Consider the following 144179-nt stretch of genomic DNA (forward strand, 5'->3'; position numbering starts at 1 on the left):
CCTTCCCCCTGGTAGCATATACTCGGCTGTAATTTTCAACCTTTACCTGGAGCCGTTTTGTGCTCTAATCAAAGATGATAACTCAATAAAAAAAAAAAAACTATATTGACTCTCAAGGGATCAATAAACGCATCATTTGGGCCAATAAAACATCAATTATTATTGTCCTAATATTTGTAATTTCTTTGATTTGTTCCAATATCACACTCTACGCGGTATTCTCCAATCACCATGCTAAATGAACCTTACAAACAATACTCACCACCACCACTATCTATAGTCTCTAAAAACAAAATAGATTCTGTTCATAGTGCTTATGTCTTAGTTACTTGGCGGCTGTTATCCGTAAATGTCTGTCAAAGTCCAAGTCGTCTGTGCAGGTAGTCCATTAAGATAACATCATTTAACACAGTCCGCTATAATTTACATTGTAGAACAATTGGTGGACTTCACCATTATCCATAAATATGAACTCAATGGGGACTCCTGATATGTTGTTGATGCGTTTTGGCCTATTTAGTTCCATTCCTCATAATATCTCCCTAGTGCGCAAGGACTGCGCGGGTAACATAGAATCGCGTTTGAGTCGTAGTACGATCTCCTGTAATCATATCTCTCTGCGTTCTGCTGTAGGGAAACAGCATCAAGATTCACCAATATGCTGCTGATACACAACTCTGCTTGAAAGTCTCTTCTGTTTCATACATCCACTGTCTCAAACACTACCTGCACATTTGGATGTTCAGCACCTATCTGATGATCAAGCGAAACACAACAGATTTCCTGTTTGCAATAACGAAAAACAATACAAACCTGGCTCTATGAAATCAACATTAATGACTTTGAACTCCAACCTTCACCAAATGACAAGTCACTTGGATTCATCCTGAACACCAATCTCACCCTCATGGAACATGTTACTAAAAACAAAGGCAACCCAGTAACAGCTCTTTCACTTGTATAGAAAGTAAAACTTTCTGAAAGAAACTCTAGAACTGTTGTTCAGGCCTTTGTTCTCTTGCATCTGGAGGGTGGTTATACACTGTTCTATGGCCTTCCACATTCACCCTCATCAACATGAAACTCCATTGGCTCCCCTACAACCTTCAAAACTAGCTGCTTCACTTACAAAGCCATCACTACCAGCACCCTGCTCATCTTGCAGACAAGCTCGCCATCTTTGGTGATTCTCTGCACACCTTCTGCTAATGACACCATCAGACTTCAGAGTAAGAACCTAAAAAAAAAAAAGACAGCAAGCTTTTCCCATCTGTGCACCCAGGATCTGGAACCACATCTCTGGATCCATCAAGCTAGGTTTCCATTGTAGAGCTACCATATACATAGGTACATAAAAAAGATTATTTAGAAGGGAACTGCTGCCAAGACAGACCAGACCAACCAGGGCAACCTAAGTCTGTGCCTGCAGACACAGCAATCCCAAAAACAACAATGTACCAGCACCTATAGAACTCCTGAAGGAGGCCTCGACGATAAGCCAGATCCCACTGTCAAGTAGGATAATAAATGGGAATATTGAGATGCCATTTTTCCATTTTGTATTTTTTTTTTTTATAGTGGGATGTGACTCATCGCTCTCACATTGGCTGCTGCTGACTCCATGGGTCACATCACTTAACGTTAGTATAAATGCTGGTGGTATCCTCCAAACGAGGGACCCAGGGCTGGCATTCTGTCACGCCAGTGAATAAACAATATGCAACTTATGTGTCACTGCCTATATCCTTTATGGATTCCTCCGTATGTACTGGAAGATGACACCTTTATGGAAATTATTTACCTGTCAAATGCTTGTCTGCAAACTTTACTTATCCTCCATGACCTTAAGTTGACTTCATTGAGCTCCACAAACACCACACTTCACCCTTATGATGTCCTCAGTGGGGGGGTTACTTACTAAGGGGTGTGCAGGTGCAGTGTAATTTTTAGAGTTGAGCATCCAAGCGGTCTAGCGTGTTGTAATCTCTCTGTCGGCTTTTAACCACGCCCTCTCTTGCTATTCATTCTTTTTTGTGCTCGTCTTAAATGCTTAATTTTTATTGGTGCATTTTGTGAAATGTCCCTCCTTTGCGTGCCGAGTTCCCTCCCCAGGCGATTTAACTGAGTGAACATTTTTGTTGGCCATCACACTACGCCACGCTTCCTCCTGTTACAGCGTGTGATGGCCCCCTCCTCCAGTTTCGGTTTGCTGTTCATCCCAGCCGCGATCCTTTCTAGACATTCATGTAGGAAGCTAATCACTTGCGCTCAGGGCGGTGGTGGAACTTTGAATCGGCTCACTTCTGTCAACTGTTTTACTTCTCATTTTCAATTTATGTGGAAAAAAAAGTCCAGTTACGTATTTACAATGCTAATAGCTCTAACTTGAGTAAACACGAGACCCATTACATTGCAAATGCTTGTTTTCACTGTACCCAAGGGATGTGGTAGGTGGGCTGATACACAAAGAAAAGGAAACCGGGATCAGACATGATCAAAATAGGGTAAAATAGAGAAAGGAACAAATAGGAACAGTGAGATGGAGCAAAAGGTAAGTAGGGAAAAGTAAGAATGCGGGGGACAAAACGGGTACAGAGAAAGGAAACAAAAAATTGGAGAAGAGAGGGCGGGTGAAAGAAAGGAATAAAACATTAAAGTTAATGATGAAGAGTGAAATGTAGAAGGGTGAAAGAATGAATAGATAAAAAAAGGGCAAAAGGATGGAAAGATGGTTACACTGATTGAAAGTGTGGATGGATGGATGGATGAATGGATGGACACGTAGGAGGGAAAATTGATGGATTGATTCATTGCTGTGTGGATGGGCGGAGAATGAACATTTTAAGGGAACTCCTTTAAGTAGGGTTGGGTTTTCTTGTTTCTTATGCTCAGGTTAATTAGAGTTATCGTTAGTGGGGGTGGGGGTGGGGGCGGGGGCGGGCATTTTATTTTTATGGCTACTTACTTAGTTTCCAAGCTCCCCCCTTTACCTCTGTACCAACTTAATTGTCGAACTTCAAATAATGTTAGTTTCAATGGAAATTGGAAAGTCATTTCTCCAGCAGAGGGCGAACTTGTGCTGAAAACATTTTTGACATCGGATCACTCCACAACATAGAGGTGTTCCTGTAATTTCGCCAACAGATGCTCTTTCACTGCCCAAATCCTCGTTAGTTTTTTTTTTTTTTTTTAACATGAATTTCTGCGCCAGTCCCAGCAGCTTTCGTGGGACCAAGGGCCAGACGTACTAAAAATCCAGTTTGCGATTTTCTAATTGCAAATCTTTGTGATTCGCAATTAGGAAAGTGCAACCTGTGATGTACTACAGTTTGTTTAACACTGTTTGCGATTCCCACAAGGGCGGCAAGGGACCTGCCGCACTCATTTTCATCAGGCAGGTCACAATTTGCGACCCGTTGGGAATGGCCGCCCTCACAGGGATGGTGGCCTGCTGGGGTCAGCAGTCCACCATGTCTGTGAATGCTTTTTAAATAAAGCAGTTTTTTGTAATGCAGTACAAAAAGAAAACTAAAAAGTTTTCTTTTCAGTTTGTAAGATTAAATAGTGATCTATGGGACAACTGGCTGCTGTTAAAAATGTTTTCACCCATTACCGCCTCCTCTACAGAGCTGGAAAAATATGAATGTTTTGCCACCGCATTCTGGTCGCAAAACATTTATATATATATTTATATCAGTGCTATTCGCCATTAGGAAGGGATGCCCTAAACGCCCCTTTCTAATACCAAATCGTAAAAGTAAAATGCGATTTTGTTACACGTTAAAGAGTCACATTTTGCCTTTTGTACTTGGTAAAATGGTTCGTACATCTGGTCCCAAGATTTGTGTTTGCACTTCTCCCAGTCAAGGGTAGCAAGCCTGGGTAGGAAACTGCCAAACCCTTCTGACCAGTGGCCACTCGCTCCCAGTACACAGACTTATCTTTACCTTTAATACCCTTATATGTGATAGAAGGCTCAGATGGGCTTTCCTGCTGACACTTCTAAGCATAATTTGTTAAAAACACTACATGTGGTGCTCCTCAGATTTTTTGTAATTTATGGGACATCATTATTTTTGTATTTATTTTTTTTACACACTTGGGCCTGCATACTTTCAATCTTTCTCCTCCCCCCCTACACACACACACACACACACACACACACACACACACACTCTCTCTCTCTCTCTCTCTCTCTCTCTCTCTCTCTCTCTCTCTCTCTCTCTCTCTCTCTCCCCCCCCCCCCCCCTCTCTCTCTCTTCCCCCTCTCTCTCTCTCCCCCCTCTCTCTCTCTCCCCCTATCTCTCCCCCCCCCCCCCCCCCCGTCCCCGGGCACCTCTGAAAGGCGGTGAGCCTGGCGCAAAGCCCACTTTGCCCATGCTTTAAAACATCTCTGGCGTTGGTCTAGCCACGTTTGTAGGAGTGAAGTTGACTGCTTCATGTCTAGATACTTCAATGATCAGTAACCTGGCCCTAGAGTGACTCCAGTGTAAGAAGGAACTGTGTTACCTATGTCCTCAAGCTTCTTAGCTGCGCCCATTTAAACATTAACATAGTGGTTCTTTATAGGAATTCAGGTACCCTGGCCTCATCAATTTCGCTGATTTGAACTGCAAAACAATTCACAAAGATATGAAAACAATCATTCATCAAACAGATGATGAAACTTTTTTAATTCATGGAAAAAAAACCTCAGAATTATAAGACATCCTGGGGAATTTAGAAGGTTCGCCTAGTTTTGCATTCTGCCCATTGCTTGTCATTGGCTTTGTAGCTCACATTTTCTTGCCTTCCATTTGCTGGCTTTATTTGTTTTATTCTGGCCAGCTTGAGTGCAGTCCTTCCCTTGCAAAAACCTTGTTCACAGAATACTTCTTAGTGCTCCTGTTCTGTAAACTGAGTAGGTATTTAAGAATATATCCAAATTACGAATGCACAAGTGAAGCACATTCTTTATTTCTGAAGTGTGTTAGAAACAAATACTTTAATATGATCAAAATGAATCATTAATGTAGGTGATGCAACTTCCACACATTTACTTCTGTGCACTGAATTCCATGCCACACTACTCTGCACGCACCACTGCACACACCACTATGCTACTCTACTCTGCACTCTATGCCACTTGAGTCTACATCACTCCCCTCTACTCCACTGAACTCTACAGCACTCCACTATGCAAAACCCTAACCTAGGTCACTGCATTGTACATCACTGCACTTAATGCTACTGCACTCTACACCACTATGCTCTGCAACACTCTGTATGCCAATGCACTGTACATCAGTCCACTCTACACCACTCCAGTGTATGCAACTCCACACTATGCCACTCCAATACATGACACTCTCTGCCACTTGACTCTACCACACTCCACTCACCTCTATGCCACTAACGTTTAGCCATGCTGAACAGCAGTCACTCTGGTGAACAACATGAATAAAGCACATTGGCAAAGCCAATAGGTCTTGCACAGGCAAAACCTATTGGCTTTGCCAATGCTTGGTTCCTTCGGTTGCCCAACAGTATTTCCACCCGTATGCCACCTGTCAAGGCTACAATACTGGTAAGGTGACCAAAACCATTGCTCACCCACCTCAATGGTGGACCCTTTGTCCAGATTCAGATGGTTTTTACCTAAATGCATGCATGCGTAAATCATACATGTACATCTTGGCCTTAATATATAGGTTGTCCGTCGAATTCTAAGCTTATCCCCATGGCCACACTGATGCAATTACCGTTGGGGAACAAAATGCTGATGAGGAATTTCATTCCTAGGTTTGAGGGTCGCCCTTCACCTAGAGTCCTCATTCTGTGTATACTGGAGTGTAAGGCTTCAGAGATCAAGCAGCACTTTAGCTGTTCCTGCTACCCTGGATTATCAGGAAAGGAGCAGCATTTCAACGCCACTGGGGAGGGGGGGGGGGGGGAGAGAGAGAGAAAACAAATAGCAAAGATTTGTGCTGCGGTGGGTCTCCAATAACCTGATGTCCTTCCCTTGACACTCTGGTTTATCCCAGCCATCCCTATGCTAAATGCATATGAAACAGTAACAGGATAACACACGCTGCCTCAGTCAAACACCCCTACTTCCCCAGTATCCCTTGAGCTCTCCACAGCATCGATTCTGAGGACCTAGCTTCCTTTCTTGTCTCTCCGGCTGAATCCTGCCACAATCTGCAACTAGAAGATTGGGTACATAAGCAAATCCACCCTCCAAGCCAATTAGCGTGGTCCTTTCTAAGTCCTGCTCGCTAAGAACACTGCTGGAAGTCGCCCAAGAACACCAGCCTGAGTGCACTGCAGCTACTGCAAGAGAATTATTGAACCTAAAAGCTCAGACCATGCTGCTGCCTCTGTGCTTGTGAGCCAAGTGCCCACTGTGTGTTGCTTTCATGCTCCAGTGGCCAACCCTACTTCATCTGCTACCAACTTTCCTCAACATGAGTCCGTCCCCTCCTCCTCACCGGTACTACACGTTGTCGAGGTAGTTGGAAGCCTTTTCTGTTGTGATCCTTACTCTCTACTTCCAATTAAAGAGAACACCTTTCTGCACTTCCAAGAGCAATAGCCAGAGCGCCTAAACCTTTCCTCCTCCTCCTGGATTTGTGTTCATTTGCCCATTGATGCTCAAGAGACCATGCTCACGATCCACATTCCCTCTGATGAACAGTGGCTCCAATTTATACCTGCACTTCGCGTGGAATGCCGCATGCTTTCTACCATGCCAATACTGACAATGGAACAGATTGTGAAACTCCCAAGAGCAGCATCTAGGTGGGCTGCACAGACTGTAATTTGTTTCCTGCAGCCAATGTGATTCACAAACTTGATCGTTATTATTTTGAACTTTCCTCCAGCGTTTCTAATTCCCGCAGCCACTCTCAAGAGCAACCTAACATTTGGGAAACCAACCCTGTACCTCGATACCCAATGATTGGCCCGGATCCTGCTATCCCACTTGCATCACCACCCTGTGGCATGCTTCTTATATGACACGGCACCCAAAAAGAATCCCTCAGAACTGAGACTGTCATTTTCTTTAGTATTATTTCAGGTTGGAAATCTTCAATTTGCCTTTTACTGTTAATAACTATTCACCTAATGTTATCTCCCATTCATACCAGCATTTATCCTCTCAAAGCACCCATCCCCCTTTGGGATGTTGGTTAAAACCTAGACCTTTAAACTGAGGGCAAGTGGAGAGATAGTGACAAAACTTGATCATGTTCGAATAAACTTACCTCATCAACTCACAAGTTGTTCCATGGATTACCTTGTTATTTGGATAATTGAACAGTGGTCACCTGATCAATACTAGTCTGTAAAGAAAATATCAGACGGATGGTCGCATTTGTGTGGTTTCGGGTGTAAAATAGAAAATTTCATCTAAAGCAGAGTCTTTAATTTCCCACAAGGGTCCTTCTTTAGATGCAGCAAACTATCACAGACATTGGTGCCTCATAGTTCAGGATCCTCTTCAGCCTTATAGGGACAATGCATTGCTTCCCAAGGGACTGTTGCACAAGAATCCTTAGTGGTCAAACCCACGATCAAGGTAAATGTTGTGGACCTGGCTAAAGCACAGAAGGAGGATGCCATGATGAGCTCTTAAAAGGTCTAGTAGGGATTGTGTGATTAGATGACAGCAGGGGCACTGTTGGCAAGAAAGGGAGTAAAGGAGGCGACATTGTTGTGGAGTTAGAAGGACCCTGAAAGGAAGGATGTTGAGTATTTTAAGATCTTCTGAAACGTTTGGGAGTGGGGTGAGTGCTTCCATCTCCTATTTGTCACACATCTGTCCAATTACATTTCTGGCTTCATTTGAATCTTTTAAAGTCTTTGAGAGCTTAAAGTTGAAAATAGGTTTCACCCCTGCAACAGGTCCTCAGATACTGCGCCCAAACATGGTTAGTTCTGGCAGCCTTATCATCTATCAAAAGAAAACCAGCTCTCATTTTGCTGGTCAATGAGATGGCCGTCATCTGTGTCCTCATTGACAATGTTAATGCTCATCTAGGTTGGTGCCAGCATGCTCAGAGAAAAAATGATTGATGTGCAACTCAAGGATCAGGTACATTAGGATTACAAGAACTCAAGTTGCAGAAGACACAACTGAGTGCACGGGTTTAAACAACTAGATAATAAGGGACATATTTATCATTGTGTGGCGTCACCCTTGCACCGCACAAGGGGGATGCATCAAGAAAGAAAAATTTATCAAACTAAGCAAGGCCTCTTTGCGTGGCGCTGAATGGTTTACTAAAGATTAAGTAACACAAGGCTGCGCAAATTGCTGCCTTTCGTTACTCTGACCCAGGGAGGCGTTCCACGGGTGAAGCATTTAATCACAGATTTTGGCGCATTCTCAGATTTACCAACACTGGTAAACCTGGGAATGCGTCAAAATGCTACACCTTCCCAGGGTAGGTGCAACAAGGAAGAATATCTTTATTTCTCAATGTTGTTACTTCTTTCTAAGCATTCTGCGGCAAACTTAAGCAGAGGTAAATGCTTTTGAGGATTGTTTTTGTGCAGGAAGCTCCCCCTTCCTGCACAAAAGCAATCTTGCCTGCGTTGGCACAAGGTAGCACATTGTGCCTAAGTGCAAGAAAAGGACAGGGAAGCGCCCTTTCACACAGCGCAGTAAGGTTGCTGTGCAAAATAATGATTAATCTGCCCCTCATTGGAGGAATTGGGCACTAAAAGCAGAGTTACAGGGGGTCTCACCTATAAAACAGGTTTCCCCAGCACATAATAATTAAAATGGTCATCATTTTTTGGTTTTCAAAAGCATTTACCTCTGTACAGTGGGACTTGCACAATGTATACTTGTGAGCCTTGGGTGTCCCACCCAAATAAACAACACAGTAACATAATTGCTGACAACCTGTCCAGTCTCCCATTGGTAACCCTCTTCCATGCCTTAATACCAAAGATCATGTTTCTCCTAACACTCTGCAGGTGGTTAAAGCTCAGTCAACATTTAACATGAAAAACGTTCTCCAGTCGCCTCTGAAACTTTACATTTCCTTCTGCAATGCATTATTTCTCAAGGATACACAATTCATGTTACAGCTTCGCCAGAATGTTGTTCAAGATGAACTTAAATGTACTTTTTCGTATGTTCTATTTACTGTTATTGGCATGGAAGTCACCTGACCAAGACACAAAACCCTATTCGAAGTTTACTTATACTGGTGGACATAGTCCCCAAGTCATTCTTTATATGGAAATAATCACATGGCTGTTTCTTTGCCTGCACTGCTGAGTGTATAAAATAAAATGTCAGGCTGAACGGCAGGCAAGTGTACCTCATTTTATTCTAAAAGAATGAAAAATGGAGAAAGATGGATTTTAGGTCCCTCGGTGTGTTCTTTGTTGAATCGCCTCCTTACTGCAGCACTTATCTGATCATCCTGGAAGGAGATAAAAAAAAAAAAAAAAAGGCCCCTGTAATCTCAGGATAAGAAAGTCATGCTAGCAGGCCTTTGGATTGTGGAGGTATGCACACGCAACAAACAAATTTATGGAATGCGCTGTCCATGCATGGACCCCACTCTTTCCACGCAAAGAAAAATATCCGTTGCACAACCATCTCTCTTTCACAGCACTTCAAAATATATTTCAAATGTCTGGCCATGTCTTCCGAGTTAAGCCTCCTTTGCCTTCTGAAGCAAAGTACTGCGGAGATAAGGATGCTTCTTATGGGCACCAATTTGGATTTGAAAACAGCATGAATTTCCTCCAGATGACTCCTGTTTTAGTCTCCTAGCCTGTTGTGTTTGCCTTCAAATAAAAGTGGGTTGAAGAGACCTCCATAAACAAAAACAAAGACATAGTTAACATAAGTGCTGGGACTAAAGTTATTTACATGGCGTTCCGAAGCTGCGCCACCCTGCCCTTGTGATTTCTGGGCAGCCCGGTGTTTTTACTCCTACTGAGTTGCGCAATCATGCAAGCCTACTGACTTTAAGCCACCAGAGCTAGGCTCGGATGTCCAAAGAGGCACCAAAAGTGCACCCTCGTTTCATGAGAGTCTACTAGCCTCTCCAACCAGGCTATGTGGGTTGACAGTGGTGACTAATTTCTAGTTCAAGCCCCAGTGGAGAGAATGCTTACAAGCTCTCCCCGTGAAAACTCTGTTAAGTCTACAATAACTGGATTCTTCTGCCTTCTGCGAGGGAATTAATGAGGGAGCCAATACTGAATGTGAAGTGTGGTTCTAGTGAGTTGTGAATGAAGCACAGTGTTTGTACTCCACTGAGTAAGACTGGTGGTGTCCCATTAGGCTGTACCAGTCCACCCACACAACAATCTACATTACATCCCTCCAACCCAAAACTAGGTGTGCCTAGTAAGTAGAAGAGAGGGACCATTCCCATTTAAAGTGGTCAGGTTTCCCCTGCTAGAGCAAACCTAACCCAACCCTGCTAAATGACTGCAGAGAGCAGGTCACTGCACATTAACCCAGCCTTTCCAAACCCCCTCAAGAGGGACAGCGGAGCAGACAGCCCAACAATTTTGGAATGCAGGAAGAATGCTGCCTCAAGATTTAAGGAGCACCCATGCATTCCATAGGCACTTCATCAGTGATTGGTCAGGCAAGGCCATAAGGGGAGTACAAGCCCTCCCCAGCTGGGACATTGTTCAAAGTTCCACTCATCACTTAGAGGTCATGTGCTCCAGCACCAGGAGAGAAGACTGAAGACATTGTCTGCAATTCTCCCTCCAGACTGGGTCCATGTAAGGGATAGTCTGTATGAACATCATTACCCCTGGACTTGTGCAATGAAAGGATAGAAAATGCCCACAGCAAGATGCCCCAGCACAAGAGCAGCAAATGTTCCATGTTATATCTGAGTTAAGGAAGCACACTATCACCTTTTGACATTGATAGGGGTGAGCTTGCTCCATACCCTAACTTTCTGAGGTCTATGAGGTTTCTTTACATAATTCCTCTGCTTCCCTCACAGCTCTGCAGAAATCTGGACTTTGACTCTTGACCCGGGGGACTGAAATCACTAAAACTTTCAAGTTTCACCCCGATTCCAGAGATATCGACTGTTGTTCCCAACCTGGACTCCAGTAACTGGACTTGTGCCCCTCAACTAGGCACCTGTGGCAGGACACTGTCCCCACAACACTACCCCAAGGAAACACAGACAGCACCTGCGGAAAAAGTACGGTCAAAGATGGAATCCTGATTGCTTGGGTTTTTGTTTGTTGGCCCAGAGAGGAATATGAATATCCCCCAAACTCTACCATCACTGTCATTGAACCAGCTATAACAGTTAAAAATATTGTACCACTGTGCGTTGCCACCAACACTGCAACCCAAACAATTGTGAACTTATCACTTACTCATTGGCACTAGGGCTCAGAGTTCATCAGATCAGCAGGATGTAGGCACAGAAAAACAATGTGGGGCTTTGTTGTCCAGTTCAGAAGGCGTTAAGCAACACTGATTTCCTTTATAGACATGGATTCCAGTTTACAATTTACTTGCCTGTTACTAAAATCTTTTTTTCTAGTAGAGTACGGGGTATTCATTTATTAAATAAAAATTATTGTGCTGCACTGTCTTCTGAACGTCCATAACCCACCTACTGAAGTGAAAATCAGTTTGACCACTCTACCTTGAGCGACCCGGGTGCAAAAAGAGAGTTCTTGCCATTTCATTTGGAGTACAACAGCTCTGGGACAGCAGTGGAAATCGACTGTAATCTAAAGGAGAACCTGTCTGCCCATGAAATGGCAGAACACGCAAACAGTGACGTTCAGGGTTGTAGAATAAAAGGTACATGGAAGGAATAAACTGATCCCCTGCACCGCGATTGCCCCAGCACTGTTTCTTGAAGTCTGGTTCCATGCTTGTAACCATAAGTGGCAACGCTCCTGATGATCTGCTGCCATTGGCTCCATTAACAAAAGATCTTTTCTGTGATGGACATGCCCAGCTACATGTTTCAAGGTCTGCTTTCTTCTCTTTCAGTATCCGTGTCCAAATGTCAGGTTGGATGTTCTATCCTAATTTTGGCCCTTTTATGGTTCGGAGGGTCGGTATGTATGCAGTGTTTGTATAGCACAAATCTAGCCAAAAGGCAGCAGAGTTATATACAAGGCAAATATTCACGAATCAATCTAGGCACTAGGCTGGAAGCAGCAAAAAATGCAGACAGGAGGTGCGATGGTGCCTACTCAGCTTAGGCATCTGCCAGGAAGTGACATGAGACAACCATTTATTGTTACTACCTGGCACTCCCATGTCAGTGTGGTATCCTAGTAACGTGCGTGTAGGTGCGTGCACTCTGGGCACGAGAGATAAGGTGAGAATGTTGTGTTAGCTCGAGAATGGCTTTTGGAATGTGCAGCGGAGAGAGCGACAGTTGACGGGGAGAGAAGAGGATGTTGGTTGGCGTAGGGCTACTCATTTAGCTTCTAACTAAATAAACCATCGAAACTTCCACTATTTACTGGTGTTGTTCGTGCTTGCCACACCGCCGACCTTACATTGGCGACAAGCGACGTTAAAAAAAAAAAAAAAAAAACGCGGATCGGAAATGAGCGGAGTCTACGGAGGAGAACGCTGGATTGCTGAGAAGTAAACAAGTGTCAGCTGAGCCCTAACAACACACCTGTGAATCTTCCCTGTTAAGCCGCCCATATCCAGGTATTCCATTTTGTGCCAGCATGTTTATTTTTGGCTTCAGCCCTTCCTGGAGCTTCGCCGTGCGAGGATCTAATGCGCAAACCCTAGCAACAGTAACCATTGACGCATGAGGCAACGCGTCTTCTGCTGGGGTTTGAGCTTCGCGAGGAACTCACGTGCACACCCCTGGCAACAGTAACCATCGATGCGTCCTGAAACAACGGGTCTCCTACTTAGACCCGTGTTTTCTGGCAACTGTAACCTACAGTCTGCCTTCAATCGTGCCTCGCTCTTAGACGCCTCAAGTTTACCTTCCGCTCTGAATTGCGCCTATTATTCTTGTTGTGTTCGGAGTGTTGAGATTTTAAGATCAGTGACCGAATATTTTTTTTTTTACCCTGTTTTTATTTCTTTTCTTGGCAATAGAGATATCATCATCAAATTCTGTGCCATTCCATACTACTGTTTCAAGCTACTTTAACTCAGCCTGCAGATCACAGAATTCTCTTTTCACTGGTGCACCGTTCTTTTTAACTTCTCCCGGTGACCCACCCATTCCTTGGCAAAAGTGGAAAAAGGTATTTAACAACTATGCCAGGGTGTGTGGTACTTCATTGAGCGCCGAAAGGAAGACATCACTATTAATGCACTGTTTAGGCACTGAGGGACAAGAAGTCTTTGAAAATCTCCCTGATCTTTCAGATACAGACTCTACTGGCCTCAACGAATTTGAGATTTGTTTACAGAAACTGGATCTGCATTACTTACCAAAAGTAAGTACAGTTCTTGAAAGGTACCAATTTAGAAAAAGGATGCAATGCCAAGGTGAGACGATGGAACAATATATAAACGGAGCTCAGAAGACTTGCTTCTACTTGTGCGTTTGGAAATTCTTATGAAGAACGTCTGAGGGATCAATTCATGCTTGGCTGTTCCTTGGAGAAGGCAAAAGAGAGCATGTGGCAAAAAAACAATCCATCCCTAGATGACGTTCTAGTATTGGGCAGAACCTGTGAGCACTCCAGGAAACGTGTAAAAGTACTTCGAAAAGACTCCATTGTATCTGACACAACAAGGGAAGAAGGAGTCTCTGTGAAAGCAATACAATGCAACAATACTGACAAAGTTGGTGGGGAATCAGCAAAGACAAAGAAAACATTTGCTGGGGAGTGTTTTAGGTGTGGGAATATTGGCCACATGGCCAATAACAAGGAAGGTCCTGCCTGGAAAATACTTTGTAGGAACTGTGGTAGAGTTGGACATCTTGCAAAATGTTGCAGGGTAAAGAATAACACAAAAAAAAAAAATAAGAAGTGTGGTGCGATGGTGACGCAAATGATGCGGAAGCAGTGAATGTGGTTCAGGTCTTACAAACAAGTGTTGGGTCTTTTGATGGTCCTGTAGAGGCAATCTTGGTTAATGGTAAACCCCTCAAAATTCTCTGATTCTGGGGCAAAAATTACATTGGTACCAAAAACATTTTATGATCAGTATTTAAAGGGGACAGTCGACAGTCAATACTATCAAAAATTTACCCAGTCCACAAAATAAAGAAGAACTTGTAAAGTTTCTGAGGATGGCAGAGTTTTATAATAAATTTGTCCCACGCTTTGCAGAAAGAACCTATTACATGAGACAATTGTTGAAGAAAAGAGCAGCATTTAGGTGGGATCAAGTATGTGAAAGAGAGTATCAGGACATCAAAGACCACCTGGATAAGGCAGCAGATTTAGGGAGTTTTAACGCTCATGATGAAATTATTTTGATGACTGATGCCAGCTCAAAGGGTCTTGGGGCGGTTTTATTGCAAAAAAAAATAATAATAATAATAAAACACGGTCAAATGAGGACAATCCTTTTTCCATCTAAATGTTTGAAGGGAGCGGAATTCAATTATTCAGTTGTTGAAAAAGAGGCACTTAGTGTCTTTTGGGCAGTGAGAAAACTGAGGAAGTTTTTGTGGGGACATAAATTTCAGATAGTGACTGACCACAAGCCTCTCATAGAGGTATTGACTAAAAAAGGAATAGAGATGATATCACATAGAATCAGGAAGTGGGTAGTGGCATTGCAAGAATTTGTATTCGTGATTTCCTACATGCCTGGGACATTAAATGTTCAGGCTGATTGTCTTTCGAGACTGTGCCCAGACACTGGAAAAGATGATGAGATCATTGAAGGAGGGTGTTTTGCAGACATTGTAGCTGATGAGGAGATAAAGGTCTGTATAGTTACTGAGGGAACAATTTCGGAACCAATGTGGGTGGATGAATTGTCAAAAGATGTAATGTTGCAGGAAGTACTAAGTAAAATTACAAATGGTTGGGGTGTCAAGGAGAAACTATGTGAAGAAATGTCAGGTTACTGGCAGGTCAGAAATGAATTGTCTGTGGTTGATGGGCTAATGATGAGAGGCAGCAAGTTGGTTCCACCAGCCAGCTTGAGAAAGGGTCTTGTTAATCGTGCTCACTCAAGCCACATGGGCATCTCCAAAACAAAGGAGAGATTAAGGAACGCCTACTGGTGGCCTGCCATGGACATCATGGTAGAAAGAGAAGTGAGGAACTGCCATGAGTGCGCGTGTTCTGATAAAGTATTAAAATGTAGGATTCAGCCCATGGTCATACGTGAGGAGTCCTCCGGTCCCTGGGTTGACATAGCCTTGGACATTTTAGGTCCAATTAAACTGAAATCTGTTGACAGATACGTTTTAGTCTGCATTGACATGTTCTCCCATTGGCCTGAAGTCAAATTTGTGAATTCGGTTGAATCAAGAGACATAATTAAATTTTCTTGATGACCTATTTGAAAGAGAGGGCTTCCCCTCTACTTTACTGACTGACAACGGGGTGCAGTTTGTCTCTGAAGCAACAGAGTCTTTTTTAAGAGAAAGGAATGTGGTGCATAAAAGAACAGCTCTTTATCACCCAGAGTCTAATGGAGTTGTTGAGCGCTTTATAAAAGTGCTGAAACAATGCGTGCAATTAGCGCTTGTTAATAGTGTTGAGTGAAGTAAAAAAATAAAAAAAAGTTCGGGAATATCGATTAACACAGGGGTGACTCCTTTCCAGTTGTTCAAAGGTAGGGTGCCTTACAGTGAGATTGAACCCAGGTGGGTAATGGAGAAAAGGAAAGAGGTTAATGATCAAGTAGATAACGCTTCTAACTAAATAAACCATCGAAACGTCCACTATTCACTGGTGTTGTTCGTGTTTGCCACACCGCCGACCTTCTTACACAGTGCTTATCCTTTTTCCCCACATGCCTGTAGAGGCAGAGGAGGGCCATACCCATTCAAAGGAAGGCAGTGCACAAATCCCACGCGGCACAATACAAACAGCGAAGCAACCACCTAAGTGACGAGGTGGGTGGGTTTGGAACAGTAGCAGCAAGGAGCGAGCAAATCCTCTAGAAACATGATTATCAAAAGGTAAAACCTTTTTCTGATACTCCAATGAACAGGAAAAACGACCAAAACAAGGCAGAAGCTTAACCTTAATGATGCACACCCACACATCACGGCACAACCCCAACCTTAACAAAGATAAACAAAAATGTAAGAGAAAACGTCGAAAAAGCAATGGCTGTTACCACAGAACGAATGGACCCGGCAGAAGCCAACAGGGTAACAAACACCATTCAGTGAAAGGTAAATGAGCAATGTTCACGACACCCCAGCATCTGATCGAAAAGAAGACCAGGTCAAAATCAGATATTCACATACAGTCAGACCCAAGAAAATGCTAGGAGGACACTATGTCATACTAGCTGAAGAGAACAACCCTCTATCACACAGCACGTCCATGCCAACCAACAAAATGAAAAACAGGAATACCAAATGAAGGACCACTACAGCTTACCAGCAGAAGGAAAAGTAAAGACCATAGGCGGACCCTAAGCAGTGACCAACATCAAAAAGATGCACAGAAACTGAATCACCCACCAGTCAGGAGAAACATGGAAAAGCATTAGTCACAAGCAAAGCCTGTAAACTTGTGGGAAGCAGACAACACCCAGGAAGCCGGAGCAAGACAAACACTCTGAAACAAAAAGACACCCACTTCCCTTCACAATGGAAAAGGGAAGACATCTAAGATCCAAAACGATGGGGAGGAAACAGCTACAATTATAGAAAGTAATCAAACGCAGGGTGTACACAAGACCAAGAATCCAGGAAACCTCAGTCACCAAAGGCTGTATCAGACAGCGATCTCCAGGCCAAAAACTGCACAGAAGTGCATTTTGTCAAAACTAACAGCATATATACCATAATGCTCAAATAGTTAAACGTGGACCAAACTGAGCTCCCACCCCAGAGCGAAGGGCAACAGCGTACAGAGAGTAGAGGAACCAGTGAACATGAACACCCATCAAGCACCACGAATGGCCCATCACACACCAGCAGGAGCATCAACAACTCAGAAGAGGAACGTAGTGTCCTGAAAACCTAACGCACCATATCTCTAAAAGGTGAGGCTGGTGACAAATAGGAAGCAAAGCCACTGGAGGCCACCTGATTTAAGATTGGGGCATCAACCAAGAACAAACACGTTATTTTGGCGAACAGAGACAATCTGGTAGGTGCTTGACATTCTGGCAATGTTTGATGTGTTGATATCTGAAGCTGAATAAACTTTCAAATGAAGTAGTGTGTTGTTGGCATACTGGTGAATTGTTATGCAGTTGTCGATGGGTGCATAGGGGCTAGTGGTAGAGATTAAAGATGACGGGGGAGATAAGCTGGTAACCTGATCAAGGCTTCTTCCGGGACCTGAAGGTGTGTATGTGAACGAACTGGTGCTCTCTGGATAGGTAGGAGGAGAAGCAGTGAAGAATGCTTTCCTCTCTAGGAGGACAAAAGTTGTTCTCTGTTGGATGTGTTATCCCAAGTTTAGATGTTCTGCTGCCTTACTGTAGATGCTGCATAAGCCACCACATCCTGTAGGAAATGGTGTCCTAATCAAGCCCTTTTCTGTTAAGAGGCTCTGCTGCCTGCTTGTGTTTGTAAATATACCCAGGGATCTTGAAATCTCCTCTGCTGCCCTACAGCCTGTTCATTTCAGTGTATTCTCTGACCGCTAACCCTTATCACACAACACACATAACACAACCTGGTGTAGTGTATTTTTTTTATCGTTATTTTCTTTGTCGATATTGCACAGAGACAGCCATTCACTTTATATACATAATAATGAAATCTTCTAGTTCTTTCTGCTTCGTAGTTTGCTCCAACACACAATATATATTACTTCATGTATACATATATAGAGATTTTTAGAGTAGGGATAAAGATATGGGGTGTCGGTTCTCAAGGAGTGAGTAGGCCCTAGTTTCAAGCACAGCAATTCAGATTCCTGGACACATTTTTTATGCAAATGAGGGGCCAAGTCCTGCCCCTGTGCTAACACATCCGGTCTTCCCTCGTGGCCTGGTACATCTCTACAGGTTCTTAATGGAGGAATGGCTAGTTTCTTTCACTCCGTAACTGTACCTCAATTTTTCTTAACTTGAAAGATCTTTTCTAAAATCAAATATGGATTTAAAACACTTGTGATGAGATAACCACAGAAGGAGAATGCCAGAGGTGTTAACACTGCCCCTTGTGTGGAAGGAGCACCTATAGAGTCTAATTGTACAACAGCTGAAACTTAAAGCACAATGAAATGTGACCATTTTGCAATTTAATTACTTGAACATCTCTCTTACTAATGGAAGTTGTGGAAAGGAAGAGGCTAGTCAACAGCTTTAGAGTTTTCTCAACTATCAGAATGGTTGACTAGTACCCTGCTTGTTTGCCAACTGTTTACTGTACAAAAAGCATGGAGACCAGGAGTGACTCACTAACCAGGCGCAACCAGTGCAGGAAGCTGTGTGGTCAGATGTCGGCTCCTTGTACTCTGCTCAGGTGTTACATTTTTTTTTTTTTGCAAAAGGTGAAGAAAATGGGCTGCAATCAAAGAGTGACTTATTCCGGCTCCGAGGGCTTTTAATGGCTCAATGGAGACTTAACAGCTTTTGTGCTCTTTGGGGAGTTTGTGCTGGAATTGAGAAGTCTAGAAAGTCAGATGTTTCCGTCTCATGAGCTATCTATAAGGATAATTCCAAGACAACTTGCACATGGATATGAACCAACACTAGAAATCAACTGGGATCTAGCATCAATGTCTGCTAGAATAACAGTGTGGTGGAAAAAGAATCAGTGCATGTCATTCATTCCAAGCAATCAAGAAAACATGGGAGGCGAATCCCAGCTTGTGCTGCTAAGTGCACAAAGCAAATTGCACCCTGAGACCAAGGAGATTTCCAACTAGTGACTCATTCACAGTCTGCATGCTTGAGTGGGATCCAGTGATGGGCGACTCTTTCACAGCTTGCGTTCTGAGACTGAAGCAACACTGGCAACAGGTTCTGCTCAGGTATCAATCAGTCGCTAACAGCTAGTGTTATAGGAATCAAAATAATGCCAAGGTCGAGTTGGCCATAAGAACGGCAACGTGTTCTTAGCTTTAGTACCAAGTGACCAACCAACTCTTTATGTCTGCCTGGCTCTTGAAAAGGATTCTGAGGTGCGAAAACACAAACCAACCTAACATCTGTGCGAGTTTTATGTAAAACTGCCCAGTTCTACCACTTACAGCTTTACATTGACAATGGCAGCATAGAGGAGGCTGACTTGATAGAACTTGCGAACTAATGAAATTGGTTGGCGGCTGCAAGAGAATGATTTAGAAAGCAACAAGAAAGTTAATTGTTGGAAACTTGAAAAAAGAATCCAATAAGAACCTGGAGAGATACCTGCGAGGATGGAGAAACAGATGTTCTAGGGGCCAACAAATGTTGAACGGATGACAACTTTGGGATTAGTTATGACAGTCAGCAGGAATGAAACCTCTGCGGTCTCCTGAAGAGGCGTGGCAGACAAAGTGCAGTAAATCTTTCCCTTGGATGGATGGCAGCCCTTTACCTAGTGGAATGCGGGGGTGGATGATGGCTGGTTATGGAACATTTCATAGAGATCAGATGACAAATGGGCATGCACTTTTACACTAAGTAACATTACCTACGAAACATCAATGCTGCCAAGCAGAAACAAGCGGTCAACTAGATCTTCACGGGCACATCCCAGCAGACATTTGGCCGGGCGGGCGTGATCAATAAACCAGATTATGGGAAGGACAGGGAGGGATTATGCTGGAAAGGGAAGCTGTGAGCAAACAGCCTCCATCCCATTGCATTCCCCAGTCCCAACACTCTCCAGTCACTTTTAGTCTTGCAAATGTCCATGTCCAAAAAAGGAAACGGCCCTGCTAGCCAATGCGAGTTCTGGAGAAATATTTTGGATATTTCTTTCTCCTAATACAATTAGTGTTCTTTTTCCAGTACATGTTTACACTTGAAGCCGATCTCAATACAACTCCCTTTGGTGCTTCTGGCAAGCAGTAACCTGGAAGCAGACATCCTTCTCGTGAGACCAGAATTACCATTAAAAATATGGAAGAGTTGAGACATCTGGGAATGAAGCATTCTGGTTTCTTCAGGGGGTTTCACCGCTCCAGTGTGGTATCCCCAAAGGGCCCAGCATGGCTTCATCATCATCTCCCGCCCCAGCTCAGAACTGAACCCAGCTGGATGGCTGCGGGCCCTGGCCATTGATGCCGCTGTGGAGGAAGCAAAGAAGAGACATCTGGTGAGTAGACCTGAAGAAGCGTTGAAAGCCTTCCTCGCCCGCTTGATTCAAGAGCGAGCAGTCCGTTTACACACTCCAGCCTAGTTGTGAAAGAGGTGATATACAGAGGACCCCCATCCAACATACAACTGCCTTCTCCTCTTCCTTTCTTTACCATCCCAATTCTGTCTCTTTCTAGATTTCTCCTGCTGTTCAGAAGGTACGATTTATCTCCCCCTTATAATTTGGGGTGGACTTCCCGTGCCCTGTGTATGTTGGCGCTTGCACCTTTTATTCCCCATTTTCGTTCGCCCTTTTGCCTGCCGCCTTTCTATATTTAAAGAATTTTTCCCACATGATCTAGATTCTTTCAGCTGTCTTATACCACTCCATTTAGGACAAGAAGTATTGTAAAATTCGTACAATTTGCAGACTAGAATATAGGCATTTCAAACTTGTTCTAAGGATGACATTGATCATCCGAACTTGACTGAAGAAACATACGATGGCCGGAATAATTATTCAAAGCCCATTATCATCCTTGAACCCAATCATGTTTTTCTCTTCTGCTCTGGCGTTTGCCCACAATGTTGAAACTTCTTGACTCGCGTCTAATCTTTGTCTTCCATTATCTATTTTTAAAACTTGTATAAATCCCATCTTAACTACTGTTCTAAATTCATTTTGGATAACTTGTTTCATGTAGTGCAAGAGACTGAGATACATATGTACAACAGACAGGAGAACAGAAAACAGACCATACAAATGCAACAGAGGAAATATAGGACATTATCCGGGTTGCTGTGCCCACTCTAACTGAAAAATCTGTACTGGATCCCAGCGTCCAGCTGCTTTAGGGACAAGGATACCATTACACATGCAGTGGAAGAAAAAAAACAAGGTACGGAAAGGAAAACGTACTTGCAACAGCAGTCTATTTGAGATACATAAGCTTAATCTAGAGTGATACCCAACTGCTGGACCTTGAAACAGCACTTTTTTTTTTTTTTTTTTAATTAAAAAAAAACATTTTTGTTTACTATCTTCTCCCAAAGTGTGTAATGCGAGATCTACCGAAAAAAACACATCCCAAACAATCCTCCCAGGATTGCGGACTCCTTCATTCTACAGTGACAATTTTGAGACCGAGAGGTTTGCCTTCAGAAAGGCATTTGTTTTTCTGGAGAATTCATGCAGTCCACGAAAACCAAAATAAGGGGATGATCAGTTATGGGATGAGCGGATCCCATCCTGGATATCTATTGTTACAGGTGAGTAAATTATAATTCTTCCACAGGGAGTCTGCCCCTGATTAAAAACCTCAGAATCTAATTCATAGCAATGCCAGGCTCAGGTGATGGTCCTGGATTATTCAATTAGGCAAAAAGCTTACAGAACCTGTGCAGCAGTCCTAGCCTCTAAATCAAAGCCATAACCTAAAGATAGCTTCTTATAAATTAAAAAAGAAACTAAATCACTAATAATCATTGGCAAAGACAAAAGGTCGGTGTTTAATTTGGTAAAACCATAAAATTGCAACTGGACAGGACCCCGAAAACATGTCTTGCAGAACAATAAAGCTATACCAATCTGCTTTTCCAAAGATTTTTCACATTTATGCCTGGGTCCGCCACAAATTCAAGAACACTAAGGTTGTTTAGAAAGGTTCTTTTGTATTCTGATTTTTTTTTATTTTATTAAAAGGCAGGTCGGGTAAAACATGAACACCATCTATTAGTAATCTGGTTGTGTGCACTGAGTTAACCATTCCATCCATCCATCTACACCAATGCTAACTGTTCTCTCTCATTCAATTTTCTCAACAATCAAGATAGTAAAGAATGATATAGCAACATGTACATTCCTCACAAGGTATATTAAATAAGTAGAGAACAACATCAAGACTATACTACATGTATGGCAGTTGCATTGAATCCAACAGAGCACCATTTCGAACTGTCTGCTGTCATTTCATACGTCAAAGCTGTGGCAAGCAATCTATTTGATTGTGGCGCGATTGCTGGGTATGGCGATGTACTGTGTAATAATACAGCAGACCATGTTACGTCTTCCTGTACACCATAGATGGGTTTCATCTCTTTCCAAACATTGTCTCAGTCGGATCTTACCAAGGTGCATTCCCAGGCTATGTGGGCAATGTAACTAATAGCCTGATGAGACATCCACCAACTTGAGTGGACAGAAAACTTGATTGTTGTAACCTGTGGAAAGACAATGTGATAGTTGCCTAAATTTCCTTGAATGTGTCTTGTGAAGTATAAAGACTGATTGTGTGGTCATCAATCATTACCAATATACAATCCTTTCATAGCTGATCTACTGTCTGTATGCCTTTAGCTATGAACGCCTCCTAGTATGGTTCTATGCCACAATCCGAAATTAGCGGTTATCTCATAAAGGACTGCCTACATGTAGTGCACTATGAGCCTTTAGTAAATGGTATGCGTATGGCCATGCATAAGAAGTGGCTCACAGGACTCGACAGGTCTGTATAATATTGTGTTTATCTTTAGAGTAAGAGTGTGCAGTGACAAGGATATGGTAGCAGACTGGAATCACCTGGAACGATATTCAGAAGCATTCCACATGTGGTAATTAGAAGCCTCCGCTATCCATGTCGCTATGTGGTTTGTCCATTTTTAACCTTGTTTTTCCCGTCCTCACACAAATGTTTCATTATATGGGATTGATTGAACAGCTTTTCTTTGGTTATACATAGGGGTAGTATTGCAGAAAATGTATTCTGCTGCCACTTTCATTGTTTTTTTTTTTTGTACTAGAAATCTTTTTATTGACAAGTTTTTTCAAAGTAAGATAACATGGAGAACAGCTTTTGATAGGATATGAGGATATTCAACACTTGTGGGCCATCATAGTATCCGCATGGGATAAACAGTCGTGAATTGTAAACACATAGGGAACAAGGCAAGACTGAGGATAAAGAACACCACATTCGTTTTAATACCCTGTGTCTTGCCCAGAGGGACACACTGAAGGCTGTCCACCCACCAATGTCTTGTTTCTTTTGAAAACAATAAGGGATCCAAATTTTCTTCTATCATGCTCCTAATGCTTGGGCTTAGATTGTTTCGAGTGAAAGGGATATTGTCCAGCAAATGCTACTGCAGACCATCATGTCAGGGGCATGGCTTCACACTTCTCTCAATTGACGAAATATCCAGAGAAAGCAGATTAGATTTGTGCGGTATGTGAGAGGCTTCAGGGCTGGACACAGTTAGGTCATCCTCATTGAAAAATGCTTTAGATTCTAAGGCTGTGTTAGAGGGCCCAAGGATATCCTTCTTTTGCCTCTTGGCAATCGCCAAGGAATCAAGTGGTCACCCTTGTCTCCTGCCCATGTTAATCAGAAAGGGGAATGAAGTGTGGACACTGCAAGCCACCACTGCTGTGGGGTTCGTAAAACGCCATTTAACTTTAGATATAAAGCTTTGATCTAAAATGATGCAGTCCAGAGTTCTAAACAGATAGCCCCATTTCACTTGGTCACATGTTTAATCTGCATCAAGTGAAACCACTACTTTTTCGTCACCATCATTTTTCACCTGTCCCAGAATATGAGCCAATGACCCGAGATGTGCATATGAAGAACAGTTCAGCACAAAGCCAGTCTGATCTGGGATTGCAAGGTCGGTAATAGGACTTTCAACCTATGAGAGAGGAATTTTGCCAGTAAGATCCACAGTGATCAGGTATATATTGGCCTAGATCATTCACAGCTGTAGGGGTCTCAGATATGAAAAATCACAGCAATCCTTTGTTGCTTGCCTCTGGCAGCAGAGAAGTGTCTTTCTGAATGTTGTTAAAGATTTGACAAAGAGGAGGAGGAAACATGGATATTTTGTTGATCTTACATAATTTGACAGGATACCAGCCTACGTCTGTCGCCCTCGACCACGGGAGAAAATCAATAACCTGCCCAATTTCTTCCTGTGTGAGCTCCACTTCTAATACTACTACATCTTCAGGTGTAAATTTAGGTACTCCAATTTCAGAAAGAAAATGAATCTCTTCTTTTATGGTCTGGGTGCAGTCAGTCATATACGGGTTTTAATAAAAGGAGTAAAAGGCGGCTAGAAGTTGTTGGCTGCGTAACATATCTCCCTGATGATTTTCAATAGCAGCAACTGTGTGTGATGCTTCTTGTTGCCTCAACTGAAAAGCCAGCTATTGCCCGCTTTTCACCCCCATTCATACTCCTTTTGTTTCAGACAAAATGAAGTTTCTCTGCTCTTGATGTTGAAAGTGCATTCAATTCAGATGTTTTTGTAGGACTTCCTGTAATGTGTTGTATGCTGGGTTCTGAGGAGCTGAATGTGATGCTGTAGGTCTGAATGGAATTTGCTTGCGTTTAATGCCTAATCACTCATTTATTCTCCCCTTAAAAATTGCTTTTCCTGCCTCCCGGAGGACATCTGATGAAGTCAGTGAGAGGCGGTTTTCCCATTTACTCACTATAGCCTGAACCTGATGTTTGACCTCAGAGTTTATACGTAGACACAATATAGTGCCACTGGCCTGTGGGGGGCGGAGGGGGGGGGGGGAGACAAAATGCAGGGCCACATGTACGTAAACAATTGAGGATTATCTCTGCGGCTGCGACGTGCTGAAGATTTACAGACACTTAAGTACCAGTCTATTTTCAAGCAAGTGCCATATAAACCGGACATCTACATTTATCCTCAAGTAGTAGGACTTGTCAATCGCCATGGGTCACACAATGAATGGTCTACTAACACGTCTTTGAAAGCTCGTCTGTCTTGACAGCCTGCAGAGCAAGGCAGCTAGACTTATCCAGGATCTAAATACCAGATTCCAGTCTGCCTAAGTTGCTCTTTACATCAGGAAATGGGTGGGAGTATATGGTCTAGGGCCTTGAACAGTTGGTTCTTATTTCTTGTGGGGTCAAAGAAAGAACCAAGAGTCAGGGTCCAACGGCAGATTGAGGCTTTAATAAGTATACAGTGCCCTTCAGGGTCAGGCCACTTGTGGAGTACTCGTAATGGATATCCCCCTTCAGATGAAAATGGCAACCCCCTCTCTTGAGATAAAGCTTAGTCAAGGCTATCTCAATCCCTAGCCCAGAAGTTCTACATGCATATTATTCCCTCCCAACTCAGTCTACCCTCAGTTTTGTGCTTTCGGTCTAGGCGAGATGCATTTATGGAGAAATAACAAGCCAATCACACTTAGAGATACTACAACTAAATAGTTTGTAGGATGCACTGGTCACCACCGCGAGGGTACAGTGTGGGCTTCAAAGGTGATGTGATCAGAGTTGTAAATTAGTGAGCTACCACTCGTGCAGTCTGAAGGCAGTGCTAAGACTATAATGTAGGGACTTTGTCTAATGCTTTGGCCAGCAAACGGTGCTTGACTAGGAGAATGGCCAGTAATTCCAGGCCTGTAACTTAAATGGTTCCCTGTACCCCTTGTTAGGTATTGGTCATTGAGCAGTAAACTAAGACTCTGGGGAAGAAAGTAACAGTTGGAGGTGCCTGTAACTGAGGGATGCAACAGTTGCCTAATGGGGTGGCAGAACCCCTGCAGCAGCTTTGAAATCCATACCTAACCAAAATGCAGGGGAGCTTAGAGCATATTATAGTTACAATGGAGCAAATAAAAGACTGAGATCATAAAAGCAGGAGTATAATTGGACAAACTAAGCCAGCTGTATCCCCCCCCTTAGCCCCCCTGGTAGAAATACCATCTTAAGAAGATTACCTACTTCAACCAATTCTTTACAAGAAGGTCCTTTATACCTAGATTATAACTCTTATTCCTTTATCTTTAGAGCACAATTTGGACTCTCCTTCCGATCAGCATCACAGATCAATGGCTCAAGACAGAATCTGAATGAAAGTAAAAAAAATCTCTTCAGAAGAATTTAGAGGTGGTCTAGACTTCTCTTGCAGGTGGTGGCCATTTTCTATAATTGGACTTCATGCCTTGTGACCTCCCTCTAGTCATTCTCATTCCTGCAAGGATGACTGGCTTGCCACTTTGTTCTGCTGTGCGTCAGTCTGACTCTTTGTTGGACGGTTTCTGGCCATATCTGGAGCTTCAAGAGTGTTTAACAATGTTCCAAGTTAACCAGGGACCAAAAGGTATTTCATATGCCCATCATTGGTTATAAACATAGTTGCCAGATTTTGGAGGCTATAATGAATACCAATAATTTTCATCCAGGGTCGTAGAGTTCCGTTTGGACACAGTTTCATTAGAGAAAAGTCTTTGTATATATGCATTTTAGGCGAGCCATACAGAGAAGGGCCCAATTGTTTGACCCTACTCATTACTTCAGAGACTTGCTGATTGTGAAGAAAGCAGACAATAACTTCTGGTGGGACATCTTTGCTGTTGCTAGTCAGTGTCTTTGTCCTGTCTGCCAGCTGCCATTCCAGAGGCGGAGAGAAATCTATCTTTGTGAGTTCTGGCATAAACAGTAGCATGAAGGCCAAAATGTTGTCTCTTGCTACTTTCTCAGAAATCCGTGCAAAGCAAAGGTTGTCCTGCCTATTTCGGTCTTCCAGTTCTGTGATCATTGCCTGCATGTGGTAGTGGTCTTCGTAAAAAGCGGATAAATCTGTTCAATGTTTGCCAGCCTATTTCCAGTCACCATGATTTGCGAGTTAAAGGCCGTAAGATCCGCGTGTTGGGAAATTCTCTCCGAGGATGTGTTTGAGGTGTTTTCCTCTACTGAGGAGGAGGGAGGTGGGATGTCCAATCAGATGTCAGTTCTTCAAGGATGGTGTCTAACAAAGAGTCCTGGGTCATCTTGTCCACTTCCTTCAGAGATTTCTGTGCCTTCCTTATGACTGCTTTAGTAAACAGCAGTTGGCAGGCCGGTTTTGACAGGAGGATAGCTAAACCCTCAAAACTCCAAGGATAGCGGTCTACTCTATTTAGTGAGAATACTGATAACACTCATAAGAGCACTGCTGGAAATCAGCTATGAGGCTCCCGTGACAGAAAGTACAATTAGACAAGAAAGTGTCATTCTCTCATGGGTAGGAAAGAGTAGATGGTCCCCTCTGTCGCTGAATGGAGGTGAGTGACTATGGGCAGATGCAACTGCGCAGGTCATCCGAGAACTTTGATAATTGACGAGTCAATGCTGGTTGCAATGCAGGTAGTCAGAAGAGGACCTCAAACATATCCACTTCCCACTGTGTTTCACAGTAAGCCAATCACAACATTCAGCACATGGTTAAAAGTCACCATTTAAGAGGCACACATGAGGAACCTTGTGCACTGTCCACAAGACAGCCAGTGAAGGAAGTTATGCCCAGTGTGGATGCAGACTTATCCATCAATAAAAACGAACAAGTAAAGAGAGATCTATGAAGGCTGTGCACTCCTGTAGTAAGAGGGTCAGTTGGGAGGAATGCAGGTGGACGTGCCTACTGATCTGGCAAAGCAGAGTTTGTTTTTGCAGGTTGACACCACAAGTATTTCAAATAGTAAATAGGGTTGGTGTGTACCAAGATGGCTGCTGTAATTACAGAGGCCAATGTCCTCTTTCAATATCCATGACTACCACTGAGCCGTGGCAGTCTCTCTGCTCCTGGGATCAGTGATCTCCATCTCAGAGCCCAGCCGCCTTCTCTTTCCGCCATTACTCCCTCTCCATTTTTTCAAAATGTATTTATTTCTTTGCAAACCGCTTAATCCTCCTCTGGATTTACTCCTTTTACATACCCTTCCTTTTTTACTCCTCCCCCCACCCCCTCAAACACCTTACAGTTACTCCCCCTTTACTTCCCATTTTCAAACCCCTTCCTCATCTCCTGCTTTACTTCCACTTAGGGCAACTTTAGCAACACAAAAGGATGATAGATTGAGTGCTGAACAATGCAAACACTCACCCCCAGTCACGACTGATTTGCATATGGCTGGGTCCAAACTGGGGTGGCATGGTGAGCAAAAGAACGATGGATTAAACCCAGATCTGTGACTGGGGGTCAGTGAGTGCATTGTTCAGCACTTCGTCCATCATTAAAACCATCACAATTTCAGTGACAAGTGATCTAATCACACTCTAAACAGATTTTTAATTGTAACTGGCTACTTTCCTTTTCCAAAAAAAAAAAAAAAAAGTTTCCCTTATTAAAGCCTGCAAGTAGGCAAAGATCTAGACAAACAATACAAATTATTTCAGGAGAGATTGCTTCATTCGGCATATGGGTCAATGAAGATCCTATGTTTGAGAACCTTGACTCCCTTTTTCAAAGTTGACAAGATAGCTCTGTCCCAATGCATGAGCCACAAATTACCTGCCCGCCGCACTGAAGTCTCCCCAGAGGTCTGAAGGTGCAGGTGCCGCTGCTGGCGCAGTTACTGTGGGGATAGGCGCCTCAAGGTCCAAAAGGATACCTGGTAAGAGGGAGTATGAAACAAATGATCAAAGGTCACAGAACAACTGACAAGACACAATCTAGCAGATTTGTTTTATGTAAGATCTTCACTTTCAGTCTTGAATTTGGGTTTGTACCCATAGTACAACTAAGGATCAACTCTCAATCCATACCCATCGGTCATCAAAGATCTAGCTGCCCTCTAGTCCAACTGGATAAGACTACTCATCAATGCCTCAATCCCTTTTGGAATTTTTCCTACACATTTTAGGTTTATTTTTTATTGACAAAACCTCTACCCTTCTGACTCAACAAGCCTAGCGCCCAATTTCCAGTCTCCAATTCCCCAAAAAACTCAGGGTGAATCTTGGCAACAAACTCTGATCTTTCTTAGAAACAAAATCTTGTTTGTTACAAACAGTAAGTTTTCCTGCACCAGAAAATAACTGAAATTGTTACTTTTGCCTTTGATGATCTACATATGCTTGAAGATAACAAAAGGAGCTGGGCAGACTCATCTCCCTGCACTCAAAAGTGTTGATAGCAAGATCTTAGCTCCCACTTCAATGCGTCTGAAGTACAACAAAGCTGATCTGCTTAGTTCTCCCTTTTTTCCCCCAGGATACTTTAAATTGTAGCCTTCTCCTTTTTAACTTAAATCCCAAGGCTCTGCTAAGACTTTTACTGGGACTTCAGAATCCCCTTTGTCTTTTAACATCTATTTACATACACTCAACTTTACAACTCTGTTGGGGTTACTATGGGGATGATTTCCAAATCCCAACTTGCCAGCCCTATATTTTATACCAGTCGCCAAATAAATACAATTCATGTTAGTATAAGCTTTGTCAAGCTTTTTACCAAAGCCCTTAATTGAATCCCCCAAAATTTACTTCCAACGATGAACACTCAAAAAGGGACAAAAGTTAGGGAACTTCCTTCAGACTGATCTGAAATATTTCAGGCCTTCTGGCTTTCCACAACAAAATAAAAACCTATCCAAGAGACTGCATCAGTAGCCTACAGTGGCTGCTAAATATAATAAACAACCTAACAGCAGAATTAAAATAAATCAAACATATTCATGAAATAGAGGGTTTCTAGGCCATTTTACCCCCACACGGTCACTGCCAACACCTACAAGGCCTTTTCTTACACAATTTCCAGCATGGCTACCGCATGGAACTTTTTAATGCCCTCTCTATTCTTTAGAGGAAGTTATAGCTGAAGCCCTTGATTGGTCCACTTTTTCAATTAGATCTCACCTTTTACTCCACTTTGTTTTGTTTACTTTTAAACCAGTCTTTTCTTTGCTGGTAGTGTTTGACAAAACAAAAGACAGGCACAAATAATAACTATTCCTAAGCTACCCAACACTAAAAGCGCTTTAGAGGCTGGCACACTTTCTATATCTTAGAATGTTTAGCATCTCAGAAAAAAGCTTCAAGGAATACCATACTGCCGCTCTCCAGCTTAGGGAAAGACAGCCAGAGTGTGTCAAGGGCTGCTGGGAGTGCATGAGGGAGCATGGTCTGTCGTAACTCTTACTGAGGTGTGGGATGAATCAGAGAGCTGGAGGGGCTGCCTCGAGTTGGAAATGGACAGAACACACTGTGGCGGCTGCTGACTGCATGGGAAGAACTTTGGGTTGTCAAAGCGGTGGAAGAAGTGTAGGAGGGAGGCTGCTGGGAGTGTCGGATGGACTCTGGGGTAGTGCAGGCCCTTGTGGCAGAGACATGAAAGGCTGCTGAGAGTGAGACATGGATTCCCAGGGTGTAAAAGTGGTTGCTGAATAAGGTCTCCAGCATGATAACAGGCTTCAGAAAATGTAGTTGGGATACTTCTGATGGAAATCAGATGAGCGTGCAAAGGAAACCTTAAAGTGCAGGAGGAATGAGAAGGAGACAAAGTGGGACGGTACCGAGATGGCAATATCAATTCCAGAATATTACAAGTGTGCAGGTGCTTTTGGGAGTATGTATGGGGAACCTGGAAGTGCTGTCAGTTTAGTTTTTGGTATGCCCGAGTGGCGACAGAGTCCTGATAGCACAGGAATAACAACGGATACTCCCAATTACTGCTTTGGGTCTAGGAAGGACTCTGTTCCCAGCAGCCTCCACAACACAGAAGGAATGGTGGCATGCCGATGTCTAGGCTACTGCTTGCTTCCTCGTACAGCATGGCTCTGAACACAATGTGGTTACCTGCATCTCCACCATTGTTCGATGTTTGCAGGGGTGGTGGAGTCACATGGTTGGCAATTGCTGTGGATGGCTGGGATGGTGGAGGGGGGCCAATTTTGCCTCCTGGAGGTGGCGGGAGCAAACCAACTGCCCCAATCCCAGAGGGACGTGCCTTGGAAGACCCTTCTTTCTTCTTTATGTTCTGGAAGAAGAGAAGGTGACAGAAGGGAGAAAGGTGAGTGGTTAACAATTGTAAGGAAATGCCTCCTTGGCATGGTTACCCCCTGACTTTTTGCCTTTGCTGATGCTATGTTTTGAATTGAAAGTGTGCTGAGGCCTGCTAACCAGGCCCCAGCACCAGTGTTCTTTCCCTAACCTGTACTTTTGTTTCCACAATTGGCGCACCCTGGATCCAGGTAAGTCCCTTGTAACTGGTACCCCTGGTACCAAGGGCCCTGATGCCAGGGAAGGTCTCCAAGGGCTGCAGCATATCTTATGCCACCCTGGGGACCCCTCACTCAGCACAGACACACTGCTTGTGTGTGCTGGTGAGGACAAAACGAGTAAGTCGACATGGCACTCCCCTCAGGGTGCCATGCCAACCTCACACTGCCTATGCAGTATAGATAAGTCACCCCTCTAGCAGGCCTTACAGCCCTAAGGCAGGGTGCACTATACCATAGGTGAGGGCACCAGTGCATGAGCACTGTGCCCCTACAGTGTCTAATCTAAACCTTAGACATTGTAAGTGCAGGGTAGCCATAAGAGTATATGGTCTGGGAGTCTGTCAAACACGGACTCCACAGCACCATAATGGCTACACTGAAAACTGGGAAGTTTGGTATCAAACTTCTCAGCACAATAAATGCACACTGATGCCAGTGTACATTTTATTGTAAAATACACCCCAGAGGGCACCTTAGAGGTGCCCCCTGAAACCTTAACCAACTACCCGTGTAGGCGGACTGGTTTTAGCAGCCTGCCACACTCGTGACATGTTGCTGGCCCCATGGGGAGAGTGCCTTTGTCACTCTGTGGCCAGTAACAAAGCCTGCACTGGGTGGAGATGCTATCACCTCCCCCAGGCAGGAGCTGTAACACCTGGCGGTGAGCCTCAAAGGCTCACCCCCTTTGTTCCAGCACCGAAGGGCACTCCAGCTAGTAGAGTTGCCCGCCCCCTCCGGCCACAGCCCCACTTTTGGCGGCAAGGCCGGAGGAAATAATGAGAATAACAAGGAGGAGTCACTGGCCAGTCAGGACAGCCCCTAAGGTGTCCCGAGCTGAGGTGACTGACTTTTAGAAATCCTCCATCTTGCAGATGGAGGATTCCCCCAATAGGGATAGGAATGTGACCCCCTCCCCTTGGGAGGAGGCACAAAGAGGGTGTACCCACCCTCAGGGCTAGTAGCCATTGGCTACTAACCCCCCAGACCTAAACACGCCCTTAAATTTAGTATTTAAGGGCTTCCCTGAACCTAAGAATTTAGATTCCTGCAACTTACGAAGAAGAGGACTGCTGAGCTGAAAAACCCCTGCAGAGAAGAAGACGACACCAACTGCTTTGGCCCCAGCCCTACCGGCCTGTCTCCCTCCTTCAGAAGAAACCTGCTCCAGCGACGCTTTCCCCAGGACCAGCGACCTCTAAATCCTCAGAGGACTGCCCTGCTTCCAAAAGACCAAGAAACTCCCAAGAACAGCGGCCCTGTTCAACAAAGACTGCAACTTTGTTTCCAGAGGAGCAGATTTAAAGACCCCTGCAATCCCCGCAAGAAGCGTGAGACTCGCAACACTGCACCCGGCGACCCTGACTCAACTGGTGAAGAAACAACGCTACAGGGAGGACCCCCCTGGCGACTCCAAGACTGTGAGTAACCAAAGTTGTCCCCCCTGAGCCCCCACAGCGACGCCTGCAGAGGGAATCCCGAGGCTCCCCCTGACCGCGACTGCCTGACTCTAAAATCCCGACGCCTGGCAAAGACCCTGCACCCGCAGCACCCAGGACCTGAAGGATCAGAACTTCAGTGCAGGAGTGACCCCCAGGACGTCCTCTCCCTTGCCCAGGTGGTGGCTACCCCGAGGAGCCCCCCCTTGCCTGCACCGCTGAAGAGACCCTTTGGTCTCCCATTGAATCCTATAACAAACCCGATGCTTGGTTGCACACTGCACCCGGCCGCCCCCGCGCTGCTGAGGGTGTACTTTCTGTGTGGACTTGTGTGTCCCCCGGTGCCCTACAAAACCCCCCTGGTCTGCCCTCCGAAGACGCAGGTACTTACCTGCTGGCAGACTGGAACCGGGGCACCCCCTTCTCCATTGAAGCCTATGCGTTTTGGGCACCACTTTGAACTCTGCACATGACCGGCCCCGAGCTGCTGGTGTGGTGACTTTGGGGTTGCTCTGAACCCCCAACGGTGGGCTACCTTGGACCCCAATTTGAACCCCGTAGGTGGTTTACTTACCTGCAAGAACTAACATTACTTTACCTCCCCCAGGAACTGTGAAAATTGCACTGTGTCCACTTTTGAAATAGCTATATGTGTTTTATGTAAAAAGTATATATGCTATTGTGATTATTCAAAGTTCCTAAAGTACTTACCTGCAATACCTTTCAAATGAGATATTACATGTAGAATGTGAACCTGTGGTTCTTAAAATAAACTAAGAAAATATATTTTTCTATACAAAAACCTATTGGCCTGGAATTGTTTCTGAGTGTGTGTTCCTCATTTATTGCCTGTGTGTATGTACAACAAATGCTTAACACTACTCCTTTGATAAGCCTACTGCTCGACCACACTACCACAAAACAGAGCATTAGTATTATCTCTTTTTGCCACTATCTTACCTCTAAGGGGAACCCTTGGACTCTGTGCATGCTATTCCTTACTTTGAAATAGCACATACAGAGCCAACTTCCTACAACAATTGTAAAGTTATCTATGCTCCTGGGCCCACATTGAAAAACAATGGGTAAATTGCTGCAAAAGCAACAAGACTCATAGAAATAGCGATACTAGTCTCATCACCATCTTGTCTGTTACTGTCCCCAATCCTTAATCACTTCCTCTCAGCAGTTGCAACTCAACCAACATGCCTCACATCTATGGTACCTGATCTCCCATTTTCCTAGTATATACCTGCCCACTTGCAAAAAAAAAAAAAATCTATTTTCCCTTCCCGCTTTGAACTCTCAAGTTGTGCGTGCACCTGCCACCCTTTTGATCTGCTTTCTACCTAAGTTCCAGTAATGACGCAAAACACAAATGTATTTACAGAACACAAATCTAGTTAAAAATGCAATCAGACAGGGTGAGGCTTTGGACGGCTGTTCTGATGTTTTCAGGGAGAAAGACATCACTTGTCGAGTCCTAAAGAGTTGATTTCAGGTAGCTTGCATGTTTTTTGTGATGCAAATAAAAAGATCATATCAATGTAGAATACTAGTGATTTGGATCCGTTGTGAGACAATGCTACCAAGTTTGCTTAAGGAGAGCCAATCCTACGCTCATTGCTAACCTAGTTTTCATTCCATTTCATGCCTCTTACACCAAGCTACGCTTCTTGGCCCTTTACCTCCCTCTCACAGGTCATTTTCTCTGCGCCAAAGACAGATGATGAAAAATAGGCATTGGTCGTAATAACTGGCACTGAGATTATTTGAAGAAAAAATATATATATTTTTACCAGGGGTTTGGAAAGATGGTTAATGCTCATGATTCAGCGAATACAGAAAAGTATATATTTACATATGCATCAAGGGACTTTATGGCCGAGTCCACGCACAGGACTATGTCTGAAAGCAAACACAACATCTCTGAAATGCTATTCTGGTATGGAGATTGTTTGCAGACATGCACAGCAAACTGTAAAACCAGACACAATGGAGGAAGCCAAAGCTGATGCAGTAACAACTGTGACAGAAGCAATTCACATCATCTTGGTTACCTAGGTTTACAACAGCAGCTATGTTCAAATGATCACAACAGAGTATGTATGGTGAGCAGCACCCAATATTGTTTGCATAAATTCTCATAACTGCATGAAAGTAGTTGGTGAAGAGCTCTGCGATGCCCGTTGTTAACATCAGTTAGTGCTCCTTTGTACCAACTTGATAGAAAATGTTTTGAGGAAATTACTCCAATAATGTAATTTTAAGATACAATACCAAATAGGTTTGTGGAAAGATGCATCTTTAGAACTGTCAAATCAGCAAATGTGTAGTGCAAATAATTAATGAATGAGATTTGAAGAGCTCCATGTTAAATCTGAAGGTTAATGGGGGACAGAAAGGATCCTTGGGTGACTTCATATGTTACAGGGATGGAGTTAGATCAGGAGGAGCGACACAGGATCAGCCGGAATATGTTGTCAAGGTAGGATGAAGAAGAAAACAAAATGAAGGACAATACCTTCCATGCTTAAGCAGTTTTTAGTGAGGGCTGATGTCTCTGCCAAAGAAGAAAGATGAAGAGACAAATGCTCAGGGCGATCACCACTTGGATGTGTCAGTATCTGCACTGGTTCCCGGAGGAGATTTTCCCATGCAGTAGGGTGCCAACAACATTTTTGGTGGAATAGTATGGTAGTTTGCAGGTTCACCATGGTCCAGGCTGGTAGCAGGAGTTGTCAACTATTGATGGCGATGAGGGCTTGAGTGAGGGAAGCACTGATATGGAGGAGTGATTCAAAGTGTTTGAGAGGCCCTTCCATGTGGTTGCTAAGTAGATTTCTTTGTATAATACAAGTTCTAGTGAGTTGAGAGAGATGGAAGTGGATCCACGTTGGTCTTTCATGAGGTGGAAATATTGCAGAGAGGGATGGTACTTCTGTGTTACTAATGTGTTGTCTAATATTGTACATGAAGCTGTCGACAGCAGTGCATATTTCTCCTTTGAATTTTTGCTGTGCATGTTGGGAAAAAAAAAAAAAAAAAAAAAAGCATGCAGTGCTCAACTGCTTTGAATATATTTATGCTATTGCTGGATGTTCTACTAATGGTCATACTGTTGTAAAAATCCTCAATTCTTGAGATGCACCTCCTTTAGAGCATGCAAATGCCCTTCAGCTCTGTACACCAGTGTTTCCCGATTTGTGGTGGAGTTTTTTTTTTGGGGGGGGGGGGGGAGCGGCGGAGGGGGGGGTGTCTGTCTTGTGCATCTCTCAGTGCAGACTGAGGGCCTGCATTATCAGCCAGTTTTAATCAGGGTGCGAAAGACAGCTACGGTTTGGAAAGTGCAGTGCTACCAAGTGGTCAATGACCACACAAATGCTAATACATGAATGACCCAAGTGTCCTGTGAATGGGCCGGATGTCCTCCGGTGGCAGCTCTGATAGTAGGTCACAGGATGGCCATGTGGTTAGTTCAGTCCAGTTTTTGGTATAGGTCAATCTAAACTTGGCTCTAGCTGCTCAAGGTCGTAAGAGTGATGAGCTATTTTATGTTGGCAGGTAGGCTGGGGAGGGCTTAAATCATTGACTTGGTTGAAGTACTGAATTGAAGCTTAAAAGCACCAGCAAATACATTACAGAAGCTAGAGTGATGGGGATGGGCCCAGGGAGCCAGCAGCCCGATGTGACGGTCTTAGCTACAGAGTGGCAAGAGGAGTTTCAAAGAGTTGCCCAATGGTTGTCACAGGGGTGTAGCGAGCCATGTTCATTGTGGATATTAGTGTTTTCTGTAGGAACAGTCAAGAGTTGTAAACAGTAGTCAACAGGCTAGATAAATAGGTGCGTAAAGATATAAAAATGTCTGGTCTCAGTGATGAAGTTGGTGCCAAGTCTAAGTGTGATAAGATCAGTTATGTGAATAATTGAAGAGTACACACTACTCAGCATGCAATCAAGTGGTTGCTTAGTAAGCGTGTGTTGTGCTGTGGTGTGGGGGAATCCTGATGTTTGGGCTATGCAATGGTGAATGGCTGGGTTTGAAGATTCAGGTATTTGTTTGGAGGTGTGGTGTGTCCGAGACAGGATTTCAGACCTGAGCTCTACCAGGAGGTGTGTAAGAGAGGTCAGTTTAAAAGAGAAAGACAGTAAGAGTGTCTCTGTTTGATGAAGTGCTTAGGAGATGGCAGGCAAAACTTCATTTGTGAATCCCATCCTTCCTACCAGAGCCTAAAAACAAAAGAAAGAAATAACGAATGCTTTTAAGGGAGTTGGCATCAAAACTGAGGAGCTGATGGGTGAATATTGCATAAGGCAAGCCACACTCAGTCTGGGGTTTAAGTCATGTATTCCAGTCCTCACTTCAGTCAGTGCTGTTTTGATTTTATCAACCATTTCTGAGGCAAACGAGACCACTTACTTACAGGCCTAACAGCTAATTGGTTGATCAGCTAACTATGTGGCCCACAAAAGGGCGGCTTGGTGTATACACACATGCTTTGTTTGTAACATTTACCAGGGAAGTCAAGAAACTGAGTAGTGGAAGGGTGCGTGAGGCGAAAAGAGCGTACCATAGTAATTCTCGTAGGAAACTGATCAATGTTTATTTCTGCCTTGCGGACCCCTTGGAAATCACAGCACACTCCAGAGATTCACTACTAAATAAAACACAGGTGCTTCTGTTGAGTCAACAAATGTTTACTCCGAGGCCACTGGAGTCATTGCTCACATCGCTATACTGTAGAGGTACCATTCATGTCAGTCACAATCCTGATACCTAGGAGGGTATGTTGCCATCTTTGTCTGAGCTTTCACAAGTTTCGGTCTCTCGGTATAGGCTCCAATTTTTTATGACAGGTTTACTAATGAGACATACTCCCAAGACAATCTACAAACAGGCCTAAACAAAACAGACTTTGGGCACCTCCGCTCGTCACTTCTCTTCTAAGTTTATGTATTTATCTTGTGGTTGCCATGGAGGTTAGCGCAGGGAATATGACACTTCTGTGTGTACAATAGAACAAATCATTCTTTTCGCTGCTGCCCTCAGGAGAGTTTACAAAAAGTCCCCCTTCTTGCAATTCTGCAATAACTGCAGCCATAGAACTTTCTCCACATCAGACTGGAAGGACTTCTCTTCTCAAATGAGTACGGCTCATCTCTAAATCTAGATTGGCCTTGCAGCCCAGGAAGGCTTCAAGTTCAGTAACTAGATCAGAATTTACAGCCATGGGGTGCACCCCAGCAGTGTACGTGTGGTGCAGCTGTATATGTTTTCCACCAGAGTCTCCATTCTAATAATAGTGGGTAGTTTGGAACACAGTATATGCGGACATCTTATAATATTGGGCAGTCCTTGTTGACACTGCTCTTTTATCTGTAGAGATCACTTTCTTCTCAGCTCCTGTCTGCTTTGGGTCCACCCGATTCAGCTTCTAAAACGGTACTATTCTTTCTCAATGGCATCTCATTTGGTGCAAACCTTCTTTATGAGGTCTTCAGCAGCATCTCGCCCTTAAACTGATTAGATGGGGATAAATTGCACTCCAACCCATTTAATAGTTACTGGATGAGAAGGTGCTCGTCTTCAGTGGTACCTTTCACTTGGATGGATGTGAGGCTAAGCCCATTTATGATTCTCGCTGTGGTTTACCCATCTTTAGCACTCCCAGTAGGACCTACAAATGGTTCTGCAGTGAAGTAGCCACAGTAAGCCCATTGATTCAAAAATTAGGGGAGGAATGTATGATGGGCATACAAGAAGCTAATAGTTTTGCCCTTTGGTGCCAGTCCTGATTCTGGAGGCTGCTGGCTCAGGAGCTTCCCCTAAGCCTGAGAAGTTAATTTATTGTGATGTTGCTGGAGTTTAGCTGCAGTGTCCACTCTGACCATCACCAGGCTGGTGTCCTGTGCTGGTCCATTACGCTCCTAGACAGTAGCACCAGAGGCCATACTCTCCATTGTCATATACAGCACCACAGCCCACAAGCACCGCAGAAAGAGGCAGTACCATCTTTGCTACAGGCCTAATGTGAGGTATCCCATTCGCCTCCCTCGCCAGTATTCACTACTCAACAGGCCCCACTATCCACGACAGCAATGCCAGAGCACCACTGAGTGACCAGGACTCAAATCTCCATCAAAAGGATGGGAGGGACATTGCTGTTTCAAGTATCACTCACAAACCTCAAGCAGACCACCTGTACACTGTTCTTTGGTCATTTTGAAGAGGTTTTAATGTAGTTGTCCTGCATTGTTTACTTAAATCTATCCTAATCTCCAACATACCTATTTAAATAACATAATTTGAGGTTGATGCATTCTACACACCCTCTGAGCTGTTCACACCTTACCTTAAGATCTTAATGGGGGTTTTAGTTAGAAAAAAAAGCTTTCCCTCTGTTGCTCTACCTCCCCGCTCACATTCTTCCTCTTCACCACCCCTCCCTTGACCAATACAATAACCCAAATTACAAATAAAGGTAAACCTAAGAATGCTGGCAATTTCTCAGTCTCCCTCCATAGAAACTACACCACCATCTACTCTTTTACCTTATTTGTGAAACCTCTTTGTACATCGCCATATAAAAGGCAAAAGAAATGCGTAAGGCAAACAAATTTGTTTAAAAAAAAAAAGCATTGTCATTAATTTCTCTGATTTTTATAGGACCATCTTTCTCAAAATTATTGCTAAGGAGCAGGGCCCTTCCAAATCGCTGCATCTCAGTTTTCTGTGTAAATTTATCTAATAACAATAATGGTACTGTTTGCAAAACATAATAAATGAATCCACAAGTGTCTGACCGATGGTCTATGTCGCTGGCAGAGAGTATGTAGAGGAGGCGTGTTGCAAGTAATTTTTGCCTCCACCTTGTTAGCACCAAACTCTTCTCAAACAGCCACACTTTATTTTCAAACAGATTATTCTTAAAGGCCATCTGTGCTTGCTGCACACTCACCCCAATGCTCAGCTTGATGGTCTGACCTTCCTTAAAGCCCAGATCGAGTTTGGGCCGAGTGTCGGGTGCCTGGGACTCTTTTGAGAGATCGGACTCCTGCTTCACCCACCTGCACAGAGAAAGGGGAGTGAACCAGCGCATACAGCAAGGGGAAAACGTTCACTCAGAAGGATGGAGAGGAAGGGAAGGACCTTAATCCAGCATCCAACATCAAACAACAAGACTACACTTAGGTTGTGGTACGTCTCAAATGCGGTGGAGATTGAAATCAGATAATAGGAGTTCTGGTCCCAGTTTCTTCAACTGAACAAACTATTATCCTGGGGAAATCACAATATTACTAGACCTCCATCCTTGCTGTTTCAATTGAAAGTGCTTCCAACCAGGAAAATCTACCTTAAAAGAAAAACCTGACTTTCATTCACTGAGATGACAGTTTGTAACGTAGGAGCGAGACACCACGCCCAATTTCGTTAGCTTAATGGACCCCACTGTTATTACTCTCCAAGAAGCAGTAAATGAATGGATATTACAATCCATGCTAGAGTTTCTGTTGGTGGTCACTTAACATTCGGGCATACTCTTACGATATGCAGCAATACCCACTACTACTAGCTGAGTTTATCCATACAATTATGATGAACTGGATGCAGAAAAAATGTACAGTAACTCGGGGGAATAATTTCTTTGCTCAACACAGTGAGTACAAACTTCAAACAAATAGGATGCAATCTGATTTTTACCCAGTTTGTCCAATGAACTAATAAATTACTAGTCCAACAGGTGTAGCAATATGCTGTGCTACTAAGGATTATGCGGTCCTGCCGGTATCCAGAGCATACTTCATTCTCCAAGCTTCATTAGAAAATACCTTCAATCAAGGTTAGGAATGCCTTTCTACAAGTTCAATAGTTCATGCAGATGTAAGAATAGTGACAGCCCAAAATAACTAAAGATTGGAACCCGGTCTTCACAGAACCGGTCTTACCAAGATCTAGGTTGTGAGTATTGTGCCTGCCCAGCTAGTCACGGGTTCTGAATAAAAGACAAGGCCGTCCACCACCCTACAACAGCTGTGTAATACTCACTTGAAGTGGTCCTGAAGAGCCACATTAAAGTCAAAGGCATCACCACGATCCGAGAAGCCAATGCCAATGAAAGCGCTTCGCCCTACAAAGCAAATGAATGAGTAAGTAAGTACCCCTTGCAACCTCAAACTGTCACTTTACTGACTCGTACTGCTATAGCTGCTAAAATCCAAGCAAAATGCTTTGAAGAGGGTATGCATGTTAATTTGGACATCAAGGTCTTTTGATTCAGCTGGCCAGTTGTTCAACCCGAAATGCTACACCCTCTTATTTGGCTAAGCAACCGTGCAAAAAGTGGAAATCACAGTATTTGACAGATCGGCTAAGCTTAACTAGACTTAGTGCCTGTGTATTAGTCTACTCCTGCACCCACTACCATCTTCCTCTCATTTGCTAACTTTCTGGTCTTATTACTGAAGAAAGAAACAATACATAATCAATCTCTTCTCTGCTGCCTCACTGGGATCGTGCCATCACTATTACTCACTACAATTTCCTCGTCTAGAACACAAATCACTCCCTCTGATCGCCTTAGTAGGTACCCCCTATCAACGGGCCCTTTTGGCACCTTTAATTTTTAGAGCCCTTACCATTCCCGTCTTGAATCCGGATTACAAAATAACGGCTTGAGTCCGTCACAGTCTCCACAGTGGTGCCAGGAAACTGGTCAACAGGTGCCTGGGCAAACAGCTCTCCTGCGAAAAAAAATATGTTAAAAAAAAAAAAGTTACATACTTGTCATATTATTTTTCCTGAGTACTCAACTTACTAATTAAGAAGTTTCTCAAGTATCAAACTAGATCTAGAAAATGCTCATTTCAGCCATTCGCCTATACAGGGAGGAGGTGGAATTAAAGCAGTAGAGCCACAGCTCCACAATGATAGTACTTCCCCCGGTGAGACTGCACATTCATAATGTCACTGAATACACTTGCTACTTCAGTTATGACTAATTTTCCTGCCCGAACAGAAAATGGTGGAAGGAATGCCTGAATTAATCTAAGCAACAGGCGACTGCTTTGGGCCAGAACTCTAACTAGAAAAGGCCATACCAAATACATCTGCAGAAAATGGGAGGTGGCCAGGGGATAAACAAGTCCCCCTTGGAAAAGGTTTATCAGCAAATAAGTAACTTGTTTATCTAAGGGATCCTTTTTCCTACAGATATTTCACTTAGAAATACCTCTACCTGGGAAGGCTCCCACAGCAATACCTAGGAATAGAGAAGGGTGCGATCATCACAAATGAGCTTTCCTCCTCAACATAATCTTAAGGGGAATGCTTGCGAAAACTAGGAAACAATCTAGATATCAATTGGTGTGCATGAAAAACCATTCTATACTTGAGAGCAGTCATAGCTGCCCAGGACTTTACACATGATGAAAATGGAGAAAAGGCACAGTGCGGTGCACAAGCGCAGTCCTGCCTGAAGGCACCTCCAGAAAATTTATTAGTGAATATTTAAGAGAGGAAAGAAAATATTGTATTGTTGATTCATGCTAATGACAAAGATCTACAGATGGCATGCCGCAAGTGAAGAAAAATCTCCAAGACCACATCCAGTATAGGTTGCTAATCACTGTTGGGTTGAGACATCACCCTACTGACTGTGCTTGCTCTTAATGTCCACTTGTGCTCAGAATACCCATTCCCAGAGCCCAGAAACACATTACCATGTCCCCTTAATGAAGTCCTAATAAACCTCACCACCGTATCCCACCTTCTTGATACAATTAATTTCCATCATATCTGTCACATTTGATTCTGGTGGCTGCCCTGAGGAGAAGAACACTCAGTGCCACAGCAATACTCCACAGGCCTTAAATATTTATACAGAGATAAGATTGCTTCGCATTCATAAAGCCATTTTTGGAATGTGAACCTAGAGTAGTTCCACAATCTTGAAGGAGACATCTGCCTCAATGGTCACTAAACCAATTCGGAAGAGATTGTTATAAACCACACTGAAAAACATTCCGATGGTCCAAGCACCACAGAGGTCAGGTATGCATGAAATTGGTTCTATCCATGGACATCATTTAAGGATTGCCAGATGTCCTAACTGCAACTTCTGGCTTTCCCTTTCGGACCCCGAACATGGTCCTTGACACCACTGTCTTAAGACATCAAAGAAGCTTGTACAGAATACAAATACAGCTTTGAAAGAACTATGGGTACTTTTGGCAGTTCAAGTTGTGTGCAAAGTAGGCTTCCCTGAAATTCAGCAGCTCATGTGCATCAGGCTCCACATTAGCAGCTGATGTATCGTTTTGTTGAGAAAGAAATGAACTTGCTATGTTCTGTTAACTTTTTTATTTTCTGCTTCAGGGACGGGGGTCGGCCTGAGAAAATAGCTCATCTAAATAGTGGAATCTCCAACCCCCTCTCCTCAGAGGCAGAAGGTCTATTACATAGCACTGAAGTAGACAAAGCAATGGATGGAATGCTTGAACTGATCTCAGCCACCAGACCACTGCTGTTTTGCACACCATGTCACTTCGGTATTTATACATCCCCTGCCATGTAGCAGTAATATGAAAAAGAATACATCGCCTGTTTAACTTTCACATGCCTGCTTACATGTCAGGCACAAGATCGAGGGATTTCAATTACGGCATTTTTCAAGTATTGGCTGAATGTTGATCTCAATGCCGAGACTACTGCCTGCGATCCTACTTTCGCAGCTCTTCCATCTTGCTCTATATTGCTCTCCATTATGACTATCTCCCCCATGTCCACATCCTCTTCTTAAATGGCTTGCTTCATCTCTCCCCCATCTTAGTCTCCAACAACCCATCTGCCCGTTCACTCATTCATCTACCTATCTCGCTCTCTCTCCATATGAAACACATCATCCTGTTAAGGTACTGCACTGTGCAAATGTTCAAGTCTTTCAAATTAGACTAACTATAGGTAAAATGAGCATCAGCCTCTCCATGAGTCTCACACGTGTGCCTTCATGCAGTACTTACTTGAACACTGAACATACTGGTTTTAAGAGGCATGCTGTACTGCCGAATTGGTGCAGCAAGAATATAAAAAATTGGACATCAACCACCAGAGTGCTTAGGGCACTTCAAGGTTAATGTTTTTCAAAAAGGCTTTATGTTTGTTTTGTGGGACAAAAATATATCTTTGATCATTATAACTAGGTAGTTCGCTGTCATATATAAAAATTCATCAACTGTTAGGCCTCAAGCAATTTGTAACACGCCAAAATTTTGTGCTGTGCACTTTTTAATTGAACACAAGGCTTAACTCTTAATCTGTTTTTAATTTTTTTATTCTTACAAATGTTGATACAGCTTTAACTCACTATGTTGCGTTGGACGTCATCAACATTTTTCGGACTGCTGCAACAACAAGAAACCAAATGAGATAAGTAGAGATAATATATCAAGCTTAAGGTGCTGCACAGCACATTTTTGAATGGTTTGAAGTACCATGTGCAGGGATATCACAAAATGGTATATTAAAAGGTAACTACGAGTCCCAGAGATGCCCTGTAACAGTAATTCATGAGCAAGAGAAAGTAGTTCTCTTTATCCAGTTTTGCACATCTACTAACCACCAACAATGTGAGATCTAGAAAGTTGCTTTTTTTGATGATGTTGGTTTGGGTTTTGAGCTGTATTGTGAAATTATTTACCGAATACCTATTTAACACCATACAACAGTACATAGAATACATAGGATGCCTTCCATTTTCACATAAGAGAACAGCTTCATTTATAAATTGTGCTAATTCCGAATAGCAGCTACAGCGCCTCAAATAATGGACAGACCCGCTAATCAAAGGGAACCTCATCCTAAATGGATCCAGAACCTCAGTCTGATTCTTTTCCAGTAATAAACTTTTCCTAAATCACTTTTGAGTTTTACGATGAGAATCCATCATCTCATTCTCATCTGAGAAGCACTAAGCAAAAGTAGGCCATTCCTTTTTCTCACCATTATAAATCAGCCATTGTTATAACATAGAAATACACTTTCCTGTCAGGCAGATGTCTCAATGCCAGACAAACAGTAATGCCAACTACAGGAACCAAGGAACGCATTATATCTCCCTATTGCACTCCTTAAATATCCTCCCTCATCAACCACAGCCCGGCTGCCTCAATTGTAGAGATAAAACATGCACCTAACACAAGGAAGCAGCCCTGATCCCTCTGTAGGGATGCCTGGTAGTACGCAGGCATTGCCCCCTGCAGTGATGAGCGAAGAGTCAAACTACAACTGTTCCAAAGCTCAACGTGAGGACAAATCCCACATTCTACCTGCTGCAGAAAGAACTAGGATAGCAAGATCTATCTGCTGCCTGAGTCCACATAGCAGGAGTGCAACATATCTATGCAAAGGTGTGATACCATAACAGCTGAGCCTGAAGGAGGGTGTTGAAGGCAATCTGAATTGAGGGATCCAGATGCCCTACCTGGATGTTTTTTTGCTATCTTTTATCACATAACGTATTGAAAGGATGTCTTTCCATGGAACAATTCTCCCTGACAGCATGCACCCATGGGTGGGGGGAAGGAAGGCAAGAAAGGGGGGAGAGAGAGAGAGAGAGAGAGAGAGAGAGAGAGAGAGAGAGAGAGAGAGAGAGAGAGAGAGAGAGAGAGAGAGAGAGAGAGCGAGCTGAAGAGAGAGAGAGCGAGAGAGAGCGAGAGCTGAAGAGAGAGAGAGAGAGAGCTGAAGAGAGAGAGAGAGAGAGCTGAAGAGAGAGAGAGAGCTGAAGAGAGAGAGAGAGCTGAAGAGAGAGAGAGAGAGCTGAAGAGAGAGCGAGAGCGAGAGAGAGAGAGGGCTGAAGAGAGAGAGAGAGAGAGAGCTGAAGAGAGAGAGAGAGAGCTGAAGAGAGAGAGAGAGAGCTGAAGAGAGAGAGAGAGCTGAAGAGAGAGAGAGAGAGCTGAAGAGAGAGAGAGAGAGCTGAAGAGAGAGAGAGAGAGCTGAAGAGAGAGAGAGCTGAAGAGAGAGAGAGCTGAAGAGAGAGAGAGAGAGAGAGCTGAAGAGAGAGAGAGAGAGAGAGAGAGAGAGAGAGAGAGAGAGACACACACTTGTTCAAAAGAAGACTTCAGATCAGTTAATTCACAGCCGATGATTCCACTGACTACATCCCTGGATAAGACATCTGTATGCATTGCCAAAGAGTTAAACATGTTTTCCATGTTTTATGAAGGATGACTCAAACCTAGGGCGTTGATAAGTATGGGGCGCTTTCAAATCTCTCTGCAATACAGATCATGGAATAAAACGTCTGTGCCTATCTAAATTATCATTGATGAACCTGGTAAGTCAAATACTCTTCCTGCCTCCAAGCTCAAGCATGCTACAAAACCAAAATATCTCTTGATCGATCTTTCCCACTGCCACCTACCACTTAATAATTTCACAAATCATTTTTTCAGATACCCACTCAAACTGCTTCCCTCCCAGCATCTAAATCTCTACCTACCGGACACCTTGTCCTCCAGCTTGATATAGGCCATCTTCCCCTTGGAGGTGACGCGAAGACGGCCTGTCCAGTCTGGCGCATCCAGCTTCCAGTCTGATGCCCTGTCCGAGAAAAACAGAGTATGACTGAGTTACACTGGGAAAAGTGCCTATGATTTTACAGCAAGGGCAAAGACCCACCAGTAAATGATAATCGTAAAAGGAGTGCATCACCACAATCATAGAAAGACTTTTGCACTGCAAGTCAATTAAACTGCTCATCATCAACTTGCTATGGCTGCTCAGCAACTACAGACCACAAAGAAAGAGCTCTCTGGTTCACATAGTGTTGTGAACGCACAATTCTATTTTTAGGATGACGCCCACACTAAATGAAAAGAATCCCGTTCATTAACCTTTAGAAACATAAATAATTTAGGGGCCTTCAATACAACAACCCGTTTTTGAATAACCCAATATTTTATTCCAAACAGAAAGCAACAATCCAGTATGGGAGACTGTATTCCAAGTCATGGAACTATTTTTGTACATAGCAACTTTAAAGTGAGAAAGGTTTAACTGAACTCTCATTGCTACAAAATATATTTTACACAGCACCACGATACATGAAGCACAACCGTGAAAAAAACCTTTCGGAGCCGACGCCCGTGCTACCTCCCTGGTGCAGGTCACGACCAGTGGCCCACACCAGGGAGGGGGTTCGAAAATCCTTGCCGCTTCCTGCTCCGATAGGGAAAACGGCCCCAAACGGCCTTCCCCACATTCGGGAAGGCCTCATATGAAAGGGGAGACTCTCCCCTTTCATACAAGGCCTTCCTGAACGCGTTTCCTGGCCTGCGATCGAGGGTTCAGGAAAAGCCACTAGACACCAGGGATTTCACTTGGGGGTGTCAGCCACCCTCGGAAAACACCCCCCACCCCCCTGTAGGAAAGTACCATCTTGCCTGGCATGTTACCCCCATATTTCACTGTATATATGTTGTTTTAGTTGTATGTGTCACTGGGACCCTGCCAGCCAGGGCCCCAGTGCTCATAAGTGTGCCCTGTATGTGTTACCTGTGTTATGACTAACTGTCTCACTGAGGCTCTGCTAATCAGAACCTCAGTGGTTATGCTCTCTCATTTCTTTCCAAATTGTCACTAACAGGCTAGTGACCAATTTCACCAATTTACATTGGCATACTGGAACACCCTTATAATTCCCTAGTATATGGTACTGAGGTATCCAGGGTATTGGGGTTCCAGGAGATCCCTATGGGCTGCAGCATTTCTTTTGCCACCCATAGGGAGCTCTAACAATTCTTACACAGGCCTGCCACTGCAGCCCGAGTGAAATAACGTCCACGTTATTTCACAGCCATTTTTCACTGCACTTAAGTAACTTATAAGTAACCTATATGTCTAACCTTTACCTGGTAAAGGTTGGGTGCTAAGTTACTTAGTGTGTGGGCACCCTGGCACTATCCAAGGTGCCCCCACATGGTTCAGGGCCAATTCCCCAGACTTTGTGAGTGCGGGGACACCATTACACGCGTGCACTATACATAGGTCACTACCTATGTATAGCTTCACAATGGTAACTCCGAATATGGCCATGTAACATGTCTAAGATCATGGAATTGCCCCACCAATGCCATCCTGGTATTGGTGAGACAATCCCATGATTCCCCGGGTCTCTAGCACAGACCCGGGTACTGCCAAACTGCCTTTCCCGGGGTTTCACTGCAGCTGCTGCTGCTGCCGCCAACCCCTCAGACAGGTTTCTGCCCTACTGGGGTCCAGCCAGGCTTGGCCCAGGAAGGCAGAACAAAGGACTTCCTCAGAGAGAGGGTGTTACACCCTCTCCCTTTGGAAAATGGTGTTAAGGCAGGGGAGGAGTAGCCTCCCCCAGCCTCTGGAAATGCTTTCATGGGCACACATGGTGCCCATTTCTGCATAAGCCAGTCTACACCGGTTCAGGGATCCCCCAGCCCTGCTCTGGCGCGAAACTGGACAAAGGAAAGGGGAGTGACCACTCCCCTGACCTGCACCTCCCCTGGGAGGTGCCCAGAGCTCCTCCACTGTGCTCCAGACCTCTGCCATCTTGGAAACAGAGGTGCTGCTTGCACACTGGACTGCTCTGAGTGGCCAGGGCCAGCAGGTGACGTCAGAGACTCCTTCTGATAGGCTCCTTCAGGAGTTGCTAGCCTATCCTCTCTCCTAAGTAGCCAAACCTCCTTTTCTGGCTATTTAGGGTCTCTGCTTTGGGGAATTCTTTAGATAACGAATGCAAGAGCTCATCAGAGTTCCTCTGCATCTCTCTCTTCACCTTCTGCCAAGGAATCGACTGCTGACCGCGCTGGAAGCCTGCAAAACTGCAACAAAGTAGCAACGACGACTACTGCGACCTTGTAACGCTGATCCTGCCGCCTTCTTGACTGTTTTCCTGGTGGTGCATGCTGTGGGGGTAGTCGGCCTCCTCTCTGCACTAGAAGCTCCGAAGAAATCTCCCGTGGGTCGACGGAATCTTCCCCCTGCAACCGCAGGAACCAAAGAACTGCATCACCGGTCCTCTGGGTCTCCTCTCAGCACGACGAGCGAGGTCCCTTGAACTCAGCAACTCTGTCCAAGTGACTCCCACAGTCCAGTGACTCTTCAGTCCAAGTTTGGTGGAGGTAAGTCCTTGCCTCCCCACGCTAGACTGCATTGCTGAGAACCGCGTCTTTTGCAGCTACTCCGGCTCCTGTGCACTCCACAAAGATTTCCTTTGTGCACTGCCAAGCCTGGATCCACGGCACTCTAACCTGCATTGCACGACCTCCTGAATTGTCCTCCGGCGGCGTGGGAATCTCTTGTGCAACTTCGGGTGAGCACCGTTTCACTCCACTTCGTAGTGCCTGTTCCGGCACTTCTGCGGGTGCTGCTTGCTTCTGAGTGGGCTCCTTCTCCTGCTGGGCGCCCCCTCTGTCTCCTCACGCAGTTGGCGAAATCCTGGGCCCTCCTGGGCCACAGCAGCATCCAAAAACCCTAACCGCGACCCTTGCAGCTAGCAAGGCTTGTTTGCGGTCTTTCTGCGGGGAAAACACTTCTGTACGACTCTTCTCGACGTGGGACATCCATTCTCCAAAGGGGAAGTTTCTAGCCCTTGTCGTTCGTGCAGAATCCTCAGCTTCTACCATCCGGTGGCAGCTTCTTTGCATCCACAGCTGGCATTTCCTGGGCATCTGCCCACTCCCGACTTGATCGAGACTTTTGGACTTGGTCCCCTTGTTCCACAGGAACCCTCGTGTGGAAATCCATCGTTGTTGCATTGCTGGTGTTGGTCTTTCCTGCAGAATTCCCCTATCACGACTTCTGTGCTCTTTGGGGAACTTAGGTGCACTTTGCACCCACTTTTCAGGGTCTTGGGGTGGGCTATTTTTCTAACCCTCACTGTTTTCTTACAGTTCCAGCGACCCTCTACGAGGTCACATAGGTTTGGGGTCCATTCGTGGTTCACATTCCACTTTTGGAGTATATGGTTTGTGTTGCCCCTATCCCTATGTGCTCCCATTGCATTCTATTGTGACTATACATTGTTTTCTATTGCTATTACTGCATATTTTGGTACTGTGTACATATATCTTGTGTATATTTGCTATCCTCATACTGAGGGTACTCACTGAGATACTTTTGGCATACGGTCATAAAAATAAAGTACTTTTATTTTTAGTATATCTGTGTATTGTGTTTTCTTATGATATTGTGCATATGACACAAGTGGTACTGTAGGAGCTTTGCATGTCTCCTAGTTCAGCCTAAGCTGCTCTGCTAAGCTACCATTTTATATCAGCCTAAGCTGCTAGACACCCCTCTACACTAATAAGGGATACCTGGGCCTGGTGCAAGGTGTAAGTACCCCTTGGTACTCACTACAAGCCAGTCCAGCCTCCTACATTGGTTGTGCAGCGGTGGGATAAGTACTTGCAACTACTTACCACTTTTGTCATTGTACTTTTCATAATAGAAAAATATACAAAACAAGTTCAGTGTATGTACACCTAACCAAAAAGTTTTGCTTTTCTCCTCTCACTTCTTTTACTAAGTGCTGAAAAGTACCTCTAAACTTTCAAAAAGTTCTTTAAAAGTTTTTAAAGTTTTTTTTTCTGTCCTTTAAAAAGTTCTGAAAACTTTTTTTCTTCTTTTTCTGTCCTTTAAACCCTTTCTATAATGTCTGGTACAGGCCAAACTCTTGATCTGTCCAACATTGCTTATGATAACCTTAGCTGGAAGGAAGCAAGGAGTCTATGCATAGATAGAGGTTTAGGGGTAGGGAAGAATCCCTCAAGACAACTGTTGGTTAATATGCTCATTGAACAAGATAAGACCTTAGGTGGCACTTCTGGTGAGAAATTAGCTGATGGTTCCCACTCTGATTCTGGGGCACCCCTAGCAAAAGATGTGGGAGGGAAGCTTTCCAACCTGCCCCCCTAGCAAGCGACCTAGCATAGCTGGTACTGATGTGAATTCACATCACAGTAATAGTGTTGTTTCTCATCACAGTAGAAGTATCACTTCTGTAGGCCAGAATGTTAGTGTGACATCTGTTAGGGCCACGTCTCCTTCTGTTCATTCTCACCATTCTTCCGTTTCAAGACATGCCCAACCCACCCACCCTGATGAGAGAATGTTAGAAAGGGAGCTCAATAGATTGAGAGTGGAACAATCCAGGCTGAAGCTCAAGAAGCAACAGCTGGATTTAGATAGGCAGTCCTTAGAAATAGAAAGAGAAAGACAGAAATTGGGTTTAGAAACCCACGGTGGCAGCAGCAGTATTCCAAATAGTCATCCTGCAAAAGAGCATGATTCTAGGAATCTGCATAAGATAGTTCCCCCTTACAAGGGGGGGAAATGACATTAACAAGTGGTTTGCTGCACTTGAGAGGGCCTGTGTTGTACAGGATGTCCTTCAAAGGCAGTGGTCTGCTATCCTATGGCTATCTTTCAGTGGAAAGGGTAGGGATAGGCTCCTTACTGTAAAAGAAAGTGAGGCCAATGATTTCAAAGTTCTTAAGAATGCACTCCTAGATGGTTATGGCTTAACCACTGAACAGTACAGGATGAAGTTCAGAGAAACCAAAAAGGAGTCTTCACAAGACTGGGTAGATTTCGAGGACCATTCAGTGAAGGCCTTGGAGGGGTGGTTACATGGCAGTAAAGTTTCTGACTATGAGAGCCTGTATAACTTAATCCTGAGAGAGCACATACTTAATAATTGTGGGTCTGATTTGTTACACCAGTAACTGGTAGACTCTGATCTGACCTCTCCCCAAGAATTGGGAAAGAAGGCAGACAAATGGGTCAGAACAAGGGTGAACAGAAAAGTTCATACAGGGGGTGACAAAGATGGCAAGAAGGATGGTAAGTCTTCTGACAAGGGTGGGGACAAATCTAAAAATGAGTCTTCATCAGGCCCACAAAACCACTCTGGTGGGGGTGGTGGGTCAAAATCCTCTTCAAATCAAAACAAAGAAAAGAAACCATGGTGCGATTTATGTAAAATAAAAGGCCATTGGTCAACAGATCCCAGTTCTCCAAAGAAAAGCACCAAGGCTCCTACCACTACAACCCCTGCTGCTACACCTAGTGCCCCTAGTAATAGCAGTGGTGGTGGGAGCAAACCTACTAATAGCCAATCCAAGGGAGTAGCTGGGCTCACTTTTGGTAATTTAGTTGGGGTTGGTCTTGCTAGGGAGACCACAGAGGCTGTGTTAGTCTCTGAGGGGGCTATTGATTTAGCCACCTTAGTTGCTTGTCCCCTTAACATGGATAAGTACAAGCAACTACCCCTAATAAATGGTGTTGAGGTTCAGGCCTACAGGGACACAGGTGCCAGTGTTACCATGGTAATAGAGAAACTGGTCCACCCTGAACAACACCTACTTGGTCACCAGTACCAAGTAACCAATGCTCATAACAACACACTTAGCCACCCCATGGCTGTTGTGAATCTCAACTGGGGGGGGGGGGTGTTACTGGTCCAAAGAAAGTTGTGGTTGCCTCAGATTTACCTGTAGACTGTCTACTAGGAAATGATTTAGAGACATCAGCTTGGTCAGATGTGGAGTTGGAGGCCCCTGCAGCAATGCTGGGCATTCCAGGGCATATTTTTGCTTTAACCAGGGCTCAGGCCAAAAAGCAAAAAGGACAGGGTGACTTGGATACTGGAAGAATGGACCAAGTGCTCCCTAAAGCAAGGGGTAGCAAAGGTAAATCACTACCTACTATCCCTCCCATTACAGTAGATTCTACTTCTGAGGAAGAAGAATTTCCACCCTGTGCAGAACCTACACCAGAGGAGCTGGAAGCAGACACTGCTGAGCTTTTGGGTGAAGGGGGGCCTGCCAGGGAGGAGCTGAGTGTGGCACAGCATACCTGTCCCACACTAGAGGGTCTAAGGCAGCAAGCTGTCAAACAAGCAAATGGGGATGTCAGTGACTCACACAGAGTTTACTGGAAGGACAACCTCTTGTACACTGAAGCAAGGGATCCAAAACCTGGAGCTGCCAGGAGATTGGTGATTCCTCAGGAGTACAGAAAGTTCCTCCTAACTCTAGCCCACGACATTCCCTTAGCTGGACATTTGGGGCAAATGAAAACTTGGGACAGGCTTGTTCCCTTGTTTCATTGGCCTAGAATGTCAGAGGACACAAAGGAATTTTGAAAGTCCTGTGAAACCTGTCAAGCCAGTGGCAAGACAGGTGACACTCCAAAGGCACCCCTTATCCCACTGCCTGTGGTTGGGGTTCCCTTTGAAAGGGTAGGGGTTGACATAGTTGGCCCCCTTGACCCTCCTACTGCTTTGGGCAATAGGTTTATCTTGGTGGTAGTGGACCATGCCACCAGATATCCTGAAGCAATTCCTCTAAGGACCACTACAGCTCCTGCAGTGGCAAAGGCCCTCCTGGGAATCTTTTCCAGGGTGGGCTTCCCAAAAGAGGTGGTATCAGACAGGGGAAGCTATTTCATGTCTGCTTACTTAAAGGCCATGTGGAAGGAGTGTGGTGTTACATACAAGTTCACCACACCCTATCATCCACAAACAAATGGACTGGTGGAGAGATTTAACAGAACTCTCAAAGGCATGATTATGGGACTCCCTGAAAAACTCCGCAGGAGATGGGATATCCTGTTACCTTGCCTCCTTTTTGCTTACAGGGAGGTACCCCAAAAAGGAGTGGGCTTCAGCCCCTTTGAACTCCTATTTGGACACCCTGTGAGAGGTCCTCTAACACTTGTTAAGGAGGGTTGGGAACAACCTTTAAAAGCTCCAAAGCAAGACATAGTGGACTATGTACTTGGCCTAAGATCTAGGATGGCTGAGTACATGAAAAAGGCCAGTAAAAACCTTCAGGCCAGCCAAGAGCTCCAGAAGCAATGGCATGACCAGAAGGCTGTTTTGGTTCAGTACCAACCAGGGCAGAAAGTGTGGGTCTTGGAACCTGTGGCACCAAGAGCACTCCAAGACAAATGGAGTGGACCCCACATAATTGTTGAAAAGAAGGGTGAAGTCACCTACTTCGTTGACTTAGGCACTGCCAGGAGTCCCCTTAGGGTGCTCCATGTCAATCGCCTGAAACCCTACTATGACGGGGCTGATCTCACCCTGCTCATGGGAACAGATGAGGGACAGGAAGAAGAGAGTGACCCTCTCCCTGATCTCTTCTCTTCCACAGAACGAGATGCTCTAGTGGAAGGTGTAGTTTTGGCAGACTGTCTTACTGCTGAGCAGAAAGACCACTGCATAAATCTCCTGGATCAGTTTTCTGAACTCTTCTCTACTGTGCCAGGCACCACTTCTTGGTGTGAGCACACTATAGATACTGGAGACAGCTTGCCTGTCAAAAGTAAGATCTATAGGCAGCCTGACCATGTCAGAGACTGCATAAAACAAGAAGTGCAGAAAATGCTTGAACTGGGAGTGGTTGAGCACTCTGAAAGTCCATGGGCCTCTCCTGTGGTACTTGTACCAAAACCTCATTCCAAGGATGGAAAGAAGGAAATGCGGTTTTGTGTAGACTATAGAGGTCTCAACCAAGTAACCAAATCTGATGCTCACCCTATACCCAGGGCAGATGAGCTAATAGATACACTGGCATCTGCCAAGTATCTAAGCACTTTTTATTTGACTGCAGGGTATTGGCAGATCAAATTATCAGAAGATGCAAAAGCAAAAACGGCATTTTCAACCATTGGAGACCATTACCAATTCACAGTAATGCCTTTTGGATTGAAAAATGCACCTGCCACTTTTCAAAGGTTGGTGAACACAGTCCTGCAAGGGCTGGAAGCTTTTAGTGCAGCATATCTAGATGATATAGTGGTCTTTAGCTCCAGCTGGGATGATCACCTGGTCCACCTATGGAAAGTTTTGGAGGCCCTGCAAAAGGCAGGCCTCACTATCAAGGCTTCAAAGTGCCAGATAGGGCAGGGCAAAGTGGTTTATCTGGGACACCTGGTAGGTGGAGAACAGATTGCACCACTTCAGGGGAAAATCCAAACTATTATAGATTGGGTTCCCCCTACAACTCAGACCCAGGTGAGAGCCTTCTTAGGCCTCACTGGGTATTACAGGAGGTTCATAAAGAACTATGGCTCCATAGCAGCCCCTCTTAATGACCTCACATCTAAAAAAAATGCCTAAAAAGGTATTGTGGACAGCTAGCTGTCAGAAAGCTTTTGAGGAGCTGAAGCAGGCCATGTGCTCTGCACCTGTCCTGAAAAGCCCCTGTTACTCCAAAACATTAATTGTCCAAACTGATGCATCTGAATTAGGGGTAGGGGCAGTCTCATCACAACTCAATTCTGAGGGCCAGGATCAACCTGTTGCTTTTATCAGCAGGAGGTTGACCCCTAGAGAAAAGCGTTGGTCTGCCATAGAGAGGGAGGCCTTTGCTGTGATCTGGGCACTGAAGAAGTTGAGGCCATACCTGTTTGGCACTCACTTCATTGTTCAGACAGACCACAAACCTCTACTTTGGCTAAAACAAATGAAAGGTGAAAACCCTAAATTGTTGAGGTGGTCCATATCCCTACAGGGAATAGATTATACAGTGGAACATAGACCTGGGAGTACCCACTCCAATGCAGATGGACTCTCCAGATATTTCCACTTAGACAATGAAGACTCATCAGGTCATGGCTAGTCTTATTTTCCTTCGTTGGGTGGGGGGGGGGGGGAGGGGGGTTGTGTAGGAAAGTACCATCTTGCCTGGCATGTTACCCCCATATTTCACTGTATTTATTTTGTTTTAGTTGTATGTGTCACTGGGACCCTGCCAGCCAAGGCCCCAGTGCTCATAAGTATGCCCTGTATGTGTTACCTGCGTTATGACTAACTGTCTCACTGAGGCTCTGCTAATCAGAACCTCAGTGGTTATGCTCTCTCATTTCTTTCCAAATTGTCACTAACAGGCTAGTGACCAATTTCACCAATTTACATTGGCACACTGGAACACCCTTATAATTCCCTAGTATATGGTACTGAGGTACCCAGGGTATTGGGGTTCCAGGAGATCCCTATGGGCTGCAGCATTTCTTTTGCCACCCATAGGGAGCTCTGACAATTCTTACACAGGCCTGCCACTGCAGCCTGAGTGAAATAACGTCCACGTTATTTCACAGCCATTTTTCACTGCACTTAAGTAACTTATAAGTCACCTATATGTATAACCTTTACCTGGTAAAGGTTGGGTGCTAAGTTACTTAGTGTGTGGGCACCCTGGCACTAGCAAAGGTGCCCCCACATGGTTCAGGGCCAATTCCCCGGACTTTGTGAGTGCGGGGACACCATTACACGCGTGCACTATACATAGGTCACTACCTATGTATAGCTTCACAATGGTAACTCCGAATATGGCCATGTAACATGTCTAAGATCATGGAACTGCCCCACCAATGCCATCCTGGTATTGGGGAGACAATCCCATGATTCCCCGGGTCTCTAGCACAGACCCGGGTACTGCCAAACTGCCTTTCCCGGGGTTTCACTGCAGCTGCTGCCAACCCCTCAGACAGGTTTCTGCCCTCCTGGGGTCCAGCCAGGCTTGGCCCAGGAAGGCAGAACAAAGGACTTCCTCAGAGAGAGGGTGTTACACCCTCTCCCTTTGGAAAATGGTGTTAAGGCAGGGGAGGAGTAGCCTCCCCCAGCCTCTGGAAATGCTTTCATGGGCACACATGGTGCCCATTTCTGCATAAGCCAGTCTACACCGGTTCAGGGATCCCCCAGCCCTGCTCTGGCCACTCCCATGACCTGCACCTCCCCTGGGAGGTGCCCAGAGCTCCTCCAGTGTGCTCCAGACCTCTGCCATCTTGGAAACAGAGGTGCTGCTGGCACACTGGACTGCTCGGAGTGGCCAGGGCCAGCAGGTGACGTCAGAGACTCCTTCTGATAGGCTCCTTCAGGTGTTGCTAGCCTATCCTCTCTCCTAAGTAGCCAAACCTCCTTTTCTGGCTATTTAGGGTCTCTGCTTTGGGGAATTCTTTAGATAACGAATGCAAGAGCTCATCAGAGTTCCTCTGCATCTCTCTCTTCACCTTCTGCCAAGGAATCGACTGCTGACCGCGCTGAAAGCCTGCAAAACTGCAACAAAGTAGCAACGACGACTACTGCGACCTTGTAACGCTGATCCTACCGCCTTCTCGACTGTTTTCCTGGTGGTGCATGCTGTGGGGGTAGTCTGCCTCCTCTCTGCACTTGAAGCTCCGAAGAAATCTCCTGTGGGTCGACGGAATCTTCCCCCTGCAACCGCAGGGGCCAAAGAACTGCATCACCGGTCCTCTGGGTCTCCTCTCAGCACGACGAGTGAGGTCCCCTGAACTCAGCAACTCTGTCCAAGTGACTCCCACAGTCCAGTGACTCTTCAGTCTAAGTTTGGTGGAGGCAAGTCCTTGCCTCCCCACGCCAGTCTGCATTGCTGAGAACCGCGTCTTTTGCAGCTACTCCGGCTCCTGTGCACTCCACGAAGATTTCCTTTGTGCACAGCCAAGCCTGGGTCCACGGCACTCTAACCTGCATTGCACAACCTCCTAAGTTGTCCTCCGGCGGCGTGGGACTCTCTTGTGTAACTTCGGGTGAGCACCGTTTCACTCCACTTCGTAGTGCCTGTTCCGGCACTTCTGCGGGTGCTGCTTGCTTCTGAGTGGGCTCCTTCTCTTGCTGTTGGCGACATCCTGGTCCCTCCTGGGCCACAGCAGCATCCAAAAACCCTAACCGCGACCCTTGCAGCTAGCAAGGTTTGTTTGCGGTCTTTCTGCGGGAAAACACTTCTGTACAACTTCACGACGTGGGACATCCATCCTCCAAAGGGGAAGTTTCTAGCCCTTGTCGTTCGTGCAGAATCCTCAGCTTCTACCATCCGGTGGCAGCTTCTTTGCATCCACAGCTGGCATTTCCTGGGCATCTGCCCACTCCCGACTTGATCGTGACTTTTGAACTTGGTCCCCTTGTTCCACAGGTACCCTCGTCTGGAAATCCATCGTTGTTGCATTACTGGTGTTGGTCTTTCCTGCAGAATTCCCCTATCACGACTTCTGTGCTCTTTGGGGAACTTAGGTGCACTTTGCACCCACTTTTCAGGGTCTTGGGGTGGGCTATTTTTCTAACCCTCACTGTTTTCTTACAGTTCCAGCGATCCTCTACGAGGTCACATAGGTTTGGGGTCCATTCGTGGTTCGCATTCCACTTTTGGAGTATATGGTTTGTGTTGCCCCTATCCCTATGTGCTCCCATTGCATTCTATTGTGACTATACATTGTTTGCACTGTTTTCTATTGCTATTACTGCATATTTTGGTACTGTGTACATATATCTGGTGTATATTTGCTATCCTCATACTGAGGGTACTCACTGAGATACTTTTGGCATATTGTCATAAAAATAAAGTACCTTTATTTTTAGTATATCTGTGTATTGTGTTTTCCTATGATATTGTGCATATGACACAAGTGGTACTGTAGGAGCTTTGCATGTCTCCTAGTTCAGCCTAAGCTGCTCTGCTAAGCTACCATTTTCTATCAGCCTAAGCTGCTAGACACCCCTCTACACTAATAAGGGATACCTGGGCCTGGTGCAAGGTGTAAGTACCCCTTGGTACTCACTACAAGCCAGTCCAGCATCCTACACCCCCCCCCCCCCCCCCACGGCCTTATTTTTAAATTTCAATGTCGGGCCCCTGTTTTTTAAAATAACGAAATTGACAGGGGGTCAATTTTTTTTTCAGTAGTTGTAGGGTTTCCCTGGGGGACATTTTGACCCCCAAGGAAACCCTACAACTACAAAAAAATATATATATATATATTTATATATATATATATATATATATATATACACACACACACACACACACACACACACACACACACACAGATACATCAATCCATGTAGATAGATATGTCCATCTACATGGATATATCTATAGATAGATCTATCTATATTTATGTATATATAGAGATCACTTTTGTCAATGCATGTGTGGTTTCCCTGGGGGCTGAAATCGGCCCCCAGGAAAACCGGACCCACATATAAAAGTGATATATATATTTACATACATATACATACATACATACACATACACACACACACACAAACACACCACCAGTTGTCTTGCAGTTGCAGCTTGCGTCTTCAAAGCAGTGCACATACTTCAACTAACGCATTTCAACTGTAGCTTTTAGGCAGCAATAATGAAGTCAAGTAAGTCTTGTGATTATGCTTCTGCTACAAAAGGATCAGACTTTTGTCTAGTGGCAATTTTAGTGCCATAAAGAAGCGCTGAAGTTTTATAGGACTACTGCAAAGTGCAAATCTGTATTTTATGTAAATAGCTTTACATTAGTAAAGTCAGCCACTACCTGCACTATAATACTAATGAAATGTATGTGCGGGGTGGCTATGGAGAGATGAAGAGCACGTTTGCTAGGTGGTAATGAGGGAATCCGAGGAGGAGGACATGGGAGTGGGAGCACCAATGAGTGGGAGCACCAATTATGATTGTTGGACTGGGCGCAGGAGGTGCTAAAGACTGTGACGAATGGTATGTGACAAGGTGTTTGAGTGTCTTGAAAGAACGTGCTGATTGAGGGAAGAAGCGCAGGTAAGGTGGCCTCTAGTGTTGCACGTATCACACACACAAACCCCAGCAATTTTGTGACTGTCTATGTAGGCTAGTGTTTTAGAGCAACAGTTTAGCCAATAGCAGAGATGGCATCTTGATGGATGACTGCTGCTGATGTCACTCTGGTTATAGAGGACAGCTCTGACATAGGATCAGAGACTGAGACAGCAGATACTGAGACAGCATCTGAGGGATAGGGAAATGGCGCAGACTCTGGGAGTGATTTTTCAGTTGGAGGAGTCCCATTGGATAACTCCTTCCAGTAAATTGTGAGGGAGGTGATGAGGGCAGTCCTGTTGTCCCTTCGCAAGCACAGTCTGTGCAACAGGGCAATAGTGGGTTAGCCCAACCCAGAGAGCAGGTGAATGCGGGGGCAAGCACAGAGAGGGTGCTCTTTTGGGAGCTCCCCAATTTAGTTCAGCCCCAAATTCCACTGCCCAAATTGTATTGTGGAGACATCAAAATTATCTATCACAAAACAAACTGGTTTTGTAAGGCAGGCACCTGTGTTTTTGATCCTGGGTTCGGCGGCTATATAGGGAAACATACTAAACCCAAACATTTCTGGAAACTAGACAACCGGGGGAGTCCAGAGGTGTGACGTCGATTCCCCAAAGTTTTCTTACCCAGAATACCCTGCAAAGCTGAAATGTTGAATTAAAACTATTTTTCGTGATTTTCTGTCACACAAACTACAGGAATATGCTGCGATCCACAAAATTCCTACCACCCAGTGATTCCTCACCTGTCCTGATAAAAACACTACCCCACTTGAGTGCCTATACCTAGTGCCTGCATAAGGAATGGATCACCCCAGGGTCTACAGTTGCCTCATGTAAGTACCAACATTGACCGTTGTGTGATCTATTCCTGTCGCGGGCACTAGGCCTACCCACACAAGTGAGGTACCATTTTTATCGGGAGACTTGGGGGAATGCTGGGTGGAAGGACATTTGTGGCTCCTCTCAGATTCCAGAACTTTCTATCCCCGAAATGTGAGGAAAAAGTGTTTTTTTCCAAATATTGAGGTTAGCAAAGGATTCTGGGCAACAGAACCTGATCAGAGCCCCACCAGTCACCCCATTTTGGATTCCCCTAGGTGTCTAGTTTTCAAAACTATGCAGGTTTGCTAGGTTTCCTAGGTGCCGGCTTAGCTAGAGGCCAAAATCCACAGCTCGGCACTTTGCTAAAAACAGCTCTGTTTTCTTTGTGAAAATGTGATATGTCCACGTTGTGTTTTGGGGCATTTTCTGTTGTGGGCACTAGGCCTAGCCACACAAGTGTGGTATCATTTTTAATCGGGGGGTTTGGGGGGGGGAACGCTGGGTGGAAGGAAAATTGTGGTTCCTCTCAGATTCCAGAACTTTGTCACCGAAATGTGAGGAAAAAGTGTTTTTTTTGGCCACATTTTGAGGTTTGCAAAGGATTCTGGGTAACAGAACCTGATCAGACCCCCTCAAGTTAGCCCATCCTGTATTCCCCTAGGTGTCTAGTTTTCAAAAATTTGCAGGTTTGGTAGGTTTCCCTAGGTGCTGGCTGAGCTAGAGGCCAAAATCCACAGCTAGGCACTTTGTAAAAAACACATCAGATTTCAATGTAAAAATGTGATGTGTCCATATTGCCTTTCCTGTCGCGAGCATTAGGCCTACCCATGCGAGGTACCATTTTTATCTGGAGACTTGGGGGAACACAGAATAGCACAACAAGTGTTATTGCCCCTTGTCTTTCTCTCCATTTTTTCCTTCCAAATGTAAGACAGTGTGTAAAAAAAACGCCTTAAGACCCACAGGTTCAAGATTTACAAGTAATACTTCAAATTAAAGGTATTTCACTCAGGTATCTTAGGAACTTTGAATCAACACAATATCATGTACAGTTTTGGCAAAAATGGCAATAAGCTATTTTAAAATTGGACACAGTGCAAAATTCAACAGTTCCTGGGGGAGGTAAGCATTAGTTAGTTTTCCAGGTAAGTAATGCACTTACAGGGTTCAAAGTTGGGTCCAAGGTAGCCCACCGTTGGGGTTCAGGGCAACCCCAAAGTTACCACACCAGCAGCTCAGGGCCGGTCAGGTGCAGAGGTCAAAATGGTGCCCAAAACGCATAGGCTTCAATGGAGAAGGGGGTGTCCTGGTTCCAGTCTGCCAGCAGGTAAGTACCCGCGACTTCGGAGGGCAGACCAGGGGGGGTTTTGTAGGGCACTGGGGGAGGGGGGCGACAAGTCAGCACAGAAAGTACACCCTCAGCGGCACATGGGTGGGCGGGTGCAGAGTGCAAACAGGCATCGGGTTCGCAATAGGTTTCAATGTGAGACCCAGGGAGTCGGGGGGGGGGGGGAAGACTCCTTGGGGTAGCCACCACCTGGGCAAGGGAGAGGGCCACCTGGGGCCATGGGCAGTGTGAGGTTGGCATGGCACCCTGAGGGGAGTGCCATGTCGACGTAGTCATTTTCTCCCCACCAGCACACACAAGCTGGCAAGCAGTGTGTCTCTGCTGCGTGAGGGGTCCCCAGGGTAGCATAAGACATGCTGCAGCCCTTAGAGACCTTCCCTGTCATCAGGGCCCTTGGTACCAGTTACAAGGGATTTACCTGGATGCCAGGGTGTGCCAATTGTGGAGCCAAAGGTACAGTTTTAGGGAAAGAACACTGGTGCTGGGGCCTGGTTAGCAGGCCTCAGCACACTTTCAAACCGTAACTTGGCATCAGCAAAGGCAAAAAGTCAGGGGGGTAACCATGCCAAGGAGGCATTTCCTTACACCGATTTTTCACTCTTTATATTTCAGCAAATGAATTGCTGTATACCCGGTACAGAATGAAAACCCATTCCAAGGTGCAGCTCATTTATTGGTTCTGGGTACCAGGGGATCTTGATGAATCCACAAGCCCTATATATCCCCGCAACCAGAAGAGTCCAGCACACCTAACGGTATATTGCTTTTGAAAATTTGACATTGCAGGAAAAAGTTAGAGTAAAACGCTGAGAAAAATGGCTGTTTTTTTTTTTAGCTCAATTTCAATAAAAAATAAATTCAGCTGTTATTTTCTGTAGGAAAACCTTGTAGGATCTACACAAATGACCCCTTGCTGAATTCAGAATTTTGTCTACTTTTCAGAAACACTTAGCTTTCCGGGATCCAGTGTTGGCTTCACACCCATTCCTGTCACTAACTGGAAGGAGGATGAAAGCACCAAAAATAGCAAAAATGAAGTATGTCCCAGTAAAATGCCAAAATTGTATTGAAAAATTTGGTTTTCTGATTCAACTTTGCCTGTTCCTGAAAGCTGGGAAGATGGTAATTTTAGCACCGCAAATCCTTTGTTGATGCAATTTTCAGGGTAAAAACCACAAGCCTTCTTCTGTAGACCCCCCCCCCCCATTTAAAAATTTAAAAATAATAAATACATTTTTGGTGTATTTTGGCTAATTTCTTGGTCTCCTCCAGGGGAACCCAGAAACTCTGGGTACCTTTAGAATCCCTAGGATGTTGGGGAAAAAAGGAAGCAAATTTGGTGTGGATAGCTTATGTGGACAAAAAGTTATGAAGGCCTAAGCGCGAACTACCCCAAATAGCCCAAAAAAGGGCTCAGCATCAGGGGGGGGAGAGGCCCAGCAGCTAAGAGGCTAAGTGAACAGTGTGTAGCACTTTTTGGAAACAACATTACAGTTAATGTGTGTATAAAACAGAAAGCTGTGCAGAAAGACAATTATGTTTCTATTAAGGGCCTGAACTGCAAAGAAAAGCATTCTAAAATTGTTTAAGTGCTGCCCATTTCCGATCGAAGACTGCATTTTCTGATTACTACCTCTATTAAATATGGAAAAATCAAGAGTTACAGCGCGAAAAACAGTGAATATGAGTGAGAGAGAAAGAGAGAGAGTTAAGATCTCATAACAACTGTCCCCTGTTTTGGCTGGAGAAAAAAAAGCCACAACTATTAGGAGCATCATTAAGTTACTACCGACTCTAGCTCTAAAATATTATTCTAGTACTGCTTTATTTGACCTACTTCAATAAAAATGTTTAAGAAAACAGGATTTAACATGACTCACTAAAAGCAAAGAAACATTTGGAAAAGTAGTAGAATTGGAGGCGTTTTAGCAGGTGGAAGCGGGCGGACTGGATGGGCATGGCCATTTAGCTGCCAATGTCTACTGAGCTAGGTACTCTGGGAAAATAATTTCCTGACGGGGGTCACCCCCACCCATAGCTATTATGGGAAGAGCGGTTATACTAAAAATGATGCGCTTCTTAAACTGTTGTACACTGCTACAAAATTACCCACACACAATCCCCTTTGTGGAGTAATGGGGTCCACAGGGTCGCTTTAGTTTATTGATGTTGATCCCCCTTAATGGCGGCCTCATCAGGTAATGTGTTAACTCACCTCACACTTAATTGTGTTAAACAATTGGCTGCTTAGTCGCCCAGCATATACAGCATATCTTTAGGTGGGATTAGCTCCACCACCTTCTTCATAGTGGGAACCCTCCTAAACTCACGCATACAGCCTTCAGATTCAAGCGTGACTCCCATAGGGGAATTGTATAGATGGATGGATTGCTTGACTTGAGACTCCCCAGCTGCAGCACTGGAAAGCTCCAAAGAACAGGGTAGGGTGGGACACTACAAAGCTCCCTTAAGTTGTGGTGTGATGGGCCAGGACTGCATTTGTATTCTATTGTTCACTGACTTAGCACAAAACCTTTAGGAAGCAAAGGAGTAAATTCTACTGATGTCTACAGCTGTGAAGTGATTTATCTACTAGCCAAACAGACACTCTGGCAGACTTCAGCTAGATGTCTGGAGGCCAAGCTCTCAATAAGGGCACTCGACGGCTAACAAATCCTGCATATGTACAAGTGATTCCCTGAGGTGACTTTTCCATGGCTGAATGTTGGACATAGGCACCTTGTTAGACAAGGATGGGGGGTAAGGCAGTGGTGGCATCTGAGAAAGTCATACTTTCTGCTCACTTTCAAATGATTTCATTTACATATCGGCATCTTCTTTGTTATATTGGGGAGTGCCCTTAGTGCTACATAGGAACTTTTCGCATATGTTCCTGAGGTGCTTTGCCTGGGGGGAGGGGGTGGTTTGCAGGATTAAAGATGTCCGAAATGATGACTAGGACCCTAGGATGAGGAGCAGCACGAACACCTACTTCAGCTCTTCTGAGTGTTATTGAGGATCTACACTGGACTGTTACTGAAATGCTCTGGTGAACATGGGTTTAGTCTTGAAACGAAGATTGCTCAAAATAGGAGGGTGAGGGAGGCACATATAGATATTTGGTCACAGGGACGGGAAAATAGTATTGTGTTTAAAGAAAACCAAATAACGGAAGACATATGCAGGCCATGGAAGCATCAGAATGTCTGGTTTCTCTGGCAGTTGTACTTTGCATTGTCATGGAGACCTTAGTAAATGGTGTCAGCTTACAGCTGCTATTGAACTACCTGCTTAAAACTATCTTTTTAGCTCAGTATTCAGCTGCGAGTAATCGGTGAAACGCTTTGAGGTTCCTGTGATTTTCTTTTTTATGCACCGATATTATCGTTCTTGGTTTGAATTTAATGGAAATGTCTACAAAGTGGTTTATAAAAAAAAAAAAAAAAAAAAAAAAAGCTTTCCAGGAAACTCCATAATCAGTGTATTTACAAAGTTACAATTAACTATGCCAGCCACAAAAACACAAAAGCCGTAGAAACCATTTTCAAGATTAGGCCCAGTGGGCATTTAAGAGCACTACGTAGAGACTCCCATAATCACAGACCCTGGGCACAATCAAAGTGTACTAACAACTCATAGTGAAAATGGCTTAAGATTATCCAGCAGGCTGTGAGGAAATTGATGGGTGGAGGCATCAGATGTATTGAGACATCCACAGCTCAGAGTCACTGCCATTTTCTCCTGGACCCTTGGAAGAGGAGTCCAATTAAAAGTTTATCTACGCTAGGAGCACCCTAAGAGGCTTGCGTCTCAGAAACTCAATGGTGATTTTAAACACCTGGTTGTTCGACTGCAAACCAAATTCAACCAAGGAACTGGTGCGGGAAAAGAGCACTTGCTAAAACTGGTTTGGCTTTTCCCTACCAGAATCTCCCAGAAACTAGATGAAGCCACTTTGGATGTCTGATACATCAAACACACATCAACTGAGCCTCCGTTTTTTAGGAGTAGGAATAAATACCTACTAAAAGGCTAACTTGGCTGGTATACACAGATTATGAAACTTGAACACGGCAACTGAACAGATTGGGATCTGGATTCCAGCCGGATGCCCCTATCTTAGACCTGCTTGGATATGCAATGTGGTTATAAGGCTAAACCTGAGGCCCCAGGGAATCTGCAGCCCAGCTGCTCTTCACCAAATATAAAGCACCAATAACATTCGAGAGAGAGTCAACAAAGATATGGTGGAGACACTGAAGGATTGTCTGCTAATGAATCTGACCAGACTTCCTGACCTCATCCCCAAGCCCGCTGCAAGATTCCAATCCTAACCCTATTCGAACCACCCTTACAGCCCTCCAATCAAGGAACTGGGCCTGTGCACTGATGAAATCTGCAGAGTCCTCCCCTAAGATATGTAAACACTTTGCCTCCCAGAAGCAAATAGGAGGCTCATCCAAGATCAATCTTCTGAACCCCTACAGGCTATGTAGCTTGGGGCCTGTGGGCATCTTTTTTTACACCAGTGTGTCAAATCTTTCTTGACAGGTCTGGTGGGCTTACATATAACTTTTGGGCACACACGAAAGGGAAGAGAACAGGATGCCAAAACAATTCTCATTGATCTACTATGTGGGAGCTGAAGGACTGCTTTTGTCCTGCAAGACTGCTGTCACAGGTTTTAATGTGGGTACATGAGCTGATTCAAACTACATTTTTATGGTCGATGTGGGAGGACATCAACATTACCACAGCACACACCCCACATGCACTCAGAGTCCTCAGAGACCAAGATTAGTGTTGCCAGCGACTTTTGCCATCTTGAAAATGGCCAGTGGTTATGGTTGGCCCCAGGAACTTTTACTCCATTGTTTAGGGTGTGCCCAGGAGGCACTCACCCATTATCTATTGCCAGGCATAAATGCAGCACCCACTTCGAGAGGAGCCCTGAAAGACTGGACCAACTTCGTCTTGAACCCAGGACATGGTGACTTTGAGGGTTCACCCAGACATGGGTTGTGATTATTACTTTAGTTGGGACCCACCACAAATAGTAAACTAATTTCTTTAAGAGTCCAACTAGTGGTGACTGAGTGGGAGGGTAGGGGCAGGAGAGAGCAATAGGGTGTGGTTATTAAACAAGCGGGAAAGGAGCAGGCGGAGGAAGCAACAGACAAGCTGGTGGGCATGAAAGAGTGAGCTGGGTAGAGGTTTGAAGGGGAACACAGGGCAGGGGGTCATGGGAAACAGGGATAGATAAATATATATATTTATATTTATGATGTAGTGCAGCGGTTAAAGCGACCCCCTCAGGACCTGGGGAACCGGGTTCGAGCCACAGCGTTGGTGCAACGTCCTGTGATTCTGGGCAAATCACTTAATCTACCCATCCCATGGACAGCAACTGGATACCCTCACGGGTGATAAGCTGCACCATATATATCTACAGATTTCAAGAAGATAAATACAAGTTACCCAACTACCCAACCAAAAAGATTGTAAAGAAGCTGTGCTACTGGAGGCAGACAAAACACAAGAGAAATTAAAGCCATCAAGTACACTGCAAACAAATGAGATTGACAAGTCAACCAGTGATGCTCAACAGGCAGCAAAAAAAGGCCACTGCACACACTGTTTGTCCCAAATAGGTCTCTGAAGAACATAACTAAAGCTGATACAACAGTCTATAGTAAGATCTAATAAGCAGTGAGTTACAGGCAGTAGGTTGTAGAAATTGTGTACAGTTGTCACAAGCTTTGATTTTAGATCCAGGACACATAACCTAAGGACTTTAGTTTCTATCTCTAGTAGGGTAACATAGCATGGGTTTTAATTATAGTTTCCTTATGCTATGAAAGCTTGTAGACTTGCGTTTTTATTAAGCTTGGATAGTTTTATGCATCCTTTTGGGTGTTTTTTTTTTTTAGCAATATTATGTAAAGGCTGATTTGGAAAAGGTAATTCTCATTAATAGCACTGTTTTTAAAATGTACAATTCTCATGCCTTATTCTCACAAACATCTTGGGTAGCAAGTGTTGTCTGCTCACACGCACGCACACACACGTCTTTTATTCAGTGTAACTATATAAACAAATACAAGTTTTGGCTTGTAGAAGGATAATTGCCATGCTTGCAGACATTCTAAAAGAGATGAGCAATGCTCACGGATCGGGAAAAGGCAATGTTGCCCTCACACAGGGCAGCCGAGGAAAATAAATTTGGAGCTGGGTGCATTTCGACACAATGGCAGGAAATAAGACAGGATTAGGTTAGACTGTTATTAAGTAGGGTGTTTTCCTTTACATTCAGTATAAGCGTGGGAAATAAAAACAAAGTGTAAGTATAGGAGCTGCAGAGGTACCAGCTGAATAGAAATACAGCCACAGTGGTCTACGTATGTATGCAGTAGCGCATTAAAGCTTAGCAAGAAGAGCACAGCAGGTCCCTGCTTGCCTCTGCCAAGCCCTGAAGTCGGACAAATGCTGGTGCCACTTCAACCCCGTCCTCAGTGCACTTCTTGAGCCCCAGGTTGCATGGCCTGTGTGAGACTGGCTGCTTTTCAGAGCCGCCTCCAACCACCAACTCCACCTCTTCCGTAAGCTAGGGACTACCCCTAGCAGGATCCAGGCACTGTGAGGGGATTACTGCCACTGCCACGTGAATGTAGCTCTGGGGAGGGTGCAACGAGAGGGTGACCCAAACTGTATGTGCACCAGTGCTTGTGTAAAGAGGCCTGCTGGAAAATTACTGTACTTGGGAATAAGTAATTTAACATGTGCACTGAGTGAATTCTGTGCTTATTAGTCAATCAAAACCATAAACATGTGGATGTTAAACTACAGTATACCATGAAATACTATCTGCAATCATCTAAAAAAAAACTTCCCATGTGCTTTACAATGTCTTTACTTTAAAAAAAAAAAAAAGAAAAAGATAAATGTTTTGTTCTTAGTCATGGCCTACGGTAACTACCACAAGTAAAGTGCCAGAGTGCATATGAAGTACTGATGGTAAGGCCACACTCAACCAACAGGATAGGGCTTAACCAGCAAAAGGAGGGGGCTATCTAAACACTGCCCATGTGGTTTGAACGACTATGCATCCTAAAAACCATTCCCTGTCATGACCCAGAGTAACTACCACATATAACGCGCCGAGGTGCATGCTAAATCTTAAATGTACTCAATATTAGCAAAGCGGGATATGGATTCGGAAAGAGAAAAAAACAAAAAAAAAGAGACAGTGAGATTACTTCACCCCTAGCAGCCCCCATTGTTCTCAAATAAAACTACACACATTGCAGGTGGGCTATAGAACCTAAGGTGAAGGGTCAGCCTAAGGCTCGCTCTAAGCACAACTCTCAGCCTGGACTGCTTATTCCACCCTTGGCAGCCCATCTGAGCTCAAGTAGGGTTGTGTAGTCCTCGCTAATATACTCCTGAGCATAATTTTTTTAAGAGTCATCCTTTAGCCTGCATCCCATATGCTAGCTATAGCTCATATATGCTGCCACTACTATTGCACTTATGAATGTAAAACGAAATCTGAGACTTCATAAAGACAGGGAGGCTGCAGAAGGAAGCTGTTGTTCTCAACAAGATTTAACCTGCAGACAGAGTGTATTTGCGCAAAAAAAACCTAAACACCCACATTGGTATTTTTTGACAACTGTTTATCGAATACTCAAAACTGATGTTTGAGGACGCCAGTGTATTTTCAGAAAACAACCAGGCACTTAAGGATTAAGGGCCTTTGTCCAAAGTATTACAAGTTTCATTATATCCTATGGAACTTGTAAAACGGTGGGCGGGATATCTGCCACGTTTGTGACGTAGTGTCCCATCCCCAATGTCGTAATCAGGCCTTAAGTGTTATCATTCACAAAGAAAAAGAAAAGCTGCTATTAAAAGAACTGATGTTTTTTCAGAAAGTGCTGAGCTGATGTTTGTTTCCCAAAAATCATAAAGTGGTCTTTCAGGCCAGAATTAATAGCTTTTAATAAAAAGTATGATCAATGTTTAGAGGGAAAAACAGGCGAACTTTAAAAACATTTTGGTTTGAATGCTAAGTCATGCTAACCTTTGAACATTCATTGCTACAGATGACTTTAGGAATTTAAAAGGGCAATACATTACTACTCGACCCACAGCTGGAGTAACTTCGGGATGACCTACAGGATTTTCACTCTCCATTTTTTAGGTACAAGTACAATATTTTGACTGGCCTTTAAGTAGCCATAGAAAACTTTCGAAGCCCCTTTAGGCTGAAGATACCCAGCACTAAACTTCCGTACAAATTATGTAATTGGCTTGATAGGTCAGACCCACACTGCTCAAGTGAACAGATGGACTGAGTGCCACAGAAATTACGCTATCTGTGCATAATCTTTTCTTACCTAATTGCGTTGCTTCTTATAGCTTGAACAAACGAGAGTACAAAGCTAGTTCATCAAAACAGCTTTTCCTCAGAGCCTGCAAATATTCCTGCAGTTTAAAGTAACACTGATTGGCAATAGAATTTACTCGCAGCTTTGATCAAGTATAAGGGCAAAAAAGCTTAACTTAGCCAAAGACTCACTTGGCAGGGGAGCAGAGTGCATGGTAGACCTTTCATGACTCACGTCCGGTAAATCCTGATGACCTGGAGCACTCACCGGTAACAGATGATACTTGTGACAACTAGAACTTTGGTCCTTGAGGAATGGGTAGGGATGTACAGATTATCAAGATGTCATGGACCTATGTGTGCTTTATCACTCGAAGTGTAGCAATGCAAAGCAGTCAAGGCTTACTCTTAAGGATGGGTTTATATTAAGGATGCTGGTAAAGCAAATACTTAAAAACATTCAATAGTTTGTTCAAACTCCAGAAAACACTGGGTATTAGATAAGATGTAGGACCTTTATTTACAGAATGCTTGACAGGTTTTTCCCCTGTAGTCACAAGCTCTATCACAGGTGAGAGTTATAGTGTTCCCATAAATTAGAATATTTGGCACCCAGCTTGCAACAGAAAGTCAGCCCTCCCAATTCTCTGGGTAGATGTCATGGCCTAGCTCCAAGGATGTAGTGTAGGACTGAATCTAGGTACAGTACAACATAATTATCACCACTGCAATAAATAGGTGACTGTGACTACGGTCCTGAACTTTTTATACAACATTTTAATATGTCAAAAATAATAATATAATTACAGTGCAAACTGAGTGACGGATCTCTGAAACAAACAATTACCAGCGGCTGAGATTAAATTAAATACTCCTTCAATTGCTTTCTTGTTTCTTTGCAACAGAACACGCTTGATTGAAGAAATAAAGTTTGATGCAAAAAGGGAGTGTGCTTGCAAGACAGAATTCCCAATATCCTCACACATGCTTGTAGTATGGTTTCTGAAGGAGGCGCAGCTCTAGAAACGGTTAAAGAAGGTTTCACAACTATGCCTATTTCTTTGGACTCCTCAGGCTGGGTAAGAACTTCGTCACATGAACGATCCTTACAGGAAAGCCTGCATCACAGTAACAGGGTCGTGTTAGGTCCATGTCCAGAGAGGTGTTAAGTAAACTGGGGGAACTCAAATGTATACTTCCAAATCCTGGTAGTAAGGCAGCAGCCAACTGTCAATCAGAGCCAGTTGCACTCTTTACATTTTCAAAATCCAAACAGCCAGGATGTAGTACTTTTCTGCTCAGAGCAACTTTGAATCTCATTGAAGAATGATTTGCAATGTCCACGGCCGCGTTGTGCAGCTGGCTACATTAAACCTCAAAGGGAATGCGCTGATGAAAAACCTTGAGTATCCTCCTCAGATTGGCCCTAAGGACCAAGGAACAAGAGAGGAGGAAGCTGGTCCCCTCCCGGTTGCCATTCTTACAATTCTAAGAGGTCTGTGATCTGAAAAGGGCAACACTAATGATCAGTTCGGCACTAGTAATTATAATCCATCTTTGGTATACACAAGTGTATATACCTACAGATATCTCCAGTAAAACAAAAAACAAACACCAAGAAATGCATATTTGTTTCAGGCCACTAATTATTTTTTTATGGGAAGGCCTCTGCCCCCCCCAAAAGGCACCCACCATCCAAGGTCTCTCATGAAAAGCTACCTTATAAACAGATGCTGAAATCATGAAGACCGCCGAATTTGCAGACAGAGAAAATGGTGGGATGGTACAGATGCACCAGTAGGCAGAAGCTTTCATCTTTACAAAGCTTCACGAGCACAGTGAAACCCTTTAACTAACAAGCATCTGCAATGCAATGGGTCTCACATTTGCTCAAGTTAGAGCTATTAGCATTGTAAATTTCTAACTGGACTTTTCTTGCCACACAAATTGAAAATGAAAAGTAGAACAGTTGACATAAGCGAGACGATTCAGAGCACCATGGCCGCAATGAGCGTGAGCGCAAAAGGACAGACACAAAAGAAAAAAGAAGTTTGCTGGCAGTCAAACATATCGGCAAAAGAGCAATTATCCATGTAACAGGGTTGATGGTTAAGGTGGTAATAAAACCGCCTCAAGGAGGGACAAACGTAAAGCATTTACCAATAATAACAAAGGATTTTTGAAAGGCAAGCCAATGAACGAGTGATAGTGATGGACATGATTAAAAGCCCAAAGATGATTACAACAGGCCAGAGTGCTTGTGCGCTCGACTTAAGAGGGGAAGGAGAGGGGCACTAAATGTTTCTACTCAGTTCTATCTGTAACACACATTTTAGACTGGGAAGCAGCAGAGAATTTGTAACACAGCAGCAGTGCTTGTACTGCGTGTCAGGTGGAGCAAGGTATTTCTTGTCTTTGCTTTTTGGGAGTCACTTAGAGTTTGGTCTTACGTGTTCACGAGACCCACAGGCAGCCCAAGTGTCAGAAAAAGCTTCTTGTGACAGATAGTCTGCGCACTGGAAGTGATGACAACATTTTGCAGTCAGCACACTAGTTGTACAGATGTGAGTTAAAAATGTCTTATTTGCAAGTGTTGCTTTTCACACACCAAAGACTGACTTCCAGGATACTACTGAAACTGGTGGATGAAACAAAAAAAAATGTCCTCTATGTTCCACTGTAGCTTTTGTGAATCCAAAATATTTTCAGACCTCACAGTTGCACTCTCAGGGAGATGGTGGAAACAGATCAGAAGAGGTACAAATAGAAGATGCCTATTGGTAAAGTTTACAATGGTTTTCAGTGTCAAACTACTACTTTGAAGTCAGATGCACATATATGCAAGTCTCTTTCCTTGGAGACCCGCGGATAAGAGTATCCTAGCCACCCGTCATGCTGCTATATACTTCTAGCACTAGAAGTACTAAGTGTTTGGTCTCAATCACGAAAGCATGATTAGACTTTTACCTGGAACGACTAGCCTACCAAATAACGTTTCCTGAAAAAGCACTGCTCTATCAATCTACAGAAAGCTGCCCCCCCACCCCCAACAGCCAGCCATTTGGGTCACAACCTATCAAAGCAAGAAAGTTGTTACCCTTGACAAAAGAAGTATAAACCAACAACTCACAGTGAAGCACTCTTTAGATGTAACATTAAAAAACATTGCAATGCATCTATCAGGAGGTTAGAGACAAGTACGTCGTGAGCAAAAAAAAATGAACAATTCAATGTCTGACATGGTTTATATTCCTGCACAAACTGCGCCCTTCCCTTGCCAACCACGACACGAGCCGTGGTTATATGAAATTAGGGGTAGGGTGGTGTCCTGCAACCCTAAAGGCCACCAATGAGTATTTATTTAACAATTACTTAAGTACAACTTCAGAAGTCTTTTGTTAAGACAATTTATTTGCAAACACTGTGGTGTTATTATGTATTTTTTTCTAAGTCTTCCTGGGTGTACACCCTGCCCTTCCACAAAACACTCTTTTGGCAAGAACACGATCACTCAACTGCCCACAAGGGGCAAATCAGATTTGAAAGTTCACCAGCTGCCACTTCTAAATTTACTGAAAGTAAAGGTGTAGTTCAAAAATAAAACAGTGGATTTCAACAGTATTTGGCTTGCGAAAGGCATGCGAAAATACTATCCATGTATTTTTCTGTTTATACCGTCATGAGTACGCACCTTCCTTCTCATCTGCACTAGGGTGCTAAATTTCACATTTTTGTGTAGCATAAGAAGAGTAACTGAAAATCAGGCATTCAATGACAAAATGCCCTTTGGGTTACCATAGGAAATACTGAATGCAAAGGCATCCTCTTGTTCAAATATCACTCAATATACCAGCAATGGAACAAGCTCGAGAAGAACATGCCTCCCGCAAGATATTATCTACTAAACTAGTCTCATTTTAAACATTTTCTGCCCCAATCAGCCCGCAGTAAAATAAAAAAAAATCCAAAATGTCATGCTGCCATAATGTCCGATGTTTACCGTAATGTGAAATTTTGCAGACTACACCGTTGCAAAAGAAATGTTGTACAGCATTAGTCATTTGACCTTCGCGTATAATTTAGTCCTCAAATGCAACCCGAGTTAGAAGAGGGATGTCACAATTAATAATGCTGAATAATACTCCAGTACATAACTCCTGCACTCCTTCTGTCTCGCCCTTTGGCTCTATCCTATAATCAAGCGGATGAACAATTAAATTTATAATATAATAATATAGATATATAACAACCAAAGTTGCGGATTATAAATGATCATACCACATGCAACACACGCTCATCTGTATGGCATAACTAAAATACAAAAATATTACGTAAAATATAAAATCTATAGCCCCGTACACTGTTAATAGATTGTTACATTTTACCAAACACCTGCAGGCCTCGCACTAAAACGTGGTCCCGATTGCAAGCTATGTGCCTGTGTGCTCATCATGGATTATACTACATAACGGGATGAGTCAAACAGCTGCTGGTCCGACCACGGCGCCCTGCAGCTCTCTCGGCGGCGAGCCCAGGCCCCTCGGACTCACCTGTAGCCCCGGTTGGAGGCCCGCGGAGGGATGCGGTAAACGCTCACCTCGGGCTTCACACACAGTACGGACTCATACTCCCCCTCCACAGCCGCTGCCATCTTGGCTTCTCCCATTCTCTCACCAGCTGCAGTCGGAGAGGGCGGGACATACGCTGTTGTCATGGGGACTCTCGTCACCACAGCGTATTGGCTGAGTGGGGTAGTCAGCGTGAGCCATCTTTGTATGGGGCTGGTTTGTCTAGGGGATATGGTGGAGCGGCGCGTCACCTTTTCTTAAACGGACGCTGTGACGCGGTAGCAGCCATTTCCTACGGAGCGTCATCATGTAGAAAACGGTCACGGTGACGTCGTAGCAGCCTTTTCGTCGGCGGTCATCGCTTACATGTAACCAGCAGGAGGTTAAAAGGCTGGTCTGGGAACTGTTCCGGTGATCGTCAATTGTGTCCATTTTTCATTGTTTTTCGAGGGATCCCGTACAGTTTTATTAGTTTAGTTTATCATTTGAAATGATTGATGTACTTGCGTGAGGCTAAATAACGTCTTACTGCATAATAGAGACCATTTATTATTGACCCCATTCGCTGTCAGGCCTTTTCCCCTCAGGTGCCTGGCCTTTTTTTGGCTCTTTGGGCAGGTTAGGCCCTCATAACTTCTTGTCCACATAAGCTACCCACGCCAAATTCGCGTCCTTTTTTCCAACATCCTAGGGATTCTAAAGGTACCTAAACTTTGTGGGTTCCCCTGGAAGAGACCAAGAAATTAGCCAAAGTACAGCAAAAATTTAGTTTAAAAAAAAATAAATAAATAGGGAAAAGGGGGTGCAGAAGAAGGCTTGTTGTTTTTCCCTGGAAATGGCATCAACAAAGCGTTTGTGGTGCTAAAATTACAATCTTCCCAGCTTTCAGGAACAGGCAGTCTTGAATCAGAAAACCACATTTTTCAACACAATTTTGCACTTTACTGGGACATACCTGTAGTGATGCGGCAATGAAGAACCAGAACACACAGTGGTAAGGTTGTTCCTTTATTATAAGTAAAGCAGTACCAGGAAACAGGTCCGTTCAGGAGAGACACCAAGGCTCAACTGACACAAGAAGACTACAACGTCATAGACCTTGGAATCCCCTTATGTCATCTGCCCCATCATTCTAAATAAGAATAAGAACACACTACATATCTCCCCTCTTTATGCCTAAACAAAAATTAAATACTAGAAAGAAAAAAAAAAATACAAAACCAACGAAAGAACACAATAATGTACAGAAGAAGACCACATAAGTAATACAATAACATTCCTGAGGAACTACCCTTAGGTATTTGAAGATGCTGTTATGTGTCCTAACACAAAATCTTTCAACCAACGAGGAGGTGTTACCTTCCTTTTTCCTTCCTGCGACACAGCATCCGAGTATTCCAACACACGGTCAGACTCACTAGAGTCACCACCTTCAGAGTTACCAATCACCCTCTCATCTCCACCCAAAACCGAACTATCCTGAGTAGACGCAGGCAAACTCTCTTCCACTCCTGAAATTCTATGGCCCTTCACCTCGTCCTCTAACCATTCAGTCCTTCCCTTCTCATACATCTTGCCATTCACGCAGTCATCATTGCAACCAAACTTTTGTCCATTGTTAAGTAAGACCACTCGTTTAAGATTCCAAACCCTACCATCACTCAGTCTGACGGCATTATGCAGCACCTCCATCACTTGTTCCGGCCTAAAGTACTGACTCTCCCCCTTCCTCACCTTATAAGGTTTCTTAACCCGAACCCAATCTCCTACGTTAATCTTGACTGGCTTGACATGATGAAGTTTATCATAATAAGACTTAGACCTCCCCAGTGACTTGTCCAAACAATCTCTCACCAACTCCATAGACCAGTGCTGAACACTGGTATTAACTAACCACTCTGGGTTATATTTGCTTCTAGGATTCCTTCCCCTAATAATAACAAAAGGACTCAGTCCCATCGCTGCAATCTCAGTAATTCTATATGCCCACATCGCTTTGAAAACAGCAGTATGCCAATCCTCACCCCTTTCCATAGCATATTGAATAACACCCTTGACAACTCTGTTAAATCTCTCTACAGTGCCATTTCCACTAGGATTATACAGGGATGTAGTCTTGTGTTCGAACCCCACTCTGTCTCGAAATTTTTGTTTGCTGCTTCAGACACAAATTGCACATCATTGTCACTCAATAACTTAGAAGGGATACATTCAGATAAAAATACCCTGTCCAAGAACTCCAACACATTGGTAGTATCAGCTCTCTCAATTATCCCAATTTCAGGCCACTTAGAAAACAAGTCAATGAGAACCACCACAAATTCCTGAGCATTGCCAACTGGTCCCAAAAGATCCACAGCAACATATTCCCATGGTTGCTTGGGTAAAAATGTTTTCTCCATAGGTGGTCTCAGGGTACATAAACTCTTATGGGCAGAAGAACACACTTGACAGAACCTGACGAATCTCTCCACTGATTTATCTACCCCTGGCCACCAAAACAAATCCTTAACCACGGATTTGGTCCTGACAATGCCAAAATGGCCCTCATGACATAATTCTAAAATCGCTTCCCTCACACCATATGGAGGAATGATTTTATCCCCTCTCCAAACAACATCCTTCACAACAGAAAGTTCATTCCTAACTTCCCAGAAGCAATTACACTGTTCCGTTAACTGGTCCTTCCTAGGCCACCCTTTCAAAACATATTTTAAAACAGACTGTAGTTTGGCATCCTCCTCCATTTCCTTCCTCCAACAATCTTTACTTAGTGCAGGTCTACCGGAATCTTGTACCAGAGCAACACTCCGCTCATACGACGGATCGTCAACACATTTTTCCAGCGGACTTGGTAACCTAGATAGACAATCCGCCATCACATTGTTCTTTCCAGGGACATACATGATGTGATATGTGAAATCCTTCAAGGGCATGGATAGTCTTAGTATTCTTGCTGACGCTAGTACGCTACCCTCACATGTGAGCAATTTGATTGGGGTTTATGATCACACCGAACTATAATGTCCTTACCCCACACAAATGCACGGAAATGCTCCAGCGCCCAGGCGCAAGCTAAGGCTTCTTTTTCAATGACTGAGTACCTTTCCTCAGATGGGGATAATGATCTGGAAGCAAATAATATGATTCTTTCCTTCCCATCCCTCTGAGATAAAACAGCACCAGTCCTTTATTACTTGCATTCGTGGTCACAAAGGTATCCAATTTGGGGTCAAAACTCTCTAAATTTGCTACTTTACTCAAATCCCTTTTAATGTTTACAAACTCTCGTTCACACACTTCATTCCATGCAAATTGTGAATTCTTTTTAAGTAATAACCTTAAGTTATTAACTTTACTTGCAAAATTTGGGATAAATTTGGCACAAAATTCCGCCATACCCAAAAATGATCTTACCTCCTTCTTAGTCATAGAAGATGACACATTTACAATAGCATTCACTAATGATGCCTTAGGTTTTACCCCTTCACCACTGATTTCATGCCCCAAATACTCCACACTTCTCTCTGCAAATTTACACTTGCTTAGTTCTACAGTTAAACCCTTGTTCCCCAACACCTCCAACACATGTTGCAACCTCTCATCATGCACACTCCTATCCTTTCCAAATATTAAAATATCATCCTGGAAACACGTCACGCCCCTGGATTTCCCAAACAATTTGTGCATTAAGCGTTGAAAAACCGCTGCAGCTGACGCTAGTCCAAAAGGCATCCTTTTGTACTGGAAACACCCAAAAGGTGTGATAAAGGCTGTACGTTTTTTCAATTCCATTGACAAAGGAACCTGATGATAGGCGGATGACAGGTCAATTGTGGAGAACCAACAGGCTCCCTTGAGGCTAGAGATCATCTCCGTGATCTTCTGTAGAGGAAAACGATCGATAACAATATTGTCATTCAAGTATCTTAAGCGAATCTTTCCATTGCTGCGCCGAGCAATCACTACAGGTGAAATCCACTCCGAACTTTCTATCGGTTCAATTACATCCATTAGCATCAATTTTTCCAATTCCTTCGAGACTTCCTCTCTTATCATCATCAGCACTGATCTAACTTTATGGATTTTGGGTATTGCCTCTCTCTTTAATACGATTTCGTGCTCGAAACCTATTAATTTTCCCAGCTGTTTACCAAAAACCTTAGGAAACCTTCCTTCCATTTATGAGGCCAATGAATGCTTTTCACCCATCACCAACACTTTTTCTTTGCCATTGGGATCCAAAATCATTTGTAGATGTCTTTGATCTTTCCAGCCTAGAACTGATGGTGCTTTTTTAGATACATATATCTTCCCCCTGGCACTCCTGTTTTTGAAGGTGAACAAAAGCCACCTGAACCCTAATAAGTCAGTTTTTTCTCCAGTGTAGCTTTCTGGTTGAATGTCCGGTTGTATTAGTTGCATGCCTATTTTCTCTACAAATGTTTTGTTCCATACATCCTCATACACTATTTTGAACGGTGAGCCAGAGTCTGCATACATTGTAATAGGAATCCCCCCCAATTTCCATGTCACACACAGGTTTCCCTTTGATATTTGTCTCAGTTATGTTAAGAATGAAGTTTCCGTCTTCCGCAATTCCTCTGGACTCAACTGTTTTTTCTTCACCATCACCTCCAACAAAATCGTTACTTTCATAAATACATTTGACTACCTTCTTTTTGTTTCTGAATACTTTTGCAAAATGGCCTACAACACCACATTTGCTGAACCTTAGCTTTAAAGCTGGACATGACTTGGCGTATGCCAGATGTTCTTTACTGTCACACCTGTAGCATCTTCTCTCACCCTCACCACTTTGTAGACTTTTCTGCTCCTTCACTGTTCTGCGATTCGCCACTTTGTAAATACCATCCCCACTTTTCTCTGTTGATCTTAATTCTGAAACGCACCTTTCAGAAATCTCTGCCTTCCTTAATATAGCCAAGATTTAATCTAGTGGAGAATCCACAATCTTTCTTGGATAGATTGATGGTTACTATGCATGACCACTTGATCCCTAATAAGCTCATCATGGATTGCACTGAATTTGCAGTCAAGGGCCAATTTCTTTAAGTCTGCAACATAGTCATATACCGGTTCTCCTTTTTCCTGCTTCCTCTGGAAAAATTTGTATCGGACAATCCCAACGCAAACCTTAGGCGCAAAATATTTATCCAGGTCTTGCATTGCAGCATTAAAGACACATATATCCCCACTTATAGGACCCTTTGACATTTTATTGTATGTTTTTAAACCCATAGGTCCCAACGAATGTAGCAAGATCCTTTTTTTCTGTTCTGCAGCCATTTTGTTCTCCACATCAATGGCACTTAAATAATTTAAGAAGTATTCTTTCCATTCCACCCACTTGATAGGTGGTGCGCTACCAATAGCCCAAAATGCTTGCGGAGGAACGATAGTAAAATTTGGTTGTGCCATATTGCACCTCGCCTCAGTGCACAGTGCGAATTAACTCGCAGACAATGTCCAAACCCCCACCCCCGGATCTGTTTCCTATTATCACCAATTCCCTTATTGAAACGGTGAATAGTTATTTAATTATACTCCTGGTTTGTTTGCTTTTATATATTTATATTGTATATAACTGTTCCGCTACTGTGTCTTTTTGGAGGCACGCTCCGACGCGTATGCTGCGTCTCCGTTCCCTTGGAGACACACGCGTGAGGGATTGTTCACATTCGAAAAATCACAGCGCAGGATGCTGCGTCTCCGTTTCCCTGGAGACACGTGCGGCAGCAACCTGAGCGTCACTGTCGAAAGGCAACGCAGACTCCTGGACTCCGCGTCTCTGTTTCCTTGGAGACGCGTGCGGACGTAAAGGTTACCGCTCGAGTTGGCGTCTCCGTTTTCCTGGAGACGCGTGCGGATGTAAAGGTTTCCGCTTGAGCCGGGAATGCGTGCGGAAGCAATGGTCTTTGCTTGCGCTCGCACGTACTCCCCGCTGTGCCGCAGTCCACGTGGAAATGGAAAAAACAAAGAAACAAAAATAAAAAAATCACCTGTACGGACGTCTTGAGGAATCTCTGCAGGAAACGTGGCTGAGGAGGTGAACTCCACAATTGGTAGAGGATCGTAGGCCAGCCCCTAAAATCCCATCCTCGTCGCCAAATTGTAGTGATGCGGCAATGAAGAACCAAAACACACGGTGGTAAGGTTGTTCCTTTATTATAAGTAAAGCAGTACCAGGAAACAGGTCCGTTCAGGAGAGACACCAAGGCTCAACTGACACAAGGAGACTACAACGTCATAGACCTTGGAATCCCCTTATGTCATCGGCCCTATCATTCTAAATAAGAATAAGAACACACTACAATACCCCATGTTGACTATTTTTTGTATTCCAGAAATCTAAACATTTCGGAAAAGTAGACAACATTCTCAATTCACCAAGGGGTCATTTGTGTAGATCCTACAAGGTTTTCCTACAGAAAATAACAGCTGAAATAAAAAGAAATATTGAAATTGAGTTGAAAAAAAAGCAATTTTCTCCACTTTTTACTCTGTAACTTTTTCTTGTGATGTCAGATTTTCAAAAGTAATATACCGTTACGTCTGCTGGACTCTTCTGGTTGCGGGAATATATTGGGCTTGTAGGTTCATCAAGAACCCTAGGTACCCAGAGCCAATAAAGGAGCTGCACCTTGCAAATGGTTTTCATTGTATACTGGGTATACAGCAATTCATTTGGTGAGATATAAATACAGAAAAATAGGTATCAAGGAAACCTTTGTATTTCCAAAATGGGCACAAGATAAGGTGTTGCGAAGCAGTGGCCTAAGGGGTTGTTCCCAACGTCTAAAAAAAAAAAAAATATATATATATCCCTGGTGTCTAGTGGCTCATTTAAATAGGCCGATCTTCCCCCGGAGGGGCAAAAAAGACCTAATAATTAAATGCCCCTCAGGGGAGTGACCCTTGCCCAAGGGGTCCCTCCCCTTCATTATAAACATACAAAAAAAAAAAACTGGGGTCTAGTGGTTTCTGCCCCCCTTGGGGGCAGATTGGCCTAAGAAAAATAGGCCAATCTGCCCCAAGGGGGGCAGAAATGGCCTTAATACAATCTGCCCCTGGGGGGCGACCCTTGCCTAAGGTGTCGCTCCCCATGTCTAAAAAAATAAAAATACATTTATCCCTGGTGTCTAGTGGCTTCTGCCACCCCCAGGGGCAGATCGGCCTAATTTAAATAGGCCAATCTGCCCCTGGGGGGGGCAGAAAAGGCCTAATAATTAATTGCCCCCCTGGGGAGCAGCCCTTGCCCAAGCGGCTGCTCCCCTTATGTAGAAACACACATAAACAAAACAAATTCCCTGGTGCCTAGTGGGCATTTCTGCAGCCCGATCGCTTCATGATCGGGCTGCAGAAATGCTTGCAGAGACATGAAAGGAAAGGAAAGGCCTTTCATTTCATGCCTCCCCCCACCTCCCAGTCGGAAGAGAAATGCTTATTCCGAGCGGGTATGGGCAGGTGTAGTGAAGACTTGCAACCGGAATTGACGTGAAAAGGTAAGCTTTAATTCTAAGGCGAAGTGCCCACGACCCACAACACATCTAGTCTCAGCAACAGCCAGGCAGTAACTGACAAATCTGTCACTGACAGAAACGTAGTGTGCCATGTTCTAATATGGAACCGATGAAGTCACAATCTTTAATTTCAAGTATAAACAAACACAATAACATGTGTCCCTACAGCTCCCTCCCCCATATACATAAAACTAAAACAGCATAATTACCAAAAAACATAGTATACATAATATATTTTGCATTAATAAATGACATAATCATTGTAACGGGCTGGCAACTTGAACTGGTCTTTCTCAGCCAAGTAGACGATTCTGCTTTAGTACTCACACACCTATTTTTCTTGATAATGTGTGCGTATTCTGAGGACAATTTTACAAGTTGCCTCCTGTTCCACCAACCTTTGTCTTGAATTTAAATAGCACCTTTGTTAACTTTATCAACACGCTTTGGTAGTGAAAACTTGGACTCACCCTTTCTGACTCTACTTGGATTTTTTATCATCGCCCAATCCCCAAACACTGACATTTTTATCATAAATGTGCTTCTCATCAAAATATTTCTTCATCTCAACTTGTTTCAAGGCTACTGTGGCAGAAACCCTTTGCTTACCTCGGGATTGGTGTAACACTTTGTTAGCGTCCTTTCCAACCTTGATACCCACCAATGACTACACCACACACAGAGCTGTAAATCACATGTCTTTATTCCTCAGCCTATACCTGTTAACTCCCAACATTCTAAACCAAGCTTTCATTGCATTCGCTTCTAGCGATTATGTCACCCTGCTATGGATTCTGTTCGGAACCAAAAGGGTTCCATCCTTAAACTTGGAAGACACTACATCCCACCCTCTGTTAAATGAAAAATTGCAAATTTTACAAATTCAATAAACATACACATATATATATGAAGAAACATATCCAACTATATCTCTTCAATTAACCTTCTTGGCGCTTTGATCATTTGACCCAATCTGGTTACTGGAAGCTGTGAGCTGTCATCTCCAGTGTCAGAGATTGTTGAGGATGCTGGGCCGTCACCATGTGTCCTTTGGTAGATGCCACTTTGAATGGTTCAGCACCATATAGAGCATCAGGTTTCCTTTTGCACATGTTGTGCGATCTTCCAATCACCTTTTTATTAAATGTGATGACCTTGGCATGCTGCCTCTTGTCAGTGTAAGGTTTAATTTTCTTCTGGTTAACCAAGTCTCTTTCATGAATCTTGTTCTCATTCTGGTCTCTTTTGGTGGTCCATTGGGGTAACCCGGTTGTCATTGCTCTCCCAAATATCAAAGTCACAGGACTTTTGGCTGTGGCCGATTTGTGTGTTGAACAACCTTCTACAGTGGAATTTAGTACTGTTTTCAAACTGAGCTTCTCAAGAGTTGCACGCTGTACTGCTTTCTTTAGCGTACTCATAAAACAGTCAACAAGTCCATTGCCCTGCAGCCACAAAGGTGTATTCTTTTGATGCTTTATGTTCAGATGCTCGAGGTATTCTTTGAATTCTTTGCTGTTAAAGGGTGGGCCATTTTTAGACTTCACAATGGCTGGAATACCCTAAATCGCCAATGCAAGGAAATGCCTCCTTGGCATGGTTCCCCCCTGACTTTTTGCCTTTGCTGATGCCAAGTTATGATTTGAAAGTGTGCTGAGGCCTGCTAACCAGGCCCCAGCACCAGTGTTCTTTCCCTAACCTGTACCTTTGTTCCCACAATTGGCACACTCTGGCATCCAGGTAAGTCCCTTGTAACTGGTACCCTTGGTACCAAGGGCCCTGATGCCAGGGAAGGTCTCTAAGGGCTGCCGCATGTCTTATGCCACACTGGGGACCCCTCACTCAGCACAGACACACTGCTTGCCAGCTTGTGTGTGCTAGTGGGGATAAAACAACTAAGTCGACATGGCACTCCCCTCAGGGTGCCATGCCAACCTCACACTGCCTATAGGTATAGATAAGTCACCCCTCTAGCAGGCCTTACAGCCCTAAGGCAGGGTGCACTATACCATAGGTGAGGGCATAAATGCATGAGCACTATGCCCCTACAGTGTCTAAGCAAAACCTTAGACATTGTAAGTGCAGGGTAGCCATAAGGGTATATGGTCTGGGAGTCTGTCATGCACGAACTCCACAGCACCATAATGGCTACACTGAAAACTATGAAGTTTGGTATCAAACTTCCCAGCACAATAAATGCACACTGATGCCAGTGTACATTTTATTGTAACATACACCCCAGAGGGCACCTTAGAGGTGCCCCCTGAAACCTTAACCGACTACCAGTGTGGGCTGACTAGTTTTAGCAGCCTGCCACACACCAGACATGTTGCTGGCCACATGGGGAGAGTGCCTTTGTCACTCTGTGGCTAGTAACAAAGCCTGTACTGGGTGGAGGTTCCTCTCACCTCCCCCTGCAGGAACTGTAACACCTGGCGGTGAGCCTCAAAGGCTCACCCTCTTTGTTACAGCACCCCAGGGCACTCCAGCTACTGGAGTTGCCCGCCCCCTCCGGCCACGGCCCCACTTTTGGTGGCAAGGCCGGAGGAGATAATGAGAAAAACAAGGAGGAGTCACTGGCCAGTCAGGACAGCCCCTAAGGTGTCCTGAGCTGAGGTGACTCTGACTTTTAGAAATCCTCCATCTTGCAGATGGAGGATTCCCCCAATAGGGATAGGGATGTGCCCCCCTCCCCTCAGGGAGGAGGCACAAAGAGGGTGTAGCCACCCTCAGGGCTAGTAGCAATTGGCTACTAACCCCCCTGACCTAAACACACCCCTAAATCGAGTATTTAGGGGCTCCCAGAACACAGCAAGATAGATTCCTGCAACCTAAGACGAAGAAGGACTGCTGAGCTGAAAAACCTGCAGAGAAGACGGAGACACCAACTGCTTTGGCCCCAGCTCTACCGGCCTGTCTCCCCACTTCTAAAGACACTGCTCCAGCAACGCGTTCCACAGGGTCCAGCAAACTCTGAAGCCTCAGAGGACTACCCTGCATCTAGAAGGACCAAGAACTCCCGAGGACAGCGGCTCTGTTCCCCAAAGACTGCAACTTTGCAACAAAGAAGCAACTTTGAAACCACACACGTTTCCCGCCGGAAGCGTGAGACTTTGCACTCTGCACCCGAAGCCCCTGGCTCGACTTGTGGAGAACAAACACCACAGGGAGGACTCCCCGGCGACTACGAGACCGTGAGTAGCCAGAGTTGACCCCCCTGAGCCCCCACAGCGACGCCTGCAGAGGGAATCCCGAGGCTCCCCCTGACCGCGACTGCCTGCTTCAAAGACCCGACGCCTGGTAAAGACACTGCACCGCAGCCCCCAGGACCTAAAGGATCCGACCTCCAGTGCAGGAGCGACCCCCAGGTGGCCCTCTCCCTTGCCCAGGTGGTGGCTACCCCGAGGAGCCCCCCCCTTGCCTGCCTGCATCGCTGAAGAGACCCCTTGGTCTCCCATTGAATCCTACTGCGAACCCAACGCCTGTTTGCACACTGCACCCGACCGCCCCCGTGCCGCTGAGGGTGTACTTTTTGTGTTGACTTGTATCCCCCCCGGTGCCCTACAAAACCCCCCTGGTCTGCCCTCCGAAGACGCGGGTACTTACCTGCTGGCAGACTGGAACCGGGGCACCCCCTTCTCCATTGAAGCCTATGTGCTTTGGGCACTACTTTGACCTCTGCACCTGACCGGCCCTGAGCTGCTGGTGTGGTAACTTTGGGGTTGCTCTGAACCCCCAACGGTGGGCTACCTTGGACCGAAACTTGAACCCTGTAGGTGGTTTACTTACCTGCAAAACTAACAAACACTTACCTCCCCCAGGAACTGTTGAAAATTGCACTGTCTAGTTTTAAATTAGCTATTTGCCATTTGTGTGAAAACTGTATATGCTATTTTGCTAATTCAAAGTTCCTAAATTTCCTAAGTGAAATACCTTTCATTTAAAGTATTGTTTGTAAATCTTGAACCTGTGGTTCTTAAAATAAACTAAGAAAATATATTTTTCTATACAAAAACCTATTGGCCTGGAATTGTTTCTGAGTGTGTGTTCCTCATTTATTGCCTGTGTGTGTACAACAAATGCTTAACACTACCCTCTGATAAGCCTACTGCTCGACCACACTACCACAAAATAGAGCATTAGAATTATCTATTTTTGCCACTATCTTACCTCTAAGGGGAACCCTTGGACTCTGTGCATGCTATTTCTTACTTTGAAATAGTACATACCGAGCCAACTTCCTCCAGCCAAGATGCCATCAAGTTTTTTAATGACTCGTTCGCGAGCTGTGGATGAGAGATTTTCAACAAAAGGGAACCATGAGTATTCATCAAAAATCACCACTAGGTGATGTCCATTGTCCAGTTGACTGAAGAAGTCGATGGTTATCCTGTCCCATGGATGCTTAGGGAGTTCTGACATGTTCAAAGTATGTTGAGTAACATTGGTAGAAAGGCAGTTGTGTATTTGACAGGCTTGAGTTCCTTTTCAACTCTTTCATCTAAGTACGGAAACCAAACTCGTTCTCTGGGAGCTCTTTTTGTGGTAATAATACCACAATGTTCTGTGTGAGCCTCTGGAATCAGATTTCTTGACCCTCATAGTACGACTCCTTCTTGAGTTATGGACAATTCTTCCTTGAATATTTATTTTATTTGTTATATTCACTGTTATTGGTGAGAGGTCGAGTGTTTCGGTTCCATGGCTGATCTGTAATTATGTCCTTCTACTTCAGCATATCACTGTCCTGGCTCATGGTAGTGCTAATCTGGACTAATGAAACAGTAGCTGGTATATTTGACTTGATGATGAAATTAATGTAAGCTTCAGCCATCTTGGATGGAGTACTGTGACCTTGGATAGGCACTCCTGAAAAGTAATCAGCAGGATTCTGATCCTTTCCTGGACAATGTGCAATCATATAATTGTGTTCTTGCAATTGGAGTACCCATCGTCCAATGCAAGGAGGCATGTTGGATTTTGGATTGCCAAAGATGGTCAGTTACTAGCGTGAAAGGCTTTCCGTACAGGGATACACGGAAATATTCTCAAGTCAATACCACGGCCAAAACTTTCTTTCTCTGGTTGTGAGTAAGCATGTTCTGTTTGGGACAAACCTCTGCTAGCATACACTACAATATGCTGTCAAGCATTTAGGCATCAACAGTGCTGTGCAAGGTTAGCGCCTAACCTGACCGGGCTGGCATTAACAACAACCTGTGTATGAAACTTTGGATGAAAGTATACCATTTCAGTAGCGTTGTCAATAGCATGTTTGGCCCTCTTGAAACTTCTCTCACATTCTTGTGACCATTGAAAAAAAAAAAGAAATTGTTAACTCTGGTAATGGCGCACTAACAGTGGCAAAGTCTTGTTTGTATCTTGAACAGTAACTGGCCATGCCAAGAAAGGAATATACCATTGAAACATCTTGTGGGGGATCAGCATTTTACAGAGCTTGTAGTTTTGCAGGATCATTTGTCATACCCCCATTAGAAAAGATATGGCCAAAGAATTTTAGTTTTGTCTTGATGAACTCACACTTGTCTGCATTCAAAGTCAGTCCTGCATCACTGAGCAAACATCATACTTGCGTGAGATCTCTATAGTGCTCCTGTGTAGCTCCAAAAACTAACATGTCATTGCTACAATCGAACTCATTCAAAACAGGCTGTATGATACGTTGAATTAAGTCTTGAAAAAGTTCTGTAGCCGATGACACACCAAACTAAGGGCCTGGTTTAGATATTGGCAGATGGGTTACTCCTTCACAAAGGTGATGGAGAGCCTGTCTGCGAAAATCCAGATCCTATAGGAAATAATGGGATTTAGATTTTGGGGATCGGGATATTCGTCACCAATGTAACGGAGTAACCCATCCACCAATATCTAAATCAGGCCCTAAGCCCTTTGTATGGAAACAAACCAACATATGTAGAAAAGGTTGTAATGTACGTGCAAGTTTATTTAAGTTCCACCTGATGATAACCTTTATTTAAATCAAGGTGAGAAAAGACCTTTGCACCATTGAATTGCATTATCATGTCAGCAGTGTGTGGACCTGGATGTCGTTCTCATTCAGTTGCCTTGTTTGCCTGATGCATGTCACTGCAATGTGTACAGCTACTTCACTGTCCTTTTTGTTCACTACCACTATGGGAGAAACCCATGGTGTTGGACCAGTGGAGCACTCAATTAAGTCATGTATAAGTAGCGATTCAAGTTCATTTTCAACAGCTTCTTGTAAAAGAAAAGCAAATCGTCTATGTCTCTGAGCAGCTGTGTGAACTTCCTCATTAAACTGCATTTTTACTATCATAGTCCTAAGCTTTCCTAATCCATGAAAAATTAAAGGAAGTTGACTTACTATTTCATAATGAGCATTCATGTTGTAATTCACAGAAATCAGTCCCATATCAGCGGCATATTGAAGCTGAGTAAACAGACACTGGATGCTTGTACCTTCGTTTCTTATGTTTCGCTGTCACTACAAATGAACCTTGACTTTTTATGGGCGTTGATGCAGCCCGTGTATACATTTTGGTCTTCAATGGTGTAAGGCACAGTAATGGAGACAGTTCATTGTATTTCTCTCCAGGCATTATGTTTAGCGACGCACCACTGTCGATAATCAAAGGTATTGAACAACCATTTCTTTTCAATGTAATCTTTGGACAGCATTTATATGATTTTGCTGCTATGTCATGTCAACTTTTCTTTGACTGACATTTTTCTTCACATGCGACCAGTCCAACTTGTGCACGTTTCCCCGAGATAAATATCAAAGTGGCACAGTCACTTTCACTTTCACTTGCTATTGACATGGAAGAACTGTTTGAAGATGATTTAGATGAAGATCAACTTCGTTTAGTATCAATTTGCCTCAAGTGATGTCGCCACTTAGCCTTGTGGGTGCGCGTCGAACTTTGCTTCTGGAACATTCTGATGGCCATTTTGTCTTCCCGCTGTGACACACTTACTTTTTCCTGCGCTGTACACATCATCACAAATTGTTCTCTTTGCCACAGCCTTTGTATCTGTGTCCAAAGATGGGACAAGTTCATTTGAGTGGAAATGAAAATCCACATCTAAAACATACGTTTTTTTTACAAGTCGCCATCACTTTGTGTCCTTCAGTCTTTTGCTTCGGCTTAATTTTCACACTCATCAGTGATTCACTGTGGGAACCTCTGGCCTCCATGTCAACAGCTTGTCTTTCAGCACGCTCCTCAGCTCTGGCAGCCATCAACGCTTGCTCTAGAATAAGAGTTTCTCTCAGCATTCGTCGTCTGAATAAATCTGACAAGCATCCATCAATAACTAAGAGGCGTAGCTTCTTCACATTAAATTCAACGAATTTACATTGTTTGATGAGTGCGTCAAGTCTTTCCACAAGCTCATCAATGGTTTCACCAACTCTTCGATGTTCTTGACTGAAAATGTATTGTTCATAATCAATGTCTGGTGAATGATTGAACTTGATATTCAAAACATTTTTGTTCTGCTTGTAGGTGACTTCTTTGTCAGTTACTGGCATTTTATTTATGACTTCTTTTACACCATCACCAGCAAGATTTGGGAAATACTTGATAATCTTTCTGTTATCAGTCTCTTCAAGTTCATCAATGAAGTCCTTAAATGCCTCTACCCAAGCAGTTCATCAATATTTTGTTTTTTGGCAATATTGAAAGGTGGTGGGGTTCCAGGAAAGCAGCAGCATTGTAACCTATTGTGGAACTTACAGACGTTGAAAGTAGCATGGTCGCTGATGCTGTTTGATGATCATGTTTATGCATACTTTATCTAGAGTCCTTTGACGTGTGGGCCTCAGAATCGTCTTTGACATTAATGGGACCTTGTTTTTTAGCTGCCATCATCAAATTTCACAAATCCAACTGTTGCCTTCAAATCTTTGCTATTTGAAGATCTATGAAGTTGTTCTGAGCCCCATTCTACAGTCTGGTGGGCAACTGTTTCGGGTATGGACTGCTCTGTAAGCACAACCCTGAGTACTTCTCCTTGAGCCACTTTGTTGAATGCTGTGGCACGATGACTCTCTTTAGCAGGCTTGGTAAGTTATTTACTCCTTTCTGCACACCGGTTTGCATTTTCTGGCACTTGGTTGATCTTTGATTGCGCTTTGTAAACATGGTTGTATCTGCTTTCATCGTTACCGCTCCACACTGTATAACTTTATTTTGCTTGGAAGGGCGTCACCTTTTTAGTGCAGCCATGGTCGTAGTTTCTTGACCAACGATGCATAGACTTCTTAATGAAGCTTTCTTTTTCTTCAAATGCTTTACACTGGCTGGAGTTAGGCTTTGACTCCACATACGCCAACCATCCACTCGGCAGGTCGATGAAGGCACATATGGCATACACAAGCACTTTACTTGGACCACAACAAACTCTCTGGGTGAGCATTGTCCTTCTTCAGGTTATCTATCCCCTATCTCGTCACCAACAGTAGCATCCTCCCCATCCTCGGTATCCACCAGTGACTGTGCCACACACAGAGCTGTAAATCACACATCTTTATTCATCTACGTGTACCTGTGAACTCCAGCATTTTAAACCAAGCTTTCATTACATTCCATTATAGCGATTACATCACACTGTTACGGAATCCATTTGGAGCCAAACAGGTTCTGTCCTAAAATTTGCAAAACACTACACCCTCCTTTGTCCTCTTACTAGTTTGAACACAAATTAGTCTGTGCTTTGTGTCCCCTTAACAATGTAAATGGGGCTTCCTCCATGGTGCTATGAGGAGTCACATTGTAATTCCAGACCTTTAAAAAAAAAAAACGCAGAGACCTCCTGATGTTATGGCTGTCTGTATACCTTTCTTCCCCCTTTTGTTGGCCCTTTCTACTAGTCCATTCCAAGTTGGTGGTTATAGAGAAAGCTTTACATGTTTATATCATGCTGTTTGAGAAATGAACAAAAACAGTCAGAAACAAAGAGTCCCATTATCTCTAACAACATATTTCGGAGTGCCTGCCAAGTCAAATACATTTTCTAAAAATGACACGGCTGCATTACTGCTATGAGAATCAACAAATGAATAATATATCTACTTTTAGTAATAGTCAATCATTAATGGCAAGTACCTCATGTTGCTAGGAAGTAGGGCGTACCAACCACAAAAATCTAATCCCACCATGTTCCAAAGGGCACCAGGAAAGGGTACTGGGCTCAAAGCTGTTTCCCCGGGTTTGCAGTGCTTATCTGGAATCAGGCATTCAAGATATTTGTCAATAAATTGTTTTACATTGGCATCTAACAATGGCCATCAATAAAATTGCTTTAATCCCTCAGAGTTTTTTGAAACTCCAAGATGCCCGTGATGGGCCATCACCACCAACTCATGCCTCAGACTCACAAGTGGTACAACCACCCCATTAACCACTGATAATTCCTCTGCTACTGAACAAGTTTCAACTCACCAGATAAACAGCTAGTCTCCGGCCAAACATTCAGTACAAATTTCGCAATCTTCTGCAAGTTCTCAGCCTTACAACATGCCTCTGTCCATTTACTTGCCGATATTTTGCTCTCACATTGATGAACAGCATCCACAAAAGCAACCACACAGTCTGTACCATCCCTTCCATCATCCTGCCTTTCATCCTCCAGAGACATGCAAGATAGGCAGTCAGCCCAAAGAGTTTTCCCACCAGGAAGATGAATTACCTCAAAATTATATTCTTGAAATTTTTATACCAGTCTTATTGATCTAGCTAACAAATTACTCAACCCTTTACCATTAAGAATATTGACAAGAGGCTTGTGGTCAGTATACCCATCCCCATGTGTACATTCTGAACTTGTGCACCACCCATATGCAGGCTAACACTTCCCCCTCAATTGTACTATAGTACTTTGCTTAATGTTTATGACGTCTTGAAGTGAAGCCTACTGTCTGATTTTTGCTCACTGACCACTGGCTGAGTACTGCCCCAAGACCTCTCAAACTGGCATCCACCGTAATCATGCATTTACTGCCTGCTTTATAAGCATGTAAAGCAGGAGCCTCTACAATGAACTTTATTTTGCAAAAGGCTTGTTCTACTTCCTCTGACCATACAAACTTCACTCCTTTCCTCAGGAGTACCCTTAATGGTTTCACTAACTGGGCATACCCTTGCACGAACCGTGCATAATATTCGGTTAAACCCAGAAAGGATCTAAGGCTATCCCTGTCTATTTATGCTTTTGCTTCTTTAATGGCTTTAACTAAGCAAAATGTAGGTTTTATCCCAGAAGCTAAAATATTATGGCCTAAATATTCCACCCCCTGTACTCCAAAACAACACTTGTTCCACCTGATAATCATTCCAACGTGTACCACAATCAACAAGACATGTTTCCAAATTTTATTGTGGGTTTCCCCCTGGCAAAAAGCAAAATGTCATCCTGGTATGCTTGTGTGCCCTGCATATCACCAAACAACCTATCCATTATCTTCTGAAAACCACTGGCGCCTGAGCCCAAAGAAGTCTGAGATACTTATATGCCCCGAACGGTGTCCAAAAAGCTGTGGGATCTTGTGACTTAGGTGCCAGTCCAATTTGGTGATATGCAGAGTGTAAGTCAACGATGGAAGAAATTCTAGCATCACCTAGGTTAGCCAATAACTCATGAATCCTGGGGATAGGATGACAATCAACCAATATATTCTTGATCAATGTGCGCAAGTCTACACACAACCTTATATCACTAGTTTTGAAACCTATTGGGAAGAATCAGTTGGCACAATGACACCATTGTAGCACATGTCTTTTAGAACTTCCTTTAAATCGTCTCTAAAACTAATCGGTACATTCCACACTTTGTGAACAAATCATTGGTCCCCAGGCTTGAGTTTGATATGTTATTCAAACCCCTTTACCTCACCCACTTGCTCTCTGAAAATACTCATAATCTTTCAAAATATGCTTGATGTCTTGGGAATCATCATCATCTATGCCTGCTATGGATATTTGCTTCTTTACCATACCCAATGGGCAAATCCGCATGTAATACTGGATTTTCGGACCCAGGCACCAAGTACAGTCCCATCTTCGCAAAAGCTTGCCATTCGGAAATATTCTTGCCATTACCAGGTACATAAACTTTGGTTTTGATCATTCTACCTAAACACTCCACTTTTGACATGAAATACCCTATCATGTCAGTTTCTTTTCCCCCAAAAGCTCTGGGGTTTATGTCCGATGAAATGCGTTTAACATTCTTCCAGGTGTCATAAAAAGTAGTCTCTTAAAAATGTAATTGGATATCCTGAGTGTGCCACAACAGACAGAGCCACACCTCCTATTCTCCCTCCCATCAATGGTCGTTTCACAAAGTGTTACCTCTAATAGAGTTACACTCAATTTTTAAAATAATATTGTTAAGATTATCAGTACGTATGTCTTCAGATGCATCAATACTGTTAATTTTCAGATTGTTGTTATTTGATCTATATAGCACCTGAAAGTGCCCAACATTTTTACATAACAAATTATGCTTTTGAGTAGTGGGACAGTTTGAACTGTTGCCTATGTGATTCTTTGAACCACATCTATAACACAGTACATTAGATATTTTTGTGTAATTCTTTCCTCCCTTACACCACATATTAAGTAAACAAACTTCTTCCTTATTTGTCTCTAAATCAGTTTGGTCAGTAACTAACATGTTGACCGACACATCAGTATTAAGTGCTTTGAACAAGATCATGAGCACTTGATACCCTTGGCCAGATCGATGGCTTCCGTAAGAGTTGGATTGCAAATGCCAATAACCTTTTTTGTATCTTCTTTGAAAAACAATTGAACACAAATTAGTCATGAATATATACATCAATTTTAGCGTCAAATTCACAGGTTACCACAAACATTCTTAATGCTGATATATATTCCTCTATGGATTCCTCAGCATGTTGGCTTCTTTTGAAAAATCTATGTCTTTCAAGCATAACTCTTGGTTCATCCGAATAATGTTTCCTAATCTCTCTACAGCTTCTTTAAACTGATCCCAATCACTGTCTCCTGACTGACCATGTGGAGCCCTTCAAAGGTGTTAAGTTGTCAATAACTTCTTGAGTGTCATCACCTAAGGTGCCAAATAATAATACCAATTTCCGACCAGGCGAGTAATCCATGGCATCTGTCGCAACTAAGTAATTTTCAAAGAGTCTGAACCATTGTTTCAATTTTAACAATGGTTTCCCTGGGTTTTGGAGAAAAGGAGGTGGCTGCATAAACTTATGTAAATTAGACACCATGACCTGTAATATTCACTGAACTGTCAGCAAGAATGAATAAAATCTCAAAATGAGGAAAGAAAAGAAAATATAAAAAAACTAGCAGGAACTGCTACAACAGTACTTTAACCTCTCCATAAAGGCACCTCTAGAAACATAACCAGCACTAAAAGCACCAAATAACTGCCTGCTCGATTGCACATTCGGAATTGAACAGGAGAGATGCGACATGCCTTTTACTTCCTGTTTAAAGGTGCACTCCATGTTGTTTGCTAAAAACGACCATCTGCTCACTTCTAGTTTCACAGGCACACTCCTTATTTGCTCGAAACAGCCATCTAAGGTATGCTCAGAACTCAGACTTCCTAGTCTGCCATATGCGTGGAACGCAGGCTTAGTCTAGCCAAAATGGCCGATTGCCTGTGGCATATCATGCTATGTTCAGCCGTATGCGTGCATGTCAACAAGAGCACATTCAGGATCCTCACGTATAGAAAATGAAGAACACACCTAGTGTTGTGCTCAGTGGGACAAGTTCAAGGCTTCTTCGTGCTCAATGGGGCAGGAGCCAACTTGGGATACCTTAATGCGATATCTCAAATGTTCATGCTTTCTTCCACATGCTGGATTTGGCCTCCTGCTGTGAGCGGCAACTGGTTTCTCCAGATCACTGCTCCCGTTGGATTTTCAGCTGACACCAAACACTGAAGTGCCTCTGTGGCAGCTCCTCTCATTGTCAAAATGTAGTGAAGACTCACACCAGGCATTGACATGAAAAGGTAAGTATTTATTCTTAGGCAAAGTGCCCATAATGCACAACACATCTAGTCTCACCAAGAGCCAGGCAGTAACTCACAAATCTGTCGCTGACAGATCCTTAGCTCGAAATGTTCTTATATGGAACTTACGACCTCCCAGTCTCTAAGTTCAGGTATATACAAACACAATAACATAAGTGTCCCTACAACACCAGTCATTTGTTTAAGCGGAGTAGGTGTATTTTTAGGTCTCGGCTAGATTGCGTATGTGCTGTCTCGAAGAGACGTGTTGTATACAATCTGTGAGCTTCAGGCCCACCCAGAGGCCTCCTATTTGCTCAGTCTGTCATAGCTCTCGTATCCTTTTTGTCCATGGCATGAATTTGTCATGCCTCTTCCTGTGTTTGGCCCTCCCCCAGAGCATGGACCAAGTTCTTGCGTCCATCCACTGCTCCTGTTTTGGGAGCTACTTTTTTCTTTGTCTTGGAGCACTCCATACAAGTGCTCAGGTTTTCACAAGCTCCATCCCCTCCCACCCACCCCCAAGTGTGGTACTACTTTCCGTCTACAGACCCTGCAGTAATGTGTGACTTTGCCTATTCCCTTTGTTACCTGCTCTTGCGCCGTTTCTGTACCATTTTGTTACTTTTTAATAGTGTTGTTGTGTTTCATTATCAAAGATAAGTCTGAGAAGGAAACTGACATTCCGAAAGTAATGAAAGAAAATGTTTTGCTGAGGTCCAAGCCTTTTAAAATGACGCTTCTTTTATGTGGCATATTCTTTATCAAGGCAGGCTGGACTCATGTTCTCTTTTTGTTTACCTTTTAGATTTTTCACTCTCCCAGTGCACCTCACCCCTCTCTTTAAAAACATAGGGGGTTATTTTAACTTTGGAGGAGGTGTTAATCCGTACCAAAAGTGACGGAAAAGTGACGGATTTACCACCAGCTGTATTACGAGTCCATTATATCCTATGGAACTCGTAATACGGCTGGTGGTATATCCCTCACTTTACCGTCACTTTTGGGACGGATTAACACCTCCTCCAAAGTTGGAATAACCCCCATAATTTCCAGGCTTTCAGCTTCTGACAGATAAGTCAATACAGCTGAAGAAGACAAAAACAGGACTGCTGTGGGGGTTTGGCTCAGGCAGTTGCTGCTCTGGCGCTTTCTTTCCATTTCTGAAATCAAAGCTCCAGTTAGAGCTAAATGCATGCTCATCAACCTTCACTGGCAGGAAATCAAACTCATGGCAGTTTTGTGACATTATGGCCCTCATTTGGACTTTGGCGGTCAATTCCACTGACTGCCAAAGCCCAACCTGCCAGACGACCGCCAGTGCTGGCGGTCAGCAGACCGCCATATTATGAGTGCTGGCTGCTTTCCACCATTATTGAGGCGCAAAGCAGCCAGCAGTCTTGCTTGCGGTCGGCGCTGCAGAGTTGGGGCCCTTGCCGGCACCGCCACACCAGCAGGACTCGGCCCTCCGTATTTATTACAAGCCGTAATACGGCTAGGCAGAGTCCTGCTGGTGTGGTGATGGCGGCGAGGGAAGACCGCCAGGACCCATACCCTCGCGGACGTCCTCCTCAACGGAAGAGGTAAGTGGGCGTCCGAAAGAGGGGGAGGGGGTCTGTGTTGTGTTTGGGTTCGTGTGTGTGTGTTTGCAGAGGGGGTGCAGAAAGCGTGCGTGTCTGCAAGTGTATGTGTGTGTGCGTGTATGTGCTCGTGTATGGGGGTGTCTGAATGAATGTGAGTGAGTGGGGGGTCTGTGTTGATGATGTGAGTGAGTGGGGGTGTCTGAGTGCATGTATGCGTATGCTGAATGGGTGTGTATGTGAAAGCATGCATGCATCAAGGACTGGGGGTGTCTTTGAGTGTGTGGGCTGGTGGAGGGGATGTCTGCATGTGTGGTGACGTGTGTGTGTGTGCTGGTGACAGGAATGAAGATTCCTGTTGCCGGGTGTGTGACCGCCAGGCTTTTTGTTGGGGGGGTGACCACCACAAAAAGCCTGGCGGTGTGCAACCTTGTAATCCGTATTGCAGGCTGAGGCCTGCCGCCAGGTTGGAGGTGCTCCCTGCAAGCCAAGGCAGTGCGACCGCACCGGTGGTCCAGGCGGGGTTGTGGAGGCTTGGCATCTGCCAAACCCCGCAACTCATAATGTGGCGGTCCACGGCGAGGCTGGCGGTCTCATGACTGCCAGTCTCGTAATGAGGGCCTCTATGTTTTTTTGCTGAAGCAGGAAGAGAATTACTTGTAACTTTAATTTGTTTTACAGTCTCCTGCAGCTGAAAAACGTTTAGGAGTTAACCATCCAACCCCTGCGCTTCCCATTTCATTGCCCCTTTTTGTCACAGTGTCCTTTCCTCTGGATCTGCATGTTGCTGAACAAAATGCCCACCTTCCGGCGTCACCAACTCAGAAAGCTATTATAGCACAGAGTTATGATGAAGCCAGTCGGGGGAAGGGAATTAGGATAGGGAACAGCAGGGAGAGAGATCTGAAAAGAAAAGGTTAGAAAAAATATGCATTTACTCATTCATAGAAATATAACTCATCAATAGACTCTTGACTAAATGCGTCTCCGATATCTGATGGAGACCCCTTTTGAAATGAGGGCAAAGCACCTTCTTTGAATCATGGAACAAGAATAAACTACGACCCCAGAACCAAGAGCTGGCAAGAGCTTTGGACTATGATCATCATAGAACAAGAATAAACTACGACCTCAGAACCAGGAGATGGCAAGAGCTTTGGACTATGATTATACTCAGAATATCAATCCTGTAAGATCTATGCATTCATAACATAAACCTTTGATCATGACCTAGAAAATCTCAAAGAATTAAATATGCTTTTCACATATTATGCTTTCCAAAAAACAATGAAAACTATGATTTGCTTATCTCCAAAAATACTTTCACGTTCACAACTATAAAGGCCATAAAGTTTTTACTCATTGAGCTTGAAGCGCTTTACTTATAATACCAGGAAGCACTTTTACTTGTCTTGCCTGAAGCGCTACGCTCGTTATGCTAAGGGGGTGCTTTACTCATGTGGCCGGAATCACTTTGATTGTTGTGCCAAGAGCCTTTTACTCCTGTGGATTGAAGCGCTTTGATTGCCGTGCCAAGAGCGCTTTACATCTGTGGACTGAAGCGCTTGAATTGCCTTGCCAAGAGCACTTTACACCCTTGGACTGAAGCGCTTGAATTGCCGTGCCAAGAGCACTTTACACCTGTGGACTGAAGCGCTTGAATTGCCGTGCCAAGAGCGCTTTACACCTGTGGACTGAAGCGATTGAATTGCCGTGCCAAGAGCGCTTTACACCTGTGGACTGAATCGCTTGATTTGCCGTGCCAAGAGCGCTTTACACCTGTGGACTGAAGCGATTGAATTGCCGCGCCCAGAGCGCTTTACATCTGTGAACTGAAGCACTTGAATTGTTGTGTAAAAAGCGCTTTACACCTGTGCTCTGAAACGCCTTTGATCGTCGCGTAAAGGCCGCTGTACTCTGGAAACTGAAAACGCTTTACTCGTTGTGCAATGGGGCGCTTTACTTCTGGAAGTAATGACTTCCTTCAAAATTGAAGTCATCAATGCCTTACCGCTACGAGTACGACCTACTCGTTTTTGAATTCACCATGGAAACAAGGATAATCTGATTAAATACCACTCTGCCATGCAGGAACTCTGCTGAAGTCTGACTGCATCGAAGTCTTCAAAATAGTGAGCAACGTGCTTGGGTGTGGCTGGGCTTTATAGGCCTGCCACACCCCAAGATGGCTGCTGCCTCTAAACACATGGGAATTGTAGTCCCTTCATGGAATAGCACTGATAAGTGCATCTTGTCTACCAGTGTCCTGAACCTGCAGCTCTATGAGCTTTGCCACAGGGCAGACAACACTGATGGCCACCTTTGGAGCAAGAGGGGATGACAAGTGGTGTGCAGAAAGCACCGCAGAGCCGCGCAGCGGGGTTTCGGGCAGGACCTGGGACGCTCATGGCCTTATTCCTGACACTTTGATGGACTGTCAGACATAGAATCCACCAGTATGTATCCAAAATCCTATTTTTTTTTTTTTAACTTTGTTTAGTGGTATTTTCTGTAATTGATTAACGGTTGGTACATAAGCGGGTCCCTCAATACAGGGCAGCGATCCGGATTTATACATTATTATAATTGGATGATAGACATTAACTTCAATCTGCCCCTCACTTTATACAGTCAAGCAATATGTACCCTGCATCATCTTATCCACGGTTGGTCCCATTGGCCATTTTCCAGTGCGGTCATTCGGCTTTCCATAGCATCTCAGGTAGTACCATATAAACCATGAACTTAGTCAATAATCAAAAAACAGTAAAACAAACATCTAAATAGTGCGCTGGAGTGTTAGGCAGTGGCACGGTGGGATTAAGTCATACGTGCATAACTAGATTATCCATCCGGGAGAGTCATATTTGGCACCTGCTCATCCCCCATCCTGTCCGAGCGGAACTCAGCTAGCCCCAAAGTATGTCAAATGATTGAATCACATACAGTAATGCTGGTATAGTCTGCCCTATACTCCACCGTCATATAGAAGAGTAGTGAGGTCTCCCGTGTGTGCACTGTAAATATCCATGTTCTCCCACTCCGCCATCGTCCCCTTAAGCGTCACCTCAGTCTCTCTCCAGAGGCGTCTCGTCCTTCCCAGTCACTCGCGCCCCCCCCTGATCTCGCCTCTGAGCCTCCCAGTCTTCCAATATCTCGGTCCAGAGTGGTGCTATGGGTCGTGTCCGGACTCCCCGGGCCTCCTCCCTTCGCAGCGTCTGTAATTCAGCTTGAGCCCACACCAACACGTCCTGCCTCCAGTCCGCTAAATGCGGGCCTAATGGGGATTGCCAGGCCATGGCGATTCGATGCCTAAATAGTACTAGCGCGAGGTCTAAGAACCTACTGCCCACACTCTTGGAGGTTGGCCTTGCATGCAAACCCAGCAGGCACAGAAAGGGGTTGAAGTCCAGTTGTGTGCCAAGGGTTCCCCCAGGTCCTCCAATACTCCCTTCCATCATCTCTGTATATCAGGGCATTCCCAAACCATCTGATGGAAATCCGGGTCTACAGTTCTACATCTGGGACATCTCCTGGGCTCTCCACTGTATATTACTCTAAGCCTATGCGGAGTGAGGTACGTTCTGTGTACAAAATTATACTGAATGTATCGAAAGCATGAATTTCTGGACACTCTCCGGGGGTACGCTAGCACTTTTTGCCATTCCACATCTGTCAGGTCCCTGCCTACTGTCTCTTCCCACTTCTTCCATAGAGTCTGTAAAGACATCAGGGTAGCCGCAGTAAGAGCCCTGCAAAGCTTGGTGATCAAGTGAGTGTCTTCCCCCGCTGTCAGTAGAAGGTGCAGTATGGTGTGTGTCTCTGGCTCTGCATTCACAGTGGGCCATAACTTCCTCACAGCCAAAACCAGTGTCCGATACGTCAGGAGCTGCCCCCCCCGGGACTGCTTCCTCCTCTACTAGCTCTGCAAAGGAGCGCAGGATTTCCTCGCAGAAGAGGTCTCCCAGGTTCAGCACACCCACCTGGGTACAAGCTCTCATCGGACTTTGCGTCAAGGTGCGTCCCGGTATCCCCAACGGTATTCCAGTCAGTGGCATCCCAGGGGAGTAAGCCACTGTTGTTCCAGTGCCCTTCAGACATCTTCTCCAACAGGAGAGGGCTGCCGTCAACAAAATGGTCTGCTTAGGTAGGACACCCCTGGCACTGAGCAAGCCGGCCAGGAGGAGGTCCGGTTGTATCGCAACACGGAACACGGAACACGTTCAGATCCAGCTGGTGCCTCCCCGACAGCCATCTAGCCTCCCACTGGAGTTGGCATGACAAATCATATAACTCAAAGTCTGGAACTGCCAATCCGCCCCCCAACGTGGGGCAGCGAAGGGTGGAGATGGACGTCCGTTGGCAACCCCCATCCAACAAGAGCTACCTAAGGAGCGTGCTCAGGTCGCTGGTATAGTCACTGGGAGGTTGGCAAAGTATCACAGTAGGCAGGGTAACATAATCATTTTGGCCAACGCCACGGGCCATCATTGAGTGCCTTAGGGAGCGCCAAAACGCCACACAAGATCGTAGGGATCGGAGTGCTGTACCAAGGCTCCCATCGCGTAGATCATGTGGATTGTGAAAGACCTGTATGCCCAAGTACTTGAAAGTAGGGGGAGCCCAAGGAATATCAACAGGACAAGAGGAGGGACGCTCCGTGCCCTCAGCCAGTGGGAAAACGTATGTCTTTCTCCTGTTCACCCGGAGACCAGACGAGTCACTGAATCCCTCAAGTAGAGTGAGTGCCCAAGGAATCCCCAATACACCATCCCGCAGGTAAATCAGTAGGTCATCCGTGTAGAGTGATATAATGTGTTCCTCGCGACCCCACGGCACCCCCCTACTACACCCCTCCACTCGGAACGGGCCGCCAGAGGCTCAATAGCCAGCACGAACAGCAGAGGCGAGAGAGGGCAACCCTGTCTGGTGCCACGGAATATTGGATAAGTGGTCGACATCACCCCGCCCAACCTTACTCTCGCCACTGGGAGACAGTACAAAAGCTCAACCCATCCCATCCAGTTCTCACCCAGCCCCGTTCGGGCCATCACTGCCCGCAGATAATCCCAGCTTACTGAATCAAATGTTTTCTCGAGGTCCAATGAGAGGACCACGGCCCCGGGGTGCCGCTCATCGTGTGGCAGGTGTAGGAGTGTGAAGAGCCGTCTCAGGTTCAGAGAGGTATTACACTCGGGTATAAAACCATTCTGGTCCTCATGAATGATGCGAGGAACATGGTGCAGGAGTCTATTAGCCAGCGCTTTGCTAAGGATTTTGAAGTCGCAGTTTAGCATAGATAGGTGCCTGAAATCTGTCACTGACGCTTCTTGTGACCTGGTCTTAGGCAGAGGAACCAGCAATGCTTCCAGCAGAGTCTCTGGCGAAGTACCTGCATCATAAGCCTCGGTATAGAGATCAACTAGCGCGGGAGCCAGGAGGTCCACATATGTCTTGTAGAACTCCATGGGGAGTCCATCCGAGCCTGGTGCCTCGCCCGCGGGTAACTGTGTAATAGCAGGTTTCACCTCCTCCAGGGTGAGCGGCTCCCCCAGTGGGGCCCGGTCCTCTGGCCGCAGTGCGGCCAGTGGGAGGGACCATAAGTGGTGGTCCAGTGATTGCTGCAGATTCTCCTCATGTTGGCTATAGAGGAATGTATAGTAGGATTTAAAGGCGTCGTTTATCTCAGACGGGCCATAGATGTGCTCCCCCTCTGCCCCCGTACACTCGTGATCAGAGTACTCCCCCCCTCTGTCCGCACCAGCCAAGCCAGCAGCCTGCCCGATCTACCCTCTTCCTCTTGTATGAACATCATATGCTGCCGGTAATCATGGCACCGTAGCCATTCCAGCGTTTGATTAAACAATTCCCTCGTTTGGTGGAGTCTGTGCTGCGCCGTTGGATCTAAGCCCTGTTCCACCTCATAATCATGTAGTTCCTTTTCCAGTTGGTTTACTTCACGCACAAGGGGACGTCTGATCACTACTGATTGTCCCAAGCAGTGACCACGGATCACCACCTTTAAAGTCTCCCACTCCACATGGCGTGATCCGGTGGAGCCTCTGTTAATACGAATGTGCTCCGAGAGGTGAGATCTGAGTCCCTCCCTATACACCGCTCCTCCAGGGCCGAAGCCTCCATGACGGAGCAGGTGCTCTCGATCCTACACCCGCCAGATGATAAGCAATGGGCTGTGGTCTGATAAAGTACGGCCTAGGTATTCAGAACATACTATCTCGTGGCTGATGGAACCAGTGCACAGCACCCGATCTATTGTTGTGCGTAGCTGGTGTAGTCCTGAATAGAAGGAGTAATCCCTATCACGGGGATGCTAAACCCGCTAGGACGTCCTGTAACCCCCAGTGCGTCAACCCATCAATTAGATATATCGCCATCTTGTGCGCTGTCGCCCCAGGCAAGGGTGGAAGGGAGCAATCCATCTCAGTGTCCAGTATGCAGTTAAAGTCACCCCCAATCAGAAACCGCCCACTCAAGGATCTGGCCAAGCGCTCGGAGAAGGTCTGCCAAAAGGGGGTCTGCTCCCGGTTAGGGGCATACACACAGCTCAACACTATGAGTCTACCCTGCAGTCTGCCCTCCACCAGAACGTATCTGCCGCCGTGATCCAAGTCTACAGAGAGGGGCTCGAATGGGACTCCATCCCTCACCCAGATCAGAGCGCCTCTTGTAAACGCCGAGTGCGTGGTGGCGAAAAGCTGTCCCCTCCATCTGCGCCTTAACTTGTCTACTTCCCCAGCGATGAGATGCGTCTCCTGGAGCAGTGCTATATGTACCCCCTTCTCTTTAGGTATGCCAAGATCTTGTGGCGTTTAGCAGGTGACCCCATCCACCAGATGTTCCACGCTATCAGCTTGTAGTCCAATTCTGGATGGAAGCCAGCTCGGGAGAGGGCAGTCGCCTCCCCCGGTGACGCTCATTCCTCAGCACCACCCCGTGTCCCACAAGTGCCACTAACAATGTTAGGTCTGAAATAACTAAGCTCCTGTGCATTTTAAGATAAGGAAACCGTAATCCCCAACTCCAACTTCCCAGGGCAATACCGCAACAGGCGGTTGTCCAGCATATACAAAACAAACAGGACAGCAACTTTGAGTCATATAGAGTTCTCGCCATTCAATAAACAGCGGTCGCGAATCTGGGGGACCGTGGCCGATGCGGGCCCGAGTCAAACATAAGCCCCAGATGAGGAGTCGATGCCCTCCAGTAAGTCTCATCACAGATCATCCGCCGTTCGGGGGGTCACTCTTGGAGCCTCATCAGAGTTATGGGAGTCTGAATCCATGGAGTTGGATCAATGGTCTGACTCCCCTCCGGTTGCCTCGGCAACCGAGGTCGTCCGTTTCAGCGACGCCACCGCCTCGAAGGAAGCCTGTCTATCCAGCTCCTTCTGTGCAGGAGTTGGCTTTGTTCTTGGGCTGGATCTGTTCCGCTTCCTCCTCACTCTCCTGTGGTCCTGCCTATGCGATGTTCCCAGCTGGGCACCTGGGTCGCCACTCGCCGTGTACGCCTCCAGCTACTCCCAGGCCTCTTCCAGCGTTTGAAGAAAAGTTGTGTGGCCCTCCATAATTACTCTCATCCTGGCTGGGAATAGGAGCGAGTATTGGATGCCCGCATCTCTCATAGCCCTCTTCACCGCCGCGTAGGAAGCCCGCCTGAACTGTACCTCCGCAGTGAAGTCCAGGAAGAGGGTCACTGTTCCATTGTCCACTCGAAAGGGCCCCGCTTCTCTGGCTCGCTGCAGCAGGATGTCTCTGTCTCTGTAGTGGACCAATTTAGCCACCACAGCGACTGGTTTTGAGGGCACACGATGGGCCCTCTCCAAGGGAAAGAAAGGGATAAGCAGACCCGGGGCAGCCTCCTGCCTTAGCCATTTTTAAAGAAAGGTCACTGCATCAGTACCCTGGGCCCCTTCGGGCAACCTAATTATGCGTACATTGTTCCTCGGGTTCCGGTCTTCAGCTTCTTCAGCCCGGTATTCCAGTCGCTGAACGCGGTCTGTTAGCTGCGCTATAGTGGCTTGAATCTCCTGTTGCGCAGGGACCGGTTCCGTAAGCGTTGTCTCAGCACAGCTGACCCTATCTGCGAGTTTCTGATGGTCTGCTCGCAACAGGCCCAGTTCCACCGACACCTGGCCAATTTCTCGCTCAAGTATAGTTTTAATAGCTCCTAAGATCTTGTCCAATGTGTCCTGCAAGGAGGGCGGAGCCAGTTCAGCCATGCCTGTCTGGTTCTGGTCACTGTCCCGGCCTTTCCCCTGTGACTTTCCCTTGATACGGTGTTTAGCAGACATGCGGCCAAGCTGAAGGCACCCCTAATGGATGGTCAGCAGCGGCCGCGGCGCCCGTTCACAGGATCACTCAGCTGCTCCCCAGAGCGGGAACGGTCAGTGGAGGGCCCAAGTTCAGGGGGTAGGTCACAGCCAGGAAAGATCCTCTGCAGGTCCCCCTCCTCTCCTCTCTACTGTGGTCTCTCAAAATAATATTGTTGTGTGGGTATACACCACCAGGGCGCAGCCTCCAACACCTGCAGGTCCCAGCCTTTTAGGTGGATCTTTGTCCAGGCTTCAATCCTCACAAGGCGCTTTACTGATCTCTTCGAATCTCGACTCCCTGTTGGCCTCCACAGGGACAAGTGTGGGGGAGATGCGTCCCAATTCGTGTATCGCGGGCTGCCACCTCTTTTTTAGTCTGCCCCCAAAGGGCGGCGCTGCCAAGTCCACAGGCCTCGCTGATCTGCGACGGCCCAGGCGCACCCATTGGCCAGCCCGTCCTCTGCCGCACCTCCAAACCGGCAGCTGCTGTATCCTCCAAACCGCCACGCCGCAGCGGCGTCAGTCCAGGCAGCCCCAGCGATCACACCAGCGTCGCGGCCCTGGGCTCACCACCTGATTCGTGGACAGCTTCCTCCAGCCCCGGGGTCGCACCCATCCACCGCGGTCCAGGCGCACCGCTCCGCCAGCCCGCTGTAGGCCACAGCGCCGGACCGGTCTCCGCCTCGCTCTCCAGACGCCTCAGCAGTTCACCAGCACGGCTCCAGCCGGCAGCAAAGTCTCTGCAGGTACACCCCGAGTGTTGTTCAAAACTATGGGCCGTCACCGACCCCCCCACCCCCCAGGGCTATTTAAAAGGATAAAAAGCAGGCCTGGACGGAGCGAGACGATTACGTGTCTGCCATGATAGCCGGTCAGGCCACGCCCCCGTATCCAAAATCCTACTTGTCGGTGTTACTGAATGAGCATGGCGATTAATCCTACCCCATTTAAAGGAAGCTCAGAGATTATCCCAAATCATTTACTCTTGTGAGAACATGTTCTTGTTTTTTAAACAAATAATTACACATCTATATGTGGCCAACACAATGCGTGACATTATGGAACTATTTTTGTAACCGTTTACCAAAAATGCAGTTCCAAAATACCATGTAGCAGCTGAAGTAAAACCGTAGAAAATGTAAATCTTTTCCCTGGACTTAATGTTCCCTCTTTATGTGCCTTGAAGTACAATGGCAACAGATAATAGTTCAAATGAACCATGGTTAGTGCTCGTGAAAGCATCGCAGGCATGCAATCCACCTCATGTATCTCAGTACAACTGCATTCATGTACCTGCTCCGGGAGCTGACTCACTGTAGAATTTCACAATTAATGACACTCATGTTAATCTTTGAGTTACTTCCAGTCAGGCATGTGTAGCAGTTTGAGTCACCCCAGGCTGGAGGAGGACAATTAAATCAATGATACAGCTTCCCGCCAGTCTGCTAACTCTTACTGCATAATCTTGGACATGTCTTGCTGTCACTGCTGACACTTTATTTTTTATCCCTGCCCCTCTCACCCCGTAAATCGGAGGGAGTGCCACAAATGCCATGCTGCACACCGGCTAGGCCCCAAGAAAGGTGTTTTTGCATCCAGCACATTTAATTAGCACTGTAGAGGTGCAGATGAGATATCAGTTTCTTCGGTGAACACTTTTAAGGCATGAAGTCCAGACAGCTTCAGTTATTCACTGTAGGAGGCTGGACTGGCTTGTAGTGAGTACCAAGGGCTACTTGCACCTTGCACCAGGCCCAGTTATCCCTTATTAGTGTATAGGGTGTCTAGCAGCATAGGCTGATAGATAATGGTAGCTTAGCAGAGCAGCTTAGGCTGAACTAGGAGACGAGTGAAGCTCCTACAGTACCACTTAATGTCATATGCACAATATCATAAGAAAACACAATACACAGTTATACTAAAAATAAAGGTACTTTATTTTTATGACAATATGCCAAAGTATCTCAGAGTGTACCCTCAGTGAGAGGATAGGAAATATACACAAGATATATATACACAATACCAAAAATATGCAGTATAGTCTTAGAAAACAGTTCAAACAATGTATAGTTACAATAGGATGCAATGGGGACACATAGGGATAGGGGCAACACAAACCATATACTCCAAAAGTGGAATGCGAACCACGAATAGACCCCAAACCTATGTGACCTTGTAGAGGGTCGCTGGGACTATTAGAAAATAGTAAGGGTTAGAAAAATAGCCCACCCCAAGACCCTGAAAAGTGAGTGCAAAGTGCACTAAAGTTCCCCAAAGGACAAAGAAGTCGTGATAGGGGAATACTGCAGGAAAGACACAAACCAGCAATGCAACAACGATGTATTTCCAGTCGAGGGTACCTGTGGAACAAGGGGACCAAGTCCAAAAGTCACAAGCAAGTCGGAGATGGGCAGATGCCCAGGAAATGCCAGCTGTGGGTGCAAGGAAGCTTCTACTGGACAGAAGAAGCTTAGGTTTCTGCAGGAACGACAAGGGCTAGAGACTTCCCCTTTGGAGGACGGATCCCTCACGCCGTGGAGAGTCGTGCAGAAGTGTTTTCCCGCCGAAAGAACGCCAACAAGCCTTGCTAGCTGCAAATCGTGCGGTTAGCGTTTTTGGGTGCTGCTGTGGCCCAGGAAGGACCAGGATGTCGTAAATTGCGCCAGGAGATAGAGGGGACGTCGAGCAAGACAAGGAGCCCTCTTAGCAGCAGGTAGCACCCGGAAAGGTGCCAGAAACAGGCAATACGAGGATGCGTGAAACGGTGCTCACCCGAAGTCGCACAAAGGAGTCCCACGTCGTCGGAGAACAACTTAGGAGGTCGTGCAATGCAGGTTAGAGTGCCGTGGACCCAGGCTGGACTGTGCACAAAGGATTTCCGCCGAAAGTGCTCGGAGGCCGGAGTAGCTGCAAAAGTCGCGGTTCCCAGCAATGCAGTCTGGCGTGGGGAGGCAAGGACTTACCTCCACCAAACTTGGACTGAAGAGTCACTGGACTGTGGGGGTCACTTGGACAGAGTTGCTGGATTCGAGGGACCTCGCTCGTCGTGCTGAGAGGAGACCCAAGGGACCGGTAATGCAGCTTTTTGGTGCCTGCGGTTGCAGGGGGAAGATTCCGTCGACCCACGGGAGATTTCTTCGGAGCTTCTAGTGCAGAGAGGAGGCAGACTACCCCCATAGCATGCACCACCAGGAAAACAGTCGAGAAGGCGGCAGGATCAGCATTACAGAGTTGCAGTAGTCATCTTTGCTACTATGTTGCAGTTTTGCAAGCTTCCAGCGCGGTCAGCAGTCGATTCTTTGGCAGAAGGTGAAGAGAGAGATGCAGAGGAACTCGGATGAGCTCTTGCATTCGTTATCTAAAGTTTCCCCAGAGACAGAGATCCTAAATAGCCAGAAAAGAGGGTTTGGCTACCTAGGAGAGAGGATAGGCTAGCAACACCTGAAGGAGACTATCAGAAGGAGTCTCTGGCGTCACCTGGTGGCACTGGCCACTCAGAGCAGTCCAGTGTGCCAGCAGCACCTCTGTTTCCAAGATGGCAGAGGTCTGGAGCACACTGGAGGAGCTCTGGACACCTCCCAGGGGAGGTGCAGGTCAGGGGAGTGGTCACTCCCCTGTCCTTTGTCCAGTTTCGCGCCAGAGCAGGGCTAAGGGGTCCCCTGAACCGGTGTAGACTGGCTTATGCAGAATTGGGCACATCTGTGCCCAAGAAAGCATTTCCAGAGGCTGGGGGAGGCTACTCCTCCCCTGCCTTCACACCATTTTCCAAAGGGAGAGGGTGTAACACCCTCTCTCAGAGGAAGTCCTTTGTTCTGCCATCCTGGGACAAGCCTGGCTTGACCCCAGGAGGGCAGAAGCCTGTCTGAGGGGTTGGCAGCAGCAGCAGCTGCAGTGAAGCCCCAGGAAAGGCAGTTTGGCAGTGCCAGGGTCTGTGCTACAGACCACTGGGATCATGGGATTGTGCCAACTATGCCAGGATGGCATAGAGGGGGCAATTCCATGATCATAGACATGTTACATGGCCATATTCGGAGTTACCATTGTGAAGCTACATATAGGTAGTGACCTATATGTAGTGCACGCGTGTAATGGTGTCCCCGCACTCACAAAGTCCGGGGAATTGGCCCTGAACAATGTGGGGGCACCTTGGCTAGTGCCAGGGTGCCCTCACACTAAGTAACTTTGCACCTAACCTTTACCAGGTAAAGGTTAGACATATAGGTGACTTATAAGTTACTTAAGTGCAGTGTAAAATGGCTGTGAAATAACGTGGACGTTATTTCACTCAGGCTGCAGTGGCAGGCCTGTGTAAGAATTGTCAGAGCTCCCTACGGGTGGCAAAAGAAATGCTGCAGCCCATAGGGATCTCCTGGAACCCCAATTCCCTGGGTACCTCAGTACCATATACTAGGGAATTATAAGGGTGTTCCAGTAAGCCAATGTAAATTGGTAAAATTGGTCACTAGCCTGTTAGTGACGATTTGAAAGAAATGAGAGAGCATAACCACTGAGGTTCTGATTAGCAGAGCCTCAGTGAGACAGTTAGTCACTACACAGGGAACACATACATATAGGCCACAAACTTATGAGCACTGGGGTCCTGACTAGCAGGGTCCCAGTGACACATAACAAACCTACTGAAAACATAGGGTTTTCACTATGAGCCCTGGCTAGCAGGATCCCAGTGAGACAGTGAAAACACCCTGACATACACTCACAAACAGGCCAAAAGTGGGGGTAACAAGGCTAGAAAGAGGCTACTTTCTCACATTCACTCCACATTGACAGCGCTAATAGCTCAGGCATTGCAGAGACAGATTGACTTTGTCAATGCTTGTTTCATGTGGTATCCTTCTTAAACAATGTTATGAACTGAAGTTCTGTGGCCGTGTTAGTAGTCAATAGAGTCGACTGCTACAGAATACGTTGCGTTATGTAGCGCTATTGGTAAATAGCGGCATTGGCATCTATCTTGCAATTTTATATAGTGCAACAATTACCCAAAAGTGTGTGTGGACGCTTTACACACAGCAGTTAATACTGCACATAAGCAGTTTACAATATAACAGTTGTATTAAGATGTAACGCATGCATGCCATCATTTCAGAACAGGAAAGTAGGACATTTGGAGAAAAAAAATCGTCTGAATGTTTTTGCCCATTGAACTCTATTGAAGGAGAGGCAATTTTAGCTGGGAAGCAGTTCAAATAATGTGATTTTTTGCTTAGAAAATTGGGAGTCTCTTGCCTAGGAGTCTTTGTCAGGTCTGTTGTATGCATACAAACATTATAAACAGTTATATAGGGTTTTAGCAGCAATGATCCACTTAAATTCAAGGAGAAGATTACCCATTAGACCTTAGGATGTGTTCATGATTGATTGAATGCAAAGTAGCTGGGCATTGAGAAATGGCTCGGGTTAAAGCGGCTGGAACTTGAGGTGTTCCTGGATACAATTAGAATTGTCACCAATAAAAACACTAGCTACTAGTGCGCTCACAATGTGCCAATTCCTAACTCCACACTGCAGCCGGAACCCCCTCCCTACCATTCCATAACCAGAAAGAGGAGAAGTCACCCAGTTGAATGTTCTATCACAACGTAGCTATTTGATCTCTTAAAATTCAGTCGAGAAATGGAAGGCAGGTAAATACACCAGTGATATGAAAAGCAATTAAATTCTTCACACTGATTGTATAGCAAGGAACACTTGAAACTATATAAGATCAAAATACCTTCTGTCATGACACAGCAGTGGTAAACAGTTTAATAATGAGGATCAACTCCCACAGCTGTGTGCTCCTACCGATGATCGCATTGCGGATAGCAGGGGCAGGGACTGTATGCCAACAGTTTCCATTCGTTCTCCACCAAGAGTCAGAGGCAAATAACACCAACATTCACTTATTCAAGTTCCACACTTGACTAGGTGAGAGATGAAAAATGTCATATAAATTAATACAAATGCACATAACACCAGGGAACTGCATGAGACACCGTCCCACCGCAGTGTAGGGCTGAAAGGTACCGTGACCACCAGCAGGTTAGTCCTCCTTTGAGCCAGCCCAGTACCCAGATACTCATAACCTCATCATGGGGGCAGACCAGCAAAGTATCCATATTTGTTGGGCATCCCCTTTCATTTCTGTGAAAGTTTCCACCACAGGGCAATCCGAGTACTGGCAACTCACCCTCCCACCACCTCACCAGCACTTACTTGGAGATCACTCCCATGACACATTTGTTTCCAGTTATCAGTCATTGAGTCATTAAATAAATTAACCCTTGCAGGGGTTAGCCTTATTATTATGTTTTTTGGGGTCAGAAACAAATATAAAAGGCACCCAAGTTCCTGCTACATTGGTGAGATGTTTGAGCATTGGTATCTCCATTTAACCCCCATGTGCAGACGAAAGAGCCTGGCGGGCCTTCCTACGGTTTGGCAATAATTAAGACATGCATTGAGGTACATCCATAAATGGCCTGTTTATAAAGCATGGAATCCTGAGACCTCTCAGAGCATGTGCTGTGTGACGCACTAGCCTCATGTGTGCCTCATTGTGATCCAGACCTTTGTGTCCTATGAGATACTTCTTCCTCCTGGAACTGAATGCCAATAGTTCCCATTGAGTAGGTATCCTGCCCTATTCTTTAGGAGCCCAGATACCTCGCCTGGTAATTTGGTTAAGCCATCATACAATAGAAAAGCTAAGTGGATCAAAACCCAAGGGCTTTATTTTTTTGCATACTGCATATAAATAATGAATGTAAGGCATGGACGATGCCTGACTTTGGTTTCACTTGTGGCAGGGCCGGTGTTCATTTCAAACTATTGATACTATCAACATACTCCTCCTTTGTCTATTGATTTATGCACTTTTAAAATTCAACTTGTGTATTCTCCAGATGAAGGACCCTCTTGTTCGAGCATCTTGTCCTTGCCAGGGCACCCAGTGACAATTGGGAAAAACCTGTTACCACACAGTCTTTACCACGCATAACACTTACAGCACAGTCACTACTACGCATGTCATTGCCACCTGTGTCATTACCACAAATATACCTTTACTACGAATGCTTTTACAATGCATACCTTTACCACTCAATTTTGGTTTATGCATTTATCACAAATGCCTTTACCACACATTTTTGGTAAATGCCTTATTGGGTAAGTATTGATATAAGTATATATTTATAGTATATATATATATATATATATATATATATATATATATATATATAAAAATATAGGGCATTTAATAACAGCATTATTTAATTAATATTTTTTATATTTTTAAAGACTGCAACATAAACCTTTAGGGGTGAGGTGCAAGGGATATAAGGGTATTGGGTAGGGTATACAAGCGTATTAATGCTCTGGTATTAATTTTAATACCTGAGGATTAATGTTCTCATTACAATATAGGATATTTAATAACAGTATTATTTAAAATATTTTCGAGACTGCAACATAAATATTTAGGGATGAGGTACAAGAGATATAGAGGTATTTGGTGGTGAATTGTATTAATATTTAGATATTTATTTTAATACCTGAGTATTAAAGTGTAAACATTGAAATATAGGAAACTTAACATAATTAATACGTATTTAAAAATAATTAAAGATGACAACACAAACCTTAAGGGAAGGGATGCAAGGGATATAGGGGCATTGGAGAGGAAATATATGGTATTAATTTTAATACCTGAGTATTAATGTTTAAACATTAAAATATAGGATATTCAGTAAGCGTTTTAAATATTTAAAATATTGTTAAGACTACAACATAAATCTTATGAGGCGGGATGCAAGGGATATAGGGGCATTGGGTGGGGAAGTGTATTAATTATCAGATAATAATTTTAATTACTGAGATTTAGGGCCAGATTACGAGTCTGGTGGTCTCAAGACCGCCAGACTTGCGGTGGTAGTCGGACCTCTGTGGATGTGGTGGTGTGACTGTCACATTACGACCCTGGCGGTCAGACCGCCAGGATCTGTGATCACGATGGGCTGACGGCAGTCTTGGTTGTGATCAGCCAGGGCTGCTGATTACAACCATGTTTTCTGCCGGACTTTTCATGGTGGTTCAACAGCAATGAAAAGGTTGGCAGAGAACAATTGCTGGGGGCCACAGGGGCCACTGCAGTGCCCACTACATTTGCGGTGCACATTCTGAGGGTGCTATGGGGCCTTCCACATGGAGCTTAGGCCAATGCCGCCGCAGTTTCCAAAGGCTGATCAGCGAAAACCTTGTATCCGCGGTCAGCCCAGAGGAAAGCTTGTAATAGGGCTGGTGGGGAGACCGCCATCTCCGCAGCGGTGTCCTCACCACGGATCTGGCAGTCAGTTTTTCTGACTGCCAGACTCATAATCAGGTCCTTATTGTTTAAACATTAAAATATAGGATATTTAAAAACAGTATCCATTATTTAAAATATTGTAAAGACTGCAACATAAACAGTTAGGGATGGGCTGCATGTTATATAGGGGTACTGGGTGGGGAAGTGTATTAATACTTGGGTATTCATTTTAATAGCAGAGTATTAGTGTGTAAACTTTAAAATATTCACACGTACTCTGACAGGGGCCCGATACCCAAGGGGGGGTATAGCGCACACAGGGGAACACACCTGCAGAGAAATGTCAGTTCCAACAAAAAATAATTGCACACTCACTCAAAAAGAAGTTGACTAAATCTTTGGCATCACTGTTAGGTATTGTGACTGTCTTTCTTTGATTTTTATGTTTATGTACACTGTGTACACCATGGATGGTTAAGTGATCAAGGCGGCGGTGACAGCAGAAACACGTCTGTGTTCACTGTAAAGGTTTGTGCAACTGCTTTGCGAGTGAGCGTGCAATTATTTTTTGTTGGAACAAACTTTAAAATAGATGGCATTTAATATAATTAATACTTATTTAAAAATTCTTAAAGCCTGCAACACAAACCTTTAGAGATGGGATGCAAGGGAAATAGGGTTGGGGAATTGTATTATTATGCAGGTATTCATTTTAAATTTTAAAACATTAAAAATGTTCTAAAAAAAAGAAACTATCATGAACCCCTCATGTGCCCTCTGTTCTGTGGGTTTTGTGCACAGGGTTCATATTGCTTTTCATTGGTGGCACCTCATGGCCTTCTGCAAACCACTGTTCCCCTCCTAGAGCTCTTCACCCCCTAGAACTTCCTGCACTGTTGCTCCACCTGGTAGCACACTTGTAAGAGAATCACATGTTTCCTTGTTTGTTATGTCCATGTGCCATTATCTATTGCATGTAACCATTTAGGCCTATTTTTCCACTTGCCTTGGTTATTGGCACAAACTGGCATGACCTATTGACTCTTAATGGCTAATGTTCTTGTACTCTTGGTTCTGGCAGTTCGGTTAATTAATTTCAACCGTCAATTGCACCTGCCTTCTTCAAAGGTCACATCCATGAGGTTACCACGTGTTTCCTCCCAGATTTCAATTGGAACTCTCTTGCCCTTCCACATGAGCCATGTGCCCTTCTGGAACTGTCTTCCCAACAGGTATAAATATCCCGCCTGAACCTGAGTTAGGGCTTGGCCTCGTTCCAGTCCTGTGCAAGCATTTTCCCTGCACTCACCTTCTGAGTCGCTCTGAACCTCCAGCACTCTAGTCTTCCAAGCCTTCCTATGATCCTGTGATTCTGACACCATTGATGTATCCAGTGTCTTCACTTCCAGAGCTGCAATTCTATCTCCTCCTGCAGCTTCTATTCTGCAGGTTTGTATTCTTACCTGTGTTTCACTGGAAATATTGCTGGATCACTGAGTCCCTGTTGTCCATGTCTTCTTCTTCTGCTTCCTCGTCTTCACTGTCCACAGGCTCCACAGCTGCAACAACACCGCAATCTGGACCATCCTCCTGCAGAAAAGGCACCTGTCGTCGCAAAGCTAAGTTGTGAAGCATACAGCATGCCACGATGATCTGGCACACCTTCTTTGGTGAGTAGAATAGGGATCCACCTGTCATATGGAGGCACCGTAACCTGGCCTTCAGAAGGCTGAAGGTCTGCTCGATTATCCGCCGTGTTCGCCCATGGGCCTCATTGTAGCGTTCCTCTGCCCTTGTCCTGGGATTCCTCACTGGGGTCAGTAGCCATGACAGTTTGGGGTAACCAGAGTCACCTGCAAATGGCGAGGGACAACTGTTAGACACACACTAACTCATAGGGACATCCACAGACCCAAACAACCATTCCCACTGTCTTGCTTCCAGGTGCTCACCTAATAGCCACACACGGTGCCTCTGGAGTTGACCCATCACATAAGGGATGCTGCTATTCCGCAGGATGTAGGCGTCATGCACTGAGCCAGGGAACTTGGCATTAACATGGGAGATGTACTGGTCTGCCAAACATACCATCTGTACATTCATGGAATGGTAACTATTCCGGTTTCTGTACACCTGTTCACTCCTGCGGGGGGGGACCAAAGGCACATGGGTCCCATCAATGGAACCTATGATGTTGGGGATGCTCTGGACAACACGTTGGAAAACATAGGCTGGGACATCCCTGATGCAATGGCTACAGCTGTTTGAAATGACCCACTTGCAAGGAAATGGAGCACTGACAGCACCTGCACTTGAGGGGGGATTCCTGTGGGATGGCGGATAGCTGACATCAGGTCTGGCTCCAGCTGGGTACACAGTTCCTGGATTGTGGCACGGTCAAGCCTGTAGGTGATGATCACATGTCTTTCCTCCATTGTTGACAGGTCCACCAACGGTCGGTACACCGGAGGATGCCGCCATCTCCTCACATGTCCCAGCGGACGGTGCCTATGAAGGACAACAGCGAGCACAGAGTCAACCAACTCAGAGGTACGTACCTACAGCTTACACAGAACACGAATCATAATCCAAAAAGTGGCCTGTATGTGTGTTGAGTCTAGGCCTAGGTATGTGTGACGCAGTTAAAAATGAAGCCATGTGGGCCCCTGAAATGGCGGCTGCCTGACCTCTAAAGTGGGACAATGGGATGTGAGGTAACTGCGCTGGCGTTGTACACCGTCGCGGTAGGCGGTCGAAGACCGCGGCGCAATGCTGCATTGGTTAACATTGGACCCTATGGGTCCCATGAGCCAATGACGATGTACGCCGGCGGTGACTGTACACACCGCCGCGGACGTGACCGCCATTTTCTATCTGTTCAATCACTCGATACCTGATCTTTGACAGGGGAGGACCTACACTGCAAGTGCTGCTGTGACCTCGGTCTGGAAGAGACAATGGCTCGAGTGTCTGGGGAAAGGGCCCCTGCCTTCACATCGGAGGAGTTGGAGAAACTTGTGGACGGGGTCCTCCCCCAGTACACGCTACTCTACGGTCCTCCAGACAAACAGGTAAGTACACTGGGAGCATGCTGTATGGGCTATGCCTGTGTGGAGTGGGGTGGATGTAAGAAGGGGGGCTGGAAATTGCGGCATGCATGAAACGACGGTGAGTGCATGTGCCACATGGCAGGGGTAGGGATGGGGGCAAATGACTGTGACGGTGCAGTTGGTAATAAGTTCCTCTTCCTCCTGTACAATTCATGTAGGTCAGCGCCCACCAGAAAAAATATATTTGGCGTGCCATCGCCAAGGACGTCCGGACTCTGGGGGTCTACCACAGACGGAGCACCCACTGCCAGAAAAGATGGGAGGACATTCGCCGCTGGAGCAAGAAGACAGCGGAGGCTCAGCTGGGGATGGCCTCCCAACGTGGGAGGGTTGCCCGTCGCACCATGACCCCCCTGATGTTCAGGATCCTGGTGGTGGCGTACCCGGAGTTGGATGGGCTCTTGAGGGCATCACAGCAGCCACAAGGGGGTGAGTACACGCTCATCCTGCTGATTTTGCGCGCAGTGGAGGTGTCTGGGTGGGGGAGGTGGGCTGTGGGTTTCCCTAGGCCAGGGCGAGTTTCGTAGGCAAGGTCCCTCCGTAAGGCAGGCCATGTGGCACCCCACCCCACCTCTGTAGAGTGCCAAGTACACCTAGTCATGCCCCTGTGTCATCCATGTGTGCAGATGTCGTCCATAGCCTAGTAGGCCATTTCCCAGGGATTCAACAGTGGAGCCCAAGAGCGCAGCGTAGTGCAGGGGGCTTCTGTGTCTGTCGTGTCCGCCAACTGTAGCGGTAATGCATGCACTCAACATGTCTTTCTTCTGTCATCCCCCCCTGTTTGTGGTCTCCCTGTTCTTGTGTGCATTAGCATCATCAGGCGGAGGAGCAGTGGCACCGGAGCACAAGAGGCTGCATCCCACATGGCCATGGAGGGCCACACTACGGACTCGGACTTCACCAGTGGGACGGAGGGCGAGGGGGAGCTTCCTTGTGGTGGCGGCAACATCTGTGCCCCCTGCATCTACAGGTACAGCTGGCACCCCCCCTACCAGCACTGCCCTCCCAGCAGCCCCTCAGCCTTTGCCCCATGCCCGCTCACCCGGGAGGGTAGGCATCACCTTCGCCCCAGGCACCTCAGCCCCTGCCCCAGTCACCCCTGCTGCCCTCAGTGAGGAGGCCATTGACCTCCTCAGGTCCCTCACTGTTGGGCAGTCTACCATTTTGAACGCCATCCAGGGTGTAGAAAGGCAGTTGCAACAAACAAATGCATTCCTGGAGGGCATTCATTCTGGTCAGGCGGCCCTTCAGCGAGCTTTTCAGATTCTGGCCTCAGCACTGATGGCAGCCATTGTCCCTGTCTCTAGCCTCCCCCCTCCAACTTCCTCCACCCAGACCCAATCCCCTATACCCCAGCCTATCACAAGCACACCTACAGACCAGCATGCACACACGTCAACACACAAGGGAAGCTCTGGCAAACATAAGCACCACACATCCCACAGGCACTCACGCAAGCATCATACCCATGCAGACACATCAACATCCACTGCCTCCACTGTGTCCCCCTCCTCCTCGTCTCCCTCTTCCCTCCCAGTCTCGTCTACACTCACACCTGCATGCACTACATCTACAGCCACTACTGCCATCACCGGCACACCCACCACCACACCCCGCTCACGTGCAGTCACCACCCCCACTACCATTCACACGTCCCCTGTGTTCTCTCCCAGTGTGTCTGTGACGCCACCTCCCAAGATACACAAACGCAGGCACACACCCACCCAACAGACATCCACCTCACGACAGCAACCAGCCCATGCACCTTCACCCAAAGTCAGCAAACGAACACCTCCTACAACCGCAACCTCTTCCTCCACTCCCAAACCCCCTCCAGCTACCCGTCCCAGTGTCTCCCAAAAACTTTTCCTGTCCAACCTTGACCTCTTTCCCACACCTGCCCCACCCCGTCCGTCTCCTAGCACCTCAGCCACAACATCTCCGGGACCAGTGGTGCCTGTAGTCACCGGAATCTGGAGTACACCGGCCACCAGGGCAGCCAGTGTGGCACGGAGCCACAGCACGGACGGTCCCCCACCTTTGAAGCATCAAAAGTTGGCCAGTGCCCGGCGGGAGAGGGGGAAGACTCCAGCCACCAAAGCCGCTCCCAGGGGTCCCGGTGGGAGTGTGGAGTCAGCTGCGACACCTTCCATGGTGGGGAAGGGCCACAAGAAACCTGGAAAGTCTGGGAAGAGCAGCACGGCGGAGGAGACCACCATCATCCCCGCTGCCCAGGAGGCCACAGCCATCATCCCCACTGGCCAGGAGGCCACCGCCATCATCCCCGCTGCCCAGGAGGCCACAGCCATCATCCCCGCTGGGACAGAGAGGACTGCCAGCACAAGCCCCGCTGGGCTAGAGAGGATTGCCAGCAAAAGCCCGCTGGGACAGAGAGGACCGCCAGCACAAGCCCCGCTGGGCTAGAGAGGACCGCCAGCACAAGCCCCGCTGGGACAGAGAGGACCGCCAGCACAAGCCCCGCTGGGCTAGAGAGGACCACCAGCACAAGCCCCGCTGGGACAGAGAGGACCCCCAGCACAAGCCCTGCTGGGACAGAGAGGACCGCCAGCAGCTGAGTCACTGCAAAGGAGCCCGCCGCCTCAAGCACCGCTGAGCAGGGCACCGCCGCCTCAAGCACTGCTGAACAGGGCACCGCCGCCTCAAGCACCGCTGAACAGGGCACCGCCGCTCCAAGCACCGCTGAACAGGGCACCCCCACCTCAAGCACCGCTGGCCCATGAGCACCAAGGGCACTGACGCTACTGAGTCCGTCACGAGCAGGATGAAGCACTCTGGGCACCATGCCCCCTTCAGAACCAGTGGAGAGATACATCCACTACCTCTGTCCTTAGCAGGATGAAACACTCTGGGCACCATGCCCCCTCCAGAACCAGTGGAGAGATACATCCACTACCTCTGTCCTTAGCAGGATGAAGCACTCTGGGCACAGAGTCCCCTCCAGAACCAGTGGATACTGTCATCCACTTGAGAGACTGTGGCTTTGCACTCCCCAGGATGGAACAGTGGGCAACCCACCCACTGTAGAGACTTGAGAGACTGTGGCTTTGCACTCCCCAGGATGGAACAGTGGGCAACCCACCCACTGTACAGACTTGTGAGACTGTGGCTTTGCACTCCCCAGGATGGAACAGTGGGCAACCCACCCACTGTAGAGACTTGAGAGACTGTGGCTTTGCACTCCCCAGGATGGAACAGTGGGCAACCCACCCACTGTAGAGACTTGAGAAAATGTGGCTTTGCACTCCCCAGGATGGAACAGTGGGCAACCCACCAACTGTAGAGACTGTGGCTTTGCACTCCCCAGGATGTAACAGTGGGCATGTGGCCCTCTCGTGGATTTGGCGTTGTGCACTCAACCGGCTGAGGTGCCCCCCCTTTACCTCCCCCTGAGGTGCCTGTTTTCTTGCTCTCTGATGCCCCTGCAGTGTTCTCTCCGTCATGGTCGGGGATCTTGTGTGGGCCTTGCCCATACTGTATGGGCCCAGTGTTCCACAGACTTCATTGGAGCACTACCTGAACTACTAAGCTTGGTGTATATTTTGTTTATGGTGTATATATATATTTTTGCCTACTTGATTTTAATATATTACAATGGTTACACTAATTTCCTTTTGTCTTTGCATTCTTCCAGGGGGGTTGGGGGGTGTACCTATCATGTATAAATATGTATTAGTGTGTGTGTTGAAGTGGGTGAGAATGGGGGTGGGGGTGTTGCGTGTGTGTGTCCCTGTTTTTTCCCTCCCCCCTACCCTGTGTCGTAGGTGCAGTACTCACTGTGGTCTTCGCCGCCGCCGTTCGTGCTCCTGGTAGAGGAGTAGGGAGAATTTGGAGTTCCGGCTCCATGGTGTCCTGGTTCCTCGTGGGGTGTGTAGAGGTGAGCGTTTTCCCTTTGAAATCCTGTTTCCGCCATGTTTTTATCCGCGGTGAATCCGCCCCGGAAAAGGTGGCGGATTGGTAGGTTTGTGATACTGTGGGCGTTACTTTGTCTTCCGCCTGTCTGTTGGCGGTGACCGCCAAGCTGTTTGTCTGTACCGCCGTGGCGGTCGGAGTGTTAAAGTGGCTGTCTTTGTTGGCGGTTTCCGCCACGGTCGTAATTGCAATTTTTTTACCGCTGGCCTGTTGGCGGTCTTACCGCCGCTTTAACACCGACCGCCAGGGTTGTAATGACCACCTATGTGTTCCTACATTTTGAAAGTCCTATCTCTCGGAACACTTTACAACATGGGTGCTACGAACTTTATTTGACTCTGAACAAATTTTATTGATTTATGCATGATCTGGCCTGTATGCCAGAAGGATACAGATTAAATTCTGTCACAATAAACTTTACATTCAACATCCTTCAGGTAACTGTGTCCCCCAGCTGCCGCTCCCCCATCCCACCTTTTGCCTCTCATGGAGGAAGGAGGCATGCAGTTACATGGCGACCACCGCAAAGTTCCCTTGTGTCTCATTCACTGATTTCCTCATCAAGGCATGTAACAACAGCGCAAGGAGGTGGCAACACTATGCCCCTGTAATCTGCCCAACTTTGTCACTTTGCTTTTGTGGGCAACCCTGGACACTGGAATCTCCAGCCCCATACAAAAGTCTAGTCCTCTCTTCTATTCGTTCAAGGCTGGTGCATTATGGGATTTCCATATTTGGGCAATGTCTCTTTGCTATGGTGAGGCCTAAGAACAAAAGTGCCCACTTATATTGGTGCCCACTTATATCGGTTCCCACCAATCTCCTCTGTTATGTGCAGGATGATTAAGTTGGGGTCCAATGGGATCTCCCAAGCAACTACCTCACTAAGGCAGCTGGTCACTCTCCGCCAGAAAGGGGTCAGCAAGGAGCACCCCCACACGGTGTGAAGGCATGTACCATCAGCCTCATCGCATCAGAGACACCCTGGTGCTCCCACCACCCCTATTCGCCACAGTCTGGTGTAGTAAGCCATGTGGAAGTTTTTAAACTGAATGAGGCACAGCGGTCACAGATAGCCGCCTCCCTGGGGGCCCTCAGTGCCTCCGACCAATCTTCATCATTGAGGATGCCCAGGTCCAGCTCCCAGGTCTGCCGGAGGGACACAGGATTGTGTATCATTATTTATTAACAAGTTAAAGTGTAGAGATTTTGTGTTACCCTGTGTTGCCATCTAGAAGTTTCCCTTTCTAAGGGTTATAATCTGGCAAGGCATCCAAATGCCTGATATAGGGCGTAATGACATGCCATATCTGAAGGTAGCAATGAAATTGGCTACGGTTTAGCTGAAATTCTTTCCGGAGCTCCGGGAAGGATTTTAGCACCGTGCCTGTCATGGCATTCCCCAAGGGTGGAGATGCCTATCATGTCCCATTTTTCGAAACCCTCCAGGTTGGCCACCTGTCCCAGAAGTGTACTATGCCATAATGATATGTATTCAGTAAGCCTGCCTCACCAGCCCTAGTGTCGCAGCGCGGTTCGCCAAGTGTTAATGACTACCAATGTTGCAGAGGTGAGGACGTTCATCTTCATATTACCATACAAAAGGGACAGTAATTTGGTACTACCTCTAGCCCATCTCTCTGTGGCAAATGCCAGCAAGCGCACCACCATTCATTTATTATAAGTAACTGTGACGCTGCACAGTAAGTGTATACATCCGGCGTGGCAATGCCTCCACAATAGGTAGACCGAAAGCACGTGGATAGGGCTACGTGCCCCCGACCCAGAGAAATCCAGAGAGGATAGAATTGATTTGTTTAAACCAGCTACGCGGTATAGCATGCGGAAAGTTTTGGCTCTGGCATAAGAGTCGAGGAAGGGTGACCATCCTAAAGATGGCCAATCTGCCTGTTAAAGACAGAGGTAATAGTGACAACAAACGGATTTCCTCCTGCATCATGGGTATGGCTGGTTCAATATTCCCAGCCCACGGCCATCCCACGTCCGACGAGAAGTACACTCCGAGGTAATTGAAACCCAGGTCAGATAACTGAATGTCTGATGCCCAGTCAAATGGACCCCATATACCCATTTCGCAGTAGCAGAATGGATGGCGTTCATGAAAAGGCCGGACATTTCTCTGAATATTTGCATGATCTGCAGTATGCGGGTGCCGGTACAGTCAGGATCAGTCATAAAAAATAGGATGCCGTCGGCATAAAGGGCAATTCTATCTGACAAACCAGGGCCCCATTCTAATCCCTTCACTTGAGCGTCCTCCATCCTCATCCACACCACCAAGAGTTCAACGGCCAATGCGAACAGTAGTGGGGACATCCATGTCATGTTCCCTGTCTAATCTGGAAATTGCCGGAGACATATCCCACCACACGCACTGCAGCCGTGAGGTTGGTGTACAATAGATGCGTATAGGAGAGGAAGCGGGGGCCGAAGTTCAGCCACAACAGTAATGGAAACTGATACTTCCAGCTCACCGACTTGAAGGCTATATCAAGATCCACCACTAAATTGCCTGCTGGGCATTGAAGGCGGCCTGCAAGAGCCACAGCTTTCGATGCCCGCCTGATGTTGTGTCTTGTTGCCTGGCCCGGCATAAAGCCAGCCTGGTCTGGGCGTATGAGTGCTGTAATGTGGGGGAGTAGTTTATCGGGCAGGGTTTTAGCCAACACCTTGTCCTCCACATTTAGTAATAAGATGGGGCGATAGGAATTCACAATCTTTGGGCGGACGACCAGGCTTGGGAAGGAGTATCATTTCCGCCTGACGCCAGTCACAGGGTTGCTTTGCCTCTGTAGTTGCGGCCATTAAAGCCTGTATTTTGGACAGAAAGACTTTGAAAAATTCCCCTGGGAGCCAATTCGAACCGGGGGATTTCCCAGAGCGAATTCCTGCTGCCGCTATAAAAAGTTAAGCCTTGGTAATGTTTTCTTCCAGTTGTGCCCACGCACGGTCAGAGGTGCGCGGGCACATGCCCGGACATGGTCCAAGGTCCGTCTGCTACAACGGGTAGACCCACCAACCTGCCGCTGTCCCCGCAAGATTCTTCGATCCTGACAGGCTGACAGTGGGTGCAGGTTGTAATCGGCCAGGGTCAGCGCCACACTGCTGATTGCAACCTTGTTCTCCACCAGCATTTTCATGGTGGAACAACCACCATGAAAAGACTGGTGGAGAACAGGTTCAGGGGGCCACATGGGGCCACATGGGGCTCCTGCACTGCCCGTGGCATGGGCAGTGCAGAGGTCATCCTGTGCAGACAGTGTGCATTTCGAGGGTGCTGGTCCCCCCTGTGTGCGGCAGCACTGCCGCTGGCTCAAATATGTGCCAGCGACAATACTGCCGCCACTTTCCCACTGGGCTGACCATTGGAAACCTTGGTTTCTGCTGTTCATTCAGCCGGGTGGGAAAGTTATAATGGGGCCGGCGGGGAGGTTGCCAGCAGGGCGGCGACCACCCCATTGGGAGTTTGGGGAACGGATGTTCTTGTCGCCAAACTCGTTATTGGTCACAAAGTGTGTATGGGCAAGGCGTTGAGAAAGTCTGTAATTTGGTCACGCTGTGGCAGGTCTTGTGGGGCATATACTGTCTGAAGTTATGTTTAAAACTCGTGTGTTATCTCTTTGTGGTCTGTAAGCAGGTCACCCTGATGATCCCTAATGAGTGGTATGATAATTGTGTTCAAGGCATTTTAGCACAGGCTGCGGAGAAGTTTGCTCGACCTATGTCCCAATTGATAAATCCTGCTCTGGGACACCCACCAGGCTGGCTTAGACTCCTCCAGAAGAAGCTGGCCATATTGTTGTTGTAACAAACCCAGCTGCTGTTGCGACGCCCCTCTATCACCTTGGTCCCCAGAGGCTTCAAGGTTGCATGTTTTCTCCTCAAGTTCCAGTTGTTCCTGTCATCTTCGTTGGCATTCCCCATGCAACAACTAATATCCATCCCCTGTAATTTGTGCTCAAAGGCCTCCCACAGTGTCATGGCCGACCCTACCGACCCCATGTTGTGTGTGAAATAGTCTTCTATACCCTTGGAAAGAGTCATATGGGATGTAGTGTTGTGAAGATGCCATGGCAACATGCGCCATTGCTTTGGCAGCCTCTCTGCCCCCATGCAAAGCCCCATGTGAATTGGGGAATGATTGGATAAGCCTCTTGGCAGGACCAACACATCAGTCACTCTGTGGGTGGGTGCCACCTGGACGAAAAAGTAGTCCAGGCGGGATAGGGAGCTGTGCTTATCTGAAAAGTATATGTAACTGGGTTGCGTCGGAAAGTCTAATCTCCATGCATCTGTCAACCCTAGGGCCTGTACTGTGGTGGCAAGCCTAGTTCTATGGGGCCTATTTCCACCATCATTGATGCGGATTCTGTACTATGTTTGTATTCTTGACAAGTTTTTGTATTGAGAACTTGGAAAGACTTTGAGCGCACAATTGTGATTTTTGAGTTTCAAATTGAACCTTGTTGTATTGGACATTCTGCAGCGTGCCAGAAAACTCTGGTTTTCCTTTGAATTTGTATTTGCTCTCAAGCTTTATTTACAATGAAGCCTGTAACTGTTATTGTAATAAATAACTGTCTAAACATCATATGCTAAGAACTAATAGTAAACTACTCTTCGTGTTGTTGCAAGTGCACTGCACTCACATCCACACACAAAGGTCCAGGGAGTACAGATGCTGCTGAGCAATGTCTCAAAGCAGCAGAGCCGACCCAGTGACGCAAGTCTATCTTTTTCTTGTTTTCTCCCAACACCCTTCTCCTCGGAGGCAGTAGGTTAATTAAGTTTGTTATTACTTGTTTCTTTCGCTGCCCCAAGTGGGATCAGAGGTCTAGCATTGTCTCCCTGGTCGGAATCAGGGGAGGTTGTGACAGAAACAACATTAAATACATAGTATACAAATATTATACGTTTTTTATAATTATAATGTAATAGATAAATAACTACACCACGTTTATTAATCAAAAATGTATTTAAATCATTTTTTTTAAATCTGTAAGAAATATAAAAAATAAGATGTTACATTTTTATAAAAATATACCATATTTTTTACATACAGTATAACATATTTTTTTACAATTTTAAATGTATTTTTCAACAGTTTCCCATTGAGATCAATGGCAAAGTTGTCCTTTTTTGCTTGTTACTTGCAGGCTTGACCTAGGTGGTTCACCATCTGTTTCTTCAGCCGGTGGAACATCACAATCAAGATCGGATGCAAGGAAGAGCTGCGGTGAGGTAAAAAAAAATATTTTACTTTTTAAAACATATTGGTGGCTACGTTTATTGTAAATAGATATGGGTGTGGTAGGTAGATGTTGTACACTGCGGTATTGTTTTGAAATGTTGTTTTGACCACTTTTACATCCTTATGCAGGTTGTGTTCAACTGCACACTGCGGGACAGTTGTTTTTTGTGTTTTCAAAACGGGTTTAAAATAAATTGAAAAAAATTGTTATAACTTTTTTTAACTTATTTATTTTACAATTTTGTGGGTTCCCAATGAATGGAAAGTAGGAGATGCTGTTTCCCCTTTAAAAAACACAACAGGTTCATGGATTGGATTTTGGTTTCACTCTTTTGATTATCAGATTATTGAAGACTCTTGGTGACAGATGGTATAAAATACCCCCACTAGTCAAGAAAAGGAGACAGCTACAGGTAGAAATAGATTTGTTTTTTTAATTTGCTGATTTTTTTTTCAAAAAATCGCGATTGAATTTTAAAATGTTGCTAAAACAGGTCAGTACTTTTACTGATTGTTAGTATATGGTAGAAGTGTAAGATGTACGCAATATTGGCCAATGCCACCAGACAGTTTCTACTGGGCTGACCGGCGGAAACCTCAGTTTTCTGAGGTTTCCACCAGTCAGCCCAGTGGAAACCTTGTCATTGGGCTGGGGGGGGGGATTACCGCCGCGGCGGTCTCCTCTCCATGGGGATGGCAGGTCGATGGTCGGCCCGCCAACCTCATAATGAGGCCCTTAGTAAGCTGTGTCATAGCTCTAGTGTCTAGCCTGTGATGACCGGAATGACCAGTACTTAGTCTGGGTTCTATGTAACTTCAAGCATTTTTTAGTTTGTACCCTTCAAAAAAACTCAGACATATTATACGACTGGCAATCTAGTTTTAAGAAGCAGGATGGGAAAAGGGGTGATGGGGAAAATATCATATAAATCTTGAAATATGCCAGGAGGTCATGCAAAATAGTACATCTAGATTATTTAAACTACATGTAAAACCAATGTTTTTTTAGACATCTCCTGGAAAAGTGTACTGAAATATCCACACTTTGCCCCTATTGTTTCCTTGTTTTCTTATGACAGGGTATTACCCCATGACATAGCTCTGGAAAGGATCAGCTACTTGAAACACAGTGAACATATTTTAATGTCATGAGAGGCTCTTCATGTTCAGTGTAAATCAAACTAATTTATTTAAAAATCATGGTTTTATATCACAATTCGGCCCCATTTTGCAAAATGTTATCAAGGGAGGCCACCAAAACCTCTTGTTGGGCTTGGTCTGTCATTGATAATCTGGCTAGCTGTTTATGTCCCACTAATTAAAAAAAAATACTATCTGCCCTGAATTTCTGTCACACAGTGGACTCCCCAAACAGAGCAATGTTTCTTAACTTCAGGTCAATGAACCCCTGGGAATCCAATAAGCCTTCCCAGGTGGTCAGTGACTGCTTACAATATTCACTAATATAAGATTAATAAGGTAAGTTTAAATAGAAAAGAAAAATGTTAAAACTCTCTGTAAATGTAAAGGATTTTGTAAAAGAGGTAACAATGAATTTGCTACCCTTAGCATGATTTGTGCTAGCAATACAGGTACAGTAAACAGAATATAATATCAGCAAATTGTGGCCTCAGGTGAAGCACTGGTAGATGTGGACAAAAAGAAAGAATGCATTAAGTGCACAGAAAAGACTTTGCATGCTAGAGTCTAGCATATCGCTTTATCTTTTAGAAATAAAAACAGTTTGAAAACCTTCAACCTTCCTATTAAAACTTCGTTTTTTCTATATTTTCCGTTTGTGAATTGGATAAAGTATTTCAGATTGTTTGTGTTTGTTTGATATATACATATGTCTGTGTTCTTGTGTATTGTTTTGAGGTTAAAATCTTAGAAATTGCTTAGGCTGGGGTCTCCGGCTTCCATCAGTGATTCAGTCAGGGGTCCACAGAAGTTAAAAGGTTAAGAGCCGCTGCTCAGTTGGATCACACATTGATATAGCACGCCAATAACGTATTGTAATATATCACGAGAGCCCCTTCTGGAAAGGTGCCTTATGTTTTAGCCAGGATACCTTTAAAGTTGTATTGCCAAAAATGTACCATTGCCTGCGGTTTCCTTGGGCCAGGTCTGGACAGGACTTTTATTCTACCAGACAATTTCCCGATGCCCTGGAGCCCTTAGAGGCCGGTTTTGAAAACCCAGGGTTGCTCCTTGTACCTCTGTCACTTCCCCCATCTCCCCCACGTTAATTGTAGCAGGCATGGGGGTGCTTTAAGAGAGGGAGGGATGAACAATAGTGAGAAAGTTCTTTTAAACAAGAGAGAGCTGGGAGAAGGAGAGAGGTGTGATTTACAGTCCTTCCTTGCTTTCTACAACTTGTCCTAAGTAGACACTTGGGCCCAGATGTGCAAATCATTTTTCTGGTTGCAACTGGAAAAAAGCTTTTTCCGATATACAAAATGCAAAATGTGATTGGGTAACTTGTTACTGAATAGCAATTTGCATTTGCGATTCGGTATTTGGAAGGTGCCTGTTTTGGGCGTCCCTTCCAAATATCAAATAAGAATGGTATGCATTACTCTTTTACAACCAAATTCTGGTCACAAAACAATAATACTTAACCACCATTTTAAAAGTGATGGTAATCCATTCACAAATTGGAATTGTTTCCCTTGAGACCATTTCCTCTTTGAGAATGTTGAAAAAATATTTTTTAAGAGCAGTCAATGAAACTTCAAAGTTTTTTTTTTTTTTTAAACGCATTTCATTTTCCTTTTAAGAAAACGGGTTGCATTTAAAAAAACAAAGAGACTACTTTATTTAAAAGCAGTCAAAGACATGCTGGCCTGCTGACCTCAGCAGGCTACCATCCCTGTGATTGCAGTGATTCCTAATAAGTCGCAGATTGCAATCTACCTCATTAATATTCATGAGGTAGGTCTATCTGTGACCCACTTGAAATTGCTAAATTAAACAATGAGTCTCATACTTTAGGACTAGCTATTTCTTAGTTGCAATTCGTAGAAAATCACAATTAGGTAATCACTGTTCCTAATAATGATACATCTAGCCCTAAATGTTTGACCCCTCTCTGCCAACACTTTCCCTTTCGAGCTGCACGGCCCTTCCGCCCACTTTTCACATTTCCCTCAATTTAGAATCTCGTCACATCCAGTGACAAAATGTGTATGCTTCCGCAGCTCGTGAGCAAGCTCCCTGTTTGGTTTTGAGGGTGGTCCTTCTAGTCAGTGATATTGGCAGCCTCTCGATTCTGGGTGGCGATATCTCTGGAGAGTGCTGGAAACTGCACATTATAATATTTTATTGAAGACGTATGTAGCGCTTGCTATTCCGTGCAGAGGCGTTGCGGCGCCTGGCAGACAGGGCGCAATGCACCTCTTTGAGCCCAGGTTTGACATGTTACAGTTAATGATATGTTGTGCGACGTTATTAGAGTTTGTTTTGCTGATTAGTTGCCTGCGGTTTCCAGTTTAGGGGAAAGTTACTTGTGTTTTTGGTATTGTTACAGCTGCTTTCCTTAATGTGTCTTAGTTATGTATCCACTTGCATTCCTGGGGTGTGTCTCCCTGTTTAAAGGCGGAGAGATCAGAATGCAAGGAGGCATTTTGAACGGTACAGAGGGCTAGGTGTGCCTGCAGGGGCAGAGAGAAAGGGAGAGCTCATTTGCAAAGAGAGACCTTGATTGCACACATTACAGCTGTGCAGACTAGATAAGAGGCGAGAGCGGGGCTAAGCACGCTCTCGTATAAACCTTGAAGGAACTCAAAAGGTCTAAGTGGTTGTGGTTGAATAGAGCAACACTTCTTCAGAAAAACAAGCCTCTGAGCTATGACAGAAGTTCAGATAGGCTTATGAATGTAGCAAACATGATGGCTCCTCCATAATGTAAAGTTAACTAGAGAATTGCACTCAACATGGTACAATTCGTGCTTGCCATGCTGATAACAAGCTCTGCCTTGTTTAACTGACCAATCAATATTCATGTGGGTGATCACCACTTGTACTGAAGCTTATCACCTCTAATTGGCTGAGTAATGCTCACATGGATTCCTGTGATAATGTGTGAAGACATGAGTTATCTGTCAGAGGGGATGAGGACGCGCAGTTCAGAGCTGGCATTACTCCACTCGTGGGTTGATCTGGTGTACTGTGGTGGTGGATGGCGATAAGGCGATGTTGAAAGGAGATATCACTCTACGCTTTCTCTGGGACAATGGGTTATCACAAACCTTTGTTCCTGCCACTGTGAGCCGCTTTGAAACAGCATTTCCCTAATCACACCACATTCTCAGCTGTCAAGTTCGCAGTGCTGCGCTTCACCTCTAACGATCTGCCTCGAAACAGAAACCATCACCTGCCAACACCAAGCAGCGATCGTCAATCTGCCCCTGATTCTCCTGTAACCCTCTGATGGGCACGTCCCATCAGCCATGACATCACAAGGAACCGCAGCCGGCCTCCTGACCGCCTCAGGCGTACTGCTCTGCACCTGCATCGTTGGCAACCTCTTCATTCTGGAGGCCATCATCCCACGTCGGTGTCCAGTCTCCATCCGGACGCTCCCGACCAATGAGCTGATCATCGGGAGTTTGGCCGTGAGCAACATCCTCAACAGAGTGTTTAACTTCCTCTGGCTAGTGGTGTACCTCCTCAGTCTTTGCCAGCGCGCTGGAGGGTGGGTGTACAAGGTTCTGGACCCCGCATGCATGATTGCGACCAGCAGCAGCTTCTATTTCACATCCTGCCTCTCTGCCTTCTACACCTTCAAGATCTCTAGCTTCGGCCTACCTTGGCTCTTCAGTCTCAGGCGGAAGGCACCCATTTCTATGCCGTACATCTTGTTGCTCCTGTTACTGGTCAGCAGTATTATCAGTGTGCCAACTACCATGTTCATCAAACTGAAAGCAGCCAATGGCTCAGACTTGCACTGCGGGGACTACTATGAGTTGTCGAAGGCATTCGGGGCCTACAGCTTGACCTTTACAATCCTTGCTTATATGGTGCCCCTGGCTGTGCTAACCATCTGCAGTGTTCTTCTCATCGTTTCTCTCTGCCACCACTCCCGCCGCATGGGGGGCGGAACACGTGCAGCTGTGCATCGCCGCGTGGCCAAGATGATGCTTGTGTTGTTGGTCTTTTATGCTCTTTGTGTGGTCTTTGGGCAAGTCAGCATCCAGCTGTATACTGAAGGAGGGGGCATCTCTGACTGGTTTGTGACTTCCTGCTTTGTGGTGCTGGCCTACTCCTCTGGATGCCCCTTTGTCGTCACCTGGGGGACTGTACGGCTGCACCAGCGTCTGCTGGAGATCTAAAGCAACAGCGGATGCTGCGTACCCCAAGGGTGTCAGTTTAGGAACCATCCTGCAGCCAGTACTGCCGCACACAAAGACACCAGCAGCTGCTCGCCCTATGATGGCAAGTTAGTTTCTGTTTCTGTGATAGCTGAGGGTTGAAAGCATCTACGATGCCCGCAGACTTTATACTGCATTCTTAGAAGGCCTCAAGTCTCATCACACAGGTATAGCTCACAAGCGACCCCATGGATGTGGGACACCTCAGCTCGCTTCATTCTAAGTTTTACCCTTGCAGGCTGCAGCATGCACAATCCTCTTGGATTCCAAGCACGGAGTGTCTCAAAGAGTCAATTGTGACTCTGGGGGACTTGGTGGCTCCTCCCATGGCCCGCTTCCATAGATCTGGGGCAGCCTCAGCCTGAAGGGTGACATAAGGGTCGCAGGATTCTGCACCTCAGTGCTGAGGCTGTACCAGGCCAGAATGTGTTCATGGTTAGTAGTGCTCCTGAAGAGAGCGCCTCCGTTACAGTTGGGTGTGGTCTGCTGCTTTAGAGAAATTTTCATTTTTGCTTTTTTATTAGTCTGCTAATAATAGTTAATTTTCTAAACAGCCCTGAACCCTCTGAGTAAGAAACCCTGGCTCAGTCTATGCTAATGGCTTAGTAGTTCCATAGGTTAGTGTGCCTGCTAAACAGACACATTAAAACTCAGAGGGAAAGCTTATGCTGGCTATCATTTATAATGCAATATATAACTTGTTGGCGTGCAGTACTTTTGTAGCTCCTAAAAGTGGGTTCAGTTTGGTACATGCAGTAATCCAGCTTCTTCCTTATGTGAACTCAGGACATCAAAGAGACATGATGCTGCAAGTAAGTGCCATATCACATAGTCTGTCAGTGAGACTGGGAGGACCAGTAGTAAACTCTTAAACAACAGCACAGATTATACCATATTTTAGTAATTCAGTGGGTTTACGTGCGTGCCTGTTTAAAAGACAGCAAAAACTCAGAGGGAAATGCTATACAAACAAAATAAATTCGAATGGAACATCATAACGACTTGCTCTTGCATAGTGCTTATTAAAACACTTAGGCTCGTTCTAAGCGCTGTAAATAATAGATGGAAGAATGAAGACTGACTGGGCTGTGCCAGTATAGTAGTTGAAGTATTACTGAGTACACAAATCACTGAGCGTTGCCATTGGCCTAACAGCATGGCCTATCAGGAAAACGCAAGCAAGGATATGTTGTGTAGTGGCTGAGTCGATTACCTTCCATCTAGGAAAACGGTTCTAATCCCTGTTTTGGTGTCTGACCAAACGTTGTGTGACCTTTGGCAAATCACATTGTCTGTATGTGCCCAAAATTTCAAATATGTGTGAGATAAATGTTTATATATCTGCAATGCAGACATAAAAGTGCTATATAACACTGTCACAATAGCATATTGACACGGTCCCTCCATGTCATATACAGGTTTAAGTAATCTTGTTTCATCCAGAGGACACACATGTACATCACTTTCTGTTGGTAATGCTCTTGCAACGAAAATTTTATTTTAAAGGGGTTTTATACTTCAGTGAATCACAAAGTATTAGTGCATTCAGATTATTTTTAATCCCTACTTGTTTTCATGCCCTGCTTAGAATATATGCTCCTGTCACACTTAGCCACTAAGAGAGCAGTAAGGGCCTCATTACGAGTCTGGCGGTCAGGCCGGTGGAAACATTCTAATACGACTGGGGGGAGGCCGACAGAATGACGGCAGCCTCCTCCCCACGGCTTCAGAGGTCAGATAATTCCAACCTCCCAAGTTATCATGAGGCCCTAAGTCTGATTTGTGCTTCTGCCAGTGGTGATTTATTTTAAAACATTTGTAAACATTACAAGGGAAGCAAGCACTTCATTTTTTGCATTTGTGATGGTTGCTATTGTTCGACACTGCACCCATCTTTCTCCCTCCTCTTGGCCCCAACATGTGGTTCACCAAAATGTAAGTAATTTTCACATAGGTCCTTATTACTCGCAGTCGCCGTGGAACTGCCGCACTCTTAGTGGTCCCACTGCCACATTATGACCCTGGCGGACGGGACCGCCTAAAGACCTCAGTCACCGATAAGAACATGATTCCCGACTGTTAGACAGCAGTCTGAGCTGTGGTCAGCCACAGCGGCGCTAAACTCAGCGCCGCCGAGCTGATTACAGTTCAGCTTTCTGCAAGCTTCCCATGGCGGTCACCCCGCCAAGGAAAGGCTGGCGGAAAGCCAGTGCCGGGGGCCACAGGGGCGTCCCTGCACTGCCTATGCCCAGGCATCAATCAATCAAACAATTGAGTGTTTATTAAGCGCAACTACTCACCCACTGAGGGTCTCAAGGCGCTGCAGGGGGCGTGTAGCATCCATCAGTTAGGTGGTTCTTCGAAAAGCCATGTCTTCAGCTCCTTCGTGAAGTTGAGGAGGGGGGGTAGTTTGTCTGCGGTGGAGCAGAAGGGCGTTCCAGGCTGTGGCTGCGAGGTGGGAGAAAGAGCATCCCTCTGTTCCAGTTTTCCTGATGCGGGGTACTTCTGCGAGAGAGAGCTGGGCTGAGCGTAGGATCCCGTGGGGTATGTGGAAATTGAGTCAATTGTTCAGGTAGGCTGGTCCGGTGTTGTAGAGGGCTTTGTGTGCGTAGGTGAGGATCTTGAAGGTGATTCTTTTCTTTATGGGAAGCCAATGTAGTGTGCGCAGGTGTTGATAGATGAAGCAGTGTCGAGGCAGGTTGAGGACCAGTCTTGCGGTGGCGTTCTGGATGTTCTGTAGTTGAGTTTATTGTTGCTCCCGCCGTAGAGCATGTTGCCGTAGTCCAGTCCGCTGGTAATGAAGGCATGTGTGACGGTCTTTCTGTGTTCGGTCTTGCGTAGGAGGCGGAGGTTGTGGAAGCAGGTGGATGTAACTGAGTTGATTTGGCGGTCTATGTTGAGTTTGGAGTCCAGGATGACCCCGAGGTTACTGGCATGGTTCGTGGGGGTGGGTGGGCTTCTGCCGGTGGGTGGCCACCGGGAGTCGTTCCACGTGTTGGGTTGAGGGCCCATGATGAGTACTTCTGTCTTCTTTGCGTTGAGTTGAAGGCACCTGTTTTTCATCCAGTTAGCGACTGCTCCCATGTCTTCGCAGAAATATTGTCTGGCTGTGTTGGGTTCATTGGATAGGGAGAGGATTAGTTGGGTGTCGGCTTAGGAAATGATGTTGATCTTGGCGTGCTTCCAGTCATCAGGGAAGGAGGCGTCAGCTAGGGAACGGTTGATGGTGAGGCGGAGCTTGGGGTCGATGATGTCAGTGACTCGAAGATGTGGTGGGAACAATGGGTCAGTGGGGGACCCACAGTGTATGGATTTCATTGTCTTCAGTGTATCTTCGGTGGTGAGGGGGTCCAGTTGGTGATCGTTGATTTGTTGGTGTCGGGTTGTGGTGGAGGGGGTTCTGCGCGTAGGTTGTCCTCGTTGAAGCTGTCATATATGGTCTTGATTTTGTGGTGGAAGTAAGTATTGAGTCTGCCAGAGAGGTCCTATGAGGGTGGGATGTCCGTTGTTTCACTGTTGGGTTGGGCGAACTCCTGAATGACGCTGAAGAGTTCCTTGCTGTTGTGTGTGTGTGTGAGGAGATTCTGTCTTGTATTGCTTTCTTTTTGGTGCTTCTGATGAGTTGGTGGTGTGCGGTGTTGGTGGCTCTGAAGTTGCTTTGGGCTTTTGTGGATATGGTGTTTTTCTAGATTTTCTTGAGGCGTCAACAAGTGCGTCTGGATTTTCTGAGTTCTGCGGTGAACCTGCTGGCTTTCTTAGTTCGGGTGCTGTTGTTCTTTTTGAGGGGGGCTCTGGTGTTGGCGCAGTCGGTGATCCATTTGTGAAAGGTGCGTGCTTCAGTGTTCGGGTCGTCGTTGTGTGCAATGGAGGGAGCGGAGTTGGCGAGTGTGGCAGTGAGCTGGTCGTCGGTGATTCTTGCCCAGCTTCTGCGAGATGGTTGGTGCTGGGGTCTGCGGACAGTGGGTGTGTTGAAGATGAAATGGATGCATCAATGGTCTGTCCATGGAAGTTCGGAGTTGGGGCTGAAGGTGACGGAGGTTCCTGTAATGAAGATGGGGTCCAGGGTGTCACCTGCTGAGTCCGTTGGTTCCGTCACAATCTGTTGGAACCCTATGCTGTGGAGGTTGTCTAGGAGGGGTGCGGTGTTGGGGTCTTGTAGGTTGTTGAGGTGGAAGGTGAGGTCTCCCAGCAGGGTGTAGTTGGTGGCTGTGATGGCTTGTGTGGTGATGCAGTCAGTGATTGATGGAGTCGGTGAGGAGTGTGTGGGGTCCAGGTGGGTGGTAGATGTGGGTTCCCCTGAGGGTGAATGTTGGGCTGCTCTGTAGTTGGAAATGAATGTGTTCCATCAGGCTTGTGGGGTCTTCGGAGTGTGTGCTCAGACGGATTTTAGACTTGTGGACGATGGAGATCCCCCCTCTCACCACCTTACCTTCCCCCCAGGGGTAGCTGGGGCAGTCTTTTCTGGGGATCTTGTATCCTTGGGGAATGGCCATCGTGATGTCTAGGCCTGAGGTGGTGTTGGTCCAGGTCTCAGTTAGGAGGGCAACGTCCGGGTTGGTGCTGTCAAGGAGGTCCCAGATTTCTGTAGTGTGTTTATGGAGGGCGCGAATGTTGAGGAGGATACATTTCAGGGTCTTCGGTGTCGGAGTGTTGTTGTTGGTGGGTTTTGTTGGATCCAAGGTCTTGGTGGTGGTGTAGGATTGGCGGCAGCGTAGGCAGCTGAAGGGTCCATGGGTGTTGGCTGGTGATGCAAGCTTGCAGTTGTTGTTGCGTCCTGGGTTGAGTGTGGGGAGAGGTGCTGGAGTGTAGAGGTGGGTGGTGAGAGGTCCAGGGGTTCTGGCGCTAGTTGCGGTTGGGCGCAGACGGACTTGCCATCGATGCGCCAGTGGAATGCCTGCTGCGCTTGTCCGCTGCGCGGCTGCCATTAAGTAGGGAGAGGGGGTGAGGAGATGACAGCTGGGAGGCGGGAGCGGGAAAAATGGCGCAAAAAAGGGGGGCGGGGCCACGGGGGCAGCAGCAGCAGGGAGGAGGAGAGAGAGAGAGAGTGTTGGGGAACGAGTGAGAGAGAGAAAAGAGAGAGAAAGCAAGAAAAAGGAAAAATTCAGAGAAGTGCAAAGGCACAATGAAAGTACAGAGAAAGAGACAGAGAAGCTGTGAAAGAGAGGCCAAGGGCCGGTGGGCAGCCTAGCCGAAAAGCAAAGCTTTCCCACTAGACACGAGGGATGAGGCGCAGGGAGGAGCCTGCGGGTGGTGGAGGGCCTCGAACTCCTGACCGGGATCAGGGTTCAGACCGTCACAGGCTGCACTTGATGAAGGAGCCACACGGAGGCAGAGCAGTTCACTGACAAGGTCAGTGGGGTTGCTCCTCCTACTGCGCAGTGGCCACCATTAAGTAGGGAGAGAGGGGAGGAGAGGACAGCTGGGAGGCAGGAGCAGAAAAAAAAGGTTCGAAAAAGGGGGTGGGCCACGGGGGCATCAGCAGCGGGGAGGAGGGGAGAGAGAGAGTTGGGAACGAGTAAGAGAGAGAAAAGAGAGAGAACGCAAGAAAAATGAAAAATGAGAGGAAAAATACAGAGATGCGCAAAGGTACAATGAAAGTGCAGAGAAAGAGAGGCGAGGGCCGCTAGGCAGCTTAGCAGAAGAGCAAAGCTCTCCCACTAGACACCATGGATGAGGCAGGAGCCCGCAGGTGGTGGAGGGCCTCGAACTCCTGACCGGGGTCAGGGTTCAGACCGACACGGGCTGCACTTGATGGAGGAGCTGCACGGAGGCAGAGCAGTTCACTGACAAGGGCATGGGCCCCCTTGCCCAGCACTCTTGGAATGTGTACTGTGTGCTTTGCAGGCAGTGCGCATTCCGAGGGTGCTGTTGTGCTACGGTATTGGTCGGAGCCGAGACCAGTACTGTAGCACTGCTCCCGCCGGTCAGCCGGCAGGACCGTCGTAATACAATGTTCCCACTCGTCAGCCCAACGGGAACATTGTATTATGAGTTGGGGGGGGAAACACTGTCGGCATGGCGGTGGCATCCTCCCAGCAGCATTGGCAGTCCCGTGGTGGGACCACCAATGTCGAAATGTGGACCTTAGTCTAATATGTGATCATAAAGTGCTAGCACTTCTGAATGCACACTGTGCACTATCAGAAAGCTGAGTAGCAATAAATATATCTTCATTCCTCAAACGCTATAATGACTCAGCTATTTGAAAAAGCCCTCCATGTCCTGGCAGACAGATGTAAACATAGGCCATCAGCATGCACAGTGCATTCAGTCATTTGTGAAGTACAGTTGTTTTCTGCTGAATTGCTTTCAACTTTTGACTGCCTTTCAAATGCTCATGAAAAAGAAAACTCTAAGGGCCCTGGCTACTGCTGTTTTCCTGCTAAAACGTTTACAGTTTATCTGGGGGTGCTGCACCCCTAATTCCAGGTGGTTGTAGTGGTGAAAGGTGCAGGACTAGCTCTGGAGAAAGAGAAGGAGACGGGGAAACACAGAGGAAGAACTTCTACAAAACGATGAACAGGGAGAATACGGCGATGGGGTGTGAGGAGACTTGTAAAGAGAGAAAGGGGTGGAGTAGAGAGAGGGGAGTAGAAGGAACTACTTACGTAACAGAGGGGAGAGATATTGCAAGTAGTTAAGGTTTATTGTATGCTAATTAAAATCTTTACAATATTGCGATTGTTGGTAAGTAAATATGTTTTGATCATAAATCAGCAATTACATTTAAATAGTATAAAAACATCTATAGTTTGACAAAGGCATCGATAAGTGAGGAAAGTGTCCCAGAACGGAGGCGCTCGTCCACTAAACTACACTTTTTTCTTGTGCACTTTATTCCTCTGACTAGGACTTTCCAAGCCATTTGCACTTTATAATATTGGTGTTTAGCACCTTATCTACAACTAAGCACTTTACAGCCACCTACTTATGAAATCCTTCGCTGCCTGTTTTAGATCATTGCACAAACTGATGTTTTTATACTATTTTAATGTATTTACTTATTCCTGGACAAAACGCATTTCTGTGATCACAATATGGTAGAGATTGTAATTAATCGTACAATAACCTTTAACTACTGTTAAGCAGATATTGTAAACCCACAGCTCTCACGTTTCCTAGTTCCGACCATGAATAGCTCAGCCAGTCCAGATTTTTTTTTTGAGTTGTAGGCCTGATTTTAGTCCGTAGTCCAGAATTTTGAGTTCTGTTTTTAAACAGGACCACAAATCCCATCATGCAATGGAAAACTCTTGAACTTGCTGAGCTACTCACACGTGGAACTGGGTAACTTGAGAGCGCTGTGGGTACTGTGTGCCCTGCGGATATATGAAGTATACTGTTGTGTAACAGCATCTTGCAGTATGCGGATGGATGTGTGAGTCAGCTGTATATAGTCCTTGGTGGGAGGATATTGGTAGAAAGAAAAGAGAACAAGCATTGGCAAATTCAGTAAACCTACCGTTGACAAGCTATTTCATTTTCTTAATTATTTTTATTAACAATGGGATGCAGCTTGATTGAAAAGGCATCTGATCAAATAAAATGGCACACTCAGTGTGGGGTGTAGAATTTATCAGGAGAAGTTCTATTTGCATACACAGGCTGTAATAAATAGCCAAAGCCACTGGAGAACTGGGAGCAATCAAAAGACATGAATCAATGTTGTATGAACAACGAAACAGCCAATAATTCAAATCCTTGAAAGGAGACTATGTTCAAATTGATCAAATAAATTGAAGCTTTTCAGTTCGACTTAATCAATAGAGAGACTCTCCGCAATCACGAGAAATTAATCAATTGAGAGGAAACCTCGGAAGCAAGCATAAGTTTATACGTGGTAAACCAACGACAGGACGCTTAAAAATGTTTGTGAGTGGTACACAGTGACGGTTTAGCACTAGCCCAAGCCATAGAATGAATGATTAAATGTGCCAAAGTGTAAATGATGTAGGAGAAAGACCACGTTATCTATTTATGGCCATTGCTCACCACTCCCCTGAAACATTAAAATTGTTTATAACAGTATTGAGTTTCCAAATCCATCTGTCCTCATAGAGTGCAAATAATCAACTCTGTGTTTTATGGCAGAACTTTTAGAAAACTTCTAATGTGGTTTCCCTATGTTGTAAAACAGTTGGGAAAATGTTTGATGTAGAATATCTGGCAACTTATGGTGAAAGATTTGAACGTATTGCTTTGTAATATGGATTTATTAGGTGGATCAGCATAGGCTTTAATAAGCTGGTGGGATTTTACCACTTTTAAAAACATGCGTAGGTTTGTCAATGCAAACATTGTCATTGTTGTGTTAATTACAGTGTCTCATGGTAATGTTCTTAATTGTATTGGATTCAGTTCTTAAAGTAGAAACCCAAACTATTCTAGATTCTTTTTTCTTGATTTTTGTCATTGAGTAAACATCCTTGATCATTATACCGGGCTTGTTTCATTGATCTCCTATTCAGTCTGTGTAGCCATTCTCATGCTTTATGCTTCTGTGATTGTTTGCTTCCAGGACGCTGTATTTGTTTGGGCAGTTACGCCTGAGGCGTAAAAATTGCCTAAAAGGAAGATTGTTTTTTAAATTTTGTGGATGGTGGATGGATGATGAATCCCATGTTAGAGAAGGGTACTCTGAAAGGTAGTCTTAGTGTATAAAGATGTGTACAGTGAGACATTTTGCTAATTTATGGTGAGATCTCAAAAATTAATGGACCGCTTCTTATTCTCAAGGGTAAAAATTAGTTACTGCAGAAAGAATTGAGCCACTTGTGAAATTCCTTCAGGAAGATATCTTTTTCAGGCACAACAAAGGCCCTGCAGCCCATGGCATGGGGAGGAGGGGGGTGCCACCAAACCTATAGGGCATCCCCAAACCTTTGAGGGGTGCCTCATTCAGCTCAAAGCTAATGAACATCTGTGAGATCGGTTCTCGCATTCTACATGGGGGGGGCCTTCATTTTGCTTTCCGCCAGTGACCAGATTACTAACATATCATCTATATATCATATCAATTTAATGATATTAGGTTTGTAAGGGTTGTTAGTGTGATAAACATAGATATGTTCAAAGTTAGCTTCATGTAGCTTAGCTATGTTGGGAGCAACAACTGCTTCCAGAGTTAATCCCTTGTAATGTCCTAAGAATTGGATGCCTAATATGAATGAATTTTTGTTACTGCTGTGTTGCCACATTCCCAGCCTCATTACGAGGCTGGTGGTCCTAGGACTGCCAGCCTCGCTGTGGCAGTCAGACTGCTGAGGCTGTGGCGGTCCAACTGCCACATTACAACATTGGCGGGTGGACCCATTTAAAGACCGCTGTCCCTGCCAGAATCATAGATCCAGACAGGGTGACTGTGGTCGGGCTTGTAGCCAGCCCTGGTGGTGCTGAACTCAGCGCCTCCTGGCTGATTACAATCTTACTTCACGCCAGCCTTTTTCCTGTTGGGGACCCCCCATGAAAGGCTGGCGGAAAGCCAGTGCTGGGGCCACAGGTTGGCCGCTGCAGTGCCCCTGCCCTCGGCATGGGCAGTGCTGGGCCCTCCTGCCCAGCAACCTCGGAATACGCAATGTCTGCTTTGCTAACAGTGCGCATTGTGAGGGTGTTGGAGTGCTAGAGTATTGGCCTCAGCTACCTTAAGGGCAGAGGCTGATATCCTAGCATTGTTCCTGCCAGTCAGCGCAACAGGAATGCTTATTGAAGTGTTAATGCCGGTCAGCCTGGTGGGAACATTGTAATACGCTTAGGGGGGTGTCAGCCGGTGGGAACATTGTAATACACTTGGGGGGGCGTCACGGCCATGGCAGTGGCGTCCTTCCTGTGAATTTGACAGTCCCATGGTGGGACTGCCAAACTCGTAATCAGGCCCTCCGTAATGAATGAGGTTGGTACTCTGTGGGGACAAGGTCTAGTTCCAAATAAATTATCCCAGATTCTGGAGGATTCAAATTGTGGGTTATTAGTATAGAGGCTCTCAATATCCAGTGTCAGTACATCATTCTCATTGCTGTAGGGTAAACGCCCAACTGTTGTAATTACAAATTACAGATGTACTGCCATGAATGCCAGATTGATTTTTAAGTGAATAAGGCTTTTTTAAGAAAATCCACGTTCTGAGCTAGAGGTTACATAAATGGATTCACAGCCTAAAATTATTGGTCGGCATCTACATCATAGTGTGCCAGCACTCTATATGGTAGCTTGAAGCACTCGTCTGGAATAGTGTGCTCAGTTTTAGACGCTACATCTCCAGTATCTTATGGAAAGCGGTGACAGATAATCTTCCATCTAATGAAAAGTCAACAGTGAAACTATCATTTCCTCTTCAATGTTATGCAACTTAGCAAATCACACAAGGAGAGTGAGGGGGAAACAGGCAAAATGAACACACCTCTGAATAACTGCTAGCAGAGGAGGGATTTTATAGGTGGCATTAGGATTCTTGTAAACACTACTAGGCTATCATGTTTCAGACTCCACCTGGGCCTATAACAAAGGCCTCAGGCCACCGGAGCAGAGGAGGGAGGCATCAGGCCTCCTTTTGTTCCGCTATCCTGACTGGGAGCTATCTGATCCTCACACCTAGATGCAAATGCAAGGGAGGGGAAACAAAGGCGCACAGCTTGTTGCTATCTCTTCACAAATATTTAAGAGAGTCATGCTATTTACAGTGTTCAATTCCTGTAAACAAGATCTATGCACGCACTGTAAGAATGTTAGATGTGTTGGTCCGTTCCAGTATTTACACAAATACCAATTTATCCACTATTATGTTTTATTTCTTTTATAGCAATACTCATCCCAATGCAGGTTATGAGAGTGCTTTACATCACACATTACACTATACATTGATAATAAATCATATAAATGTGTAAATCAATGTACAGGATGTGTTACATAAGAGTGAGGGGTATAAGGTTCAGGAATCACATTTCTTTCATAGCTTGCTCAGCTATATTAGAAGGATTACAATTTATGAACTGCTAGTAATAAAAGAATGTCTGTGTTAAAAGCAGTAACTATAGTACCTTGCTAAATAAAATAGTAATCTGTCATCTGCATGTTAGATGATATGCTTTGCAGGAGACACATTAACCCTCTATGCTCCTTTGATTCTAAACTGGGACTACAGAGAACGCTGGTCTCTCCAACAAATGCATTACCCACCAAAGTTATCTTACCATTATTGTTCCCTGGGATTTACTGGGCACACAAAGGTCTCTGCAGCAGTTGCCTTAACCACATAAAATATTTTAAAATGCAGACTTTGCGACCAATTAAGCAGAATGGATATACTGATATGTTTCTCCTTGTGGCCACCTTCTTCATGCCATAGTTTACAAAAAATATGTATAGCTTGAGGCCCACCTTTTGCATCAGGGTTGCATCACATTTTTGGCACAACCCATACACAAAATCTCATTTGTTAAATCTCATAATGCGCTCAAATGTACTCATGATAGATGTGAGAAATGTGTCTAGAGTTAAGATATTATGTCACTTCTTGTGATGTCACTTCCTATGAGGTCATGGGTTGTGATGTCACTTCCTGTGATGCAGTTAGTCACGCTGTGATATCACGCACCACGATGTCACCTGCATACTGCCTAAATTAGTTAGTCCCCCCACTTCTTTTTTTAGGACTTATGCCCTGACTACTAGGGAATCAATTTCCAATTTGAGTGTTCTCCCTTAAGCAAATGGACTAGTTGTATTTTAATTACTATATGCTTCTTGCTTGTAGCCTCCTTCCCTGCTTGATCTTCCACCTCAGTCTTTGCTGTGCTTAGTTTCAAACACAAGTCTTTGCACTAGCACTCTCATAAAGCCAAAAAGTGGCAACAGTGTTCTATTAAATTAATAAATAAATGTATACATCAAGACATTCATTTGCAATGCAATGGGTTACAGCTATTAGCGTTGTAAATTCCTAACTGGACTTTTCTTACCTAATAAATTGAAAATGAAAAGTGAAACAAGTCAATTCAAAGCTCTACAGCCGCCAAGAGCGTGAGCACAAGAGTTAATGGCTCCCTGTTTGAATGTCTAGAAAGGATCATGGCTGGGACAAAAAGCAAACCGAAACCAGAGGAGGGGCCATCACACGCTGTAACAGTAGGAAGCATGACTTAGTGTGATGGGCAACAAAAATGTTCACTTAGTGAAATCGCCTAGGAGGGAACTCAGCACCAGGGGTTTGCGGGGTGCTCCGCTCCGCTGGCAGAGCTAACGGAGTTTTTGGAACTCAGTTGTCCAAAAAACTCCATTAGCCCCGCCAGTGGAGTGGAGCTCACCCAGTGTGTGCTGCAGCTCAGTATGGGTTGCACAGTGCAAGCGCAGACAGTCTGCGCTTGCCCTGTGCAACCCATGACTGGGCTGCAGCGTGCACCAGAGCAGAGGAGGGAGGCAGCAGCTGGACAGAAGGACCCCCGGGAAGACCCAGGTAAGTCCTCTACTCCTCTTCTCTTTATTTGGTCATTGTTTGTGCACACTGGGCCGTAGGCAGCAAAAGAAAGCCTTCGTTTCAGGCCTCTTGTGCACAGGCCTGTCCTGTGTGCACAACACACAGGACAAGCCAGTGCACAAGAGGCCTGAAACTGCAGTTTTCACTGCCAAAGAATTCACCCGATCTCGGAAGCGCAAAGCAGGGTTGGGCATGGCTGACTCGGCCCACTCCTGCTTAGCGCTTCTGAGATCAGGCACATTCAGGACTCCGCGGGTCACGGAACTGCACCTCTGCGGAATTCCACAGAGTTTTTTTTTTTAACTCCGTGGAATTCCGCGGAGTTGGACTCCGTGAACTCCGCCCAGGCCTATTCAGCACACAAAGGAGGGACATTTTACAAAATGCACCAATAAAAATGAAGCATTCAAGACAAGCACAACAAAGAATGAATAGCAAGAGTTGGTGTTGTTAAAAGCCCACAGAGAGATTACAACAGGCCAGAGCGCTTGCGCGCCCGACCCTAGAAATCAGAGTATGAGCTCAGAGGGCCCGGAGGCATCAGGAAGAACACTAGAAAATATTTATTCGAGGAAGAGTTAGTAGAGCTTTCAAAGAACTCCCCAGCAGAATCGGCGAAGGCAAGGACTGATATAAATGGCTTGGGACCGGGGAGCCGGCACAAGGACTTAACAGTATTGACCAAGCAAAGGAAAAG

General features: G+C 45.4%; 2 protein-coding genes across 2 annotated transcripts; one reads left to right on the forward strand and one right to left on the reverse strand.

The window, feature by feature from the left end:
• Nucleotides 1-17770: 17770 nt before the first annotated feature.
• On the reverse strand, nt 17771-74757 carry NECAP1 (NECAP endocytosis associated 1). Its single transcript, XM_069243041.1, has 8 exons — nt 74522-74757; nt 46279-46379; nt 41420-41524; nt 40830-40911; nt 39742-39850; nt 30922-31102; nt 28637-28736; nt 17771-20313 (listed from the first exon to the last, which is right to left on the reverse strand). Exons 1-8 carry the CDS (start codon nt 74683-74685, stop codon nt 20265-20267), a joined length of 891 nt encoding a protein of 296 aa, XP_069099142.1. The 5' UTR covers nt 74686-74757; the 3' UTR covers nt 17771-20264.
• A 55335-nt stretch (nt 74758-130092) lies between these two features.
• On the forward strand, nt 130093-130974 carry LOC138246840 (taste receptor type 2 member 40-like). The gene has a single exon (XM_069201594.1). The coding sequence runs from the start codon at nt 130093-130095 to the stop codon at nt 130972-130974; it is 882 nt and encodes a 293-aa protein (XP_069057695.1).
• The last annotated feature ends 13205 nt before the right edge of the window (nt 130975-144179 follow it).

This window comes from Pleurodeles waltl, chromosome 7 (genome assembly GCF_031143425.1).
Source record: "Pleurodeles waltl isolate 20211129_DDA chromosome 7, aPleWal1.hap1.20221129, whole genome shotgun sequence".
Taxonomy (NCBI): domain Eukaryota; kingdom Metazoa; phylum Chordata; class Amphibia; order Caudata; family Salamandridae; genus Pleurodeles; species Pleurodeles waltl.

What these genes read in the sequence shown, in the direction of transcription:
- NECAP1 (XM_069243041.1), bottom strand. Translation starts at nt 74,685, where the DNA reads ATGACAACAGCGTATGTCCCGCCCTCTCCGACTGCAGCTGGTGAGAGA. An exon ending in GCCTCCAACCGGGGCTACAG is followed by an intron (nt 46,380 to 74,521) that starts GTGAGTCCGAGG and finishes TTTCTCGGACAG; the next exon opens with GGCATCAGACTGGAAGCTGG. An exon ending in GCTGGAGGACAAGGTGTCCG is followed by an intron (nt 41,525 to 46,278) that starts GTAGGTAGAGAT and finishes TTTTTTTCGCAG; the next exon opens with GAGAGCTGTTTGCCCAGGCA.
- LOC138246840 (XM_069201594.1), top strand. Translation starts at nt 130,093, where the DNA reads ATGACATCACAAGGAACCGCAGCCGGCCTCCTGACCGCCTCAGGCGTA.